At 45.5% G+C, this 122,673-nt stretch overlaps 1 pseudogene; it reads right to left on the bottom strand.

The window, feature by feature from the left end:
- Window positions 1-5,012: 5,012 nt before the first annotated feature.
- On the bottom strand, window positions 5,013-105,196 carry LOC138399424 (serine/arginine-rich splicing factor 10-like; annotated as a pseudogene).
- Between the last annotated feature and the right edge of the window lie 17,477 nt (window positions 105,197-122,673).

Here is a 122,673-nt window from a genome sequence, read left to right as displayed (position 1 = left end):
GTCACCTTTCCTCTGGTGTGTGCAGTCAGACTGAACTGGCTGCCCCAAGCCACAAGGTGTAATGTGTAGGTACAGCTGTATGGATGATAAATCTGTCCCATGACATGACTATAAATGAAACTTAACGTTTACCAGCTTGTTGTGTTTTAAACATTAAAATGAGACAAGTTTGTTGTCCGTGCCTCCTGCCATCAAATTTATGACTGAAAACTTTAGGGACTGTTTTTCTTATTTCTGCCTTCTGACTCCTGTTACAGAGTGAACATTATTATTTTAAATGATAATTTCTGTCCACTGTTCAGATAGTAAAACTGAGCATTTAGGAGCCCAAACTGGAAGAGCGGCCAGCTGTTATAAACCATAATGGTGATTGTCAACATGTTCATGGTACTGCAACACCTTGTAACCTTGGTAGTATGTCACTTCTCTTCTTCCTTTCCACCACTTCCTCTGTCCTCCCAAATGGTTGCAGGAAGAGGTGTGAAGGATAAAAAACACATATGGTGTGGTCCTTGTTTTCTTGGGATGTAAAGTCCCATGGAACAATGGGTATGGACAGCAAAGGAGCTGAGACCATTGTTCTGAGGCCCTGCGAGGTGTGGGGCCCATTTTCTCCACTAGAGGAGAGGCCATCAGAGGAGAGTGAATGGCCGGGTGGCAGGAGGTCACCCAAGTGACTGGTTCAGTGGAAGCTTGTCAGGTGTGTCCAACGCTACCGAGAAGCAGAGAAAGGAGTGATGGAGAACTGGCTATTTTCTTTGAAAAAGCTGCAGGTCAGTGGTGAGCCTGACAGACACTTGGAGGAGATTTGGGGGCAGGAGCCCTATTGGAACGGGCCGTGGGGCAGACGTGAGGTGAGGTAGTGGAGGCAACTTGTAGAGAATTCTGCTGTGAGAGGGGCACAGACATGGTGTGGGGGGACATGGTGTGAGGGAGATTTTATAAAAAAGGTGATATTAGGTATGTTCATTGATATAGTGACCCACTGTAGGGGGAGAAATTGGCCATTGTAGAGAAAAGGGGAAAATGTGAGTGAAAAATCCTTGAGAAGGCAGAAGGCTAAGACCCAGCGGCCACTGGAGGGGCTTGGTGGCGCGTGGCCGGCCTTCCATCCCGATGGGAGCTGGCGGGTGCCGCACCTGGTGGTAGGTACTACATTTTTCCCTAGGAAAAGAGGTGATAGGGTCTTGGTGGACAGCTGTGGAAGAGTTGCCCCAGAATGGGAAAGTGGACTGACAGAGAAAGTGCTGGTGTTGAGGGCCCATTGGAGATTTGTAGTTTACATTTAAAGTGAGTCCACTTAAGTGAGAATGACTGTCATTCTCTCCAGCTGCTCGGGTGTGGGGGATCGGTTTGGCACATTGGGTTTAATTTGGGCTAGAGTTTTGTCAAACCATTACCACAGGGCGAGACTGGCGAGAGGTGTTCGCATGGGAGTGGGGGAGGCTTGTGAATAGACATCAGTCAGACTGGAAGGTGGGAGAACTGTGGAGTTTTAGACTCGGAGGGATGGAAAGACAGGGAGAGGCTGTGGCCAGAGAACGGGACACTGGCAGGGGTTATTCCAGAGGTGCCGAGTCGGTGATGGCGGGTGTGACTAGCTATGGCAGTCGGCGGCTGCTGCCGGGTGCAGGAGAAAGAGGCACTGGGGCTGGTGGGTGAAGAAGTGCATGGCCAGGGTTTTGGGTGGCTCATCTGTGTGGCTGTTACAGTCCCTGAAGAAGATGATAGCAGTGAAGGTGGAGAAGATGACGGTGAGTTGGGTGCTTAGTGACCAGCAGAGAGGAGGGTGGGAGGAGAAGGAAAGCTGCTTGTGCTTCCAAGACTCCTGGGACTTCGAAAAGCCAAGAGGAGGGTCGGGCGCTTGCTTAGCTCACTTAGTAGGTAGCGAGGCTGGGATCTAAGCCCCGGCGGGCTGAGGCAGAGCCCTGCTCCCCAGCCCCGTGCCGACTGCCCAAGGGGAGCTCCTACCAGACACCCGTGGTTATAAAGGACAGCAGAATTTGCAAGCGTGGGCAGTGCCTTTTAATGCGGGTCACCATGGGTTGGCACTCTTAGATCTGGGAGATAAGCTTAAAGACCAGAATGGAGGTGGAGATCCATTCTGACTTGATTTTAAATCTGGAATCAGCGACGATCCCTGAGGGCTCCGGGAAGGCTGTCCTGCCTAATCTTGTCTTTAGTGCATTGCTGATCACAGAAACAATTGTGCGTGGCACAGGGTGGAGACAGCCCGAGATGATGGGAGAGCCCTTGCTCAAGGCCTAGGTCAGGACACTGGCCAGGGCAGGATGAACTGAACAGTTTCCCCTGCTCCGTGAACGTGCATTTCAGGGCCTCCCCAGCTCTGGGTCAGTGTGGTCTAAATCGCTGAGCCTCTTAGGTTGTCTGCAGCATTGGTCAAGGGGAACTGCCCAGTCCTGGTGGCTCTGGCCATTTGGGGAATGAGAGGCAGGACAGGCCTCTGCTTGGCCTTGGTTCCCAGGCCCCTTGGAGACGGCACTGGGTTTCAGCTTGCTCCTTAGTAGGCCCAGGACGGCCTAGACCCAGCTGGACCTGGGAACCTCTGCATCTGCCAAATAGCACTTGAAAATCCTGTGTGTGAGGGGCCAGGTCAGACCATGGCTCTTGGTGACGAAAGGGTCTCTGCCTGCACCTGCCTCTGCCCCCCACCCTCACCTGCCTCTGCTGCACCCCCCAATACTTTCTCCTTCTCTCCTTGTCTACATTTGGCTTTTTAAGGTTGTCCTATGCAGAAGTCTGTCGTGGAAGAGAAGTAGCATGGGAGAGATGGCAAGATTATGTACATTATCTCATATAACTCTCTGAACAACTCTGCAATGAAGGAATTACTAACCTTATTTTGCAGAAAAGAAAAAAAAAAGTTCAGAGAGGTTGGGTTTGTTGGGTCCCACATCACACAGCTAGTAGGTGGTGGGGCCAGGATGCAGAACAGATGGTCAGTAATCGCTGACCCTGGCTATTTAGCAAGCACATTCCATGGATAACTTACTGAAACTTCACCACAGATAAGGTAAGTGCCATTATTATTAACATCATTAGACAGATGAAGCGACTGGGGCACAGAGATGTTTACTAACTTGTCCACGGTAATTACGAGGGCAGTAGGGTGGGATTGGGATGGGAAGCCGGGCGGTCTGGCTGCAGGACCCACGCTGCGGGTCTGTGCTCCTCCGGCTCCATTGCTCTTCCGCCCGCCCCAGCTGCCTCGACCTGGGCCGTCCGCCCTGAGTGCCATCTTCCCGCGGCTGCACAGCCGCCCTAGTGTCTGTGCTGCACAGGCCAACGGTGACGGCAAGGCTTCATTCTTCTTAGTCACCCTCAGCTCCATGGAGGGAACAGGCCGTGAGAGAGAGTGATGCTTTTTTTCCCTGCAGATATGGAAATGGTATTTGGTGGAGCTGGGACCAGACCCAGGCTTCTGAGCCCCTAGTTAAGTGTGGTTTCCTCCAGACAGCACTGCGCAAGGCCAGCGTTGCTCGTGTGCCCTCTGTCTCTTTGGGATGTCTTTTGTGTGTTTTAAGGGATCAGAGACAGAGCTGTGCTCTCCCCGGCAGAGAGGCTACCAGCTCATCAGGCAAAACACAGGGGAGGCTTCCCACTATAGTTTTGCATTTCGGATTATTTTGCATCTTGTTGGTCTACAGACTTCCATTGGGTAAAATAGCTCCCAAGAAAGAATGCTGAGCTTGGAGAGAGCAAAAGAAATAATCTTCAAAATGAATACATGGGCCAAGAAGATGACAAATTTGCAGTTTGCAACAGGGAAACTATTAAAAATCAGAAAATGCTAAGCCCGGAAGACCATAAGGAGACTGGGTGACTCCGACATACAGACCAGAAAAGTACATGTTTGGTCCGTTAATTGGGAGCTAGGAACTCTGATAACACAGTGGGAAAACAAGTCATAGTTTTACATCTTGTGTTTTTACCAAATAGAACATCAGAAGCCAAATACCGTATTTATCCGTCCAACATGTAAAAGGGAGTTGATGGGGTGAGACAGTCTTGGGATGGAGCAGGAAATGTAATAATTTAGTTTCCATTTGAGAAATGGAAATTGAAGGAGCACATTTGCAAGTCAACTCAGCAGTGCAGCTAAATGATGAGCCTCTGATCTTTCAAATTTCTAGTCCAGTCCTTTTCAATCCCTGCGGAGTTTCAAAGTTATTGCAAGGGCCCATTTATGTTTGATTAAATGTAGGGCTAATTTACAACTAGTCTTGCTCCAGGCTGAGCAATAGGCAGATGACACATACTACTTGGTCCAGCCCATTTCCAAGGGGATGGATGATGGTTTGCTGCCATAAGGTGGCTGAGTAGAGGACATTATGCAAATCATTAGAAAAGGAAGAAGGTCATGTTTTGTGGATGGAAGTGAAACAGGAGTGGTGCTGCTCTGGGAGAAGTGTACGACACATGTCCAGAATAAAGATGTTTTTGTCCCTTGCCTTCCGTCCGTCTGCCCTAGAGTCCAATTCAAATGCTTTCTCGAGCCTGCCTTCACTCCTGCAAGCACTCCACCTCCGCCCCTGGCTGGCATCTGTGCCTAAACAGACTCTCACGTAACCACCCTGTTCACGGAGCCCTGACCACGGGCGAGGTCCCAGGCTAAATGAGGACAGGTATTGTTCAGCTGCCCCCACCCCACCTCCCATGAGGAAGGAAGCATTACTGATCGTTTTGTGCAGAGGACAGGGGCACAGAGAGGTTAGGTAACTTGCCCAAGATCACACAGCTAGTGAGAGGTGGGGCCCAAGTTCTCAATCATATACTGTACATTTCTGACATCTATCACCTGCTCCCTTGACTTATGGATAAGGCATATTTATTTTCTGGCATGTGAACTCCTTGAATTGAGGACAGGTAGTCCTGGGTGCCTAGCTGTGGATCCTCACTAATATCTGTACCCTGTGGGCACCCTGCTCCTGAAATTGACGAGGTCTGTGCCCCCTGAGTCCCTTCTGGGAGCTGTAGTGCCCCCTGGTGCCTCAGCGGTCTGCCTTTAGCCCGAGCAGGCCCATGCCACAGCCTCCCCAGCCCCTGGGCCCGGTCAGCGGAGCTGAGCTCCCCAAGGGAGGAGGGAGCTGCTCCCACAGCTGCAGCCACGGGATTTCTGAGGGTGACCTGTGGGAGAGGCTGGTGGCAGTTTTAGAAGCGGGGGCAGTGGAGAATGGCTCAATCCAGGAACCCAGGCATGACACAGGCTTTCTGGCTCATGCTGGGGTACTACTCTGCCAGGCCCAGCAGTCCAGTCTGGACATGGAGGCAGGGAGGAGCACATCCCAAAGAGGGAGGCCAGGCCGTCTGGGAGGCTGGAGGATAGTTGGAACCCCCTGCAGAGGCCAGCAGCTTGCTTGTTTGTGCTGTTCCTGCAGGGTCGGCTTCCTGGGCAGCAGGCCTGTGCAGTCCCACAGGGCCCGGGCTCCCAGGGCCCATGCTGGGTTTCATGCTCTTTGGAAATAAGCGAAGACCAACAAGATGAGGACAGGCAAATGTTCTTTATTCAGAGCTTGTGATAGCAAGGGAGTCAGTCATGATCACTTGTATTTTGGCAGAGACACAAAGGCAAGCAGAGGAGTGGGAAAGCCTCGCAGTGGAAAAGGGGGGAAGGGAAGGCTTCAGGCGTGCCCTGCCCTGGTGGGAGGCTGTTGGGGCGGGGCAAGCTGGAGGCGGCCAGCCAGAAGCAGGGCACGTATGTGATCGGTTAGCGGTGTGTATGTGGCTTTCTCTGGTTGGTCTTAAGTTGGAAACGGCAAAAATTAGGGAAACTATCAGTTATTAATCAAGTCCTGGGCATTTGGGGCCGATTGTTACAGAAGTTATTGTTTAGCTTCCTGGGTTGTTACTGGAGATAACAGCCTGATTTCCTAAAGAATGACTGACAGCAGGCTGGCTTCCCAGCGGACTACAGGAGATAAGGGTGGCTTTCCCGGGCAAGTTACGGGTGGGAGTTCTGTTCTTATGTGAGGTCTCACTACTCTGCATTTGCATCCTCAGTCTCTCACTCTGCTGTCACTGTCTGGAGATTCTTAGCAAGGGGCCATGCATTTTCCTTTTACATCTGGCCTTGCAAATGACGTAGCATTCTTAGGCTCTAGCATTCCTGGGTTTGGCTTGAGGCTGATGAATGAGAAAACTTCCCTGATGCTCGGGAGCTTTGGGCCGCAGCCCGATCTGGCTGCAGTTTTCAGACTTTTACTTAGAAGGTGAGACGGTTTGTACCAAATACCCAGGGCCTCTGAGTGGCACCCAGGGTCAAACATCCTGGAGAACCTACCTAACAGCATCGCCGGGTGCCTGATTCCTTGCCAGCTGCCGCTCCTCCAGGGCAGGCGGGGGCTGCGTTTTTTCCATCTCAGCGTGGCAGGCCCCGAGTCAGCGAATGCAGGCTGAAACGAAACAAACGTCTACCTTGAGTCAAATCTTGAGCATTCAGATCCTGTTAATTTTAAATAGGGAAGTTTTGATCTATTTTTGAAAAAATAAAAAATTTTAAAAGACTTGCAGGCCGGGCACGGTGACTCATGCCTATAATCCTAGCACTCTGGGAGGCCGAGGTGGGTGGATCGTTTGAGCTCAGGAGTTCGAGACCAGCCTGAGCAAGAGCGAGACCCCATCTCTACTAAAAATAGAAAGAAATTATATGGACAGCTAAAAATATATATAGAAAAAATTAGCTGGGCATGGGGGAGCATGCCTGTAGTCCCAGCTACTCGGGAGGCTGAGGCAGGAGGATCCCTTGAGCTCAGGAGTTTGAGGTTGCTGTGAGCTAGGCTGACACCACGGCACTCACTCTAGCCTGGGCAACAGAGTGAGACTCTGTCTCAAAAAAAAAAAAAAAAAGACTTGCTAAGTAAATGTACTGTGCAAAAAGTTTGCAGAGACAGGGGCAATATTTAATCTGTCAAGAGCAATGTTTTCAAGGACCTAAAGGGGACTATGTTATACAAACCAATCACCTTTTAAGTATAAAATCTAATTTCAGCTCATTCTTTGTGTTAGGTCCGGAGACAAGAAAGAGACATGAAGCCTCGTGTGTAGCAAAATGCGGTTTATTTCGTGCAGATGGGTGGAGGCAAAAAAGCATCCAACCCAAGGGAGGGGAAAACCTTGGGTTTTATAGAGTTTTCTCGGGGGGGGGGGGGGGTGGTAAGCAACACCTGCAGAGATAGGGGGAGGGGTAGCTTTGTCCTTATGTCGGGGATAGGAATGCCGGCTGGCTGCAGCTGTCTGTGGTTGGAGTTAGATTTACAACCTTGGACTCTCCAGACTCCTGTAGCTCTTGTTTCACAGGCGTTATGATAATTTTTGGGTTCTCACCTGGAACAAACCTAATGCTTTGCTGCTCATGAAAGTGGCTCTTTCAGCCGTCAACTTGGAGACTTTGCTTTGTCAAGGTACCCTGAGATACTCAAAAGCAAGCAAACCAAATCTTGTTACCACCATTTGCTAATGTGGGCTCACTACAAAAAGCAGCATGGCTTTTTCAGCCCTGGGACTGCAGTGCAAAGACTGTCCTATACGTCTGTTTTCCCTGCCACTCACGGGCTTCGGAGTAAACCTGGCACCGTAGGCACTCAGTCTTCCCCCCAGCACTTGCTCCCTCCCTCCCTCCTCCAGACCCGTCCCTCTGCCAATGCATGTCACCTCCCTGCTCATGGCAGCCCCCTTGGAGCCGTCCCTCATCCCCCCCATCCTCCCAGTCTCAACCAAAAGCTCTGGGGACAGGACTCTGAGGCCACACTGACATTTAGTAGCTGTGAGACCTTAACGGGGCTGCTTAACCTCTCAGAGCCTCATTTTCCTCATCTGTGAAATGGGAACACGAGATAACATCCATGGAAAGGGATTAACACGCGCTGGCCCAGACCGCACTGGGGAAACCCAGCCAGTGTTGCCCTCACGCGCTCACATGGTTGGCCCTGTGTCTGCTTCCCCACACCTCATTGCTCTGGTTACATTTCTCTTTCTGATTAAAGCGAATTTCCCTATTTAATTATCACCAAAGACATCTGCTCTGGCTTTGAATCCCTTCCAAACCCTCAAAGGACGAGAACTTTCTCCACCAAGGGTATGCAAGAGCATATGCCGCAGGGCCCTGGGCAGCTGCCAAGGACCAGGAGTATGGGCTGGGGTGTGTGGGTGGCCTCCCAAGGTGGCTATTTGCAAGGCGCAGGGCTTTACTTGCACAGTTCTGAAGGGTTTTTGGATGAAGTCCTTCTGCTGTCTAGTTGCAGGGCCAAAGCAGAGTGTTTGGGGAATGGCCACAGACACAGTAGATGGCCTTGAGCAACAGCCAGCAGCCGTGGGCTGCGCCTCACTCCCCCGCCATCCTCCCTGCTCCGCCAGGCGTTTAAAGACTCTTGGGCCTGGCAGCAACCCACGTGGGTGACTCACCGGACAATGCAGTTGCGCTACTTTTGCAAACAATTGGTGCTCATCTTGGTTCACAGTGGCCAGAGAAACACAGTAAGCGCCCACTAAAGGCCTTTGCCTGGCCGCGTGCCCCACTGCCCTGTTTTCCTGGTGACCTCATCCCAACCGCGCTGTCTTCAATACTTGGCACCCTTCTCGAAAGCCCCCAGGGCCCGGGAGCAATGCCTGAGTCAGGAGCCAGAAACCCAGAGGGAAATGCACTTTTTTTTTGATAAACCAAACCCCATTTTTGACCCAAGTGTTTTTCAAACATAGCAGTCTTGTTAAAATCCCTGGGGGAGAAAACCATAGAAAATTTATTACCCAACAGGACAAGCCTTCTGGCCTGCTCCGGGTGGCCCGCTGCCTCTGTGTGCCCGGGGCCTGCGGACCTGGCACCCGCACCCGCCCCTCGCCCGGTTCCCTCGCCTGTTCCTGGATGCCGGGCCTTCCTCCTTGTGAGCCAACTTCCCTGTTTGGGAAAGCACATTTCCAGAAGCTTCCTGAGAAAGGGTCCACGGGACGTACACTTTCTGAGATACCTTGTCATCGAAAATATCTTTATTCTGTTCTTACGTTCACAGGTAGTTTGGTTACTTTCTAAGCTCATTTTGAGGTTATAAAGGGTTTTCCCTCAGACTGTTGAAGGCATTGCTCCTTACACCCTAGCTCCTAGTGTGGCCCCGCACTGTCCTTCATCTTCCTCATTTTTGTCTTTGTCTTTGTTTTCTTCTCTGGATGTACTTAGGACCATGGTTTTTTTTACCAGTATTCTGAGATTTCAAAATAATGTGTCTCCCTGCAGGGCCTATTTTCATTTGCTTACTGGGCCTTTAGTGAACCTCAGTCTAAAAAGTCATGCCCACAATTTACGAATAATAACGATATACAATCCTATATATTTGCTGTCAGTTCTCTCTGGCCCATGGAGTCTCACAAACTGCTTTCATTTCTTTTCCTTTTTTTTTTTTCCATTGAAGCCCTGTACTGTAACTAACCTATGTTTGCAATTCAAGCATGATTTGACACAGACTATGCTATTTATTTGCAATACCATTTACTATCCGATTCAGCAAAGAAGTTGTTCGTGTCATTGATGAACGAGTGGATTTCTGACATGAATATTACTTGATATTTTTGTTTACGTTAAGGAGTAGGGTGAGACAACAGTGACCTATCTCAGCCCTCACAGATACACATGGATAATATTAACATGCTATTAAATGTAGTAAAATGTTGTAATATAATTCAGAAATTATGATTTTGCATATTCATTACATTTGTGTTTAATATAATTTATTTAATTATAAGTTGATAAAATTTTTGATAGTGGCCGTGTTTAACAATCAGCTTGAAAAAATTCGGAAAATTGAAAAAGTGGCTTTTGTGAGCCAGAACTAGATAGCTCCAGCTCTCCACTGTAATTAGGTCCTTCAGTTCTGGGTCTTTTTAAAAGTTATTTCTTTTTTTTTTTTTTTTTTTTGAGACAGAGTCTCGCTTTGTTGCCCGGGCTAGAGTGAGTGCCGTGGTGTCAGCCTAGCTCACAGCAACCTCAAACTCCTGGGCTTAAGCGATCCTACTGCCTCAGCCTCCCAAGTAGCTGGGACTACAGGCATGCGCCACCATGCCCGGCTAATTTTTTCTATATATATTTTAGTTGGCCAGATAATTTCTTTCTATTTTTAGTAGAGACGGGGGTCTTGCTCTTGCTCAGGCTGGTCTCGAACTCCTGACCTTGAGCGATCCACCCGCCTCGGCCTCCCAGAGTGCTAGGATTACAGGCATGAGCCACCGCACCCGGCCAAAAGTTATTTCTTGATTTTTTTTTTTTCCTTCTCTTCATTTTCTCTGTTCTTTTTTTCTGAAATTTGTGCAAACTGGTTGTCTTATTTTTTACCTTTTCTCTCTTATTTTTACTCCTTTAGTCTTTTTGTACTATTTCCTGAAAGATTTCCTTGACTTTGTCTTCTAACCTTTTGATTTTTATTTTTTCTAGTATATTAATTTTCAAGTTTTCAGTTTTCTTGAAAACTGAAATAATACTATTATTATTTCTCTCCTCCTTCTCTTTACAGATCTTGTTCTTGTTTCATGGGTACAATATCTTGTCTAATGTTCCTAAAAATACATGGAATTGTGTTTGCGTGTGTGTTTAGTTTTTATTTCCGTGTGTTGTCAGGTTCCACCAAGTTGCTTTTATTGTTGCTTTTCAGGTAAGACATTTCCTTCAGATATCTGCTGATATTTGCTCATTTTTAAGAAGGAAGTACAAGAAATCTGACTGGAACATTCTTTGCATGCATGGAGGCTTGTTGAGTTGTACCTCACTGTGGTATGATCCTCCCCATTTTACTGGGGAAGCCCTCTATCAGTTAGCTATTACTGTGTAACAGACCACTCCAGAATTTAAGGAGTTAAAACAACAACCACTTACTATTTCTCATTAGTCTACGGGTTGGTTGGGTGGCTCTTGTGATCAGGCCCAAGTGTGGCCGATCTCAGCTGGGCTCACTCATGTGTCTGCCAGCAGCTGTGGATTGGTTGAGGCCTGGCTGGTCTAGGATGGCCTTGGCTAGGACCACTTGGCTCCGTCCCATTTGGCCTTGTAGAGTTATGTATTTTTTAAAAAATCCTCGTACTATATTTTAGTGGGATTTTAGACAGGGTAGAGGAAAATATGTATGCCTAATCTGCCACTGTTGTTAACCAGAAGTCTCGCAATTACTCTTTTTGTCTCATCACAATAAGCAGGGGGGAGCTGGCTGGTTTGAGAAACTGAAAGGGGAGCTCTGTGGCTGGGGCAGGAGGAGGGAGAGGGTGTGTGATGAGGTCGGCAGGCCGTGCTGAGGATTTGGCGTTTTCTTCTAAGAGTGTTAATGAGGAATTTTTGAGGAGCAGAGGGACGATCAGATCAGCACTCCCTAGAGAACTCGGGGTTTGCTGTGGGGACGGAAGTGGGGGAGTCAAGAGTGGACGTGGAGACACCAGTTGGAAGGCTGCCACAGGAGGGTAGCCCAGATGGTGGCTTGGATTCCGGTGAAGGAGAGAAGGGGATGGATTCGAGGGGTATCCAGGGGCAGAACTGAGCTGGCGACTGGGGAGAGAGATTTCTATGACTCCCAGGTTGGGAGGGGTGGGGCAGGGTAGTGGACTGAGATCTATTTTGTTTAGCAGTGAGGATGGGGATAGAAAAATATTTAGCTTGAATTTGGACACATGGAATTGGAGGTGTCTTTCCTATACCCAAGTGTGGTGGTTGCTACCTGGGGGCACTGAGAACACTGATCTAAACTGGAGTATGAGTTTGGAAACCTGCTGAGTGTGATGAGGCCACCTTACCAGAGAGCAGAGAGTGGGAAGGGCCTTTGTAGGACCCGGCCACCGGCCTCCCAGACTGGACCTCTGGAAGAGGGATGGATCTGTACAGGAAACCCGGAAGGGAACGCCCTGGGCACGGCTGTCAGAGAAGCACTTAGTCCAGGAGGAAAAGTGGTTGACGGCCAGATCCTGAGACACCCGGAAGGTGGGAGTGAGTGACCCCAAGGGGCAGGTTGTGGCTCATTAGCGGAGCCCACGTTTCTGCCTCTCATCGTCAAGTCCATTTCCTTCCGCGACGGTCAAGCTCACGCTGCCGAGACATGCAGATTTCTATACCCACACGTGCCTTGTTTCCACGCGCCGCCTGCTCCTCCTCTATCTACTTGGTAAGACTTACCGGCATCTACCATGTGCGGGCTGCGACCGTCATTATCTCATCACGGCTGCAGCTGATGACATTTACTGCCTGCCTCTCGGGGGACGGTCTCGGTGCCAGGCACTTTGTGAACACCATCCTTAAGCCTCATAACAATACTGTGATCCCCGCATTACAACTAAGTAAACTGACTTGCCCAAAGTCACTACTGGTGGGAGGCTCCGCAGGACCCTGCAGGACCCCGACATCACCTGAACAGCCTCCAGTGTGGGCGCGCTGTCCTCGCCAACACCGCGTTGTCATTCATAATGCAAATGGAGTCTCACTCCAACGGAATAGCTCAGCATCACTGCTTTGAATCACAAGGCTTAATATTTTCTGTCCAGCTTTAAGAGGAAATGTCAAATGCTTTGCACTGTCAGACCCACTTTAATTCCTCAGGGGTTTGTCACAGAGCCGGGAAGTCACGGGTCTTTGGTTTCGAGATAATTATAGACCGAGTTAAAGAGGAACCTTAGACTGTCCCTTCCCTTCCACTCCCTCCCCCAGCTAGAGTCACAAGATTTTCATTGTCCCTTCCCCTCCCCTCCAAAAACAGTTGGGTGAAAAGAGTAGGCCTTAGGCTTGCTTTGGAAATCCCACCACCTGGACAAGTGTCCCGCAAAAGCACGCACACGGCGGGCGAGGCTGTGGTGTGAGGGCGGTTTCAGACCCTGACTGCCCCGAGGTGAGCCCTGGCCCCTTCCCACTTCCTGTGAGGGCTGGGGTACATCGTGAAGCCTCTGCTGCTTCAACTGTGAAATGGGAAGACCGATAAACAGAATCGCACAGGGTTTTCAGAGAATTCAATGAAATAATGGATATATTAATAACGCTTTTAGCAGGGCTCCTTGCACTCACAGGAGTGTTCAGAGGTGTGAACCGCCGCTGCTCCTACCCCTGGGCAGGCTGAGAACTGCAGCCCTGGACTGCCAGGGTTCACCCTCTCCTCCACCGCACAGTGCCCGGATCTTGAGCGAGTTAGTTTCTCCATGCCTCGGTTGCCTCGTCTGTGCATTGAGGATTATAATGCTACCTATTGCAAAGGCTGCTGTGGATATTAAATGAGTTAAAACATGAAAAGTGCTTATGACAGAGCCTGGCATTTGCCAGACACACCCAGGTTAGCTGCTGGTTCTGTGACCATGATGGTGGTTATTTTGCACACAGGGGTCTTCCTTTAGGTGGCACTCTGCTGGGTGCAGTGTGGGATTAGTGGCCTCATCCTCCCTCTATTCCTGTGACTGAAGATAAGATGGAAGATAAAAAAGCTGTGATAGAAAAAGGCACGTGTCTGAGACTTTTTTATTATTTACACAAGGGCATAAGTATATCTGGCCAGGAGCTATGTGATTTTTATGTACCTTCTAGCTAGAAATGGTCTTCTTCCTTTAATAATTAACATTTAATTTTTTTCTAATTACCAAAGTAATATATATGTGGTATACAGAAAAGCAATAATAAATAATAAAATCACACCCCCGATCCTGTTATCCTGGGAGAACACATTTGGATATGTTTCCATCTAGTTTTTGTCATGCACATATAAATATTTTAGGAACATTGAGATTATGCAATACATATTATTGTGTACCTTGCTCTTTTACTTAACAGTATGTTGTGACACGATTTTCGAGATACTCCATATTAGATGTCTTTGTAACTCTTGTTAATTTTTAGAGCGAAGTTTTGGGCTTCTTGTTCAAGGTTTCTCAAACTGAAGTTTTTCATGGCTGCCTTTACAGGAAAAATTTCATAGGTCCCCCCCCCCAAGAATCTTCCATCAGTGAACTTTTGGGGCATCCTTGGGCCCCAGTTTGAGAAACAGTGCATCAGATGGATTGATAGGTGAATACAAGATGAATAAGTGAATACAATATGGCAGCAGACACCTGCCTTGGCAGGAACTTACATGGGTCCATTAAAAAGTCTTCCTTTATGGCAGATGAGGAGGCTCGTGACCGTGATCCACATCCACAAGTGCAGGCTTGGTCCAGACCAACAGCCAACCACACACTGGTCCTGCCATTTGCCACCCTCACTATTGTTGACTCTTATTTGAACTCCTATTTGTTGCTATTTATAGTACCCTGGCTCATCGATCTGTAGGGGTTTCCAGCGACCAGTAGCTCCTATCATCAATCAGGCTACTCAGCCAACTTGAAAATATGCTGGACTGTCCATACTATGCCAACACACCACCATTTAAAAAATATTTATCCTGTATTCCTATTAAAATAATAGGGTTTTTTGTTTGCTTGTTTGTTTGTTTGAGACAGGATCTTACTCTGTCACCCTGGCTAGAGTGCAGTGGCATCATCATAGCTCACAGCAACCTCAAACTCCTGGGCTCAAGTGATCCTCCTGCCTCAGCCTCCCAGAGTGCTAGGATTACAGGCTAAAATAATAGAGTTTTAAAATTTTTTCATCAAAGTATTATATACATTAAGAAAAGTAAGCAAATTATTACCATATAGTTTGATAAATTACCCATAAAGTGAAAACACCCAGGTAATCAGCCATCAAATCAAGAAACAGCATATTATCGGTATCCTAGAAGCCCCTTCCCAGAGGAAAACTGCTATGCTGACCATACTTTACTTTTGCCTGCCTTTGAACTTCATGTAAGTAGATCTATATACACTATACGTGTATTTTTGTGTCTCTGTGTTCAGTTTCTTTCTTAACGTTGTCTTTGTGAGGTTCATCTGGCTATGTGTGGCAACAATCTGTTTATTCTCATTGCCTTATCAGATTCCACTGTCTGCATATGTCACAATTTATGTATCTATTCTATCGATAGGCATCGGGGTATTTTCAGTTGGGGGCTATTAGGAATAAACTGCTATGACATTCTTGTACCTTTATTTTGGTTAATATATAGAAGTATTTCTGTTAGGTATATACCTAGGTGTGGGTCCTAAGGTGTATGCCAACCGGTTTTCAAAATGGTTGCACCATGTACACTCCTACCAGCAGTGTGTAAGTGTTCCAGTTGCACCATTTATTTGCCAAGACTCAGTACGGCCTGTCTCTCATTTTAGCCATTCTGTTTGGTGTGCAGTGGTGTCACAGTATGGTTTCACTTGCATTTCCATAGCACACATGAAGTTGAGCGTATTTTCATATGTTCATTAACCATTTGTAAATCCTCTTTTCTGAAGAGCCTGTTCCAGGGTTTTGCCTGAGGAAGTAGGAAGGGGATGAAGGCCAGAGATGGACCAAAGTAAAGCAGAGAGAACTTTGGGGGCCACCATTTTCCTGAAGACTCTTGGTACCTGCAAGGACTGACTCTGGGATCACTAGGATGTTATTCTGAGATGTGCATAGCTGAAAAGTTCCTTCGTGTGACATGGTGCCTGCCAGGAGCTCGCTGTCTCTCGGGTATGCTGGAAAACCTAAGGAATGCATTGGGGAGTGTGTCCGAGCCTGGCTCACAGAAGGCTGTTGCTTGTCCTGGGCCATTTGAATTCCTAGCTCCCACCACCAGTTTTAGCAGACCTTGGCTGTATAATACCCTATAGGCCATAGATTATAGCACTATTGAACCTACATGAATCGGCCCCTCAGGGCCTAAGTCACACATTTGGTTAGAGGCAGAGTAATCCTCTCTGCTTATGCTGAGTCTCATTTAAGCCCCTTTAGCCCCCTGTGTGGTGTTTATGAAAGTAATGAAATGTAATACCTCTCTTCTACTTCTCTGTGTTTCAAATCAACTAGATAATTTCCCCTTTTCAGGGTATGCTTATTGTCTTAGAAAAAGCCTGAGGAAGGCGGGGACGTTCTGCTGCAGTATGAATGGAAGAGCTCATGATCTGGGCTCAGACTATCCAAGTTTAACTCCCAGTGCTATATTTAACCAGCTGTGCAATTTTGAGTAAGTCACTTTACCTTTTATGAGCCTCGGTCTTCTTGCCTATAAAATGGGTATATCTGCCACACACGGATAGGGTTCAGATAATCGATGCAAAAGCAAACTGTAAACTTTAGGTTACTAGACAAATGCAAATTATTATTTATATTAAAGTTTGGAACCTATACAAGGGGATCTTGGTAAAGTTTTGGGCTTGTAGCCAGAGGTCGGGGAAAAGAGAGAAGGAGGTGAGAGTGAGGAAAAGTAGACTGGAAAGCCAGTAACCAAGTCTCAATTCCTGGCTGACTTGCAGCAAACCTGTCTGTTAGTGAAGTGGCCAATGCAGAAATTCTTCTGGCCGCTAGAGGGAGGCAGACATTTGGCTGCGTAGCGGACTGGTCCCTATTATATTTAGCTAATCTCATAGTGCCTGCAGCTTTAATTCCCATTCGTAGGCCTGAAAAAAGCAACTAAGCCTGACATTACTTCTTTTGCTTTTAAAAAATCATCTTCTTCAACATCACCTTAATGCTAGTTTTTGTCCATCTGTCTGTCTTGTTATCTCTTTGCCCTCTTTTAGGGGTGAAAAAATTGCCTTTAAAAACCACAATTTACAGTTGGAAATATAATTTTCTAACAATCCAAAGTCAGTGTCTACCAACCAGGGCATCTTTTCTCTGTAGTGAAGTTATGTGAGATGCCAACTTTCAAACCCTAAGTTGGCTGTTTCACCCACATCCGCCCGGGACACACCTGCCCTGGAGCTGAGCTGTGTGGGCTGAGCCGTAAAAGAGCTTCGGTTGCTGCATTTGGTTTCGTCAGGCCACGGTGAGGGTCCAGCTTGAGAAAGAATCTGTTTATTTTCCAGAGTTTCCGATAAGGCCAAAAACAGAAAGAAAAAAACCCCAAGACTGAACATTCAACGAACTCATGTTACCGATATGAATGTTACCAATGTCTCTGGAAAAATCCGACTTCAGCAAACTCTGCAGTGATAAGAAAGCAGTATCCTCACATGTTTTCTCAATTCCTGCAGGAGGGGAAGGCAGAGGGCGTCACAGGTTTCTCGTAGAGGGAAGGGGCCAACCCTGGAGTCAGCTGAGTCAGCCTCTAACCTCCTCTCCATGCGGGCATTTCGCTGCACCCAGGTGGGCCCTGCTGGGAAGCTGCGGGGCCCCGGTGCCCGCTGCACGCCCTGGGCCTCCTGGCTCGCTGCCTGGGCTCCGCCACGCTGCCTGTGAGCAAGTGCTTGAAGGTCAGGACCAGCTCGAGAGAGTCCTAGAAAATCTAGGAGATTTCACTTTTCATTATCTATACTCAGGCATCGGCATTAAAAATAATTCACGAGGATTACTTCTATAATTTTAAGGGTGATATTAAGGGGAAACAAAGCTCAGGAGCTTTGGCTGGTTTTTGCTGATTCTTTCCTCTGACCAACGTTCCCTGGGCACATACTCTGTACCAGGCTCTACGCTGGCTCCCACAGATGCAACATGAAGGGACCCTGGGCTGGAGTGACTTGAGGAGGACACAGAAGGACAGGCCCCTAGAAGACAGCAGAGGTGTAGGGGCCAGACAGAGGAGCCAGAGGGCAGCTCTGCCTGGGGGGCCTGGGAAGGCTCCATCAGGAGGTGGCGCTTGAACTCAGTCTGGAAATATGGGCTAGTCACCCCCAGACAGGCAAGGTCAGGAAGGACATTTAGGACAAACAGTGCTGTGTGCAAAGCCTTGGAGGTGTCAATGATCGGGTCGCCTGCCCCGACCTGCAAGTTGGGCTGAGTACGGTTGGAGTGTTCCTGGGCAGCGGGGCAAGAAATCTGGCTGGAGAAGTGGGCAGAGGTCACGGAGAGACTATGTGCCATACTAAGAGGTTACAGTGTCATTTATCCTTTCAACAGACACTGAGTGGCGGCCTCCTATGTGCTGTCATCATTGTGGGCACTGACCGACACCCAGTCCTTGCCCGTGCGGTTCCGCACTCTGATGGCCAGGGGAGGACAGACAATGATCACGGAAACAAACGCATGGGCAAGCTGATCTCAGTAACGGTGCAGCTTCTACAGAAAAGTGCAGCAGGTTAGGGAGCTAGAGGGGAAGGCAGGAGGGAAGAAGTTGCCATTTTAGGTTAGGCAGGGCATTTGGGAGGAGATCTGAATGAGCTGAGAGGAGGCCAGGAGAATATCTGGGATAGATTTATTCCTGATGAGGGAAAACAACTGCGGAGGCCCTAAGGCGCGTGCAGGGCAGAGGGGAGGAGGGGCCAGGCAGGCGGGGGCAGCAGAGGACCTTGGAGGACCTGGTGAGACCTGCAGCTTTCTCCTGAAGGAGACGGCCCCCCCCCACTAGAGGAATTTAAGCAGAGGAAGGGCATGCTCTGATTTCTGTAGTAAAGGACTCACTCGCCGCTGTGTTAAGGACCGACTGTCAGGGACAAAGGGGGGGAGGAGGGGACCCTCCGAGAGGAGCCTACTGCGCTGATCCCCACAGGCCGACTGGCTGGGGCAGGTGGTACATTCCGCGTCCTCATCCTCCAGGTCTGTGGGGTCACTGGACCAGCAGCAGTGCAGTGGCACCACCTGGGAATGTGCTGGAAACGCAGAGTCTCGGGCTCGCCCCACACATGTTGGATTGGATCCAGGGCGTGGGCCCCAGCAATCTGCATCACCCCAAGCCCAGCTCATCCACCCGGCACCGTCTGCCCCCACAAACTTAGGTTCTGGCCCTTCCAAGGGCTGAGCAGAGGAGAGCGGGGCGTGGGCTGAGGCAGAGCCAGGAAGGGGAGCCCAGGAAGTGAGTTTGCATTTCTCAGGAGGGATACAAGACTCAGCACTGAAGTGATTTTCTTTTTAATTTAAAAGGAAGATGCGGCCGGGCGCGGTGGCTCACGCCTGTAATCCTAGCACTCTGGGAGGCCGAGGCGGGTGGATCACTCAAGGTCAGGAGTTCGAGACCAGCCTGAGCAAGAGCGAGACCCCCGTCTCTACTAAAAATAGAAAAAAATTATACGGACAACTAAAAATATATATATAGAAAAATTAGCCGGGCATAGTGGCGCATGCCTGTAGTCCCAGCTACTCGGGAGGCTGAGACAGGAGGATCCCTTGAGCTCAGGAGTTTGAGGTTGCTGTGAGCTAGGCTGACGCCACGGCACTCACTCTAGCCTGGGCAACAGAGTGAGACTCTGTCTCAAAAAAAAAAAAAAAAAAAAGGAAGATGCTTTTCTGTCTTTCCCACCTATAACCTCTCTGCCTCTGGTCACGTTTTCAAACCCAGCCCCGGTCTAGCAAGGGTACAAGAAGAAGAGCTGAAGCGGAGACTTTTGTTTGAGTGGCTTCTTCTGTGTAGCTGGGCTGCGCCCCGCCTTTCTAACCCAGCCAGGGGACTTGGACTTCGCGTCACCTCTGCACCGCCTGTTGCCAGCAGCTCGGAGCCGCTGTTGCGTCTGTCGCCGAGGAGGAAGTTTGCACCTGAGTGTTCCGGGCCCCTGGCCGCTCTTCCCGCACCCGGGCCCTGCCGGGATGTTAAGTGTGCGTGACCTTGTTTCCAAGGGGCTTTGCTGCCTTTGTTTTCACAGAGCCGTCTTTTCAGAATTTCTAACGCTGATATAAAGTGCTTTTAGTGGAAATCCAGAAGGCTCTGAAAACCAAAAGTTGTTTTTTATTTGTTTTGGTAACTCATTTGGCAGCAAAATGTAGCCTGAATTTAGTGGCAAAACCTCCCATGGACTGAGACTATTATTTGTTTTGCCCACTGAGTGTAAAGCGTGCTATGTTCTGCTGCGTGTGTATTAATGTACTTGACGGTGGTGTGCTCGCCCAGGTCCCCCAGGGGGACCGTGCCGCGCCTGCACTGCGCGAGCTTTCTGAAATGTGCGCCTTCTGGATCCCAGCCCACAGCTGGTCCAGGGGTGGGCATGAGGGACGTGGACCTGTGTGTGTCCTAGGCCAGGGAGACAGAGGGGAGTACTTGAGGTGCAGCCCTCAGGGTCAGATGATGTGGCTCAGCTAGCATATGCTGGTGGCGTGGAGTTCCATAACCTCCCAGACCCTCTGTCTCTTCTTCTGTAAAATGACAGCCATGACATTGCTTTCACAGCTTTGTAACTAGGTTCACCTTTGGCTGTCTCACTACCTGCATCTCCTATCACCTCCTTTTAGGTCCCTCTTCTTGGACTACTTCTCCTCCGGACATCTCCATGCCTGGCTCTCACCCTGTGCTCGGATGCCTCCCTGCTCAGAACCGCCTCCCCAGAGAGGCCCCCTGATCCTACAGATGAGGCATTGGCCTCCCCGCCCCAGTTCTCTCGCCTTGTGTTTCTGCCTAGCACACATCTGCCCTGCAATGATATGGTGTGATTATTGGCTTACTTGTGAATCGTCTGTCTCCCCGACCAGAGTGTGAGCTCGGTGTAGTCAGGGGGTTCGGCACTTAGGGCACCCCTGTGGGTGCTCAGTGTGGGGGCACAGCAGGGGGCCCAGCCTTGCAGCGGTGCCCTCATGGAACAGTGAGTGGAGACCAGTGCTGAGGGGTGGCCAGACCAGGACAGACTCGGCCACCTGCCCACCCTCCCAGCTTCCAGTTGATTCTTCCCAGACTTTACTTGGGGTTACTGAGTTCTCGTTTCATGTTCAGAAGGGACTGAGGATACGGAGGGGAACTGCGTGTGCATGGGTGTGGGGAGTTCTCATATAGAAAAATGGAAGATGATTTCGTTTTTTCTCATCAAGTCTCAAGCTGATTAGCTATTTTCCTTAAATGCCCTTTTAGTGTGGATTTGCGGCAATAACTAAGAGGGGCAACAGCTTTCTGCCCCTACTGTGCAATTCACGACCCCTTGGAGTTGGTTTTTGCTTTTGGCAAAGGCAGGCAGCCACCCCCAGAAATCTCCTGGGGTGTCAGGCAGGCCCCTGAGAGGAGCCCAGGCTGCTGGACAAAGTGTCTCAGGCCTTGTGAGCGTGGCTCGGTGGCAATTACCTGGAAAGCCCCTGATTCTGGGCAGGTGTCCTCAGGCTTCCTGGTACCTGCGCCTGAGAAGAGTCACCTTGTGAGGAAAACACTGTTTTCCCTGGTCCGTTTAGGGTACTTGAGGCCTCTCCAGAGCAGAAGGAGAAGTATGCCAAACGTCCTCGGGACCGGCCGTGTGGCAGCCAGTGCTTAAAACAAACGGAAGCGAAGCAAACACTCATCCGAGCCAGAGTGGGCTCGCCCAGATTCCGGGGACGTGGGGTGAGGACCACGTGGACGCGCCAAGGTTTCAGGGAAGTGAGGTGAGAACCCCAAGAGTGTTCTTACAGACTGGCAGGGCAGGATGGGGGAGTAGGTTGGAAGTGATTAGAAACAAGCTAATCAAGTTAGTTAATTAAAGGGTGATTTAAAATATTGAGCCCAAGGGTCCCAGAATGAAATTCATAAAATATTAGAGACCTTGAAAATTTAGGTATGATTTCAGCAAGCAGAAAAGCATAGCAAGTAATGTATGGAGTACCATGTACCTGCTACCCAGGTGTATGAAATTTTGACATTTTGCCATATTTTCTTGAGATTTTTTTTTTTTTTTTTTGAGACAGAGTGTCACTTTGTTGCCTGGGCTAGAGTGAGTGCCGTGGCGTCAGCCTAGCTCACAGCAACCTCAGACTCCTGGGCTTAAGCGATCCTACTGCCTCAGCCTCCCGAGTAGCTGGGACTACAGGCATGTGCCACCATGCCTGGCTAATTTTTTCTATATATATTTTAGTTGGCCGGATAATTTCTTTCTATTTTTAGTAGAGACGGGGTCTCGCTCTTGCTCAGGCTGGTCTCGAACTCCTGACCTTGAGCGATCCACCCGCCTCGGCCTCCCAGAGTGCTAGGATTACAGGCGTGAGCCACCGTGCCCGGCCCAGATTTTTTTTTTGAAAAAAAAACAAAGTATTATAGACACAATTGAAGTCCCCGATGCCCCTTCCCTGATTCCTTCTTTCTTCCCTCCCTTCAAACTTGGTTGTTATTCCCAGACATGTTTTTATATTATCACTACAAATGTTGTCTCCATAAATAATTATATTATTTTATATGTTTTTAAAGTTTATGTATCATGTATAATATAAAATTTTTAGTGTGTAATAATATATAATAATGTATATATAAATTAGAAGTTATGTCACTATGAATGTCGTCTCTGCGAGCTGCTCTTTTTGTTGTTCAATGTTATGCGGTGGGGATTTACGCGTTTGTGTTTGTTTTTGCTCCAGGATACACAGTGTTTTACATACTTACAAACATGATTTAAGCAGGTGATATTGAAGTGCCTTGCCCACAGTTGGTCCTTGCAAACTGTCAGCAACCTTCCCTCCTAAACACTTCCTAGTTCTCAGCATCCTAGAATACTGAACAATGAGTTTCTATTTCCTACACATCAGATTGGCAAAAAATTAAACATTCTGGCAACACTAAAGCGTTGATGAGGATACAGGGCCACAGGAACTATCACGCGCTGCTAGTGAGGGTTTACATTGGTATTGATCACTGTGGAGAGCAATCTGGAAACATTCAGTAAGGCCGGATACTTGCAGATCCCTGGCCCAGCAATTCCACTCCTGGAGGAACTCGAGCAAGAATGCCAGAAGACTGGTGTGAGGTGCTCACTGAAGCATCCTTTAAGCAAGTGTGGCCAAACATCTGGGATGAGGAGGTCCATTTCTCTAGGCCTTTTTTTTTTTTTTTTTTTTTGAGACAGAGTCTTGCTTTGTTGCCCTGGCTAGAATGAGTGCCATGGCGTCAGCCTAGCTCACAGCAACCTCAAACTCCTGGGCTTAAGCGATCCTACTGCCTCAGCCTCCCGAGTAGCTGGGACTACAGGCATGCGCCACCATGCCCAGCTAATTTTTTTTTTTATATATATATATTTTAGTTGGCCAGATAATTTCTTTCTATTTTTAGTAGAGACGGGGTCTCGCTCTTGCTCAGGCTGGTCTCGAACTCCTGACCTTGAGCGATCCACCCACCTCGGCCTCCCAGAGTGCTAGGATTACAGGCGTGAGCCACCGCGCCCGGCCTCTAGGCCTTGATAAATAGAACAAAAAGCAATGAGTGACCCTAAGGAAAGAAGCCAGAGGTCAGTACAGCCATTCTGAGCCACGAAAACGAGGCCGTCAATGAGCCAGGCGCCTGCTGCCTCGACAGCCCTCGCTCCCCCGGAGTTGGACGCACAAACTCCTTGGGTTCCTTCCTGCTCTACCTCAGCCTGCTGAGGCCTGGAGTGAGAGCTGTCTGCCTGTGTCCACTCCCATCCAAGGTCCTGGGCTGGTGAACCTGCAGATGGAAGCCTTCCTGGGATTCCACCAAGTGTCCACCAAACCTGGATTTGCATTTAACTCCTTCCAGCTCCCGAGTCTCTAACTCGCTGCGGAGAGGGAAGTGGGGTTTACTGAGAGCTTTCTCAGGACCAGGCACTGTGCTTACGCCAGCGCTTTACATCAGTTTTCGGAACCAAACAATCCTGCGAGGGGGAGAAGGATCCAGCAGACCCTTGGCAATGCTGAGGGGGACCTCCCGTGCCGGTCTTTCTGCATCTGCATCCTATCTTCTCCCCACCCTGTCCTGCACCTGCTGCAGACACAGCTGCTCGGGAAAGACTCGCAGGTGGAGACTGGCGTGGGAAAGGTCTCTTAGAGAGTGCGCTTGGGGTCAGCACCGTGGAAGGGAAGAGAGTCACCACCAGGCTGTTGCTGTCTGAACAAAGGTCTCAGCTTCCCCGTGGAGAGCTCTGGAGCCGAGATCCCCATGGAGGTGAGGGTGCACTATGGTCTGGAAGTTCGGGTCCTCCCAAAATTTGTACATTGAATCCAATCCCCCAAAGTGATTGATGGATTGTGGGCGGTGATCAGGTCGTTAGGGCCCTGCTCTCGTGAATGGGACTAGCGCCCCTGTGAAAGAGGCCCCGGGAGCTGCCCGCTCCTTCCACCAGGGGCAGATGCAGCACGAAGGTGCCGTCTGTGAGAACGGACCCTCACCAGACACTGCCTCTGCCCGTGCCTTGATCTTGGACTTTCCAGCCCCCAGAACTGTGAAAAATAAATTTCTGTTATTGATAAGCCGCCCAATCTAGAGTATTGCATTATAGCAGCATGAAATGGACGAAGAAAGGGTGGCCGGCACCTCGATATCCCCACAGGGGCTGATGGCTGGGGACAGTCTCCCAGCAGCACTCCCAGGAGACGGGGGGAAGTCCGTCAGTTCTCAAAGGCAGAGAGAGGCCAGCCTCTGCCCTGCCCCGTACCCTCTCCACCTCTCGCCACCGACCTTCGTGCCCTGGCAGCTGCTGTCCCCGGGTTGCATCACCCGGGGCCCCTTGCTCTTTGCCTCGCCACTGGGCTTGGCCTCAGAGAGGCAGACGGGAGATAAGTGGGAGGGCGGGGAACGAGGTCAAGGTGCTTATTCCTACACACCCCCTCCTGGCAGAGGACTTCTCCTCCAGCCTCAGGTCCTGTCGGGCGGCTCCAGCTCCCCGGGGCTCCAGTAGTGCAGGTCTCTCCCCTCGCCCCTCGGGCCGAGAGTGGTCACGGCTCAGGGCTCTGCCAGCCTCCACTCCGCCCGCTTGTTCTAAATAGTAGCTGCGACCCCTTTGTTAAGCTGGTCGATGGCACCGTTTGAGTGTGCCGCCGCGCTCCTTCCCTGGCTGATGTGCTTTCTCATGATTGTTTATACTTCCAATATTTGTGAATACTCCCCCCCATAAGAAGGGAAATGATGGGGGACAACACGGTGACCCTGAGATCTGAGTCAGGCCTGTGAGCCACCAGCTTCACTCAACGGCCAAGTGACCTTCCCACAAGGATTCAGATTTGAGCCTCAGCAAAGTGGCCAATGTGTCACATCACAGACCTGCTTTGGGGGTTCCTGCAGGGAACCACACCTGCCGAGGGGAAATCTGTGGATTCTAAGAAGCTACTGCACCAAGGGGGCTACTGTAGAATAAGGGGAAATAGTGTAGGTCAGTGGCAGGGACCGGCCGGGCCAGGCCCCGTGGATGAGTTAGGAAAAGATGCCTCTCTCTTCAGGTGCTCACGGCCTGCTCCAGGACCAGCAGGCACAGCCCTTTCTGGAGGGCACCCTTGTGCAGTGCACAACATATAAAACAGTACGCCATGGCGCTGCAGATGCCTCCACTCAATGTCCTTACCCATTAGCGCTGAACCTCCAGTGGATCCTGGATCCAGGTGATCTGGGCTTCAGTACTGATCTTTCCTGCACTCCCTGTGGCAGGTCCAGCGAGTCACTTGAACTTGCCAAGGAGGGTGAAAGCAGCCTCTGCCTCAGAGAGTTGCTGTGAAAATTCAATGGAGAGAATGACGGTAATGTGTCACCAGTGTCGGGCACACGGTAGGGGCTCGATGAAAGTTATTGTTCTGACTTAGTTGCTGTAAATGTCAGTTGTTGTCCTTATTCGCAATGTTAGTCCCCTCTTTTCCTTGCCAGCAGGATCCAGAGTTCTCACTGTGGAGACCCATTCCGGGCGGGGTGCTGTCCTGTGGAGTCTGGGCTCTGAGATGATTTGCCTCCTCTGAAGTCCCCCTGCTGTAGCCACTCCAGGGACAGGTTTTCATTGCAAAGATCAGGACCTCAGCGCCATCACTTTGGCTTTTTTATGTCAGCCTCCTTCCTCTAGATTGCTCTGCAATTTTGCCTCTCCCTTCCGCTCCCCTCCTTCCTGCCTTCCCCTCTCTCCTTCCCTCCGTCCTCGCCCCTACCCCTCTCTTCCCCCTTCCTCCCCACCTTCCTCCTTCCTCCTTCCCATCCTCCCTCCTCTTCCCTCCTAAACAGCCTGGGAGCCACAGGACCCGGCCTAGGTGGGGGCTGAAGGTGAACCTCGCTGCCCCCACAGAGCTCAGTCCCCAGCAGCCCAAGGCCCCGCAGGGTTTGGCTGAGGGTCACAGAAGGAGCTGTCTGTGGGGCCAGGCAGAGGGTCAGGACAAGGAGGCCCATGTCTAGGGGAGAAACACCCTTCAGGGCTGTTACATCTTCCTGGAATCCTTGCCCTCTTGGGAGGAAGCGACCTCTTGGTCCCTGGATCCAGCCTGTCCCTGGAGAAGGTCTGGTGGAGGAGGAGGAGGTGGTGAGGCGAGAGGGTCCCTTCCCTCCCCCATCAATCTTCTCCTCCCAGGGCGGGGGCCAGGCCAAGGTCCCCAGGGAGGTGGAGTGCCCGGGGGATGCGGCACCTGCTGGCCTCACCTGTCAGCCCCGCCTTGGCTGGTGGAGCTTTGGCCCCAGCCTTGCAAGCTTCGGTGTGAACGTGTGTGAGCAAATAGACGATTCGGTGTCTTGGCAAACGCTGGTTCAGAAAGGTCAAAGCCATGTGGGTTTGCTAAGGAGAAAGATGAACGCTTTCCTAAGCAGCCTGGGGCGAGGGAGGGAGGAGGAAGCGGCCCCCTCTAGTGGCAGCCATGGTGCAGCGTTGCACTGGGGCAGTGGTTGAGAGAGGGATTAGGAGGTGGGGACAGTCCCTCCCTCCCGGGCGGAGAAGACAGGTAGGGCAGGAGCTGTGTGCTGGCTTGCTTGTGTCTAGGGGAGCCCCACCGCCTCCCACCATGGCTTCCCTGACAAACAGGCCCCTCTGCTTCACACTGTATTTTAACAACCACTCACCACGCATCAGACTCCAAGTCCTTCATCAACATTAATCCATGTAATTTTCACAACCCTGCAAATAGGAACTACCATTAGCTGCATTTTACAGAAAAAGAAACAAAGGCACAGAGAGGTTAAGAAACTTGCCCAAGAACACACAGCCAGTAAGTAGAGAAGCCCCGATATGAGGTTGTCTGGCTGCAGTCTGCGTTCCTGAGCACATTCTGGGTGGCCCGTTGGGCTCTGGTTTCTCCAGCCCTCCTGTTGTGTGCGGGCACAGACAATAGCACTGCCATCATCTCCCCGATTGTCCCTAGAATTATAGCAGCCAAAGCCCTGTGCGATTTCATACCCTTCCTCTCACTTGGTGCTCTGTGAAGTAGGAAGCACAGGCATTATCAACTCCTTTTTACAGATGGGGAGACGCAGGCTCAGAGAAGGACGGTGATTTACCCAGTGCAGCACAGCTGGTCTGCCCGTTGTTGGGCTGCTCGGAGTGGAAGCAGGTCTCCCCTGCCCCACTCGGCAGCTCTCCCTGGGGCTGCCCTCGTCATAACCCCAGCGGCTGTTCCTCCCCAGTGCCGGTCCTCTGCCCCACCCAGGCTCTCTCTACGCCCTCTCTCTGAGCAGTGTTCTCTGCCCTGTCTTCATAATCGTCACAGCGCTCGTGCCCCGAGAGCCCTTTCCGCCCTCTGAAATAGTTTCCATTCAGACATTGCCCCTGTCCTTTGGCTCCCTCCCCGCCCAAAATGTCTGTTCCTGGGGCGTTTCCTCCTTCACAACATCTACCTTCTCCCTGCCTGGCTGACAGAGTGTTCTTGGGGCCTCAGAATGTTTTGGGGAGGGACACGGGTGCCATCAGAAAACATATCTCAGCCCATCCTTTCTCAAACTTTTCTGCACAGAAGAGGCCCACAAAGTGTCTGTTAAAAATCCAGATTCCTGGCCAGGCATGGTGACTCACACCTATGATCCTAGTGATCTGGGAGGCCGAGGTGGGAGGATCGCTTGAGGTCAGGAGTTCGAGACCAGCCTGAGCAAGAGCAAGACCCCATCTCTACCAAAAATAGAGTGGTGTGGTGGTGCACACCTGTAGTCCCAGCTACAGGGGAGGCTGAGACAGGGGATCGCTTGGGCCTCAGGAGTTTGAGGTTGCTGTGAGCTAGGGTGATGCCACTGTACTCTACCCAGGGTGACGAAGTGAGACTCTGTCTCAAGAAAACAAAAACAAAAACAAAAACCCCCAAAACCAGATTCCTGGACCCCAGCTATTGACTTGATGGGTCTGAGGTCTCGGAATGTGCATTTGACATGACTGCCTGAGGTGACTCTGATTCAGGGGGCCCTGCAGTTTGAGAAACAGTGCTGAGCTGAGCCCTGCATAGTTGCAGCGGAACTTTCAGCTGTGGCAGGAGATGGCCTGAGGTGGGGCTTGGAGTCTCCTGGACGGACTGTGGCCTCCAGCCCTGGCCTAGGTGGCTGTGTGACAGGCAGTGACCAAGGGAAGGTGTATTCATTTGCTAGGACTGCTAGTTATGCCCAGTGGTTAGCCTTGGTCCAAGCTCTCTGTACTTACCCAAAGGGGTTTTAACTCAAGAGTTAGTCGTTCCAACGTTTGCAAGGCAGAGTCAGGAGTTGTTGAGACACTCCCAGCTAGTTATTGAGAAATATTAATGTTATTGATCAAAAGGTGATCTCACATAAAACTTGATTTGTCAGTAAGCTCAGAGGGGCAGGAACATATCCAGGTTGCCTTTTAACCTCTGTCTTTGTTCTTGGCCAAGGCTCCTCGGGTCACTGATTGGGAACCTACCCAGTGGATTGCTTCAGCAAACCATCGTTCTTTCTGGAACCCCTCTGATGTGATACTGCCTTCATTGCTATAAACACCTAGGTAATTCGGGACCTTCCAAATGCAGTGTGGAACGACTGATGGAGGTGTAAGTCTCGGACAAGGCCAAGGCCCCTGGGTAAGACGGAATCACCTCCTCCTACCACCTTTTGCTAGGGGATTTGGTTTCCACGGTGATGGGGAATTGGGGAGCAGATTGAGAGCATACCATGAGGACTTTAAACTCTTTGTGGCCGTGTAACATGTCTCTGAGTCTACCTGGGCCTGGGACATGCCTGATTCTGGCCGCAGGGTGGACGCTATGTGGGCAGAAATGACCCTGAATGTGATTGGCCGAGTGGAATCCGTGTTCCTTTAAGTTGCTCAGTTAATAACTGACGCACAGGCGTGGGTCCTGGTGGCACTAAGTTCCCTTCCTCTTCCGATGTTTTATCTCTCTCCTGACTGCTCCTTACTCCTTCCCTGGTCCTAGTGTTAGATTGCTGTTCCCTCTTTGATGTGTCTGGAAGTTGAGGCTTTCTGCCTTGCCCCCAAAATTACTGTGTCTTCTTTCCATGGGGGGCGTGTCTGTTTGCTCATACCCAGCCCCCATCACCCCCCTCGCCCCTCTTGGTGGCATTGGCCAGCACGGCCAGCCGCTGGTCAGTGACAGCAGCAGCTATTATAGATTGGAGTCCTGAGGGCCACTGGCGCTATTTCTACCCCAGGCCACCTTCCTTGTGGCGCATGGCTGGTGGGGAGTCGTCCTCAAGATGCCTGAAAAACCAGCTCAGCGTAGGGCCAACCACAGTGGCCTGGAGCCGCCTCTGACTTCCATCTTGGTTCAGCTTTTTAATTAATTGAGAGAGGAAATGCAAGTTAGAAAAACTTGGAGGTAGGGTGGGCACTGGGCTGTTATATTCGCCTACTCTGTCCTTTCGTGGGGAAGCTTCAAGCAGGAAGCCTGCCGGCCAGTAATCACTGCCAACATCAGCGAGAGTCCTCCCCTGAGCACCTCCTGTGCACCGGGCCCTGTCCTAGTGTTGCAGACCCGACCCCCGCTTCGAGGAGAAAAATAATCTAGCATGAAAGGTCGTGTGCAATAATAGCTGGTGACTTGGATACACTACAGTCAAGGTACAAATCAAGTATTGTAGGGAGGTTTATTCTGTCTGGGGAGGGAAAGTCATTTATTCATGCGTTAATGCGTTCATCCATGCAATCAACAAGCACTGATGGCCGGGCACGGTGGCTCACCCCCGTAGTCCTAGCACTCTGGGAGGCCGAGGCGCGAGGATGGCTTGAACTCAGGAGTCGACACCAGCCCAAACAAGAGTGAGACCCCATCTCTACTAAAAAAAAAAAAAAAAAAAAAAGAAGCATTGAGTGCCTCCTGTGTGCTGGGCACAGTGCTGGTGTGGGACGATTCACCAGTGAAGAGAGCAGAGAGGTTCCCACCTCCACGGCGTTTCCACGAGGTAGACAGGGGGAAGGAAGTGGAGGAAGCAAACAAGAGGACAGATGAAGAGACAAGGTGAGTTCAGGCTGTGCTCCGTGCAGTGGAGGAAAAGACCCGGGTGAGAGAGAATGACTTGGGGAGGGCCAGTTTGTGATTGGGTGAGACCTGAAGATGGGAGCGAAGCAGCCCGGGGTAGCTGGGGTGCGGTAGGCTTTGGGGGACAGGGAGGATTTGATCTGGTGGAGATGGGGGGCGTGCCTTCCACACTGTGAACACTTGAGCAAGAAGCACAGGGGAGAAGACTCAGCCTCTGGCCAGGCAGTGGCGAGTCATTTGGTAGAGCCTGGTGCCAACTGTGGGAGGGAGAGAGAGTCACAGAAGGTGGGCACAAGCCAGCTATTTCCAGCAAACATTTATCGAGCACTTACTGGAGAGCAAGTTTTAACTCACCAAAACCTCTTAATGCACACCTATTAGGATGGCTACCATGAAAAAAAGGAAGGGAGGAAGGGAGGGAGTGAGGGAGAGACAGAGAAAGAAAGACAGAAAGGAGGAAGAAAGAAAAAGAAAGAAAGAAGAAAGAAAGAAAGAAAAAGAAAGAAAGAAAGAAAGAAAGGAAAAGAAAAGAAAGGAGGGAGGGAGAGAGAAAGAGAGAGAGAAAATAACAATTATCAAGGATGTGCAGAAACAGGAACCCTTGTGCAATGTTGGTGGGAATGTAAACTGGTGCTGCTACTGTGGAAAATAGTCCGGTGGTTCCTCAATAAAGTAAACACAGAACTACCATGTGATTCAACGATTCCACTTCTGGGTGTGTACCCAAAAGAATTAAAAAACAGAGATATTTGTCCACCCATGTTCCTAACAGCATTATTCACAACAGCCAAAAGGTAGAAGCAACCCAATTATCTGTTGATGGATAAATGGATAAACCAAATATGGTATATACATTAATGAAATATTATTCAGCTTTGAAAAAGAAGGAAATTCTGAGACATGCTACAACATGAATGAATTTTGAAGACATTATGCTAAGTGAAATAAGCCATCAGAAAAGAACAAATGTTGTATGATTCCACTCGTATGAGGTGCCTGGAGCAGTGAACTAGAGACAGAAAGGAGAATGGTAGTTGCCAGGGTCTGGGGGAAGAGGGGTTTGGGGAGTTATTGTTTGAAGCAGTTTCGGTTTTTCAAGATAAAAAGAGTTCTGCCGACGGATCGGGTGAAGGTTGCTCAACTTAATGAACTTAATACCATTCATTGAACTGTACAGTTAAAAATGGTTAAGATGGTAAATTTCATGTTATGTGTATTTTCCCACAATTTAAAAAACCAAACCTCTCAACAATTCTATGAAGTAGGTGCGATTAATATTTCCAGGTAACAGATGAGGAAACTGAGGCATAAAGAGGTTAGGAGACATCCTTAAACATCACATGGGTAATACATGACTGAGCTGGAATATGAATTTAGGAGATCTGTTTCCCTCAAATATTCTCATGGCCCATCCTCACCTCCTTCAGGCTGTGTTCAAACCCCACCGACCTTCCCACCTTCCCTTTCCATCCTGCACAAAATAACCACCCCCTCCCCAGTGCATCCCCCTCCCTGTTACCCTGCTTTAGTTTTTAATCCTGGCCCTTATTATAACTCAACTTGTAATATACTTCTTTCATTCAGTCTTTGTCATCTGTCCCCTGAATAGAAGCATCATGGCGGCAGGGAGTTTGGCTTTTGTTGGCTATGATATCTGTGTTCCAGGCTTTACATAGCAGGTGCTCAGTGAACACTTGTTGAATGAGTGAATCAAACATATACTGGGCGCCTTCTATGTGCCGGACACTGAATGCTGATATATAAATGCAGTCTAGTCCCGGCTCCAGGCTCCCGGTGTGCTGGGAGATGGGCCAGCAAGCAGCTGTTTCATGATCTGAGCACTGAACATCAGGACAGTGATAAGCACAGAAGGGGACACCCAGTCCAGCCTTGCTGGGGCCAGGGAGGCTTCCTGGAGGAGGCATAGCCCCCTGAGCTTAGTTCTGGGGAATGAGTTGGGGATGTCTAGGTGAAGAACAGGAGGAAGGGCTTTCTAGGTAGAGGGAATGGCATATGCAAAGGCTGAGAGGCCTGGAAGGACATCAGCCTTCAGAATCCATTTACTGCGTGGGAGGATATCAAGATTTGAGCCCTGAGAGGAAGCTGAGGCCGATCTTGAAGGGCCTTGTTGGCCTGCTAGAGGGAAAGGTCTGGAGAGCTGTTCCCATCAGCTCCTTTCCTGTTTCCTATGTACCAAGGGGGTGCCTGGGTGGTTCGGTTTGTATTAAACCTATTTCCAACTTGATTGCACCCATATTCCACCAGCCGTGTTTAGAGTCATCATAGATACAAACCTCCCTGGGAAAAGGAGGGAGACTGAGAGTTACTGAGCATGTCTGTTTGGCGTCTGAAACTTACTTTGGATGAACGATGGAACCCCTACAACCGCTCGGAGTGGTGAGTGGGCGAGTACTGTTAACATCCCCATTTTAGAGGCCGGGGCACTGATGCCCAGCAGGCTTAGGTCAATGCTCAAAATCACACAGGTGGCAGAGTCAGAATTTCACCTCAGTCCACCTATTCCAGAGCCTGGGTCTTTTTGAAATGAGAAGAATGGACCTCCTTGTTCTTGCTTTTCCTGACTCCGCTGAGCACTCTGAGTGGCTTATGTCACTCAATTCACCTTGCCCTGCAGAGCAGTGACAGCAGAGCCCTGTCTAAGTATTGGGTGTAGACAATCAGATGACTGCAATACCAGTTCTTTCCAAGCCCCTTAGGAGATTGTAAACCATGGCTAAAACACTCTTCTCTGCTTTTGTCAACTGGCGAGGCAGCACAGAGGACACCTGGGTTTTGCTGATCAAATCAGGCCTCTGGCACCCATCCAGCAGCCCTGGGAGGAGTTGTTTTTCTCTTGGGGTGCTTGTGTGCTGCTTCTGTGCCAGAGCTTGGCCCGGGAAAGGCTGCGTCTTGCTTGTAGCACACAGAGCAGAGCTATGAGGGTGTGGTCGGCCCCAGGTCTCAGTGATTTGGAATAAGGAATGGAGAATGCAAATAAGATTTAGACACAGTGAAAATCCCTATCTATGAGGTGGAGGCAGAGGGCAGGGGTTAGGCATTTAAAACCCAGAAGTAGATGGAAAATTAATACCATCTTGATGCCTGATGGAACTATGTAAATAGTTACTCTCAGTTCTTGGTGCCTTCTTGACATTTGTGCATTTCCTTAGCTGGAAATTCCAGCCTGCCCTCCAAGAAGGAAGGGAGGGAGTTGCTCTCGGTTTCTGTGTCTTGGTGAGTTATTTTTTTTTTTTTCAGTGAGTTTTGGTGCCCTGTGTTTTTGTAGGGAGAGAGGAGAGGCAGAGAAGTGTATCCCATCATTGGCAGATACAATTTTGCCTTCCAGGAATGGCAAATGAACTACACCTTGGTGTTCCTGGGGAGGGAGAGATTAGAGCTTTGTGGTTTGTTTGTGGACAAACTCTTAGTTTGAGGAGGGAAAAGGGCACTGGATGACTGCCTTAATCCATTTTGTTCTGCTGGGTAACAGAATAACAATAGACTGGGTAATTTATAATGAACTGAAATTTACAGAATAACAATAGACTGGGTAATTTATAATGAACTGAAATTTATTTGGCTCACAGTTCTGGAGGCTGGAAAGTCCAAGAGCATGGCGCCAGCACCTGGTGAGGGCCTTCTTTTTTTTTTTTTTTTTTTGTTTTTTATTTTCTTTTATATTTAAATGCCCCCCTAGGGCCTTCTTGCTGCATCATTCCTTGGCAGAAGGCAGAAGGGCAAAAGAGGGCAAGAGCCAGAGCAAGAGAAGACCGAACTTGCTTTTTGTAACAAATCCACTCTCATGATAATGAACCCACTCCCACAATAATGGCATTAATTTAATCACATCTTAAAAGTCCCACCATTCAAAACTGTTTCGTTGGGTATTAAGTTTCCAACACATGAACTTTGGGGGACACATTCAAACCATAGCAATGACCCCTGATGACCCAGGGCCCATCCCTTTGATAACTGCATCACTCGTGCATTCATATCATTTGTTCAACCAGTATCTATACATAAGGGTTTTGATGGCAAAGGTGAAAAGGAGAGGACCCTGTTTATCCATCGGAAAGGAACTTTTCAGTGCCTTTATCATAGCTGGTGAATTCTTTCCTAACATTTCCCATGGTGGTCCCTGGAGTCCCCCTCTTTGTTGACACACTCCCTCCAACTCTCCACCTCCTAACCTGAATGGAAACCAGGCTCCAGCTTGAAGACCCCATTTACCTTGTAGCTCTTTTGAGAGGAGGGGGCTTCTTTCTCTGCACCCCACAACCCAGAGTGGGTGGTATTACCCACGCTTTCCACTGAGATTTTTAGTTCCATTGGGGCTCTTCCCCTCTCCTCAGTACCCCATCCTTTTGTGCTTCTTTTCATTTGCTGACCTCCTGGTTACCCCCACATTCATCCATGGGACCAGCAGGCACCTGCCTTGCCATTGTCTTCTCCAGTCTATATACATCAGCTCCCTCTCCTGCTCTCCCAGAGGGCCCTCACATACCTTCTCCTTCCTCCTTAAACTTCTAACACCTCCTTCCCATCCTCACTGTCAGCTCATGATATCTTTCTATTTCACTGAGAAGCTAGATGCCAACAGAAAAGATGCTTCAGCCTGCCTTGTGCCTACACATCCCCACTCCCTGCCTTCCCTCCCATGACCTCTCTGCACTCTTTCCTGGGCCAATCCTGCTCGCCTCCACCCTACAGGTCCTTTTTCCTGCCTCGCCAATTTCCCTCCCTTTCTTGGCTTATTCCCATCGCATACAGATATGCTATAATGTCCCCATCTGTACATTATAGACCCTCCTGTGACCTACAGCAGCCTCCAGCTATTGCCCTATGTGTCTGCTCCTTTTCTAACAAAACTCCTGGAAGCAGCTGTCTCCACTTTCTGTCTGTCCCAAACTATTCTTTGTTCCTATACCACTACCTAGAAACTTCTCTCATCCAGGATGCCAGTGACCTCCGGCCAAATTCAAGGTCATTTCTCTGCCCTCCCTGTTCCTTACTCCCCACATGGAGTGAGATATCAAATCCTGTCAATTCTGCCCCTTAAATCTCTCTCCCACCTGTCCCTCTCTTCTCCATCACCATTGCCTCTCACTGGCTCAGACCCTGTCCCTTTTTGTCTTCCCTGTTATAACAGATGCCCTCTTTACCTGTCTCCCTGCGGTAGCCTTTCACCTCTCCAAAGATTCCCTCCTCCCCGGCAGATGCAAGGATGACCCAAATCACCTCCCAGTCTCCAAATCCAAAGTATGGGCATTTTAAAGCTCTTCCTTTGTTTTTTTTCTTTAACCACTCTACTGAGTATTCCTTCTTTGAAACTCTCTCCCAACTTAGATGTGTCACTCTGCTCAAAATTCTTCAGTGACTCCAGTGCCTATGGGACACAGGCCAATCTCTTTTCCATGACAGACCAGGATTCACCGTGATCTGATTCCTGACTCTTGCTAAGCCTCACCTCCATACCCCGTTTCCCCCTGAATTTCTCTCCCAGTCCCTGTGGTTCTTTTAGCTTGCCATCTCCCTTTGCGTGCAAGATTTCCTCTGTCTAGGATGCCTTCTCCTTCCCCTGCCTCCTCTTTGTCTTCCAAGTTTCAGTCATCCCATTTTCCTTCCACAAATGTTATTGCATTCCCTAGCACACAGAATGTTATTGTGGAATGTTATTGTATTCCTCTGTGTACTAGACTCTGGGATAGCCCCAGGGAGTCCAAGCCTCCCTGCGTCTCTACTGTAATCTCTCTGCTATTAAATATCTGGCCCACTTGCTTCCCAAGGATTTTCATATTGTGTAATTGTTTGTTTGCATTTCTTTCTTCCCACTAACTGCAGGCTTTCATCTGTGTGCCGCCAGAGTCGAGTCTGTGCTTGGCCCATGGTAGGTAATGAGTTAGCATCTGTAGGAAGGATGAATGATTGTTGGAAATATGGCTTACTATAGAGGCCCTCCAGGAATCAGGACTCTGGTATCTGAGCTCTTTTCTCCCAGTTTTTCCACATGACACATGGCAGCAGCAATATGTTGATGATGGGGAGCTTCACTGAGGATTTTGATCAGACTCCCCCAGAATCAACAAGGACGCTATTAGAGATTTTTGTCTTTTCTCCCGGAATGCCAGTTCTCTGCTCTTATCCTGCCAGTCTTCACTGAGGGGCAGAGCCTGGCCTCCTGTGCGGTAAGGGCAGGAGGTGAGATGGGATTTTAGGATCCATCTGATCAGTTCCCTCCACAAAGATTGGGGGAGGAGTGGAGGGGGATTCTTTAGGGCAGAGCCTGTGCCCTGGTCCTTATTCCCCAGAATCTCACCAATTGTTGGCGCTCAGTATGATAAAGCTTGTTGAATGAATGACGAAGCATCGGTTACCTGTTACAGGTAACTTAATAGACAGTATGAGGGATAGAAGAATGACTGGGAAAGAGCTCCTTCTCTCAGAGATTCTGTAATCTATTGGGAAAAGAAATGTTGTTGGTTTGAATTTAAAAATCCCATTCAAGAGCATTTTTCTCCAATATAATTAGATCCCAATGACGAGCAAATGTAGAATCTTCTTTAGAAGTCATTTAATTGTTTTTTTCCCACTCCAGGCAATAAAAAAGAGAGGAGAGAAAGAGGAATTAAAATAATCTCTCAGATGGTTCTTGGCTCTTAGTTCCTGCTGAAGTTTGGAGACCCTGGTGGGATATCCCCAGTGTGCCAGGGTGGGAAGAGGGGAAAAGGGAAGGCATGAGCCGTAATTGCCTTTACTTTCCTTCTTAGGCAAGTGATATCTTTTCATGGTTGAAATTTGAAAAGCAGAGATGAGGGGGGAAAAAAAAACACTCCAAAACTTTTGTTTTGTGTATAGAGATTCTTGTTGTTGTTGTAATTACAAAAGCAAAGCGTGGTCACTGAAGAAAAAGTAGAAAACTTATATGAGAAAAAGGAATGAGAAGAAAAATTTGCCCCGAGGCTCACCGAATAAACTCAAACTGAATCAAATTGGTGCTTCGGTCTGCAAGGAGTTGTGTTGGGGGCTACAGTCTTGACTTGTGTTGCCAGAGGAGTCACCTGTTACACACTCAGAGTGACTCGCAAAGGACAGGTTAATCAGAGATTAACCTGAACTCCACTCCCAATTTACAGATCCCGATACTGCTGGAGTCAACAGGACTTGTCTAAGGCCACAGCACTAGTTCAAAAGTCATGGTTGAAAGTCTAATCCTGACCTCCAGTCCCCTCCTCTAGCCAAATTTAAATATCTTCTTATCATTATCATCATCAAAGTGATAACAGCAATGATACCATAACAGCTACTGTCTATGCAGTTCCTGCCACGTCCTTAGCATTCTGGGGTGTTTTATGTACATGGCCTTTACAAGCCTTTTGGCTGAATATTTTCAGAACAGGTAGCAGGGGCTCTTTTCTATATATTATGGGCCAAGTTTTCAGACTTAGCACTTTTTTTGAATCGGTAATGGAGAAATTATGTTGCTCATAGCCATTCAACACATATTTATCAAGTTTTAACTACATTTTGAGGCACGGGGGCACTGGGTTGGTACTGTGAGTGTGTGTATATATTATATATACTATAGTAGTAATACCTCCCCTCAGTCTAGAGAGAAAGGCAGACCAGGAGGCAGGGGGTTACCACACCAGAGGCCAAGCACATGACAGAGCCGATCGCAGGATGGACACGTGGGAGCAAAGCAGAGGGGTGTCTGGACCAGGAGGGGTGGCCAAGAGGAGAGGTACCTGAATTTAGCCTGGAGGGATGAAATTAGCGAGATGGAAGGGGAGCAGGCAGATGGGGAGGTGGTGATGGTGATGGGAGCCAGAAAAACATTCCTGAAATAGAAACCAGCATGTGCAAAAACACAGTGACATGTGGCCATCTTTGTGCCCCAGCCCAACAGCACTCTGTACGGAGAGGTTGGGATATATATTTTTTGAGTGGATGAATGATCAATTTGATTTGAGTTGAAGACTGACCATGTAGGCAAGATCGTCTCTGCTCCTTGAGTTGTTCTGCAGTTGATGTTGCTAGAATCGGCGGTGTGTCAGCTTGGCTGGCCCCCAGACACTTGAGGTTAGCTGTGCCCAGCTGGATCTGGGGCAGGAAGGGCTTGGCCCTACTCCTTCAGCTGAACATTAATATTAATTGACATCTGAATGGTGGAGGCAAAATTCGTGCAAAACCAGTGCCAGATATTTCATGAAGCCTGGGGTGGGGTGGGGTGAGTTGGGTGGGGTGTCACTGAGCTGTCGCCTTTGACTGGTGTCAGGCTCAGGAGGGGACATGAATGGAGGTCACGAGCAGTCACTGCCAGCTTGACCTCCTGATGAACCTCTAAGCTGGCTTCTCTTCCCCCTTGCCTTGGAACCAGCTTGCATATTTCCTTAGGGGCTTTCCCTCTCTCTCTGCCTCTCTCTCCCCATACTCAGCTCATTGAATTGTCACAGCAACCTCATGCAATGAGTACAACAGGCAGGAAACTCGGTTTTGGAGAGGTGATGGGACTGCACAAGGCCATTCAGCTGGTGAATGGCAGAGCCGGGTTTCAAGCCTGAGTCTTTTTCTTTTCAAAGCCTGTTCTCTTAGCAACTCAGTCCATCTGGGCTGCTATAACAAAATACCACAGGCTGGGTGGCTTATACATAACAGACATTTATTCCTCATGGTTCTGGAGACATACGAAATCCTGCAGTCACTACCTTGTTCATCATCATCACTGAGCAAAGGCACAGGCCAGAGGTTGTGCCAGGCATGCACAACTGTGTCTTTAGACGCTGTGTTTCAAGCATTGGCAACAGCGTATATGGCATCCCTAATGCCAAACGACTTTTGTAAACCTATGCACCCACACCCACATCTCCGTTCACTGCCACTAGCGTGCTATTCAAGAAAGTGTTTTTATATTTGCTCTTCATTGCTCTAAGAATACCCTGGTTATGTGGCTGAATTAATGAAGTCACATTTGGGGAAAGTACATGGCAGAAACATTATTTTTGATGAGAATTTCAGCTGGGGGATGAGCAGAATAGTTGTCAAGGAATAACAAAATCTTGCAGTTGTCATCCGGTCCAGCTGTCGCTGCCGTGAGCACAAAGTATTTGTGAAACCAATCAGAAAAGATCCCTGGGGATCCACGCCTTTTTGTTAGCACAGTAACGGACTGGCAGGAAAGTCACTCCCTGAAAACAGAGAGAACACAAGCCTTGCCTGTCATGGGAGGCTCGCCCTGTAGTGTGCCTTCTGCATTAGCACTTCCCAGCACGGTGATTCTGTCCTTGGCAGTTTTAATTCCTGCAGGGACTGTCTCAGAGAGACACCCAGCTGCAGTCAGTGTCTTTCTGGGGCAATAATGCCAAGACAGTGATGTTTCATCAGCATCATAGACTTGTTCTGGTGTCAGGTTTTCATCAGCGATGACCTTGGCAAACTTTTCAATGAATCTCTGCTGCTTTGTGATCAACAGATGCTTCATCACCACAAATCTTTAAACATTTAATGCTGTGTCTTTTTGTAAATTTCTTCAACCAGCTTGTTGATATTGACAGTTCCCTTCAATTTTTAGCTCATTGTGATAGATCTCTGCTCATTTCATGATCAGCATCCCACTGAGTCGTAAGCGGATCATGTGTGTTCACTTCCATGTGGATGGATCTGCTCTTTTCTTTTCTTTTCTTTCTTTCTTTCTTTTCTTTCTTTTCTTCTTTTCTTTCTTTCTTTCTTTCTTTCTTTCTTTCTTTCTTTCTTTCTTTCTTTTTCTTTTCTTTCTTTCTTTCTTTCTTTCTTTTTTTTAGCTGAGACAGAGTTTTGCTCTGTTGCCCAGGCTAGAGTGCTGTGGCATCAGCCTAGCTCACAGCAACCTCAAACTCCTGGGCTCAAGCGATCCTCCTGCCTCAGCCTCCCAAGTTGCTGGGACTATAGGCATGCGCCACCATGCCCGGCTAATTTTTTCTATATATTTTTAGTTGTCCAGCTAATTTCTTTCTATTTTTAGTAGAGACGGGGTCTCGCTCTTGCTCAGGCTGATCTCAAACTCTGAGCTCAAACAATCTGCTCGCCTCGGCCTCCCAGAGTGCTAGGATTACAGGCATGAACCACCGCACCTGGAGGGAGCCCCTCTTTCAATACAGTAAAAACTGAAATCTTCATTTTCAGCTTTATGCAGTGATTTTCTATTTATCATTAACTTCTGTTCATCCGTTGGAGCAAAGACCTTCAAAGTTCATCCTCTGTTTCTTCAGGTTATACGTGGTGGTCATTCCTACCTCGTACTCTTCTGTAAGATGTTTCACACTTAGACCACTGTCCAGTCTCTCCAACAGCTTGGCTTTCTGTGCTACCGTTAAACGTAAATGCTTCCTCTTTTTCCTATCACTATTCCCCATAGCAGTATCTGCAGTCCTTTTTGATATTTTCAGCAATATCTTTATACTGCAGAACAGAGAAAAAGCAAAAAATAAAACCCACAGTGAGTCGTGCACATAGGTCTTGGCCCCATGTGGGGCACTGTGGGGAACATGCCGTTGTCTCGTCTGGCCTGCTCACGGGCCGTTTTGTTACTCTGTGTGGGTGTGCTTGCATGGGGGAATCTGGGCTTGTGTGGGAAAGATACATCACAGCTGAAGGGGACTGGGAGGGTCTTTGTTTCCACTGAGGACACTGAATAAACTGTGTGTTGTATGCCTGTTTTTGGACTGTGACCTGTCAAGTGAGACCGGGGGTAGAATCTTCCACTTGCAGCATCATATTGGTGCTCTAAAACTTTTGGATTTTGGAGCATTTAAGACATCAGATTTTTGGAATAGGGATGCTCAGCCTGTACAAGAGAAGCACCCAGGGTGGTGGGATGCCCAGCGGTGGCACATCTCAGAAAATACCAGCAAAAATATGCTTCCTGAAGGAAGGGCTCACCCTGAAGTGTGGAAACTATAGTTCTTGTTTGCAACCACCTGTGAGGGAAATGGGAAATGTAGGCTAGGAGCAGAGGCTCTCCTAGATCCAGTTATATTCAGAGAAACAGTGGACGTAGTGTTATAAAAACACACTGTGAAGCCATTTTTGCAGGAAGCAGTCTGTCTTTGTGGTAGCAGAGAAACCTTTTAGGTTTTAAATCCTGAAGAGCTATACTGGCCCATTCCTGTCCCTCCCTAACGGATGGTCTATGAAAATTCAACCTATTAAATGATTAGTATTTATTAAAAAAGAAGAGGAACTAACACAGCATTTATACAAAGATCATATGAGAAAGAATATGAAAAAGAGGGCAAAATTCACTAAAAGGCAAAGAGTACCTACCGGAAAACCATATAACAGGGTAAATTCCAAAGAGATCAAAGATTTTATTGTACAAAATAACATTATAAAAACATAAAAGAAAATATGGAATAATTTCTTTTTTAAAAAAGAAAATGTGGAAGAATTTATTTCTAATTTTAAAAAGTTATCAACATCATTAACAAAGACAAAAAACCAAATAGGTGAAATTTTAGCATAGACAAAGGACAAATCTCTCTAATGGATATAACCCCCTTAGAAATTGTTAAGAAAGAAACCAGGCCGGGCGCGGTGGCTCACGCCTGTAATCCTAGCACTCTGGGAGGCCGAGGCGGGTGGATTGCTCAAGGTCAGGAGTTCGAGACCAGCCTGAGCGAGACCCCGTCTCTACTAAAAATAGAAAGACATTATATGGACAACTAAAAATCTATATAGAAAAAATTAGCCGGGCATAGTGGCGCATGCCTGTAGTCCCAGCTACTCGGGAGGCTGAGGCAGTAGGATCGCTTAAGCCGAGGAGTCTGAGGTTGCTGTGAGCTAAGCTGACGCCACGGCACTCACTCTAGCCTGGGCAACAAAGTGAGACTCTGTCTCAACAAAAAAAAAAAAAAAAAAGAAAGAAACCAAATTCATTAGAAAAAAATGGGCAAAAATAAGTTTAGGTAAATAAATAAATAAATAAATGTAGTTTAAAGCAAAGGAAGTATAGATGGTTCTTAAATCTATAGAAAGATGCTCAACCTTACTCATAAATAAGAAAAATAAATTAAAATGACATCGAGCTATCATTTTTATCTCTCAGATTGGGAAGATGTCACAAGTGTGGTAACACACTCTGTTGGTGAGTTTGAGGGAGACAGACGCTCTCATACGTTGCTGTTGGGAGGTTTCCACAGCTTCAGTCCCTGTGGGGGTGCACGTGCGATATAATGTTCTCACTTGACTCAGCACTTGTACTTCTGAGAATTTATCTGTAGATACTTGTATGTGTAGAATGATGTACATGCAAGATCATTCACTGTGGCACTGTTTTTAAGCTTCAAGAGATTAGAAAGAACAAAATTGTCAATTGGAATCTGGTTAAATAAATGATAGTTTATTCATACAATTAATGCAATCTGGCTGAAAAAAATGAGGACACTTTCTATGTAATATTATGAAAAAAATTCTAAAATATAATCTATGGCTAAGTGAAAAAAAAAGGTACAGAAGAACATTTTGGAAAATGTTACTTTTTGCATAAGGAAATGAGAGAAATAAGAATACATACTCACTTTTCATTGTGTATGTATATGTATAAAATATATATAAAATTCTGGAAGGACACATAAGAAACTAGTGACACTGGTTTCCTAGAGGTACAGAGAGCAGAGGGCTGAGTGCCAGGTGGATGAGGATAATCTGACTTTTCACTGTATATCTTTACATATAATTTAACCATGCGCAAGCATCAGCTACATTAGGGCTGCTGGGACAAATTTTCACAAACTTGAGCTTTAAGTCAGTGAGGAGTTAAAAGGAAAAAAAAACTACTATAAACTCTGTGCCTTAAAACAACTGAAATTTATTCTCTTACAGTTTTGGAGGCCAGGTGCTGGCAGGGACACGTTGCCCCTGAAGGCTCTAACGTAGAATCCTTCCCTGCCTCTTCCAGCTTCTGGTGGCTCTTGGCATTCCTTGGCTTATAGATGCATCACTCCAATCTCTGTCTTCTCTTCTGTGATCCTGTGTCCTCTTGTCTTAGAAGGACATTAGCCATTGGATTTAGGGCTCACCTTAAATCCAAGATGATTTCATCTCAAGATCCTTAACTAATTACATTTGCAAAGACCCTATTTCCAAATAAGGTCACATTCTGAGGTTCTGGGTGGACATGAATTTTGGGGGGACACTCTTCAACCCACAACACTCTTCAAAAATAAACACTTTTTTAAAAAAGAAAAAATATATAGCTGTTGTGAAATAAAACATAGTTTACATTTTCAAGCAAACAACAACAATAATTCTTTTAAAGTTAGTATTTCTAGCTTGAGCAAGCATTACAGCTATAATACAATAGTAATCTTTTCTATAAATTAGAGGGACAGAGTAACTGAACCATCGTGCTCTAAATACCACTTACTGGTCTCAGAGGAAGAAAACAGCAGGAAGTGAATAAAAATATATTCCACACTCACTGAGTATAGAGAGTTGAATGGACTCACATTCTGTTAACAAAAGGACTAGTTAGCCAGATTTCTGCTTAGTTTATGTCATGTGCATTAGTGATGTATCTGTGCAATGTTTCTAAGATTGTCTCAGAAGCTGTTTGCTATAAATGTGGGAAGCTCATACATCAGGTCTGGGGACATGGCATTTTAAGAAGAATGACTGAGAGAAAGTGTCTGAGTGTTGTCTTACTTTGCTTGACCTGCTATAACAAAATACTACAGACAGGGTAGCTAAACAATAGAAATTTATTTCTCACAATTCTGGAGGCTGTGAAGTCCAAGATCAAGGTGGCTGCTGATTCAGTTCTTGGTGAGGGCTCTCTTTTTGGCTTGTAGATGGCCCCCTTCTTGCTGTGTCCTCACATGGCAGAGAGAGAACGAGATTTCTGGTCTCTCTTCTTAGAAGGACACTAATCCTATAGGATCAGGGCTTCACCCTTATGACTTCATTTAGCCTTAATTATGTCTTACTTCAAATACAGCCACACTGGAGGTTAGGGCTTCAACATATGAACTTTGTAGGGGAAACAATTCAGTCCACAGCAGGTATTTTTTAAACCAAACTGAGCATTTTTAACATTTGTAAAGTTAAGAGGCATGATCTATTTCAAAAGTCAAGTGTGGAATCAGGCAAAATTTAAGATATTTTAGACTCAATCATGGGAAACCTTAGTTTATCATTTAAAAAAACTATGTCCTGGCTTGGGTGCTGGGGATGCATGAAAAGTTATTCATTTATATGAATCGGAAGCACTTCCTCTCAAAGTCTTTGGAGCTGAAAAGAAAAAGCATCCCTTCAAGATAGGCACTTACAACATAAGGGGGTGAAATCAGATAGGCCTGGCTTCCCGTCCCAGCTCCAGCACTTACGCTGTGGCACTTTGTGCAAGTTGTCTCACTTCTTGGAGTCTCTATTCCTCAACTGTAAGATGGGAATGTAACAGCCCTTCCTGGGTTGTTAGGGAATTAAATGAGATCTGTAAAGCCCTTAGCATAGGGAACATAGCAAGTGTGCATTAAAGCAGGCTGCTATTATTATTATCAATAATGAGAAAAGCATGCATGGAGAAGATTTTGCCAAATGCCCAGCAGAACTCCAGAAAGGATTATTAAGCACGTGGTTTATGGCACTTTAGAAAGGAAAGTGGTGATTACCTGAAGGCAGAGCTGCTCAATTTAGGAACAATAACAAGCTCGCTTTGGCTGAGCATGGAGTGCAATAATTCCCCACTTAACACCTGAAATTTATGTTCTAGAAATAGCACAATATAGAGGAATGTATACCCATTTAAAAAATTAATGCCTGTGGACTTTGGGTGGCCATGTGTCAATGTAGGTTCATTCATTATAATAAAGGTACCACTCTGGTGAGGGATGTCAACAACGGGTGAGGCTATACCTGTGTGGGGTGCGGGGCATCTAGGAAATCTCTGTACTTTCCACTGAATTTTACTGTGAAACTAAAGTGGCTCTAAAAAAAATAGTCTATTAAAAAATCAGAAAAATAAGTAATGAATATTTTTTTTCACTGTAATGAAGAAGAGCCACAACCTTGACTGGGAATCTACACCCTGGTGCTTACAGCTTATTAGCCTGACACTCGCCCCAAACACCCGCAACACCGACACCACCTTGGAGGGAAGGTACATTAGCTCTGGGGCTCAGAAGTATCTGGTTTAACTTTGTACATATGCAGGAAGTCTGTCTACCGTGGGGGCCCTTTAGCACAATTTCTTGTAATAAAAATGTGACGGATGTCTCATTCAATGGACTAATTAGGGAATCCTTTGGGAAAAAACAAGGGGAATGAGAAGTAGCCAGAACATCTATTTTCTTAGCTTCCTTGTGCAGTCAGAGGGACTAACCCTTAAAATGTATTTCTTCACCAGTAGGACAAATAATACCAAATTTTGGTTCAGAACATCCTTGTGTTGGGATAAAATAATAGCCTTGCCACTTAATGTCTTTCTTTCTTTCTTTTTTTTTTTTTTTTACCTCTCTTTCTTCTCTTCTCATTTTCTGTTAGAACATGTTCAGGGCATTAACTAGGGGCTACGTGGGAGATGACATTGGAAAGGTTGGTTGGGAACCAGGCTGTGGAAGGACCTTGAGTGCCAGAGTGAGGACTTTCTCCTAAATCCTGTACTCAATGGGAAAAGGGGAAAACATAGAACATTTCTGAGAGGGAGGCAGCATATATTGCGGTGGATGGAGTCTGAGATCTCATTAGATGTGTGGCTTTTGGTACGACACCAGACTCCTTTGTAGAATGGCGGTAGCACACCTTTCTGAAGGCTGTCCTGTGCGCTGGAGTACTTTGTCAGCTGCAAGACTGTGGTGCTCTTACCCATCAGAGCTGCCTTTTGGAAAGATTAACCAGGCGAAGGGATAGCGGCTGAGTTCAAGCGGAGACACGGAGAGCTGGGGCCACCCGCTGATAGGTCCTTGCTGTGACCAAGGAAGAGGCCTAATGAGAGGACAGGAGGGTGGACAGGATGATGTCATGATGGAAGGAGAGTCCACGTGACTGAACACCACATGGAATAGAGAGAAGGAAACACCACCACCAGGTTGGGGTGGGTGATGGGGAATTATAAACTATAGCAACACGCATGCATAAAGAGGACCGCGAGGTCTGGAGGCAGAAGTGATGTGTCCATTCGGGGCTGCACTGAGTTGAAGGCGTCTTGAGATCTCAGTCAGGAAGACGAACAAAGGGGAAGAGTTTGGGGAGCAGTTAGTGCGGAGGGTGGAGGTGGTGGTGATGGCTAGAGTTGAGAGATGACTAGAACCCCTGCAAAAGAGAAGGGCAGGATGCCTTCCCCCCTCTGGGACCCACAGCCTTCCAGTGCAGCGTTGGAGCACGTGGACCCCGCAGTTGCCGGGCTGCCAGGCCTCGAATTCATTTATTGGTCCAACTGCATGATCTTGGGCATATTGCCTGATTTCTCTGTGTCTTAGTTTTCTTCTCTGTAAAAATCAGGATAAGAAACAGCATCTACTTGTTGGGCTGTTATGGAGAGTACAATGAAGCAATAAATATGAAACTCTTAGAATCCTGCCTGGCACCACACACAGTGAGCACTCAGTGAATAGCTGTTCTTAGCACTGGAAGGTGAATCACAAGGATTTGTCTGTTTAGGGGCTCCTCGTAGCAGCTTTCCATCATGTGCTTTATTAATTTATTTGGCTTGCTATCACTCTACATATCACTTACAGCTAAACACCAAACAGGGGCTTATGTACAGTAGTATCAAGGAAGGTACTAAGAAATTAGTATTCGAAAGCTCCTTTATGCTCACATAATAAAAGACGGCCATTCATTGACTTAGATCCCTGGTATTAATTGCGGGTTTCAGTACATGAAAGTGTTGCCCAAGTCTGAGCTCCTGCTTTGAAAGGCAAGCTCTGTGAAACTGAGACATGCCAGTGGAAATGCAAATGGCTCCCACATTTTCATTTACCTGTGACTGGTGGCTTTAATCAAGATTGATTACCTCACTTGTGAAAACACTCACAATTGGTGTTGTCTGTGGGCAGATAAACCAGTCATGATTAATGGATTTGGCCACAGCTCTTCCTTTCTATGGATGCCTTAGATGAGAGCTCTGATCTTTCTTCATTGTAAAAGAAAAGAAAAAAAATTGTAAAAGAAATTGAGATGTATGTGCATATTAAAATATCACCATTCACTGGAAATCAGGGACGTGGCTGAGTCTCTGACAGCCTGCAATTTCTGCTTATTGCTTTAATGACAATGTTAACTCGCAGGTCTCTTCATACCTACTAAATATTTATAAGTTAATAATGCTAATTTTTTATTTTCATAAACAAATATTCCAGAGACAGGCATTCAAATGCATGATCCATTTAGAAAAGCTCGTTTGACATCCTTAGGGGAGACGATCCTAATACTTTAAAACATCTTTTTAGGAATTGCCTTCCTAGTTCTTGGCACATTCTTTCATATATTCTTATTGGTGAAAAGAAATATTTTCCTTTGAAGGGAATATGAGTGTTTGAAAAGGTACGAAAGTTATTCAGATTTCATCGAGGTACTGCCATTTTTTGTTCAAAACCAAGGCGCCACTAAATAACAAGGCTATTTTTCTTGCCTGGATCATAAACTGGCTTGGAAGACAAGCTTATGGGAGGAATTCTAAAACAATCCTCCCAAGGTGAACATCAATCTTTCCCAGAAACAACAGAATCTTCTATGCAGATCACAAAATTGTTCTGGTTTGCCTAGGACTGTGTCTGTCCTGGAACCTCTTCAGTGAGGCAGGCATATTCTCCAGTTGACAAGACTTTGTCCTAATCCTGTGACACAATAATCCGAGGGTTTCTTACCAAGCTGACTTTCCATGGGTACAGGTTCCTACCGTTACTACTGAAGGCCAACTCTGATTTCAGTGTACACGTTAGAAGTAGGCTTCTTTGCTTGTTTGTTGGTTTCTTTTTAAGGCCAGTCTAGTCAACCTGTTGGTATTGAACTACTGGTACCTTTGAAATTCTCTTGTCATTGTTATTTGGAGAGATGTTTGGAATTCGTTTGTGATTTGTGGGTTCCTGCCTCTTTACAATGTCTTTGCTTAAACTGAGCCAGCATGCGTGATACAGATACACTAGGGTTTCTAGTCTGAGCTCTGCTGTTTATTTAGCCATGAATCCCTTAGCCTGGCTTGGTTCTCAGGTTCCTTAACTGACAAATAGGAAAAGTAAGTACCTTTGTTATTTCATACGGTTCATATGAAGATGAAAAGAGATAATGTATGTGAGCTGCAAAGTTATTAATTTTAACAATTAATTGATATAGTCACAATTTATTGACTACCTGCTACATCACCAAGACCTTCCAGAAAGTCATAATCCTAGTGGGAAAACAGACACACATGCAGTTATATAACTGACCGCTGGGTGATGCTTTTAGTGCTGTATTAGTTATCTGAACAAGGTTCCAGGACCTCTAAGGAAAGGCTGATTAATTCCTCTTGGGGCACTTTGGAGGATTTCTGAGGGGAGGTGTTGTTGAACTTGGATCCTGAGGGATGACAGAGGAAATGCAGGAACAGAGACACGGAGCTGGGAAGTCCAGGGGCCTGTGTGCGGGAGAGGAAATATGCCGATATCACGGTATTGCTGTGCTTTGGAGTGAGCAGGATGGGGCCAGCTCTTGAAGGACCTTAAGTGCCAGGTTAAAAAATGTAAACTTTTTCAGCAGTTTGACCTAGTCAGATCCCTCTGGCTGCAGTGCAGAGGACGGAATAGACTTTAAGAAGCAGGATGTAGGAGACAGCTATTGATGTGTACTGGGCACATCCAGGGAATACAGGGTGGTTTAAATAAGGATGGTGGCAAGTGAAAGGGAGAGGAGAACAGAGATTAAAACCCCATCCTCAACACTATATGGGATCATTATAGCTTGTTACTAGAGAAGGTTTCCTGAATGTGTAGAGCACTGAAAAAAACAAAAACAAAAACAAAAAAAAACCAAATCCTCATCATCAGTAATGCCACCTTATTGTAGAGGACTGACTTGACCACTCTATACAAAATATTCACATCCTCCACATCACTTTCTTCCTCACTACTTTCCTCACTTACTTGCTATATTTTTCTCCTTAGCATTATCACCATCTACCATACCATATATTTACTTTTCTTTTTTTAAGAGACAGGATGTTGCTCTGTCACCCAGGCTGGAGTATAGTGGTCCGATCATAGCTCACTGTAACCTTGAACTCCTGGGCTCAAGCAATCCTCCTGCCTCAGCCTCCCAAAGGGCTGAGATTACCGGGGCGAGTCACGGTGCCCAGCCTGCTTTTTATTTGTTTGTTATCTATTCCGTCACTAGAATGGACATGCCAAAAGGACAAAGCTTTTTTTGTGTGTGTGTCTTATTCTTTGCTATATCCTTGGTGTCAGAATAGTGCCTTGTGTATAGTTAAGTGCTCAATAAATATTACTGATTTAAAAATAAAGTTTGATGTAAATCAAACTTGATAAGTTGATGTAATTCAATATGTCAATATGGTCAATCAGATCCTGTTTTCATTTATGGGTAAAACTTACTTCATTCTAAAAAGCATTTGAGATGGCTCAAAAAAATACTTTCGCTACAGAATGATTTTAAAAGAACAAAAATAAATCAAGTCTAAAGGAAAAAAAGAGAATTGAATAGGAATATAAAGCACAGAGAATCAGTGCACAGATGCAGATACCACAAGGGGTGTACTAAGATTTTCAAGGTGGGACACAAATTCATCTTTGAGTTTCCTGTCAGCCAAGGCAAAGAGGAGAACATGGCCAGTTATGAGACACAGTATTCATTAGACAAAGGCATGACATTTTCTCAAAAGAACCCGTTTCTTTTTCATGGGTAAAGATGGTACTGAAACCATCTACTTTAGTTTTCAAGTTGTTTGGTGGGGTGACAACTTGGTCATTCCTGAGCTATTTTGGAGGGAGTTCAGCTTTGTGTTCAGCCTCACTTATCCATTGTGACCAGAAATGTATCCAAATTAGAAGCAGCTATATAGTGTGAAAAGCAACAGACAGATTAAATGATACTCACCCAAGGGCAGGATGGGGTTGGGAGAGAATGTAAACACTTAGTTCCTGTCCTTCTGTTCCCTCCAGAACCTTAACAATTTCTAAGTGAACTATCTCAACTGATAAAGAGGAAAGTTACGTAGAAACCTGGCAAAGGTTGTTGAAATCTGGATCCACTATTAGTCTCTCTTCGTTTGGTTTACCAAAGTTCCCGTAAAGTACCACTTAAGCAAGAGGTTGGGTTTGGCTGATGGTTTATTTTTAAGAGAGTGAAATAAGGTGAAAAAGGGAGAGGAAGCTGATTTGTCAAATAATTAAAAGGTGGGTTTGACTCTAGTAAAGTATTTTCTTCTTTAAAAGATGTTTAAAAAGATTTTTGAAAAAGTAATGCATCCACATGATAAAACAAAATTCAAATAGGGTACAAAGAGTCATCCAATATTATCATATTTTTGTAGACATATATATAAATTTTTTTGTTAAATAAATGAGAATTTATGATATAAAATATTCTCCTGCTTTTTTTCACTTACTAAATCTTAAAGACTATTTCCACTATCTTTCCTCCCCGCCCTTGGTTTTGGTTATTTGAACTTGTCTCATAGCATGTTGGTAATTTTTGAACTAATTGCATGTATAAAAAACAACGTTGAGGCTGTAAATTATGTTGTCTTTCCCCTTTCCTTATCTAGCCAGGCAGAGCGGGGTCTAGTCATCTTAAGACAGAGACGGAGCCAACTCTAGGCTGGGGTACAGTTTGGGGAAAGCTATGACTAGCTCTATTCCTTGTCCCCTTCACAGGTAGATCCCTTTAGAGGCTCGACTGAGAACCTGGGGTATTAAGCATGGCTCTTATCTTTTAGCAGGTCTTCAACATTTGAGACTTGCATCCTCTCCACTGTGAAACTGTTCAAATGCTGCTTTTACTTGCTGAGGCTTCCTACTTAGCTTTTATTCCTTTCCTGTGGAACTCCAATTTAATATGTTTTAGACCTTATCAACTCATCCTACAGGCCTTTTCATCTTTCCTAGTTCCCATCTTTCTCTCTCTGTTCTGTCCTCAGATTTATCTTCTAACTCACTCATTTTCTCTTTACCTGTGTTGATGGCACCTTAGTGGGTTTTTTGGGGGGAGGTGTCTTTTGTGACTTTTGATATTTGATGGAACATTGTCTGTTGGAATTTTTTGAAGCCTGCGTCCCTCCTGAGAGAATTTACCTTTAATTTACAGGGTGTCTTTTTCCTTTTAAACTACAAAAGTAGTATAAATTGTTCTGTACAACATGGATAAAGGCTGGCTTGTGGCTATAGAGTCTCAGAGGAGACTTTTCCCCCTATAAGTCAAGCTGTGACAGACAAGCATATTCCCTCTCTTGCTTTGCAGATGGTTTTAATTATATATATCTAGGATGATGTATACATATATGTATATGTATATGTATGTATATATGTGTATATATATATATGTATATATATATATCATCCTTTTACTGAGAATGTAGTTGTTATGGATCGCAGGTTTGTGCAGTGGTCTCCAGTCTTACCCTTTCGCCTTGCCATGCCCTTACATTTTGCCTCCTCTCATGACAACAATTAAAACTCATGCTCTAGGTCACAGGGGAGCAGGAGATGACTCCTGTTCCAGCCGTTGCTGAATTATTTGGATTCTGGCTCCTATTTCATCTTTGGCTTTTGTGTGTCTAACTCTCATTTTCTTTCCTTCTTAGTCATGCATTCAAAAATTCTTTAAACATTTTTATCTAGCATTTTTAGTTTTTTCTAAGAAACATATATATAGCAAGAAAATATTCAGTCTGCAGCAACATAGTCTATTCATTCATTCTCTAAACATTTATTCATGTCTGTTAAGTGCCAAGTAACCTGTTAGGTACTGGTGGCAAGCATGTGGTCAGAATGTAGGTTAATCTTTGCCTCTTTTCAACTCATGAGTTTGGTATTACTTGATACCAAAACCTGACAAAGATATCACAAGAAAAGAAAATTACAGATCAATATCTCTTGTGAATATAGACACAAAAATTCTCAATAAAATACCAGCAAACTGAATTCAGCAACATAGAAAAGAATTATGCATCATGACTAAATAGGATTTATCTCAGGAATGCAAGGTTCGTTCAACATATAAAAGTCAATAAATATACTATATTAGTAGAATAAAGGAAAAATTACAAGATCGTCTCAGAGGATGCAAAGTATTTGACAAAATCCAACACCTTTTCATGATAAAAACACTAAACAAACTAGTAATAACAGGGGACTTTCTCAACCTGATAAAGAGCATCTATGAAAGAGCTACCACCATACTTAATGGCGAAAAACTGGATGCTTTTTTCCTAGTATTTTTTCCTAATATAGGAACAAAATAAAGATGTTCACATTTGCCACTTCTATTCAACATTGTATTTACTGGAGGGGTCTAGCCAGGGCAATTAGGCTAGAAAAAGAAATATAAGGAAGAAGTAAAACTATCTCTATTTGCAGATGACATATTTTGGTACAAATAGTGGTAGATTAGTAGTTGCCTAGGGTTAGAGGTGGGGAGGCATGTAGGGGAAATGGACAGTGACTGCTAACAGGTCTGGATTTCCTTTGGGGATGATGGAACTGTCTAAAATTGATTTTTTAATAATTCTGTGAATATTCTAAAAACCATTGAATTGTACACTTCAAATGGGTAAACTGTATGGTATGTGAGTTATATTTCAATAAAGCTGTTTTGAAAAAAGATTAAAATTTATTTTATTTTATTTTTTTTCAGACAGAGTCTTGTTCTGTTGCCTGGGCTAGTGTGCTGTGGCATCAGCCTTGCTCACAGCAACCTCAGACTCCTGTGCTCAAGCAATCCTCCTGCCTCAGCCTCCCGAGTAGCTGAGACTACGGGCAAGTGCCACCATCTCTGGCTAATTTTTCCTATATATTTTTAGTTGTCCAGCTAATTTCTATTATTTTAGTAGAGACAAGGTCTCACTCTTGCTCAGGCTGGTCTTGAACTCCTGACCTCGAGCCATCCTCCCACCTCGGCCTCCCATAGTGCTAGGATTACAGGCGTGAGCCACCGCACCCGGCCCAGGAAAATTTAAAAATTAGGAACAAATTAAAAACCTGAATAGTTGACTAATCCTAGAAGAAATTTAAAACATATTTGAAAATCTCCTCCCACCCTGTTCCTTCCAGCCTAGAAAAAGATAGCAGGTCAGAATATTTTGCAGTCAAGTTATGGAAAACCTCTAAGTTTTTCCATACGTTTTATAAATTGTATTCAGAGTATAGGGAAAGATGGAAAACATTCCAGCTCATCTGACTTGCCTATCATTACTTGACAATGTAATAAAACAGGGTGATGATAGTACAAAAAAAAAAAGAGGAGAAAACTATAAGCTAATACAGTTATGAGTAGAGATGCAAATGTCCTAAATAAGACATTAATGACAACATATGGAGACCCTGTTGATACAAAAAAAAATTTATAAAATAAAAAAAAGACATTAACAAATTGAATCTTCAGTGTAGTAAAAAAACCCAGAGTTTCAAGGATGGTTCAACATTAGGAAATCTATTAATGAAATACTTCCCAGCAAGAAATTTATGGAGAAAAAATTTATGATAATCTGAATAAATGTTGAAAAAGTATTTAATTAAATTTCATATCAAGACCTGATTAAAATCTTAGCAAGTCCTGAGAAGTAAGAATCTACCTTAACTTGAGAAAGGATATCGTCCAGAAGCCTATAGCAAATATAACATCGATGGGGGAACACTATAAGCATCCCATTAAAGTCAGGAGTAAAACAAGCATGCCCCCTACTACTACAACTGTGCAACATTCAAAAATCTAGCCTCAGGAAGACAGATTCTTGCCACTGTAATAAAACCAGAAAAAAAAAAATAGAACTATTACAAAGGAAGAGATAAAACTGTTATTATTTGCAGAAGATGTGATTATTTGCTGAGAACCCAAGGTAATTAATATTTTAAAGTGTATTAAAACTAATGAAAGTTTAGTAAGATTGCTGGAGATAGCATCAGTGTTAAAATAGTAATAGATTTTTCTATATACCAGCAATAATCAGTTATAAAGTGCCATGAAAAAAATTCCCATTTACAAGAGTATTAACAACCACACCAAACCAAACTAAGAAATGTTCAATCTAAATACTTACTGGCATTACAAGAAAAAAGGAAAAAAAAAAAAAAGAGTAAGAAATGTTCAAGTACACAAAAGAATACTTGAATAAATAGACAACTTATGCTCCAGGGTGGGATGAGTTGATTCAATATTGTAAATAAATTAGTTTTCCTTAAATAATATTTAAACGCTCTGTCATTGCAATGAAACAGAAAATGCATTTTTTTCATGGTAGTCTAAAGATTCTAAAAATTCATCTGGAAGTGAACATGCAGACAAATTCTAGTAAATTGGTGATATAAAGAATAATGAGGCCGGGTGCGGTGGCTCACGCCTGTAATCCTAGCACTCTGGGAGGCCGAGGCGGGCGGATCGTTTGAGCTCAGGGGTTCGAGACCAGCCTGAGCAAGAGTGAGACCCCCGTCTCTACTAAAAGTAGAAAGAAATTATATGGACAACTAAAAATATATATACAAAAAATTAGCCGGGCATGGTGGCACATGCCTATAGTCCCAGCTGCTAGGGAGGCTGAGGCAGAAGCATTGCTTGAGCCCAGGAGTTTGAGGTTGCTGTGAGCTAGGCTGACGCCACGGCACTCTAGCCTGGGCAACAGAGTGAGACTCTGTCTCAAAAAAAAAAAAAAAAAAAGAAGAATGAGGGGAAAAAAGAGTAAAGAGGGGTGGAGAATTTGTCCTAGATATGTCAAAACCTCCAAAGTTGTAATTCTAACACTGTGGTATTGCTATAGAAATGATGAGATAGATCAATTGGACCTAGAAAGACCAGAAATAGACCTAGGCATGTATGGAGAGTTACATACATAAAAGTATAAATTAAGTCAGTGGGAAATGGCTGGACCATTCAACTAATGATGTCGGGACAACTTCTATTTGGAAAAAATAAAGTCAGATCACTATTGTATAACATTATCTCAAAATACAGAATATATATACACATGCTATAAAAAAGCATTTCAAGAAAACATAAGAGAATATTTTCATAATGTGGGTTTGGGAAGCGTATTTTAAAGCAAGACACAAAATTCCAAAACTCCAAAACCATAAAGGAAAGAACCATTATTTGTGTACATAAACACTTTAAAATTTCTGGGTGACAATTAAACAGACAAACAAAATGTAAAGACAAGTGACAGATGAGGAGGAAATATCTGTAGTGCATGGTGGACACCGGAGAATAATATTTAAGACCTTGAGAACCTCTTGCGTGCTGGACCCTTTCGCCAAAGTCATCTCATTTCACCTTCGAGCGGAGCCTCTGGTCACAGTGGTTGTCCCTGTTGTGCAGACGAAGAGGCTAAGAACCGGCGATGGAAGCGTTTTGCCCAAGCTCACGGCTCAGACGCGAGCTGGGGTTCTGACGAGGACCTAGCCTGACTCCCACGCCCTTCCCCATTTCCCTCTGCAGGGGCAGCGTGGTCCTCATCTCCTAGCGTCACGTGGCTTATTCTCCACGATTTTGGTGCGTTTGCTTCTGGACAGATTGTCTGGAAGCGTCTTTTCAGTGGAGGATCCTAAAGTGAGGATGGAAAGTGGGTCCTGATCCTGTCACACGCCTTCTCATGAGCTCGTGGGGAGTGAATTTCTTCTTCCTTGGCTTCTCTCTTGGTTTTCAGGTTCCCTGAGGTGCCCCCAATTTCCAGCCAGTGGAGAGCTGGGCTTGGTCGTCTCACCCCTCAACCCTGCCACGCCCACCCCCTCCCCTCTCTCATTCACTTGTGACAGGGAGGAAGAGCAGAGTGTGGGTGAGCCCTGTGGAACTTATCTGGTTGCGCTGAGGGTGGCCTGGCTGGGCTTGGCTTGGTCACCTTGACTTCTCCGCTACTTTTTTCTCTTCCCGTCCCTCCTTGGGTTCACTCTTTCTGAGTGATGGATGTAGGCTGTCCCACGTTGCTGGACAGTCACTGTCATTTCGGATGTTCTGGAAAGGGTGGCTGCTTGTTGGCAAACCTCCCTCTTGGCCCCCTGAGGGAGTCAGCAAACTGTCCTTCTCCTCTGCCGTGATCCTTCGTTCCCTGCTCCAACCCTCCTGTGCCCGCCTGCTCCTAGTCTCCATCACTCCAAGGTCATGTTCAACTTCCTGAAACACAGATTTTGTCACCTTTCTGTTTTGCTTAAGAACCTGTAACAGTCTACCAGTGAATTTTCAAAATAGGATTCACAGATGTTATATTGGGGGCCATGAAAGAAATATTAGACATTCTATTTGTATTTATTCTTAACCCCAAAATTAAGAAAGAAACTCAACTTTGGTAATATACATAGCTACTATATTGATTGTCACGACTGCCCCTGCTTGGTCCATCTGTCAGCTTCCCAAATCATGCTGTTTTATGTCAGAAATATCCTTATACAGAAGGCCCGAGAGAGGAGGCCACACTCATCTGCTCACTTTTAGTTCATTGCCAAGTATTGCAATTTCTGAGTCTGGTTACGTGGGTTTCTAAGCTCCTTCCTACACCACCCCTCAAAGGACGTGGCTGAGAAAAGATTCTTGGAAATGAAACAAGCATGATTCTTTGAGTATAATCATAAAAGTTCCTTTGAAAGTATCTTATAGGGATCTTCCCTTCCCAATATGAAAATGAAGGCATGAATTTTCTGGCAATTCTTGGTAATAAAAAGTGTTATGGTCTCTTTCAGTCATCTCTCTATCTTCAGACCCCTGGCCTGGGAAGGGGCTAGTGGTAGGAAGCTTCTCTCCCTGTAAGCCTCTCCTCCCTCGGGGCTGGAAGCAGGAGGCAGGAGGAGAGGGAAGGAGTGGGGAGTTCCCACTTGGCTGAGACTTGAATCATCTGACCCCATGTTCTCCAGACCTGGGAGAGTTGTGAAGCTGGCTCTCTCTTGTGGGCATTTCTGTGGGTTCTCCGGAGACTCCCTTGTGAGGCCTGCCCCTGGCTGTTCACACCACAGCCTCTTACCACCGGGGTCCTCTCTGCCTGTAGGCCGCCATCTTGGGAGGATCCTTTCTAAAATGACCCAGGCCCACATTGTTATTGCAAGTTGTCTGGTTCTGGTTTTAGAGGGAATTCTGGTCACATTTGACTCATCATTGGAGGAAGAGGGTGCAGGGACTTCCCAGATGCTCGGCCGTAGAGAGTTGGGCTGGTCCATAGAGGCCCAGCTGCAGGGGTCCTGTGCTCTGTGCAAGGTCCCATAGAAGTTCTGTCACTTCTATGAGGCTGAGGTTAGGAGGGCACTCCTCTTCCAGCTCTCTCCCTTGCTGCACCAAATGCTGTAGGCCACACTGTCACTGTATATGTTTTAAGTACCACATTGATCCTGCTGCCTGGGTTCAAATCCTACTTGTGCCTCACTAGTAAGTGCGAACTCATGCAAATTATTGAAGGTCCTTGTCCCTCACCTGTAAAATGGGGGAATGTTAATGCCCACCTAGTCAGGCTATTATAAGCTCAATATACTCCTAATACTTGGAAAAGTACCTGGCACTATAAATAGTGTGTAAATATTAACCATTATTCTTATAAAAACAAGACCTTTAGAGGAGAATTTTTATCATACTTTGTACTGAGACGGTGGTCTCTCTGCAAGGGATACTGGTTTCCCATTGATAGCAGTGATGCAGTGTTTATTTCAAAAATTCATTAAGTTTTAAGAAGTGAGTTGATTTAAACAAAAATATGAATTAGACTGAAGTGATGGAAAGCATGGCGAGAATTGTGATGGTGGCATACACATGACTGGTCTTTGGAAGACACAGGGCCAGTGGCTCTTGAGCTCCTAATGGCACTGGAAGGCTTTGAAGAGTCCGACCACTATCCCGCCACCCCCAGCAGCTTCCATGGCGTGGAAGTAGTTTAATTTTTATCTGAACTCACCAGCATTCTCCAAACTCTTTTTTTTAATTGAATACCTTCTTCCATGAAACAAACAAACCAAAAACAAAACCACACCAAACAATAAAAATAAAACTTGAGCACACAACCCCAATATATGTTTGTTTAAAATTTGTAAATTAAAATAAATAAATAAATAAATAAATGAAATTTGTAAATTATAGACAGAATAGTGCAGTAGTTATGAATGTGAATTCTATAGCCAGACTGGGGTTCAAATCCCAGCTCTGCCACTCGCCAACTGTGTGATCTTGGAGGGATCTTTTAACCTTTCTGTGCCTGTCAAGCAGAAATAATAACACCTACCTCCTAGTGGTGCCGTAGGGGTCAAATGAAATGATATGTGTACACTCTTAGACTATTCCCTGGCATGGAGTGAGAACTCATTAGCATTACCTGTTATTACGACTACCGTGCAATAAAACAGGTACCTTATAAAATATAAAGAAAATAGAAACTTCAAGATAAAAGTAAATAGAAAAATAAATAGATAAATAGCAATAGAGGTTCTAATATGTCCCTTCACCCTCTTGGGCTGCCGTGTGAACTCCGGAGCGCGTTCTCCCCTGCTTTGGAAACCCCTGGCTTAAGCAAGGATAGGAACATCCCAAGTCCCTGGGTATTCTCGAAACACCTGTAAAGCTTGGAGGGCTGTGGGTGGATTTCTCCACACCTGGATCGTGTGCACTCTCATTTCTACACAACTCTCTTGCCTTCTCTGCTTGTAAACAGTAATCAGGTCAGGCTCAATGTGGGGCCGGTAAGTCCTGGGCTTCGCGGCCAGACCTGCCCAGTCATTACTCAGGACCGATGGGCTCTGCTCCTCGCTTTGCGTGCGCCTTCCTGGGTTTAAGTAACTCCCACCGAGCTTAAAGCCAGGGAGACAGTGGCCCGCGGGGACAGCTGCACGTCAGCCTGTGCTGTGAAACCAGCCATCATTTTAACCAAATGTGATAACAGCAGATTAAAGCAGAGCTACCTAAAGACAGGTTTGTGGGACGCTCAGCCGAGTCCCCGGCTGCCAGCAGCTGCTCTTGTTGACAGGGGGCCACCCCAGAGCCTTGGTGGGGTCCCTGCAGACGCTCCAGCAGCCAGAGAGATGATGGCCCTGGACATGCTGAGAGCAGCCGTTTCCATCAGGACTGGCTGAATGTCTGCGCATCGGGAATGACGGTTCAACCTTCGGCTCTGTGCCAGGGAGTGCTCTGGTGGGCGCCGCGTTAACAGCTGAGACTGGTAAACCCAGGGAACCGGGTCTAATTGCTGAGAAGAGACACCAGCAGAGCTGCGGAAATTGCTCCTGAATTCCAGCTGCTTTAGGTCAGATAATGTCAGGGTTGAGGAAGACCCTAGCGACCGCCTAATGGATCCCAAACCTAGTTGCTTCCAGCATCAATGGGGAGCCTAAAATTTTATTGTGAGTTAGTTCAGACATGTAAAACAGTGTAAGGGCTGACATGACCGCATCATCATACATTTCACCCAGCTTAAGAAACTGAGCTTTCCTGCTATAGCTGAAGTCCCCAGTGCCTCGCCCCAACCGAATCTTTTTCTCCCCCAACCCAAAAGTAACTCTTTCCTGAATTTGGTGATTATCATTCCAATTAGGGAAAATTTAAAAATTTAGGTTCTCGTTCCATCTCTGAAGGTCTTGGCGCAGTAGATCTGAGGTGGAACGCAGGAATCTGTTTTCTAAGAGAATCCGCCATGTGCTCCCAGGATTGGTGGATGCTCCAAGTCACTGAGGCTTGCTGAGTGGACTGAGCACTAGGGTTGGAGTTAAAGCACCAGAGGTCCCATCCTGGTGTTGTCACCTCCCACCTCTGTGACACCAGGCAAGGGACATATTCCCTCTGAGCCTCAGTTTCTTCATCTGTAAAAAGGGGATAAAGACAATAAACTCCCTTTCGAGTTAACATGTGTATATGGACCTGTAAAACACTACACAGACATAGCTGCTTTTGGCATGCCAAGGGTTAATATAGCCTAAGTTGGTCACTTCTAGTGACGGGGAGCTCACTACTTTCAGAGAGAGTTCCCCCTCCCTTTTAAAGCTCTGACGGACAAAAGATTCTTCCTTACTCCAAATAAAAATCTGTTCCCTGCAATTTCCTCCTATTGAATTTAATTGCACCCCTTGATGGACCACAGAATAAATTTAATCCCTAATCTGCAGACCAGCCTTTGAATAATTTAAGATAATCATAGCCTTTTTTTTTTTTTTTCTCCCTACCGCAATTCTAGGCTTCTACCGAGAAGGTTCCTTTATGAATAAGCAGTATTCCCAGGCGTCGCTATATTCCATCAAGACCAGAGAGGCTCTGTTCCTGGGTTAGCAATTCGGGAAAAGCCATTTGGCCTCTAGTTAACTAAATCGCCCAGTTAAGTCAAATCATCTAGTTAAATTAACACCTGTGCTGTGGCATCTATTTACTAAAGTATTTGCATAGTAATTGCATGATACTTATGGAGCCCTTTTTATGTGCCAGGCCCTTTGCTAAGTGATTTGCATGCACTTAGTTCTTATGATAAACCCTGAAAGGTAAGTGATTACATTATTCCCATTTTACATATGAAGAAACCAAGGCTCAGAGAGGTTAAGAAAGTATCTAAGATTATTCAGCCAGGCCAGGCATAGTGGCTCACACCTGTAATCCTAGCACTCTGGGAGGCCGAGGTGGGAGGATCACTTGAGGTCAGGAGTTTGACCAGCCTGAGCAAGAGCGAGACGCCGTCTCTACTAAAACTACACAAAATTAGCCAGGTATGGTGGTGCAAGCCTGTAGTCCCAGCTACTCGGGAGGCTGAGGCAGGTGGGTGGCTTGAGCTTGAGCCCAGGAGGTTGATGTTGCAGTTTGCTAGGCTGACGCCACAGCACTTCAGCCTGGGCAACAGAGTGAGACTCAGTCTTTTAAAAAAAATGTTATGCAGCCAATAAGCGGCACAGTGGGACGTGGGCTCAGGTCTGGCTGACTCTGCAGCCCTCATGCTGAGGACTGCGGCACCAGCCTCCTGAGGTGGATATTCTCAAATGACTCAACGCTGAATTCCAAAATGCCCTCTGAACTGGAGTTAAATCAAACTGACATTTCACTCCGAATTGATTGATGCTAAGAAGTGGGCATTCTACTTACAAGGATAGGTTTTTTGGTTTTCTTTAGAGGCAAAATTTACATACATGGAAATGCACAGATCTGAAGTGCAGTGGTGAATTTTGGCAATTATGTAAATCTGTGTGTCCTAAATCCCAGTCAAGACAGAATCGCTTCATCACTGTGAACATTTTTCTCATGCCGGGCCCCTTTCGGTTAGTCCCCAAGCCCACAGATGACTAACCACTGTTCTGATTTCTAGTAGATTAATTTTATCGGTCCTTGGCATTTCATACGAGTAGAGCCACGTAGCATGTGCTCTTTTGTGCCCGATTTATTTTGATTAACATGTGTCTGAGATCCAGTGTCCCTGCGTGTGCGTCAGCTGTTGCTTCTCTGTCGCTGCCGGGTCGCGTTCAGTAACGGGACCGCACTGCACTTGGTGTATCCATCCCCTCGTGAGCAGGTCTTTACACTTCTGCACATCGTGCAGAGGGGATCCTAAGTAAGTCACTCATTTATTCACTGGACAAGTGTTTTTCCAGAGCTTTCTCTGTGCCAGGTATTGTTGGAGGTGCTGGGAGACTCTGGAGAGGAAATGGAGCTCCTGCCTTCGTGGGGCTCTTACTCCAGTGAGAGAGAGAACAATATGCCTGTGATCAAAGGGATGAGCAGACAGGATTGGGAAGTGCTACGAACATATTCCATCTGAGTGGCGGGACCACAGTGGCTTGAAAGGACGCTGGGTCTCCTTTAGGTCGGGTGGCTGGGGAGGCCGCTCCCAGGAGGTGACTTGGCTGACCTGGGCTGCCACAAAGGTGCCGACCAGAAGAGGAGTGTCCGGGTGGAGGGAACGACTGGCGTGAAAGTGTAAGGCAGGGCTGAGAGGGACACCTCGCGGGTGCTGAAGGGACAGGGATGAGCCAGTATGACAGAAATATAGTGAGCAAGGGCGAAGGTGGAAGGAGGCGGGGCCAGAGAGGAAGAGCTGGCAACAGGTGCCTGGGGAAGGAGGTGGGCTTTATTTTAGGAGAGATGGAGCCCATCAGAGGGTGGAAATGGAGTCTCGTGGTCTTATTCACATTTTTAAAAGGTCATTCCAGCCCTGGGGCGAATCTGTGAGAGCTGGTGGAGATTAGGGTGGCATCATTCAGAGGGAGAGGAAGGCAGTGATGAGCTCAATGGGGGGATCCGGGGAGGGGTGCAGGGAGAGAGAGAGAAGCCAAGGGTGAGTCCTGGGTCTCTGGCCCGAGCAGCACCGTCCTCTAAGATGGGTAAGACTCGTGGTCTCGGGGTGGGGGGATTGGGAGAGGAGACTTCCAGAGCTGTGTTTGGGCCTATGGATGCCCATTAGACAGCCTGAGGTCGGAGATGACAAGTGGACAGCTGGGTATACCTAACCTGGGGCTCAGGGGAGAGGCCAAGTCTAGGGACGAAGATACGTAAGTCCTCAACATAAGACAGAGATTCAGGGCCGTGGGCCTGGGAGAGATCACCTAGAGAGAGAAAAACCTTGAAGACAGGTCCTAGAGAAGAACCAGCAAAGGAAACCGAGCATGGATACCAATAGTCCTGTTCCTGTCATTCTCCCTAGAGGTCTTTAACATTTACAAGTGGCTTTCACGTGCATTTTGTTATTTGGGCTTCATTACAATCCTGTGAGATACTCGTAGGACTTCTGCTGCAAATTGGCCTAAGCCAGTTTGGGCACGCACAGGTACTAGGTTGTTTTTGGTGAATCTTAGAGCCCTTGGGAGTTAGAGGTAAGTGAGTGTTTTTTACCCACCACTCTTCACCCCTGAACCTCCCTATAAGGGAATAAAGGACATATCAAACCACATGTTACTACACAGACAGATTCATTAACTTGTAAGCTCAGAATAGCCCCATAGAACAGGCTTACAGTGGCCTGCAAGATCTGTGAATTCCCAGCCCTCTGTTCCTTTTGGTGGCTCCAAAACACCATAAAAAGTTTGGTATTAAAAAGTCAAAAAACAATAGATGCTTGTGTCAAAGCAGAGAGATAGGAATGCTTATACACTGTTGGTGGGACTTCAGGTTAGTGCAGCCTCTATGGAAAACAATATGGAGATTCCTCAAAGAAATAAATGTAGACTTACCATTCAACCCAGCAATCCCACTGTTGGGTATGCACCCAAAGGAAAAGAAGTCATTTTATCAGAAAGACACCTGTACTCGAATGTTTATTGCAGTACAATTCACAATTGCATAGATGTGGAATCCACCTAAGTGTCCATCAATTCATGAATGGATAAAGAAAATGTGGTGTGTATATATACACCATGGAGTACTACACAGCTATAAAAAGGAATGAAATGTCATTTGCAGCAACTTGGATGGAGCTGGAGACCATTATCTTATTTTTATTTTATTTTTTATTTTTTTTTTATTTTTTATTTATTTATTTATTTATTTTTTTTGAGACAGAGTCTCACTTTGTTGCCCAGGCTAGAGTGAGTGCCGTGGCGTCTGCCTAGCTCACAGCAACCTCAAACTCCTGAGCTCAAGCGATCCTCCTGTCTCAGCCTCCCGAGTAGCTGGGACTACAGGCATGCGCCACTATGCCCGGCTAATTTTTTCTATATATATTTTTAGCTGTCCATATAATTTCTTTCTATTTTTAGTAGAGATGGGGTCTCGCTCTTGCTCAGGCTGGTCTCGAACTCCTGAGCTCAAACGATCCGCCCACCTCGGCCTCCCAGAGTGCTAGGATTACAGGCGTGAGCCACCGCGCCCGGCGGAGACCATTATCTTGAGTGAAGTATCTCAGGAATGGAAGAACAAACACCATGTGTACTCTGTAATAATCAGGAGCTAATTGATGGGCACACTTGGGCATAAAGAGATGCAAAGTTCAGAGGAAATTAAGAAGGGGAAGGGGACAGAAGGGGAAGGGAAACCTATTGGATACAATGGACGCTATTTTGGTGATGGGCACACTAAAAACCCTGACTTAAGCATTATAAAAGGCATCCGTGTTAACAACATCATGTGTAACCCCTCAGTATTTTGAAATAAAAAATATGGAATAAATAAATAAAAAGAAGATGAGATAATAAAAAAAAGTAAAAAGTTCACTTGAGACCACAATGTCTGGGCCCATTGGTGGTAACAGGAACTTTTAGAGATTGAGCTTCTGGTGCCATCTGTGAGGGTTAAAAGTGAAGGATTAAGCAAGGGCAGAGAGTGTCCTTTAACTATTTTATCTTGACTTTCACTTATATACCACTAATTTTATCACTGGGAGCCCATTTCTTACATCCATTATGCTGATTAATGCGTCTGCAAATATATCCCCAATAGAAACCCATTTCTAACATTCATTATGTGGATTAGCAAAGTTTCTGGGTGTTGACTGGACATAAAAATAGAGGACATGCCTATAGTCCTGTTGTCTGGGTAGGGGCGTTTTGGGTTTCGTGGTAGCTCACCGGCCCCGGAGTGTGCATGCCTCATTAAGGCGATGAGTACCTCTTGCTGATGCCCACTGGCGTCTCTCCCTCATTTATATCACACTGGCTTCCTGAAGTATTTTATAGTAAATTGTAAGTATCATAATAGCATTTGTACAATTAGAAGGCAATCTGGGATAACAGAAAAAGTCCTAAACTTGAAATAGTAGTAATGATAATTAATAGATACCATTTACTGAGTCCTTACTTTGCATAAAGTGCTGAGCTAAGTTCTTTAAGTTCATTAATTAATTTTTACAGCAACCCTGTGAGTTAGATAGTATCTCCTTCATTTTATGCATGAGAAAATGGAGACTCAGAGTGTGACATGTCCAAGGCCACCTGGTGGTTGTGTGGCAAAAGATGACTTTGAACGTGGCTGATTCTACAACATATGTTGCTTCATCTAAGACATTCAAGACCCGGACTTGACACTTGCCCTTGGACAAGTTGCTAATCTTTCTCTGCCTCAGTTTCCTCATCTGTACAATGGGGAGGGGTGATAATAACGAATGAGTGAAAGTGAAGGAATTTTATAAGCTGTGAAAATGCTCCCATGGCAACGGCTATTGTTTTCACCACCCGCCCCCATCCCCTTCCGGGTCCCTCACTTGGGTGCCTGCGTGTCTCCCTTGAGCACAGAAGCCGTGGCTGGGCGTGTTCTGTGCAGTGTTGAGTACCAACCCCTGACCCTGTCTTCTCTTGGCTGGACCACAGTGTGGGCGCAGGCCTAGCACTACCCAAGGCGTTTTCTTGAAAGTCCCACCCTGTTTCATAGAAATGGCTCCAGGCCATCCCCCTGAGAGCAAGTTCCCATCCTGGTGGTGGGTGTGCCAACCATGGTCATCCCCCTGGCAGGTGCTGGACATCTGTTGGGGACACGTGGATGTGTTATGAGAGGGCAGGTGGCACGGGGAAAGATGAGCTCAAAGCTTTGTGTTCATTCATTCATTCAACATGTGAATTTAGCATCTACCACTAGGTGGGGAGGATACAGTGGTGACTAAACTGACACAGGCCCATCTCATGGAGCTAATGGCCTTTCAGGGGAGGAAGACAATTAAACAGAATAAATAAATTTGACGATGTGAGGCAAGAATGTAGATAAAATACATGAAAAGCCAATTTAATAGAGTCTTGGAGATTCAAGGAAGGCTTCCTGGAGGAAGGGATGTTTAATCTGAAAGAGTTTACTCAGTGAGGGGAATCAGAAGGTGGGAGAGACTTTTTTGTGGTTCCTTTTGGGTCTGATTTTGGTTTTATAAATTAGATGCATTTCCATGAGAATTGGAAGGCATTTGCATGGTGCCATGTGTAGTATTTTATTGCTGGTTTTTCTGCAATGTGTTCCATTGTCCAGGTACCAGAATCTTGGGAGTCAAGAGGCAAGGCAAGGCTGGGCGTGGTGGCTCACGCCTGTAATCCTAGCACTCTGGGAGGCTGAGGCAGGAGGATCACTTGAGCTCAGGTGTTCGAGGCCAGCCTGAACAAGACCAAGACCCTATCTCTACCAAAGATAGAAAAATTAGCCTGGCGTGGTATCTCATGGCTGTAGTCCCAGCTGCTTGAGGAGCTGAGGCAGGAGGCTAGCTTGAGCCCAGAAGTTTGAGGTTGCTGAGAGCTAAGCTGATGCCACTGCACTCTACCCGGGGCGAGAGAGTGAGACTCTGTCTCAAAAAAAAAAAAAAAAGTCAAGGCGAGGGGCATCTATATTTTGATGGATTTGATCTCCCAGGTATAGTATGGCTCTAAATCTAACACTGGAAGCTCTAGCAACAGAAGAACTGTGTTCCTGGAGCCAGCAGCTTCAAAAATGGCTTCTTAAGTCCTGCCTTTTTTTTTTGTAAATTCTTAATTTCCTAGATTAAATCCATTTCTTCTTTAGATAGTTGGAGTGGTTTCCATTTCCTGCTACTGAAAGCTTACTAACAGTACTGAGGTTCAAGTAGATTCATTTATTTAGTCGGTATTTTCTGAGCACTTAGTAGGTGCCAGACACTGGTTTTAGACTCAGGAAATACCAAAATGAACAAAAGGCTCATTATTTCTGTCATATTATCCTGGAAGTTACATTCTAGATCAGAGCTATCCAATAGAAATACAATGTGAGTCACATGTGTAGTTTAAAACTTTTTAGTATCACATTAAAAAAATAAGTGAAATTAATTTTAATAATATACTTTATTTAATCTAATATAACCAAAATATTACCATTTCAACGTGTGATTAATGAAAATAATTATTACTGAGATATTTTATATTTTATATGCTTTTTTTCATACGTCTTGGAAATTCAGTTTTAGTTTTCACTTACAGCCCATCTTAATTCAAATGCAAAATTTTTATAGCAAATACTTCATCTGTATCACACTTCATTAAATTTATGGTTGAAAAAGTAGATTCACATATCTAAGATGTTCCAAATATACTTAAATGTTTTCCACTAACCAGAAAAATACCAAAAAATAATTTTGCTTTAATATTTGCATCCATAGTGACAAAACTTGTTCACCTTTTCTAAAACGATTGATTTGACTTTGGAGTGAAAGCATATCAGTTTCAAAACTATATCTGTCCAAGTTAAGTAAATTCACCAACTCCTTGAGTCTATTCAAAAGTCTATGGCATAGCCGGGCATGGTGGCGTGTGCCTGAAGTCCCAGCTACTCAGGAGGATGAGGCAGGACTTTGAGATCCCAGTGAGCTCTGAAGACACCACTGCACTCTAGCCCTGGCAACAGAGCAAGACCCTGCCTCAGAAAAATAAATAAGTAAATAAATAAATAAACAAATAAAAGAAAAGCATACTGCATAAATTGAGAAGCAACTCAAAATTTATCAATGACAATAAGTGTCCTTCACGTTTTTGTCTTTGCAGCTTATTTACATAACATCTGTTAACTGTAATTCAAATAATTTGCATATTGATTCCTGTTAGAAAAAAAGTGTAAAGTCATTATTATTGATTTGTGTTTTAAGTTTCAGTTTCAACATAAATTTAATGTCTAGCTATGTCACAAATAAGCTTTTCCTTACCTTGGAGTTTCAAATTTAGTTCATTCATATGCAGTGTGATTTCGATGAGAAAACATACTGATTATTGAATATTTGGCAAGCATTCCCTTTGTCTGAAGAAAAGCTTGAATTGGAGTTAAAAATACAGTAAATCTTTGTAAAACTCCTCCTTGACTCAAACAAAGAGCATTGGCAAAGGACACAGGTCATTAAATCCATTGTCTTCTATTGCTTTCAACTCCTCTATAGACTGGAGATGATTCATAGCATTTGAATGTATATAATGAACAATATTAATCTGTGATACCTTTCACAGAGTCTGCTACAGAAAACTAAGCACAAATATTTTCAAAATGTCACATAGGCTGGGTGTGGTGGCTCACGCCTGTAATCCAAACACTTTTAGAGGCTGAGGCTGATGGGCATTTAAGTAGTGTTCACTTTGGGGCTATTGTGATTACAATTGCTATGACTACTGTGTGTGTCTTCTGGTGAACATAAACACTCATTTCTATTGGTTACATACTTAGAAGTAAAATTGCTAGCTCATAGGATAGGCATAGATTTAACTTTAGGAGACACTAGCAAATATTAACAGTTTTCCAAAGTGCTTGGATCAATTGACACCCAACCAATAACGCGTATGGGAGTTCCCATTGCTCTATATCCTCCAGGATAAATGCTTTGAATCCTCTCATTTTTCCCATTTTGCAAATCAGGAAACTGAGAGTCGGGATGCTAAATAATCCACCCAAGAGAACACAGCTGGTGAGAAGTGTATTTCCAATGGAATCCAGATATTATTGCAAATTCAGTGCTGCCGGCCACACCCTGTTGCCCATGAGGATACTACGTAAATCATATCGGTCATGTGTATTGATGGAATCCTGCAAAATATGATATCAATGTTAGGCTTCTCAGCAGAGATGGAACTTGTACTTGGTTTTGAAGGTTGTATAGTACATAGAGAAGGGCAAAGGAAGGCTCAGGGTGCTTTGGGAAGAAGGGAGGATGGCTAAGACAGGGAGAGGAGAATGTATCTTTGGGGGTGTGTGATGTGAGCGTGCCTCTCTCATTTGAGAACTACTGATCTGGTTGGTGTCCCTATCTCAGTGACATATTTGGGTCCCTTGATTGCTGCCATTGTCCTAACATCCTGAAGTTTCCATTCCTTGTTCAATATATAAACTTCCTGTTGTTGGAGAGAAAACTGAAGCTTATCTGAGCCCACTTAATCTGCCCTTCCTTTTTACTTTGAGCTATAGTTTTGGATGCTACAACAAAGAAACCATAGACTGAGTGGTTTGAACAATAGACATTTATTCCTCACAGTCCTAAGTGCCAGCTGATTTGGTTGCTGGTGAGGGCTCCCTTCCTGGTTTGCAGAAGGATGCTTTCTTGCTGTATCCTCACATGGGGTGTGGGGGGGGGCAGGGGGAGAGAGAGAGAGAAAGTCCAGTCCCTTCATCTCCTTACCAGGGCACTAATCCCTTAAGGGGGCTCTACCCTCTTGGCCTCATCGAACGCTAATTACCTCCCAAAGGCCCCACCTCCAAATATCGTCACACTGGGGATTAGGGCTTTAACATATGAATTTTGGGGGGACACAACATTCACTCATTGTCTCTTCTGTTCAGTGGAACACTATTTTATTCACCTTTATTCTCTTTTTATTTCAAGTGAGCAAGTCTCGTTTTTCCAATAAGACTATAATCCCTCTAAGGGCAGGGGCAGGGGTTGTGTCCCCCTTTTGTGTGTCTGACTGTCCCTACTGCTCTCCAGGACACACAGGCAACGGAGACACAATGCCCACTTGTGTGGTTCACGGGATGATGGAGTCACCCCTGCTATCAGCTGTCCCGTGAGGTCTGGTTGCTTCCTCATGTCTCATGTTATTGCAAACTTGTGGCTTTTAAAGTCCCTGTGATGAGAAACTTGTCAACTGTTTAGACTCCTGTGATGAATTAATCTAGGTATAATAAATGTTCCTTTTCTTCATTATTATTTATCATAGTTCAGTATAGCTGGGAAAACTCATAAAGCTAATTCTAATTAGTTGTAAGCTGGAAATCGTGTCTGGGAGAAGGGTATTAAAAACTGCATGCAATTTCCTCTCAACTCCTAATTCCTAAATTCTGCTATGCGCATTGATCACCATCTCCCTTGCTTCTAGCCCTGAACTTCCCTTTAAAATTGATCACGACTTGGCTTCCTTCCTTTCCCCTCCTTGTGTAGTTGTGGCTTTTATATTTTATGATTAACGCTCTTTTCAAAACTGCTGTGAGCTGCTTCTTTGAGTTCTTCCGCTCTCATTGTCCCATATCATCTGCTGGAATCGATTTCCTCTGGGTTCTTCCTCGTTGCACTATTTCACCTGACTCCGACTGGCACGTGGATTCATTTCCCCCGGCCCAAGTCAATTCCGCTCATACCCACATCCCTCTCAACTCTCTTCTTGCCAGACTTTCCGATTCCAAACATACTGGTGGTGCCCTCTTTCTTTTCTCTGTATTTTTGCATGGGTTCAGACTGCAGCTCTAAAAAAAAAAAATAATAGAATTTGTTTATTGAGTGCAGTTTTAGATTTACAGAATAATTGAGCAGAGCATACACAGAGTTCAACATACCTCCCCACCTCCACTCTGCCCCCACCACCATTTCCTCTATTATTAATGTCTTGCATTAATGTGGTACATTAGTTACAATTAATGAACCAATACTGATAACATTATTAACTATCGTCCATACTTTCCATTTGGGTTCACTCTTTGTGTTGTACAGCTGTGTGTTTTATCAAATGCATAATGACATGTATCCATCGTGACAGTGTCCTATAGAATGGTTTCACCTCCCTGAAAACCCTCTTGGACCACAGCTTTTATGGGGCTTTTTTCTTTCATGGCACTTCATGCCTATCTGACAATACAGTTTAATTTTCGTTTGTTTGTTTAATGACTGTCTTCCCCTCATCACAACCCTTTCTACACTGTAAGCTCCATGAAGGTAGAGATTGTTCTTTTAATCTATTTTGTTCTTTGTTTTTCCCCAGCTCCTAGACCACTGCCCACCATATTGTAGTCACTCAATAAATATTTTTGGGTGAATGAATGAATTGATGAATGCTTTAATGACCATTTACAGTTTGAGCGAGTTGTTAATCTATGTGCCCCTTTGTTAGTTGCTGAAAGCATTGTTGCACAGTGTCTTAGAATCCATGAAAACATCTCTGGATCGCTGCCTATCTGGAAATGATCAGGTGGCCTTGATCCAGGTGGAAGCCTCTGTCACAGTCAAAACCATGCCATACTGAGGGGGTCGGCAGCTCTGGGGAGGTTTCCAGTGGACTCGTGATGTTCAGAGCTTTATCCTTTAGTATTTCTCACGCTTTTTAAAAAAAATTATCATTCCCCTAAAAACCCTTATTGTTTTTCCTGAACACCCACTCCAATTATGAAATTTTATTACCACTGACAATATACTGTATATCTGTTTATGTACTATATGCAAATCTGTGCTTAATACATAAAAAGAATACAAAGCTTTTTGCCCTGTTGGGGTGGTGTCACCCTCTTTGAGGGAGTGTATGCTCTCAATATTCTTCTTGATGACTTGGGAAGAAAGGCAGGGAAGAAATGCGGATAAAACTCCCAGGTGAAACGGTACTGAGAGGGCTGGGAGACATAACAGATGTCAGAATCCAGATTCAAATTGTTTGGGATCATTAGATTTCAAGCAATTAGTTTTCAACGTAAACTTTTGCACCTGGGTTCAAAAATTCAACAGCCTGGATAGGCTGGGGCAGGCCAGCTGGATGGGCTGCGTCCATCGAATGACAGTTTCTCCTTCTTGGGAAGTGGTGGACTCATTGTGTTCCCCACCAGACATGCTGCCCATGGAGACTGGCATTTAAAAAGGGATCCTGTGCAGCTTGAGGCTGCCCAGAGGGAAAGCGCCTGAGACTCTGAGCCACCTGGAAATTGTGGCCATAAGAGGGGTCTCTCCAGACAGGGGGAGGGGAGACTAACAGGAGACATTATGGCTGTGTCCAAGTGCTCCAACTACTGAGGTTTGGTGCAGGAAGGTGTCTTCTTTGGCATAATTCCACAGGGCACGTTATAGGTCAAATTGTGTCCCTCAGTAAGATGTTAAGTCTGGCTGGGTGAGGTGGCTCATGTCTTTGCAATCTCAGCGCTTTGGGAGGACAAGGCAGGATTGCTTGAGGCCAGGAGTTTGAGACCAGCCTGAACAACATAGTGAGACCCCATCTCTACAAAAAAAAATTAAAAATTAGCCAGGCATGGTGGCTCTCTACAATCTTAGATACTCAGAAGGCTGAGGCAGAAAGATTGCTTGAGCTCAGAGTTTGAGGCTGCAGTGAGCTATGATCACACCACTGGGTGGCAGAGACCCTGTCTATTTAAAAAAAGCTGTCGATGTCCTAACCCCTGATACTCGTATATGGGATCCTGTTTGGAAATAGGGTCTTTGCAGATGATTAAATTGAGGTCATTAGAGTATTTCCTGATCCAATATGACTAGTGTGTTTATAAAAAGGGGAAATTTAGACACCAATTCTGATGAGACAGACAAGATAGAGGGAAGATGTTATGAAGCCACAGGGAGAATGTCATCTCCAAGGAGTGCCTGAGGCCACCAGAAGCTAGGAGAGAGGCCTGGAACAGATTCTCCTTCACAGCCCTCGGAAGGAATCAACTCTGCCGACACCTTAATCTTGAACTTCCTGCCTCCAGAGCGATGGGACAATACATTTCTGTTGTTTAAGGCACCCAGTTTTTGGCGCTGTGTTATAGCAGCCTTATCAAACCAATATGAGGCACAGCAGCATCAAACAGTAGGAATTTCAGGAAAGCAGCTTTTAGTTTAAAAAGCCTGGGAGTGGGGCGGGCGCAGGGGAATGGAGAAGGCATTCCCAGTAGCTGACTGCTCACGCACGGTGTGCTCATTCCTTCACCCTCAGCAAGGGCTCCCAGAAGCAGCTATGACTGGCATCTTCATCTCACTCATTAGGAAAGAAGGTCTCAAAGAGGGAAAGCCACTGGCTCAAGGTCCTACTACTAGTAAAAGTCAGAGTCAGGCTTCAAACTTGCATTGGTCCCTGCCCAAAGGGCCTTTCTGAATCAAGTCAGCAAAGTTCCTGATGCCTGATCCTCTCACTATTCTGTGTGTTCTGCGCTCAGAGGCAGAGGTACCCCGATCTGCAGTTGTGCTAAGCGCTGGAGCCGCAGCATGGTAGTGAAGCCTGTGGCTTTGGACCCAGACTGCCTGGGTTTGAAGCCTGCCCTGCCTTCACCAACTGTGTGCCCTTGGACAAGTGGCTTAACCTCTCTGTCCCCTGCACTGTAAAATGAGGATCGTATCCACCCCATTGGATTCTCGTGTGGATTAAATACATTCTCCCACGTAAAGTATTTGGAGTAGCACTAGCTGTTACTATTATTTCTTTCGAGCGTTCCTCACACGCTCCAGCTGGCTGCAAATTTGGGTTCGGTTCCCAGGGCCCCATTTCTCACAGTAACAGTAATGTGGACAAACCAGAGGCATGACTAAAAAATGCACAGTCTTATTGGACGAGAAGGGCACTTTAAGAGTAGGGATCCACATAAAATGAAATAGCTCTTGTTTATTTTCTCTCTGGGGAGAGTTTTGTCTTGGGCTTTCAGCAGGCACCTATGATAATTTGCAGCCCCAGGTGGTGGTAAATCTTGAAAGGACTATTGTCTTATGTCAGCTGGCTTCCAGAAGACACAAACAACGAAAACATCTCCCAGGACCATAGAATCCTTTGTGCCTTTTACTCGTGTTGCTCCTTTGGCTGAGTCAGTAGGTAATATTTAATTTGATATAAGGGCCTGGAAGGACCTTAGCACCTAGGGAGAGAATTATTCCAAATGGCCTTAGCGGGAGGAATGAATGATCACAAAAAGGTTTCTCAGAAGCTCAGGAAGCAGCTGCTGTAATTCTGAAGCTCACTCTGGCTGTGATGTTTTCTCTCACTTTAGTTTTTGTTTCTGTTTTTTTGTTTGTTTGTTTTTGACCTCCACCTCCCCTTTCCCCTTTCTCTCACTTTGGATGGGCCTGGGCTTCTGTTCCCCCCCCCTCATCTAGCCATCCCGCCCTCCCAGCCTGTTTCTCCCTATGACTCCAGCCCGAAGTCAGGGTCTTCTGAGCTCCTTCGACGTGTAATGTCCACAGCACACTGTGAGCACGCGGCTGTGTGTGACATTAGAGTCGGGAAGGCCTGGGTCCTACTAAAGATGAGTGGCAGAATCTGTGCCCCATTTTTATCATCTAAAAAACGGAATAGCAAGATCCAGTGACTTCACCATGTCAACCTTGGCCTCTTCTTTAAGGAAGGGGGCTGGGAGGGTTTTGGTCAGAGGACTCGGCCCAGAGGTGCAGAGTCTGCAGGGAGACCTTCCTGCCCCCGGGGGCAGCCAGCTGTGCGCACAGTGTGCTTTGGGTAACGAGGCAGGCAGTGGAATAAGCACTGGTGGGAGAATAGACAGTTCTGACCGCCTACTATGTTATTTTGGGCAACTGGTATTAACTTTCTGAGCTTCGTTATCTTCATCTACAAAATGGGTGAGTTGGACTAAATCTTGTTTTTTTTGCAATAGAACTCTTTCTTCAAACAAAATCTTGCACATAAGAACAGAATGGAAAGCAGCAGCAGAGCTTCCCTTCTTGACTGGGGGAGGGGAATCTGGAGCCAGCCGCAGCCTCCAACTCCATCTTTTCTTCCCAGCTGCTCTCTATGCTCTCCCAGGAATCTCAAGGAATCCGCAGAGCACAGTTGAAAAACAAGTACAATCTGACCACCTCTCAGGTTCCTTCCAGTTGGAAAAACTGTGTCTCTTACTTACCTCAGGACCCTTAGAAGAGACCCCATCTGGTGCTTATCTATCTTCCATTAGTACCTGAAATTTCACCACCAGCAGTTCATCTTTCTGTGTTGCCTTTTCCTTCATTCTCCTTTAAGCAAAGTCACAGGAAAAGCAATTTTAAGTCACTAACACTTTAGTATGAATCAGTACATTTTATAGTCCCGTTTTTGGTTTTTTTAAAATTTTTTTGTTATAGTCCTGTTTTGGACTTGAGAAAATTCACACACAAGCACCTACACTCTGTGCCAGGTAGACTTGTGGAGGCAGTGGTTAATGGAACTCTCCCCTTCGCAAGACACTGCTGGGAAAAGGACCGCAAAGCAGAAACTCCCAATGACATGTCTGTATCCTCGGCCTTAAGGGCGTGATTAGAAAGAGGTCAGCTCTGGGACTTTGGAAGGGGTAGAGTTTCTTGATAAGCGATGGTTTGTAGGAAGAAGGGACACTTGAGCTGAGTCTTCATGTATTAGTAGGAATTAGCCAGATAAAGAAAGGGATGGAGAAAGTAGTTCCAAGCCAGGGACCATATCATGTAAAGACTGGGAGATCAAGGGCCCTGAAAGCCCAGAACATTGTTTTGTTGGGACCAGTGGTAAAATTCCCATATTACAATCCTGATCTCTTTTTCTGGGGGTAGTGGAAGAGTCAGGATGGAGATGATGTAGGAGATGGTTTATTATTTTTTTCTTGGTAAGCCTATCATATTTTTTTAAAGTAGTGTATGTGCGCATATATCCATTTACATATACGTAGCCTCTTCTAAACCCTTTCATCATCCCATGAGACTCCCCATTAGGTAGATGATGAAGGTGGTCAGGGTCTCAGGTAGAGCCCACTGCTTTTGCACTGTACCTTTCCAATTTATTTCTGTTCTTTCATGAGGACAGAAGGAAAGAGGAGCGGGATGGAGAAGAGAAGAGACAGGATCCAGGAAGACGGAAGGTTGCACGAGGGTTTGGAGAAAGGCTAAGAGGAGCTGGGACTTGCACCCTGCCGGGATCCTACGGGCTCTGCCCCACCCTCCCTCGAGCTCTGGCCCCGGCTCCAGTCACTGAATCTGTGCAATCCTCCCACGCCACCCTGCACAGCTCTGCCCCCACCTGCAACCCCAGACAGGCTTTCTCAGATTTTGTTGGCACTCAATAAATATCGCAGAGACTGAGCAGTCATGGTGGCATAGGACTTTCGTGGAGGCTGTGGTCATAAGACAAAGGGCATGATCTTAGACACTAGAGAAGCGTTTTTTGGCATCCAACTGATTGGGCAGGACAGCAGACTAAATGGGTAGGTCTCGAGACAAGAGTTTTCTTACCTATTTCATGGGGATCCCTTTTAGACAGCCTCTCTCTGCATGTCAGTCTTCTCACCCATAAAAGCAAGGTCTTCATTATTTGTAAAGCACCTCCCAGGTCTGGCTAACTGACCCCATAAATCACCCCAGACTAATTCAGAGAGGTGAGTGGATTTCATCTGCTGCACAGATCCCGCTGCAGATTTTTTTTGTGTGTTGGAGGAGAGTCACATGCTCAGACAGGGTGAGGTCAAGGTAATTAATGCACAGGGGCCGTGGACTACACATTAGGACTTCGGTATTTCTCTCACCAGGGCTGAAACAACTTGGCGAGTTCAGTGATAATGTGTTATAACACGTTATCTTTAAATTTCCATCTCCCTGATGGAACGGGGAGCCTCCCTTGGCACAGTCAACCACACTGCACCTCTGAAACTGCCAGTTGAGTTTCCCCTTTTGGATCATTTACAATTAGTTATGTTTATTGCACATTAGTTTAACTTCACATCAGATAAGTCCTAGAACGTGCCTGCCACGTTGCAAAAAACGGTAGGCATGCAAGTCCCTGAGACCACATGTTTGAACCTTCACCTATGTATCTCATAGGTACAGGTAGTATAGACCCAAAAGTGGGGCCGTGCCAGGTTATCCGGTGCAAATTAATTAAAAACTTAATAGCTTATTTTTATTATTTATTGTCAGAAGTGTGTAAAGATTAACATAGTCATGGGAGGCAGGTTCATTGGGTTGAAATCCTGATTCTGCCACCTCCCAGCTGTGTGACCCAGAGTAACACCTGTAACCTCGGTTACCTTATCTGCAAAATGAGAATCATAAAATCCTTCAGGTTTTGAGGGTATTAAATGAGTTAACACATGAAAAGCACTTAGAACAGTGCTCAATAAAAGGCCTTAGCCATCATTATTATTATCTGCGCTGAGGGAACTGTCTGCCTTTTACAAAGTTTAACTCAGTGCAGGACTTGTTCTCCAAGCTCATGGTCTAGTCATGGGAAATAGTTACTGGGGACTCTCTCTCCTCCAGGGTCCTCATAACTTACGTTGCATCACAAAGATGGAACAGATTTTGTAAGGATGCCAAACCTCCCAACTTCCTACAGAGGAGCTCCCTTCAGAGTAACTGTTTTGAAAGACTTTTAAATTTATTTTTAAAGTTGAGATATCACTTGCATAATGTGCATACATGTTTACACCCAGAGAATCACCACCATGAAAAAAATGTAGAGTATTATTACCATCACCCTGTAAGGCTCCCAGGCAGGAGCCCCCCAACGCCCACCCCAGGTCATCTCCTTTCTGACTTCTAACACTCACATGAGCTTTTCCTATCATGAGCTTCACACAGATGGAATCATAGCAGTGGTGTACCGATAAATGTTTGGCAGCCAGTACCCCAGAATTTTTTTAAAAAGAAGAAGGAAGCCCCGATTTATACCTTTGTCAATTTCCCTGCCAGTCACCACCACTGATTTGAAGCTCTCAGGGTGAGGTTTAGAACATGGAATTGGAAACAGGTGTATGGTAGGACACACTTACGTAGTATTTCCACCAAACAGATACAATAGATGTAAATAACCTCAATTGCATAGACAAGAGTAAAAATGTAGTAAAATAATTAGGAAGTAAAGAGTTTTGAGTATTTACTACCTTTGTTTTCCATATAATTTATTTAGCTGTAAGTTTACATAATTTAATTTCTAATAAAGCCTGTATTTAACAGTTGGCTTGCAAAATTTCTAAAAATGTATGTAGCAATTCATTCTCATGAGCTAGCATGAGCTGTGTGAGCACACTGCTGAATCGTGTGCACTCTGTACCACTCTCTTGTGTGGGCTTCCTTCATTCAACACACTGTTTGTGCAATTCATCACTATCATTCTCTGCAGCAGTTGTTTGTTCCTTCTTTTACTGCTGTGTAGTATTCCATTGTATGATATACCACAATTTATTCATTCTCCTGTTAACAGCTGTTGGGTTATTTTCTGTTTTCAGCTGCTAATTAGCTTTAATTATGAAGTTACTATGCTCATTCATGTATACATATTTGAGCGGATGTGGGTATTCATTTCTCTTGAGTTGATACCTAGGAGTGGATTTGCCAAGTCTTAGAGAAGCATATGTTTGTAGCAGATAGTGCCAAATGGTTTAACTAAGTGGTTGGACCAGATTATCCTTTCATATGCAATGTCTGAACATTCTATTGCTCTACTTCCTTGCGAACACTTGGTACTGTCAGTCTTTAAAATTTTAGCCATTCTGGTGAATGCATAGTGATTATCTCAGAATGATTTCAATTTGCATTTCCCTGACAAGTAAAGATGTTGAGTTGCTATTGGGTAACAAATGTGAACCCGAAAGAGCCAACCCCTCAAGATGTATCCTGAGTGGCTAACTGGGCCTACGTTTAAAATAGAGTCAAGTAGCTACTTGCTGACAAGAGCTCACACATGTACTTTGGGTTTCCCCCCAATACACACCTTTTTATCTTTGGGACTTTCAGAGGTCACTTGAACCAACCAATCAGAGCTAACTTGCCTTGACCAATCAGGGCTCAGTGTATTGACCAATCAGAACTAAGTAAGTTTGGCTCCTTCATTTGCATAAACAAACCTGATTGGGAAGCTGAGGGAACTTTTGCTATAAAACCAGAACCCTCTCTGTTCTTTGGAAAGCACCTTTGTTTTACACCAAAGGCTGTGTCTGTTCACTGGAATAGTCTTTTTCCTCCAAATTCCTTTTCAGAGAACTTCTGTTCACATGACTGTTTTTTCCTCCATGTAAGAGGCATAAATGCATTTTTAGAAATTACCACTGGGCGCCGGGCGCGGTGGCTCACGCCTGTAATCCTAGCACTCTGGGAGGCCCAGGTGGGCGGATCGTTTGAGCTCAGGAGTTCGAGACCAGCCTGAGCAAGAGCGAGACCCCATCTCTACTAAAAATAGAAAGAAATTATATAGACAGCTAAAAATATATATAGAAAAAATTAGCCGGGCATGGTGGCACATGCCTGTAGTCCCAGCTACTCAGGAGGCTGAGACAGGAGGATCCTTTGAGCTCAGGAGTTTGAGGTTGCTGTGAGCTAGGCTGACGCCATGGCACTCACTCTAGCCTGGGCAACAGAGTGAGACTCTGTCTCAAAAAAAAAAAAAAGAAAAGAAATTATCACTGGGGTTACTGGTGGGTCTGATTCAGCTTTGCCATAGGCATTGGCTGCTATTCTGGGATTTAGGTTCCTTCCAAGGAAAGTCAGCATTGGACACTGGTTAACACCTTGTCTGCCACCAGAGGGGCTGTTTGTGACGAGAGTGATGATCCTTAAGGCTAGGATGGCTCCTGGTGGCCCATGAAGCCTTTTAGGATAGGTCTCTCAACAGAGCCCCCAGGCAGCAGAATCCTACCCTGGAGGGCAGTGAGGAGTTAGGACCAGAAGGCTTGAGGTTCAGATTCTACTTCTCCCCTTTTTTGAGCCATGGGTCCTTGGGAAGTCACAGAACCTTTGGATCCTCAGTTTGCTCATGTTAAATAGGGTAAGAGTGGTTGAGGGGCTCCAAAGAGACATGGAGCAGAGCTCTGTAAAATAATCCCAAAGTCCCTTTTTTGGGCCAGTGGAAGGGAGGCAGTGCTTTGGGAGTGCCGGGCAGGCTCTGGGGGCTTCCTCAGGAAACCAGCAAACCCCGGGAGCTCCTTCACTGTGCTCTGTGTGTGACAGTCTCCCCTTGTTCTAAGCTTTGACTGTGGAAAACTCCAAGGCAGGAAGGAAGGTAACTTCAGTGGTGCCTTCTGGATGCTGCAAGCCTCTAGCCAAGTGCATTCAAGGGTCAAGCAAGATGGTGTGATGCTGTGCGAGGGGAAACCATGCCCCAAAGAATCAGGGTGTCCATGGAGAATGGGAGGAGAAGATGTACTGAGGTTTCTGAACACACTGTGGCCTACAGAAAGATGAGCTTCTATGGACTGCCTTTTTGTTAGCCCTCAATAACAATGAAAGGTTGGAGATATAGATATATATATATATATATATATACACTTTTTTTTTTTTTTTTTTTTTTTGAGACAGAGTCTCGCTCTGTTGCCTGGGCTAGAGTGCCGTGGCGTTAGCCTAGCTCACAGCAACCTCAAACTCCTGGGCTTAAGCGATCCTTCTGCCTCAGCCTCCCGAGTAGCTGGGGCTACAGGCATGCACCACCATGCCTGGCTAATTTTTCTATATATATATATTTTAGCTGTCCATATAATTTCTTTCTATTTTTAGTAGAGACGGGGTCTCACTCTTGCTCAGGCTGATCTCAAACTCCTGACCTTGAGCAATCTTCCCTCCTCAGCCTCCCAGTTGATATATTTTTTAATTCTAAAAATCATGGATGCTAATTGAAGGAAAGTTTGGAAACAGAAGAAAGAAAAGAAGAAAAAGAAGAAAAAGTTATCCATAATCCCATCTCCCAAAGGCAATAATTATTAATAATGTCTATACATACACACATTTTTCCCACCTAACATTATAATATGCCATTTATACCTCTTTAATATCATATTTTTTAATGGTGGCATTGCATTCCATTTTGTGGATATATCAAAATGTATTTAACCATGAAATCATGTTCTTCTTTTGCTCTCTACTTAATATTTTCTATGGCTTATGGGTGTTTTAAAGTTTACAATCTTGCACAGCTTATTGCACCACAGGAAGAAGGTGCCAGAACTTGCCTAGTTATTGCTTTTTGAGCGCTAAATCTATGACCACTAACAAGACTGTCTGGCTAACAGTTGTTTATGGACAAAGAAACAACTCTGAAAGTAGACAGGGAAAGAAAAAAAAGGCAAAAGTCCCTCATGGGACTTAACATTTCTAAAATATGAGGGCTGTCCAGAAAGTATCCAGCCATTGTTAACATAACAAGAACAGTTACATGGCTGGACACTTTCCAGACAGCCATTGTGTATAACAATGTTAATTAATAATTCCTTTATCATTCACTTAATTATTACTCATCCGCTCATCACTTATTTCATATGTTTTCCAGCCAGATGTACCTGGGTGCTTGACTCAGCCCTGTCACTTATCAGCTGAAGGACGTTATGCCAGTGACCTATCTTCTCTCGCCTCAATTTTTCCGTCTATAAAATGAGTGATAATTCCTGTCAAGGTCGGTACGAGTATCAGACCTAGTAAGTCCAGGGAGCACCTTTCCCACCTGACCTTTGAATCCCCTTTGGAGCACCTAGCAGGCTCTAAGGAGTTACCCACACACTGGCGGGAAAACCGGTTTTGCTGGGAGTGGAGGAAGACCCAGAGAATGCGAATGGAGGAGCAGGTTGCTTATGAGATCAGAGGCAGAGCCAGAAGAACATGCGTCTTTGTTTCTTCCAGTGATCAGTGATCTAAAGTGCCTCTCGTAGGTCTTTGGTCCAGTGGAGTCCAGAAGATCATGGGAGCATTTCTGACTGCTCACCGTGTTCCTCGTGTGGGGGTGGTCAAACGTAATTTGGATTTCAGAGCTGCATTTGGGAAAATGACAGTTATGATGCATAATTTTTCCCCCTGTAACTTCTCCAGTGTTTCCTAACTTAAGGAGATTTCATTTTGTCTAGCTGTTGCTTCCTGGTTCCTCTCAGGACTTTTCTCTGGGTCTAAGAATGACGGAAGGAGCCCTTTGGAGGTCTCCAACACTAACGATGTCACCTCAGTGACTTCCATGGGCCATTAGGCAGCCAGTCAGCAGCTTTTATGTCCTTGCTACCAGCGGGATATGGAATATGGGGGAGGAGAAGTCATTTCCCTCCTGCTGATCCGACATTCATTAATGTGTTAGAAACAGAGGAGGCATTGTTAACTGCAGCTCCCATCTGACACACGGACTTCCCAGAAAGATTAATGTTCTCTTCAATATGAAAAAACAAAACAGAACAAAACCCAACTCCAGGCTTTCCAGGGAAGAAGGCAAGGCGAGGGTTAGCTGTTGTACTCTTCCCAGCCCCTGTGCCTCCTGTTTTGGCCCCTCTATTTGAAGAAGGATTTCTCCACTTCTACCACGAATAGTATCTATTGTCCAGCACCTTGCCGTGATTGAATTTCCTTTGTGCGTGGATCCTTTCCACAGCGCGTGGGCACTGGGGAAACTGATACCATCGAACCTCTATTATCTCCACCCTGGAGACGGCTTCAACTTCCGCACTTCTTAACTTGCCTCTTATCCACTGGCATTTGGGCCCTTGGCACTGCCCGGAGCCTGTGCCTGCCAAGATCACATTGTTAATAGATGAAGTGGTCACTCTCTGTCCTCGTCTTACATGACCTTCCTCTGGCCACTCCCTCTCACTTGAAAAGTCCCATTCCTCAGGCTTCCTGATCCGCAAATGTTCCTCCTTCCTCTTGCATTTTTGGCACATCCTTATCACTCCCCGCTCCCCTTTGTGAGCTGCTCTTTTCTCTGCCCATCTTAGATCAGATGTTTTCAAACTTTTTTTCCCTTTCAAGGGAACGTGTTTTTTTTTTTTTTTCAAATAAAATTATGTGTACCTCCAAGCCCAATAGAAAACACAGAAAACCACTGTTGCTATGGTTAACATAGTGCCCAGCACTTTCCCTTCCCTCATCTGCTCTGCTGGAACCCTGAAAGGCCTCTCCAGAACCGGCTCTGAGGAGCACAGTTTGCAAAGCACAGCTGTCCCTGGCGAGGCCTGCAGGCTCTTCACGCCTCCTCCCACTCATTCTGGAAGGCCCCATCCTTCCTAGTAGTAACAATCACTATCCCGTTCTCCAAATGTGGAGTGCGTGGAGACACAGTAAACAACACCCTTTTCTTACTCCAGTCCTTCTTTCAAGCAACTGAGAAACAAGACGCAGGAGACAGATAGACAGCAAGAAAGTCAGCTGTGTTACTGACCATGCTGATTAGAGAAAGCACCTTTCAACCTTTAGCCAGACAAGCTTGCTGTTTTTTTTTTGTTTTTTTTTTTTTGACAGAGTCTCACTCTGTTGCCCATGCTAGAGTGCCGTGGCGTCAACCTAGCTCATAGCGCAACCTCAAACTCCTGGGCTCAAGCAATCCTCCTGCCTCAGCCTCCCGAGTAGCTGGGACTACAGGCATGTGCCACTATGCCTGTCTAATTTTTCTATATATATTTTTAGCTGTCTGTGTAATTTCTTTCTATTTTTAGTAGAGACGGGGTCTCGCTCTTGCTCAGGCTGGTCTCGAACTCCTGACCTCGAGCGATCCTCCCACCTCGGCCTCCCAGAGTGCTAGGATTACAGGCGTGAGTCACCGCACCCGGCCCGAGCGTGCTGTTTTTCCCAGCGTTAACTCATCCAGCAGTTCTGGGAAAAACTGGACGTTTTCCAGCTCTCCTGTCCGCCTGGAGAATGATTCCGATTGCATGTATCCTGTAGCATGCTGACTCCAGAAGAGGAGGGGTGAAGTCCTCTCAGACCCGCCAGTCAATGTCACTTCTCCTCCCACGGGGAAGGGGCAGGACAGGATGGACATAGAGACCAGGAACACTAACCTCTGCCTACAAAAGTGGTTCCACTGCCTGGGGAGTGCTTTGTAATTTGTGGCGTGCTAAGGCATTTAGTGTACGGGGGACAGTGATACTGGGTGTTCGAGACCAGCCTGAGCAAGAGTGAGACCCCGTCTCTACTAAAAAAAAAAAATTAGCCAGGCACAGTGGTGCATGCCTGTAGTCCTAGCTACTCGGTAGGCTGAGGCAGGAGGATCGCTTTAGCCCAAGAGTTGCAGGTTGCAGTGAACTATGATGACACCACTGCACTCCAGCCCACATGACAGAGTGAGACCCTGTCTCCAAAAAAAGAATTCCCCGTAATCCTGTGTGACCTTTCAATGTCCCCCCTAGACATTCTATCCAGGTGAATGAACGGTCATACTTATCTGCATCTAGAACATAACGCTCTTTTTACATAGTGAATGGGTTTCGCACAGTTTTAATATATACTGAATTTTCTAGAAAAGCAAATAGTACATAAATTGAGTGCTGATTACACTCTGGTGTGTTGAGAACTTACCTGAGGGGTGTTCAATATTTCAGAAAATTATGACGTTTTCTTACCACAATGGCTCCTACGGTGTTTTCATCACCAATACAATAATACATACTTCCATAGGTTGGTTGGCTGTTGCATTCACTGTGTTTCTATATAGAAATGAGAGCTACGGCCGGGCGCGGTGGCTCACGCCTGTAATCCTAGCACTCTGGGAGGCCGAGGCGGGTGGATCGCTCAAGGTCAAGAGTTCGAGACCAGCCTGAGCAAGAGCGAGACCCCGTCTCTACTAAAAATAGAAAGAAATTATATGGACAACTAAAACATATATAGAAAAAATTAGCCGGGCATGGTGGCGCGTGCCTGTAGTCCCAGCTACTTGGGAGGCTGAGGCAGTAGGATCGCTTGAGCCCAGGAGTTTGAGGTTGCTGTGAGCTAGGCTGATGCCACAGCACTCACTCTAGCCCAGGCAACAAAGTGAGACTCTGTCTCAAAAAAAAAAAAAAGAAATGAGAGCTACTCCTTTTGGCATCTGGTAAGTTAGTGCCCAAATATTGCTCAGATGCATGCAATTCCCTGAAGGAGCCATGCTGTCTCTCCCCTCCTGGACTTTGCACTTCCTGTGCTTACTTTACTTCTCTGAAGAGTGTCCCTGACAGCCCCGTATGAGGAGAGAGTCCTTCCTCTGGATTTCCAGAGCATTTCTCACACTGCAGCTGATTCTCCGTCTGATGCCTCTGCCACCAGACCTTAAGTTCCATCAGGGTAAGGCCATGCACTGTTGGCCTCTGTATCCCTAGTGTGTGGCCCAGCTTTGGGCCATAAGCATCCTTCCTTGGGCAGGGATCGGTATACATATCTTCACATCAAAATAAATAGCATTTATTTCAAAATCCAATCCATCAAGAACTAATGGGGACAAATGGTGGAATGTCCCTGTCATAGCCAGGCACAGACAACCTAAGGTGAAATAAAGGTCTCGGGGAGAAGGAAATTTTTCCTCCCAAGACTATCTTGGGAGGACTTGTCGTTCATTCTTTAGTGTCTCTGCCAGAAAAATCAATTGTTAAATTATTCATTGAGTCGGGTCAGGTCATTTTGAAAGCAATTTTCATAGTGAGCAAAGCTTTATCAAAGTTGACATTATTCTTGATATCTGAACAGATTAGTTTTATAATTTAATACTTAATCTTTCTGCAAAACACAAGATAAAAAAGATGTTATTGCAACCTGGATATTGAGGAACTTGAAAGCCTTCTTGATTGTTTTATTCTCTCTTTATCTTATCAAGTGAATGAAACTTGAAAGTAATGAAAAGAGACTCATGAAACAATGCTCACTTTGGTTTATAGTTCAAATCTTTTAATTATCAGCAGCTTAAATGTTCCTCGTGACTTGTCTTTGACTTCACACTGAATGACAGGGTGCACTCATTGATTCAAAGACAGTGGAAAGAACCTTTGAGGTTATCCTTACCCATAAGTCAGACAAGGTGGATTAAGGGTCGCCAAGGTGCAGCTGGCACACCTGGCTTGTAGCCTCACCTCCTTAGTTTGTGGCCTTGGAGAAGCCCCCTCTCTGAGCTTCGTTTTCTTCCATGGTAAGATAGGGGTGAGAGTGTCCACTTCGCAGGGTTGTTGGGGGAACGGAATGGATGATGGATAAATGGCTCCCAAAACAAAGGAGCTGCTCAGGGTCCTTGGCTCCCTCTCCACGGGACGCACTACCCACTGTGCTTTCCTCTCTCCTACTCCGTGCGCGCCATCGTCGGCCTTACACCACAGTGGAACATCTCATTTCTCCTTTTAATTAGATCCTTTTATTAGAATTTGGGTCTTCATAAAGTCTCTAAGGTGGCAACTGTATACTTATCCCAGCAAGATTAGGGAGATTTGGGTGTTTAATAAAAACCGTGGGCATGGCTCAAGGCTGAGATTTTCTTCACTGAGACTTTCAAGTGACTTTGGAATTTTGGAAGAAATTTAGCTTTACCTTTTCCAAAGACCCCAGTTCTGTTTATTAATACAAAGAGAACCTGACTCCACATTCACCAAGCCTCAAAGCTCTCTGTTAGCATTTGGGGCTGGCTAGGATTCTCTCACAAATTGTCTTATACCTTAGGCCAGAATGACAGCTCTGCCCTGTGTATTAGCAGCAACACGAGCACAGGGACCACGTCTGTCTCTGTATTGCTGTATCTCTTAGGACACTTAGGTGCCTGACACCTAGTAGGTGCTCAGAAATACTACTGTTGAATGAATGAATGAATATATCTCACCCATTCATGGAGTCACAGTATTGAAAGTGACTTGCTACCTGGGAGGATATGATCAGGGGTTTTGTATCCCCCACAGCCTCTACAACCCAAAGAATTTCCCATGTGTTAACCTAACAATGGCTGGCAAAACATCTGTATTTTGGGAGCCATCTACGTACAGAACCCAGATCACTTTTGCTTTGGTGTATTTCACGGCTCATCCTTGATCAGACAGTTAGAGGAGATTCAGGAAAATTTGTTCAGGGAGAAAGCCAATTAAAGCCCAAATGGAAAGAAATTAATGGCCTGCAGTAATTCTTTGTTTGGTCTGAGGGCAAAATCTCAAGTCCCTCCCTTCCTAAAGCCAATGCTCTTTTTTTCCAACCTTCCCAATGCTTTTGTAATGGGTTTTTGTGGTCGTTAATGTTGAAATTCCTAGTGAAATATTGGTCATTCAGATAACTGTTTACAGCATTTACTTTAGTAAATGAGAAAATCTGAGAAATGTCCCTCTTTGTGTTCATTTTACCAGATTTATACCATGGCAAGTCACGGGGTGGAATTGGAATAGTTGCGGAATCAAATATATAGTGGCTGGAACAACCCTATCATTATTACCAGTTTTAAATTACTCTGGCTGTTATCAGCTGGCATACTAGAGGGAAATCTCAATTAACTGGACATCAGCCTTTCAGGAACTTCAAGTAATTTGATAAAACACAACACAGCACAACAACACTTAACCAAATTCCCGTAGGGATCTATAGTTACGCCCTATATTCAGTGCATATTGGATCTATATTTTGCATATCACTATCATTAATATCTACTTACACTACTAAAAATGAGAAGTGCTGAGAGGTGGGGTACCCCGAAGCTCTATGACTGCCCAGTGGAACTTTCTGTGATGATGGAAATGTTCTAAAACTGCACTGTCCAATATGGTAGTGACCAGCCAGTGTGGTTCTTGAGTGCTTGAAATGTGGCCTCTGAGAAACTGAAATTTTAATTTAATTGTAATTTTCATGTAAGTTTAATTTAATTATTGGACATCTCACCTCTCTAAATAATATTTTGAGTCAATAATACATTCTTATTTTGAAATATATTAAACATTCAGAAAAGTACACAGCGTATGATAAACCACCAACTGGAATGAACACGTTGTTAACTTTTTGTTATCTTTGCTTTAGAGATTTTTAAAGAAATAAAACATTAATGACACAATTGAACCACCCCTTTCCCCTTTTTCCCCATTCCAGAAGTTTGAATACCTTTCCCATCCATGTTTTTATAGTTTATTTATAAACAATATGTAACATTGTTTGAGTGTTTAAACAATTTGAACAAATGACATTATACTATATATGTCATTCTGCAACTTGCTTTTTTCAATTATTATAATTTTGGGCCCTAATCATGTTGATATAAAGATGAATTTCATATATAAATCAATTTCATTCATCTTTAGTCCCTCTAGAGGGTTCTAAATTATAAACATGCCACAATGTTTTAATGAAATCCCCTAAGGATGGTGAATTTGAGTTGTTTCAATTTTTTTCTCTGTTAAAAACGATGCTGTGATGTACATGCTGGTACATTTTTTCTTGAGAATATGTGCAGGAGTTTCTCTCATTTTTCTTATGATTAAGATATATCTGGGCTTGTTTTTACTTATTTAGCTTATTTTATATATATTTTTTCTATTTACCACGCCTTTTTTTCACTTCTTCACCCACCTCTTTCCCCTTCCCCTGTTTAGAAGTTAAACATTCCATTACTATTTATTTGGTGGTTAATTATTAGCATTTGTGATGAAAGGTTTAGATCTAAAGAAATCTTATTTTCTCAAACAATACAAGGAACTTAGAATGTTTTTACTCCTAAAACTCTCTCCCATCTTTTATATTTGTTGGGTAATATTTCAGTCCTACCTTTTAAAAAAAGATCCCAGTTTATCATTATTGTTATTATTGTAATTTTACAGTCATATTGTTTCGATTTACCAACTTTTTCATCAATTCTTGGCTTACCATTTGTTTTTTTGCATTAAACATCTTTCTTCTGGGTTTGGTTTCTTTCTTGCTGAGATATCACCTTTGATATTTCTTTTAATAAGGGAATGTTGGCTAGGTGTGGTGGCTCATGCTTGTAATCCTGGCACTCTGGGAGGCCATGGCATGAGGATCAGCTTGAGTTCAAGAGTTCAAGACCGGCCTGAGCAGAGGCGAGACTCCGTCTCTACAAAAATAGAAAAATTAGCCGGGCGTGGTGGCAAACACCTGTAGTCCCAGCTACTCGGGAGGCTGAGGCAGGAGGATCGCTTGAGCCCAGGAGTCTGAGGTTGCAGTGAGCTATGATGATGCCCCGGCACTTTAGCCCGGGCAACAGAACCAGACTCTGTCTCAAAAAAAAAAAAAAAAAAAGAAAGAAAGAAAAAAAAAGAAATGTTAGCAGTAAAATTTCTCTGACTTTTGTGTCTAAAATATTTTTTTCTGTTCATTCCCGCATAATGGTTTGGCCTGGACTCCTAATAGTATCTCTCTCCTATGGTCTCTGTCCCTCCCCTGGGACTCCTATTAAATATATGCCAAATCTGTTTATTCTATATTAGTTGTCTCTAAGTTTTTTTCTTACTTTTCACCTCTTTATCTCTCTGAGCTGTATTTTGGATGATTTCTTCATATCTACCATTTAATTCTTTAGTTCTCTCTTCAGATTAGTGTATTGCATAATATGTCCATTGAAGTTTTCATTTTTATGACTATGATATTATTTCTAAAAGTTCAGTTGCATTTTCTTTTTAAATTTCACAATCTTCCCCTTCATGCTATATTCTTTTCTCTCTTTTTAAAATATATTTTACTTCTTTATACTAGCATGTGTTTGAATTATAGGATTTGAAGGTCTCTTTGAGATTGCTTCACATCTATAGTTCTTGGTTCTGAATTTTGTTGGATTTGTTGTGTTTACTAATTTTCTCTTACAGCAGTTATCTACTTCTTGAGCTTTGTAATTTTTTTACTGTGAGCTTATCTTTGGTGGGAGTGATTTTCTGTGAAATGCATGTATTTGGTTGAGACCTTATAGATTCTAGGCCAATTTTACATTAGTTGCTCAGCGTGGGTTCTTGTGCCTGATTGAACAAGATGATGTTCTGCTTTCTTTGGAGTGGTTCCTCTACTTTCCACGGCCCTGGAAGATGAGTCAACTTTCTTGTTATATCGCTGGCTAACGAAAGAACTTCCTCTATGGCCTGTTTCTTGGTGCCTAGCTTTCTGAGGGGTCGGGGGGTGCTCCACTCCAGCCCCCCACTTCTCATGGGCTGAGATTCTGGGGATTTTAACCACCAGCCTCTGCAGTATTTGCCTAGTTCCAGTTCCCACACGGACTGTTTCTTTTTAGCTCCTGAGCCCCGCTTTGGGACCTGCGGATACTCCCTTCTTGTTTTCAAGCTTGGCCGTGTATTTAAAACCTAGGAGGAAGGGGTTACATTTTTTTTTTTATTTCAGCTTATTATGGGGGATACAAAAGTTCAGGTTACATACGTTGCCCATGTACCTCCTGTCCCCCCCAAGTCAAAGTTCCAGGAAAATGTACCCAGCATTTCTATGTGATGGGAGTGGAAGCATCTTTCAGTCTGCAAAATTAATTAGAAAGTCAGTAATAAACTAGTCCATTTTTTGTTCATAGGATGTTACTTGCCCTTTTTAAGCCTTGATATCCTTAACGGTGTTTGCGAATAACATTAATATTTACCTAACAGGATTGTTGTGAAGATTAAAGAAAGGAGAGAATGGAAGTGTGACCCAGAGACCAGCTAGAACGTTGCCACCCTCCTAAGTTTAGATGAAACCGCAGACCCACCCCCCGCACAGTGGGGGGGGGGGGGCGGGGGCGGTGCTTACGTCTTTTGTCTCTCTGCTTCTGAGTGTTGGCACGTGGAGAATTAATTCTGAGAGTCTCCACTGTGTCTTGAACATGCTGCTCTTCTTCCACACTGTGTTACCCCACGTGAGAAAATTTTACAAACAAAACCCAGAAAACATAAGCCGCCCTCATAAGGCACTGTGTGTTGTGTAACAGGCACAATAAAGACATTACTGAACTAAAAATTGAAGGATCCCTTGGTCACTTCAGCAACGTGAGATCCATCCGCCACCATAGTGACTGGCACCCCTCGCCCCACCTCCGGTGTCTCCCCCTCATTCCTGCTCTGCGTGACCACCCCAGAGCTTCACATTCTTCTCACTCCACCAGGCAGAGCAGCTGGGCTCTCTCTAGCTTTGAGGACCTCATTTCCTTCCACACTCACTTTGCAGAGTTGAGCCAAGATACGCAGCAGAATAGGGCTTTCCAGATAAGAGACTCCTCCCTTTCCGAAGGAAGTTGCTCTTTTTAAATAGCAAGTTTTTCATTCATTCATATGCAAGGCCCATAGCATGATGACTAGCACATAGGAAACTAAACGCTCAGCAAATGTTAGCTATCACTATTTCCACTTGTGAAGTATGTGATTCTAAATCAGATTTAATGACTGACTAAGCGGAATTGATGTAAAAAGGAAAATGTGGAGACAAGACGCTGACCATCCCAGAGTTCAGTTAAAATTATTTTCGAATTACTTATGTGCCTGTTCCTTTGCTAATGCACATGAGCGAAGAAAATAGAGATGGCTGGGAGCAAACAGGGTATGATAATATTAAAGAAAGAAAATAAGCACAAAACCCACAAATGTGTCTAATAAACAGGCTGTCAACTTCATTTATAATCAGAGAAATTCAAAATAAAACCACAAGGGAAGAGCATTTTACTGTCACCAGAGTGGCAAAAATTAGAGTCTGATGTTAGCAAGTGTTGGCAAGGATGTGGAGTTAACAGGGACTCCTGTACATTACTGGTGAGACTGTTAATTAGTGCAACCACTTTAGGTAATAGTTTGGTATTATCTGAAAAAATAGAAGTGTCTGCCCTTCTATAAAAATTTTACACATGTACATCTGAAACGTGGCAAAATGGTCACACCCGCATGGATCAAAACAGCCCTAAAGAGGAATCAACCCACATGTCCAAAAGAATAGAATGGATAAATTTTACATTATTCCTGCAACGGCATTCCATAAAGCTATAGTAATAGACATAATTTACAGCTGCACACAACAGCACGATAAATCCTGCAACCAGAATGTGAATAACAGAAACAAGGCACAAAAGGACATGGAAAGAATGAATCCTTTATGGAAAGTGGAAAAACAGGTACAGTAGAACAAAACTATTAGTATATTCAGTCAGTTCTTCTGTGTTCCTCTCTCCTGCCACCTTGAGATGACCTTGGAGTCAAGCTCTTCATTTGCTAGTGCAGATCCTCTTCTGAGTGGTGTTTACACTGTGTTCTTCTGGCTTGCTTGTTCCTGCGTTTATTCAACACGTGCTAAGTACCAATTTTGTTCAAGGCCCTGTTTGCAGTGCTGATGGCAAAGCAGACAAAAAGGCAGTAATCCTGCTTTCATCCTGGAGGTAACATTTTTGGGAAGTGGGGATGGGGAGGGAGGGGGAAATGATAAACAAGAGAAATGTGTAATTTATACAGCATAGTAGAGAGTGATAAGCACTATGGGGAAGTATAAAGCCAGGAGAGGTTGGAATTTTAAATTGTGGTCAGAAAAGAACTCTTCATGATGGCAATATCTAACCAAAGGCTTGAAGGAGTAAGGAAGCTAGTCATGCCAGTATCTGGAGAAAGTGCTTTCCAGACAGAGACAATAGCAAGTGCAAAGGCCCTGAGGCACATCCTTATCAGTCATCATTTCACAATCTTATGAACATCTACTTCAAAAATCTCTAAATTTCCTTTCACTGTTAGATGATTCTTGCAACAAATATAGGATTCATGCTGTTTTTACAACCAAGGAGAAACTGCCTATAATTTGTGAGCCAGGATGCACGTGAAATAGTAATCTTCAGGTAAAAAAATACTTAAAAGTCACATTTTGTTATTTCATTAATTTGTATCAGTTCATTTGGGCCAGCATGAGTTTCTATACAGAGCACAAACATGAGCATCTGCTTTGAATTTCAGCTCTTCCGCTCTGCGGACTTGAGCAACATACTTAATCTTAGTGGATGTAAAAAGATAAAATACCCACTTTGAAGCATTGTGGTGACGACTGGGAGAAAATACAGGTTCAAGTCTTTTGTGACCTTCAGTAAGGTTTTAAAATGTTCTCTGCATACATCTTGCACATTTCTTAAGTTATTCATATCCTAGGTATGCTGTTTTTTTTTGTTGTTGTTGTTGTTGAAAAAGAAAATTCTAAAAGCTCCCAGAGAGAAATAGCAAATTTCTCTAAGGAGTCTGGAGTTGAAGTCCAGGAGTGGTATGATGGCTCCCCAAGTCGTCAGAATTTCCTGGCCCTCCGCCTGTCCTCCTCGCCATCCTTACCACATGGCGTTCGTCAGCGTGCTTATCACCTCATGGGTGCAAAGAACTCCTTCACCTCCAGCCTCAGGTCCGTGCCCAGCAGGAAAGAAGGCAGGCACTCATGAACACTTTCATGTCTTTTTTTTTTTTTTATTGGTCTATTGTCCTTTTAATTAGGTCATACTCAACACACAGCTCTGTTCCTCGCTTAACTGTAGGTCATCGAGGGCAGCCTATCTCCTCAGTAACCTCATTAACCTCCGTCTTTAATGGCGGCAGCAGGTTTCCCAGAATGCACATCCCACATTTTTTTGAGATAGTGTCTCGCTCTGTTGCCTGGGCTAGAGTGCAGGGGTGCAATCGTAGCTCACTGTAACCTCAAACTCCTGGGGTCAAGAGATCCTCCTGGCTCAGCCTCCTGAGTAGCTGGCACTACAGGCACCTGCTACTGGGCCTGGCTAATTTTTTACTTTTTTGTAGAGACAGGGTATTGCTATTGCCCAGGCTGGTCTCGAACTTCTGGCCTCAGGCAATCCTCCTGCCTCAGCCTTCCAAAGTGCTAGGATTATAGGTGTGAGCCACTGCTCCTGGCCTCATGTCTTGAAATATTCTTCTACAATATCATTTAAAACCTATCTGTGAATAGGTGTCCCAAAATTTATTTATATTTTGCCCCCTTGATGTGTGTGTGTTTATATGTATATATTGTGCATATATGATGTGTACAAATATACCATATATGTACATATATTACTAACATATAATTAATATATAATTACATATAATGATATATCTTATTATATGTAGTTATCCCTCAGTATCCATGGGGTATTGGTTCCAGCGCCTCCCTTAGATACCAAAATCCATGTATGCTTTAGTCCCTGATACAAAATGACGCAGTATTTGCATATAACCTACGTACATCCTCCTGTATACTTTAAATCATCTCTAGATTACATATACCTAATACAATGCAGATGCTATGTAAATAGTTGTTATACCACATTATTCAGGGAATAGTGGCAAGGAAAATGTCTGTACATTTTCAGGACAGACACGACCATCCGTTTTTTTCCTGAACACTTTCAATCCACAGTTGGTTAAATCTACAGATGCTAAAACCACGACGCAGAGGGCCACCAACATACCTTAGCAGTGCTGCAGTGAACATCTTTGCAGTACAATCTTTGCACATATGCCAACTTATTGTCTTAGGATAAACTCCTAGGAGCAGTTTCTCTGAGTCAGAACACACGCACATCTCTAAGACTTTTGATGAATATTGCCAAATTGCTCTAGAGAAAGGTAGAGATTTTTACTCCACCCCACCACACGCCACCCACCCTTACCACAACACTAGCCATTGTCCACATTATTTATTGAATTTATATAATCTATGTATTTACATAAGTGAAAAGTAATAGTTTATTGTTTTAATTTCTTTGTTTATTAGGTTGAACACTTTTTACATATTTCTGTTCACCTTTTGATATTTATGAAAGGTTTATAAGATAGTTTCAAAGACATATTTTTATTCCCTCAGCTCCAGTAAATCATATGAGAAAAAGAATTAATATATTCTACAAGGGCCAGGCACGGTGGCTCACACCTGTAATCCCAGCACTTTGAGGGGGGCCAAGGTAGGAGGATCGCTTGAGGCTAGGAGTTCAAGACCAGCCTGGAATATATATATGCATCTTTCTGCTAACTGCTGACATCCATTCTTAGCGCTGAGCTGCAATGTAACTTATCTGTGCTACAGTCTTTAACATCTCACACTCTACGTTTATTCCTGTTGTTGGTTAACACTTACATCATTTTGGTCTATTAAGATTAGACTAATCTTAATAATTGTACTACAGTTATAATGTTTTGTGCTTACATGGTTTGTTTCCTAAGAAATCAAAGTACTGTGATAGTATTATTTTAATGAATCATCTCTGCTAACCTGCCTGTTATTCCGTTGAGTGGATGTACATATTTATACTAAAAAAAAAAAATCATTCCTTGTGTATGTGAAATTGGAATTCAGCTGGGAGCCCTCCCCGGGCTCCTAGTCACTGGTTCCTGCATTTGAACTCTACGTGTCTGGCTCAGGAGGTGGCGTGTCTGGGGGGTCCTGCTGGTGTCCTTGAGGCTGAGTGGGCGTAGCCCTGTCATTCCTGTCCCCTTATTCCACCCACAGAGACGTTTGAAGCAGAATTTGGGGGCACAGTCTTGAGTTCAAATCCCATCCCTTCTTTTCACTAGTGTCACGATTTATGGCAAGTTGCTTAAGCCCTCTGAGCTTCTGTTTCCTCATTTGTAACGGGAAAAAAAACTATACCCAAACTCACAAGGAGGTTGTGAGGTTTGCATAAGATCATGTGTGCAAAGCTCCTCGCAGATTCTTTTTTGACTTCGCAGAAGCCAAAAAATGAGCGTGAGCCTTGAGGCAAGCAGAGATCAACGCAGGTAATTACCGTCCGGATTCATGTTAGTGTCACCGGAAGAAGTGAAAACAACAACAAAACCCAAGAGACCGGGAAGTCTAGTTTTTGTTGGCACAAGATTTGAAGCCCTTTAAGAAAGTTATTTCTGGTTTTTTTCTGTCTCTGTTTTTCTCTGGGGATGAAACTAAATCTGTGAAGGTGATGTCACCCGCTCGAAGGCTCCGCGTGGGCAGCCACACGCAGCGGCAGTGCTCTGAGCACACTCGCCAGCCCACCCTGGCTTCCCGGGCAGCCCAGGCAGGAGTCTGAGCTGACTGAGACCTCGCCGTGCTTTTCCTCAGGGGGAAACAAAAGCCTAGAGCAAGGATTTTTATAGCTCTACCAGAGCCTCAGCCATGCCCGTGATTCAAGATCTTGAATTAATGCTGAAGTTAACTATTGGTAAATATTTTCAAGGCAGGTGTAGCCAGCCCTGCCAACACCTTCCCTCCGTCTCCAAGAGCTCTAGCCAGCAGCTCAAGGGTCTTTGCCAATTTCCTGGAGAAGGGGCTTGTTACCAGTTAAGTGGGGATTGATCTTAAAGGGTCAGAGCAGCAATTAGGGCTGCAGGCTGCCACGGCCCCTGTCATTAGTGGGACAGGTAGTGTCTCCTCCCCTCGTTCCTCACCCAGGCAGTTATCATCTGCCTACCTGACTGGCGCAGTCTAGGAGGAGCACCCTCCGCCCACCTCCAGATCAGGGTGTGGAAAACACACCCTTGGCCTCATCCTGAGGCCATGGCCTTGACCGGGACACAGCCAGAGCTGGAAAGAACAGGCTGGTTTCAGGGAGGGAATGGGTCGTGTCCCAGCCGACCTCTTTCTTGCCTGCTGGACCCGACGGAAGTGGACAAATGTCAGGGAGCAGAGTGGAGAAGACAGCCACTTAAAAGCAGGCCTTATTTTGGCTGTTTGGGGTCTATAGCAGTGTTTCCCAATGTTTGGGCATTTACATTCCATGTTTGTGATTTTTGCTGAATCTCTTTAATACCTATGTTATTGTGAACTTAATCTTTTTTTTAATTGACTATATTTTTACTTAAATATCATCCTTATCCTCAAGCCAGGCAATAATATCAATGAAATCATGGACAAAGTATATGATTTCTTTCCCATATGCATTTATTTTTATAAATGCACATCTCTGCACCTAAAAGCGCTGTGTGACCTTGAAAATCATCTTATGTAATAATAGCTAAGATTTATTGAGTGTTGTGGGCCAGGAACTGTTCCAGGTCCTTCATAGGCATGGATTTTGTTAATCCTCGTGGAGAGGAAGGGAGGAAGGAGGAGAATGGTAGTGCTAACTTCGACTATTGCTGCATGAGGATTAGCTGTTCGATATATGCAAAGTGCTAGAATTGTGCATGACGGGGAGAGAATAGACACAGTGTTTGCTGTTATTATCGTCATTATGGACATTTTACAGATGGCAAAATGGAGGCAGCACAGGGATGTTGACTCGCTTAAGGACCCAGACGGTGCAATCAAACCCAGACACTGAATTGGGAGCCCAGACTCCGATCCGTGATGCTGTTCACCTTCTGCCTCCTGGAAACACTACCTAGAGACCAGGTCCCAACCCACCTAAAAGATGTGCCTACTGTTTGCACCTGGATGCAAAGGGAAAGGGGTGGGGCCGTGGTGCCAGCTTCCCTGGCCAGAGAGAGAGGGGTGCGGAGTTCGTGAAGAACTGGAGGATGGAGGGGCAGGATGTCTACTGGGAGATTCCAGGAACCCACCTGCTAAGCTGCCCCATTGAGCCTGGTGAGGGACGTCCAGGGAGGACGCTGCATCTTTGTCCTTTCTGGACACAGTCTCTTGAGGAGGGAGATCCGGTTTCACTTCCCTTCTCCCCCAGGACAAACCAACTGTTCCAGCTTTGACCAAAGGCACGGGGCGTGAGCTATTTGCTTGAATATTCTACACACCTAGCTCTGAAGGAGGTGGGATGGGCCTCTTGATTCCAGCCTCTTCCATAAACGTACAGTGCCTAAATGGCCCAAAAGAGATTGCAAGGGAAGTTTTGGATCATTCTGAGAATCATCTGGTTTTGACCACCCCAGATGCTTTCCTTTACGTGACAACATGTTGATCTGGTAAATAAAACAGCCCCACTCTTCCTCACAGCAGATCCCTGAAGGATCTCAACCTGACAGTGGAGCCCAGCTCAGAGTTAAGGCGGGGACCTGGAAGTGCCTCCCTGCCTGCTTCAGAGTCAGAATTTGAGCTTTTCGTTAATTTCGATTTCCAGACCACCTCAGACAACGCACAGCCCATGCTGCATGTATTTTTTAACCATTCAGAAAATGCTTTTGCTGTTAGAAACCTCTGTCTTCTCTCCCCGGCCTTTCAGAGAGAGTATCGGCTGTAAATCTTCATTTAGAACACGTGTCTAGTACAGATTCATCTCAACCTATTAACTGAATCATATTGCCGGCTGCTCCAAGTGGGGTTGTGATGTTGTGAGGTTTGCCACACACACCACCTGCTTCCCAGAACGTCCTGAGGACGGTTGCTCCTCAGCTGGTCTGCACGCCCTGTGTCTTCCACAGTGGCCAATAAGAGTAGCCTACTCTACGCCAGGGACTTCAGAGGAACTACTCTAGTTCTTACCAGAGGCCCTGTGACGAGGGTACTGTCTTCTTCTTTCCCAGGTAGGAAACTGAGGCCCTTTGTCACTCAGCAGAACGAGAGGCTGAGCTCAGATGGGAACACATCCAGCCCAGAAGATCTAGCTCCTGCCTTCAGGTCGCTCGGCCCATCACGGTGAGAGTCTGTGAAGGGGACTTTGTGAATTCATGAGGAGCCCACTGCTGAGCCCAGGCTCAGCATCTGCTCTGATCTCACTAGCTAATCTGCACGGCTTTGGACAAGTCCCTGCATCCAAACCTAGTATAAGCACGAACACTCCCCGGTGTCTTCCTGACAACAGATCCTCGTTTTTGTGTCTAATTTTTTTATTTCTTTCAATTTCTATTATTATTATTTTTTTTTTCATAGAAATGGGGTTTCACTGGTCTTGAACACTCAAGTGACGCTCTTGCCTCAGCCTCCCGAGTAGCTGAGATTTTTATGTCTAATTTAAAAATGTGACCCATGGTGGGACCTGGAGCTCAGGTAAGAGGACAGGGTGGCCCAAAGGGAGGTGGAGGGACGGAAGTTTGTGGCACGTGGGCCTCCTGAGAGGTCTTCCAGTCTCCCTGCATTTCCTGATGCCCAGAAACCAACATCCCTGCCCATGTCTCCGCGTAGGGGATGCAGCCCGGATCTGGAAAGTCTTCCTACAGGTGCCACCCTGTGGACAACTCGCTCTCCTCCTGGCTTTGGTGCCTCTGAGTTTGCTCCCTAAGTGCTTTTTCTTCACACTGTCTACCTTTCTCGACTTGCGCTTGTCTCAACTTTCTTCCCTGCTTGGGGTGAGCAGACAATTCTCTGGGCAGAAGGACCCCCTTCCAGCCAGGTGGAAGAAATAGGTGCATGATGCTTAAAACCAGAGTTGTTGTCATCTGGTTTTTTTTAAAGCCAGGTTTACCGAGGTATAATTTTCTGGGATATACAGTTCTAGAGCTTTGACAAATCCAGACAGCCAGGCCACCGCCACCGCAATTAAGGCATAGACTATTTTGATCATCCCCCAAAGTGCCCCTTTGTAGTCGTCTCCTCCCCATCTTCAATCTCTGGCAGCCACTGTCCTGGTTTTTGTGTCTTTCATAGAGTAGGTATTTTTTACTTTTAAATGGCAAGGTAGCTATGACTCTTGTTTTTGTTTTTGTTTTTGTTAATCACGCTTTCACTGTCTCTACTAAAGATGTCTGGAAAGGAGCTGCTATTTTAAAATTATTGACACTCCACACTCCTTATTCCAAAAAGAACATAAGGCACTAATAAAATCACACGGGGAGAAAAAGCACTGCAAGGAATTCTAGGCAGAGGAGACTGGTTCAAGGATCACCCTGCCCCAACTTTAAAAAGTTCAAATCTTCAAATAATTTGCAAGAATAGGACAATGAACACCCTTATACCCTTCACCCAGGTGTACCAGTTGTTACCACTTTTGCCACATTTGCACTTTCTGTATATATATGCGTACATGCTTTGTTTATGTTTGTTTGGCTTTGCTAAACCATTTGAGAGTTACCTGCAGACATCGTGGTAATGTCTCCCTAAATACTTCAGCACTGCGTCTCCCCGAAAACGGAGGCATTGTACTTCAAAACCATAATGCAACTGTCACTCTTAGTAAATTTAACATTGATAGGGTGCTATTATCTGACATAGAGTCCATAATCACTTTTCTCTAAATGTCCCAGTGAGGTCTTTTATAGCTGTTTTGTGTTTTGGTTTTTTTTATTCGTTTTTTAAATTCATCCAGGATCCAGTGAAGGTTCAGGCATTGCATTTTGTTGTTCTGTCTTTTTAGGCTCATTTATTCTTGAACAGTCCCCCCAGCCTGTATATTCTTTTATGACATTAACATTTTTGAAGTGTCCAGGCCAGTACAGCGTCCTTCACTTTGGATGTGTCTGGGTATAGGCCCATGGTTAGACTCCGAGTAAACATTCCTGGCAGGGGAACTACAGAAGAGAGGTTGTGTCCTTCTTGGTGCGTGGCATCAGGAGGCCCCTGCAAGGCATTTCTGAAAGGCTCTTTTTGCAAAAGGAAAACAAGCCCCAAGTTTTTCCTGCAAGAAGATTTTGGCTTTGCATGTCTCCGTAGTGGCCACCACATGTAAATCTCTTTAGCAAGGTGTTCTCAGGAGGGACTGATTAAGAATTATTGTCCAGATTTTAGTTAAATGCTGTCACTTAGCTTTAAATGTATGTTTCCATCTTCCCTGCATACACTATGATTTCTTTTTTATTACTCTTTGAATCACTTTTCTCCCTCTTTGGGAATATATATCTTGTTATCACGTAACTTGGTGGGAAAGTAGAATTGGACCTATAAAATGTGAGTCATGCGCCCACTTTTGATAAGCCGACACCAGTCCTTCCCCCAGGTGTACACACGGCTGACCCCTAACAGCCCCCAAGTCTAAATGTTCTCTTCTCAACTGGCGAACCCCAAGTTCTCTCCTAAAAACATCAATCCTTCCCTACCTGTATTCTCAATCCCTCTCACCCCACACATTTACCCCTTGTCTCCTTTTTAATTCTTAGCTCTTGTCATTTCCAATGTCCTATATAACTTTTTATTATTGGTCTCTTCCTGATGGCATATGGGCCCCGTGGTGGCAGTGATTTCTGTGTGTTGTGGCCACTGCTATAGCCCGGGCACTGAGAACAGTGCCAGACACATGTGTCATAGGATTGTTATGCACATTTATGGAATGAAGGAGCAGATGAATGGCTCTTTGTCCAGTGAGTGATTGTTTCATGTTTAGAATGAGAGAATCACGAAAATTATTGATCTTGTAGGTGTTAAGAATATCCAAGAACTTGGGTTGTCATTTGAACTTGGCTCATCTTTTGGTGGAGACTACTGCAGAATCTCATGATCAAGTGGCAATGAAGCGTGGTGCTAAAAGGCCCGAGAACCCTGACCTGGTGTCCTGGCTCTGCCATATCACAGCGTTGCCAGGCTCTGTCAAACTGGAGATCTCTTCCCTTGAGTTAGGCTCTTCTTTGATTCCTTTCGTTTCAAGGAGATGGGCCCAAGAGATAGGGAAGGGATTTCTCTTGTCTTTTCTTCCCTTTCATACCCAAAGAGCACCTTCACTGCTTTCATCCTTCCTACTGAAGTACCTTCCACCTGGCACTAGTCCTCAGTGTCTGGGGTGACAACGGGGGGCCTTGCCCTCCTGCCAAGCAAGACCCAGTGGGCTCCCACGGGGCAGAGGTTTGACCTCTTTTATTGTTGCTCATGGGACAGAAATTGTGTTGGGCCATGCAGTCACAACCCTCTCTCATCTCACTTGGATGTCAAGGACAAAGGTCTTCTTGTTCTTTACTAGAAATAAACACATCCATCCAGAGTGGTTTCTAAACAAAAGCGAGTCCTAACGTGCAGGGTGCAGACAGATCGTGTCCTTTGCTTTGCTGCACTGTGTGGCCTCTCCCACCTAGGGACACCCGAGACCTCCACGCACCTTGCCTGGGGACAAAGGGCAATGGGAGTCACAGGCTGTTACCCACACGTGCTCCCCTGGAGAAGGGAAATAACTGTGGGTGCTGTCCTGGGGACCTGTGGCCAGCGTGAGATTCTCCTGAGAGCTGCCATTCCTCTTGGGCAAGTTCCTCAACTTCTCCAGTTGAGGGATTTTTTTCCCCATCTGTATTTGGGGATAATAACATTTATCTTACATGGTTCTTGTAATGGATAGAGGTAACATGCGCAAAATGTTGGGCAGAGAGTAGGTATTTAATATTAATAATAGTGATGATAATATCGTAGCAGCTACCATTTATTTGTTCTGTGCAGGGATGATGCTAAGCACACTACCTTCATTTCCGCATTTAATGCTCACAGAAAACCCATTCCATAGGAGCTGTTGTTATTTCTATTTTGCAGATGTGAAAAGTAAGTCTGTTTTTTTTTTTTTTTTTTTTGAAACAGGGTCTCACTCTGTTGCCCAGGCTAGAGTGCAGTGGTGTCATCATAGCTCACAGCAACCTCCAACTCCTGGGCTCAAGCGATCCTCCTGCCTCAGCCTCCCAAGTAGCAGGGACCACAGGTGCACCACAGGTCCACCACACCCAGCTAATTTTTCCTATTTTTAGTAGAGATGGAGGTCTCGCTCCTGCTCAGGCTAGTCTTGAACTTCTGATCTCAAGCTATCCTCCCGCCTCAGCCCCCCAGAGTGCTAGGATTACAGGCATGAGCCACCATACCCAGCCTTGAAAACTAAGTCTTAAAGGAACATGTTTCTACCTAAGCCACACAGAGACAGTAAGGAGGATTCAGGCCAACAGCTGGCTGCCTAACTCAAGAACCGAGTTCTTAAATTCTTTTTTTTCCCTTCGTTTTGTTTTTATTCTGGCATGCTTGCTTAATTTACAGGAAGTAGAAAATAAGCTAGGTCTTGTTTTGATCCAAACATTGATGTTTTAAAGGTTGTACACAACATTTGTTAAAAAGTGCATATAAAAATACCTTTTTAGAAGCTTGTGTAAGAAAGAAAATACAAAGCTTAACCCCACAACTTTTTTCTTTGCTAGAACTGCTAACTACTGCTACGGTTTTAAAGAGACTTTTTGTTACATCCAGGAAAATCCAAAAAAAAAAGTAAAGAAACATGCAAATAAATTATTGCATAGCAGAATATGAACATTAACTGCAAACAGTAAAGAAATGAAAGTTAGAAATACTATCAAATATACAAAGGTTCTGGAATCAATCCTTTGAACACATTCCACAAGCAGTATTTAAAAACCGTACTTTTGTTTTTTACAAGCAAAGCCTGGATTACTAAAACTAAAATTGAACAAAGTAATCCTCTGAAAGGAATCATTTCCTCATAATATTTCTTACTTATATCTACAAGCAAGCAATCTGAGATTCTTAAAGATGCTAGCTTTTTATTCTCAAATGAGATTGAATATGCCAAATCACTTTTGCCCCCAAAATGATCTTTCAGGGAAATACTAGAAATTATAAATGGATAAGGTATTACTTCTTCATTTTTAGTCTGTACTATATACTGATAATCAAAAAATCAGAGATGTGGCTCTTACTTAAAATTGATAATCCTTTTTCCAGAATTATTTTAAATTTCATGGCACCACAGAATCACCTAGAAGGAGAATGTAGTCTTTCAACTTGCCTCATATTAAATAAACTGAGGTGTAGAGAGCAAACCTCCTTCATAAAGAGGTAGGTAAATTCTGATACAAATGCACAGGCCAAGTGCTGTAAGCATCAAAAAATAGTTCTTTGACACTCTGCACAAACACACAAAACCTACTTTGAAACAATTTACTTATTTCTAACAGCAGTAAGAAAACTAGGCAATATGTGTTCAACAATGTTCCTAACCCCCACAATATGCTGAAATAAGAAAAAAAAAAACTATATAAAAAAAATGTTCCTAATTTTCATATAAGTACATCAGAACATTCTTTTCCCCTTAAAATTATTTCTTCCATGGTTGACCTGCTCAAATTTTTAGGTGAGTTTTTCTGATGTTTTCTAACATCAGAAAATCAGGTGATGTTCCAAAACTTCATATACAAAACAGAAAAAAAAAAAAAAAGCAGTGAAGGCCCCATGTTTCCGTCAAAAACTCAATCTCCCTGAAAATACTACATAACCCAGTTGGCATTGTTTCCCAAGACAGTGGGGTTAACAAAAGAACTACTCCACGCTGGATCAGAAATAAACTATTATAAGGGGCCTAGACATCTTGACAACACCAAAAGGTCTGCCCTGAACCTAAATGTCTCTGAGCAGTCAGTGCTGTACTGTGACTCCAACTTCATTTTTGTATCATTCTATCTTATTAGCAAGCTACAGTTCTAGGTTAACAGTTCTACCAAATATGAATATGAAAGTTGATTTTTAATAAGACAATGTTGCAAATTATGGTCAACCGACATCTTTTCACCAAATATTTTAAGCATAAAAAATGAGAATCTTGGCCATGTGCAATGGCTTATGTTAATCCTAGCACTTTGGGAGGCTGAGGCAGGAGGACCACTTGATGCCAGGAGTTCGAGACCAGCCTGAGCAAGAGTGAGACCCCATCTCTACACAACATAGAAAAATTAGCTGGCCGTGGTGGTGCACAACTGTAGTTCCAGCTACTCGGGCGGCTAAGCCAGGAAGATTGCTTGAGCCCAGGAGTTTGAGGTTGCAGTGAACTATGATGGTGCCACTGCACTCTAGCCCAGGTGACAGAGCAAGGCCTTGTCTCAAAAAAGAAAAGAAGAAAAGAGAATCTTTAGAAAAATATACAGAGACACCACAAATTGGTAGTTGCCCATAACATTAAACAAACTGGACTCTTAAGAGTAGCTTCTCAATAGCATGTGATTTTAATTATAACCATTGCCTGGTACAGGGGAAACTATTAATATATATATATATATATATTTTTTTTTTTTTTTTGAGGAGAAAAAAAGGGAAGTTTATTAATTTGCCAGCAAATGAGGAGGATGTCAGGCTCTCATCTTTTTTTTAAATTTTTTTAAATTTCAGTGTATTTATACCAGGGTATAAATGTTTAGGTTCCTTATATTGCCTTTGCCCCACCCAAGTCAGAGCTTCAAGTGTGTCCATCCCTCAGACTGAAACTATTAATATTAATAGCAAGTGTTTTTTAAGCATCATTGCAACATTGTATTCCTGATCATTTAAGTAAACCAAACTATGAATAAATGAATGATATAATACATGCCTAAAAATTATCATGGTTTATACTATCCGTGGCCACTGGACTTACAACTAGTCCAAGACCTTTTCTAGTTGTTGACCTAGACCTACGCCTAAACTGTGATCTTGACTAGATTTGGATGTAGGTGATTCTTTTTTCCTTACTTCCTTTTCATATTTTGAGCCAGACTTATAATGTGTTTTGGAATCTGTTTTAGAGATGCCTCTAGTTTTGGTGTGGGATGCAGACCTAGAACGTGAGTTCGCCTTCATTTCTTTCTTGGGCTGGGACTTGGACCATGATCTTGAACTGTATTTAGATCTTGAAAAAGAACGATTTCAGTGTTTGGATCTGTCATTGTCGGAAAGCCTTCTGCTACTCCATGGTCTTCCAGTCAGTCTATTTCTGGGACCATAACACATTCTGTAATTGATCTCCTTCTTTCATAACTTCAGCTTCTAGAACATTCTATATCTATCATAATCATCACAGCGTGAAGAGCTGTACACATTCCTCCCTTCCTTGGCTTTCATCTGATTTGGTGTCTTCGGATCCCCCTGTGTAAACTGTACTTCCATTTGATGTCCACAAATCCATTTGCTGTTGAAATTATGTAAAGCATCTTCTGATTCACAGATGTCCTCAAATTGAACATAAGCAAATCCTCTTGGATGGTGAGCGTAGAAATCAAGACGAACATACCATCAACTGTAGGACCACAGCAGCCACACTGACCCGTGAATCTTCAGACCTGGGGTCGTTGGCCACGTTCCTGATGAACAGAGATGTGTTGGGGGGACACAGGTAGCAGGACCCGGCTGCAGCATGGGTCAGCGGGGAGCACCAATGGGCTGAGCAAACCGTCCATGGCTTCAGTGGCGGATCCTCAGACACACGCTCCAAGTTCTTAAATTCTTAATTACTTTGCTGCATGCCTTTTTAAGTAAGTGAAAAAATTATATATATGTAATTTGAATTATATATATAATTTGAAATATATGTATATTTCAAGTAAGTAAAAAACATGTATTTTAAGTAAAGTGAAAAATATATATGATTTTTTTCAGTAAGTAAAATATATATATAGTCATGCACCACATAATGTTTCAGTCAATGATAGTGTATACAACAGTGGTCCTTTAAAATTATAATACCATATTTTTACTGTACTTTTTCTCTGTTAGATATGTTTAAATACACAAATGCTTGCCACTGTGTTGCAACTGCCTACAACATTCGGTACAGTTACATGCTGTAGGGGCTTGTAGCCTAGGATGATCGGCTACAGCATACAGCGTAGGTGTGTAGTCGGCTGTACCGCCTAGGTTTGTGTAAGGACCCTCTGTGATGTTTGCACAATGACAGAATCGCCTAATGATGCATTTCTCAGAATGTAGCCCTATCATTAAGCAATGCATGACTCCGTGTGTGTGTGTGTGTGTGTGTGTGTGTGTGTGTGTACCTACATAAATATTCTTTTCCAGGCAAGATGAACAGAGGAACTGGTCATAAACTATTGAGATCTCTGCTCATTCTGAGAACTTTGGCAGGTCAGTTTCTTTTTTGGGTCTTGGAATTTCCATCCACAGGAGGACTCAACATCCTGCTTAGTCTGGAATATATTCTGTTTGTGTTTTTTTTTTTTTTTTATCTAAGACAGAGTTTTGCTATGTTGCCCAGGCTAGAGTGCTGTGGCGTCAGCCTAGCTCACAGCAACCTCAAACTCCTGGGCTCAAGTGATCCTCCTGCCTCAGCCTCCCGAGTAGCTGGGACTACAGGCATGAGCCACCACACCTGGCTAATTTTTTCTATTTTCAGTAGAGACGGGGGCCTCATTCTTGCTCAGGCTGGTCTCCAACTCCTGACCTCAAGCAATCCTCTCGCCTCGGCCTCCCAGAGTGCTAGGATTACAGGCGTGAGCCACCTCATCTGGCCAGTCTGGGACATATTCTGATCGCCCTTGCCACTTCATTTCTTCTGGGAAGTCCCCTTGGCTCCCTTTGAGACAGTCTTTGGCAACAGCATCAAGAGGCATCTGTGGAAGGTCCAGGGGATCCCGGCAGGCTCTAGGCCCAGAGGATGGTGACAGTGAGTAGAAAGAAGATGAACTAGGCTTTGAAGAGGGAAGATAAGACAGGCATGATTACTGGATTTGGACCTACAAGCAATCTATTCTTGGCTTATGTGACCTTAGGCAGTATACTTGCGTGACCATGCACCTGTATGACCTTGGGCAAATCCCTTAACTTTTATTCACATCCGTTGTTTTTAATGTGTTAAGGGGACACAGTGTTACCTCACCAGATTGTGAGGACCCATGAGATTGTGTATGTAGAAGCACTTCAGGACTACAAAGTACTATATAAATACAAGCTGTTCTCCATCATGTGGATGTTATTTTCCATAAGACAGAAAAACTGGCTGGGTCTGCCCTAAGTTTGGAGAGCCACAAAGGGACTTTCAAATCCCTCATGACTCTGATTTGATCTCAGCAGAATAAACTGTGCTCATGCTACAGACTCACAGACCTCTTTGTTCTTGTCTTGTTTGAACTAACCTCAGGGCCTTTGCACGGCTGCCTGAACACTCTTCCCCCAGAAATTAGTATGGCTTGTCCTCTCATTTCATTCAGGTTCTGCTCAAAGATCTTACCAGAGAGACCATCTCTAAGTACTCTATTTAAAATACACCTCCCCACCCCGGGCCCCTCACCCTAGCACTCTAGCTCTGGTTTTGTTTTTCTTCATGGCAGTTAGCCCCACCTAACGTATAATAAAGTACTCATTACTCCTCTGATGCTCCTCACTGGAATGTAAGCTGCATGAGGGCAGGGGCTGCATTTGGGCATTTGCTTGTTCCCAGTGCCCAGCATGGAATTATCTCTCAGTAAATATCTGTTGAATGAATGCTCGAGCAGATAAAGCAGCTGATTCAGCCCTTCAAAGGCATCCGAGCAAACAGGAAGGGCCAGTTTCTCAGATCTGGTAAGACTGCTTGGGTGCTCTTCCCTCATTCCTGCCCTTGGCCTCGCTTTCTGAAACCAGATGGCAACACTGCCCTTGGATGACCGCAGCTTTTGCTCCAAAGCTCTTGACCCTGAACTTGGTTTTGAATGTCCCTGAGACATCTCTGATCTCTGACAGTTCACCAGGCCCTCCTGGCTAACTGCTCACGTAGTAACTGCCCACTCCGTAATGAGTCATTTCCTTGCCCTGACAGCCACCTCCTCCCCCTCTGTAGTTACCAATGAATGCAGTATGTATTAATGTCCTGCTGTGTACGTGGCACTATACTAACAGCTATGGATGTTCATAGGAAGGTAAAGTGACTCTTCACCCTCAGGTCGGGCAGGGGCAGAGTGTGTGCTCAGCGGGTGAGGTGGGACGGGTACTGACGACAACAAGTCTGGGTTCAAGCCCCGGTTTTACCGCTTGCTAGCTGCGTGACTCATACAAGTCACTCAAACTCTCTATGCCTCAGTTTCTTTATCTAAAAAATGGGGATAATAACAGTACCTACTGCGTAGGGTACCATGAGTTTATTATGGTAAGCTCCCAGGACCATGCTTGGCACATGGCTACCGCTGGGTGACCTTCATTTGTTATTGTTGAATTGTGTTATGAAGAGCAGTGATGCGTCAGTGAAAAGTAAAATAACAATACATGGATTGGGTGGCTCAGTGCAGTGTTTATATGCACTTGTACACAGGGTACACCCCGGTATAACAGAAAGCACATGTGCTCTGGGGCCGTGCTGGCCTAGACAGGAACGCCCACCTCGCTTTTGCTCTCTGTGCAACCTTGAACAAGTAACCTCACCTCCCAGAACCCCAGTTTCCTCATTCGCAAAACATGGACCTGAATTTTTGCTTGTCGGAGTCTCTGAAGATTTGCTGAGATGCCACTTCCCTTCCCTAGCAATGCCCTTTGCTCTCCAGGAGTCTTGACGGGAAGGCAAAAACGGTTCTGACCGAGTCGGGAAATGGGTATGAAGTCAGTACCTCCCTTGGCTAATCAGAAAGACTCCTTGCAATGAGAGGGATTAAGGAAAATCTGTTCTATCAAAACATAAAAAAGGAGGATAATGATTTAGTCAAGGAATGTGGGGACCTCTGCAATGTGGAGACACTCATCTTGCAGTCCCTGGCACGGAATCCCGGAACCCGAGCTCTGCTGGGTGCAGGGTGCTCCGTAGCTTATTGCAGAAGCCCCTCTGTAGACAACATCTCCCAAAAGGGGGCATCCTACCTCCACTCAAATACTTCCAGGATGGCCAATTCATTGTCACATGAGGCTGGCAGTTTTGTTTTGGATCAGTTTAGCTCCTTCTAAGGTTTGCCCCAAATTCTTCCTGCAGCTGACTTCCACAAGCCTCTAGCAAAACACATTTCCCCCTCTCTTCCCTCTGTGATTGGGCAGGGATTGGATTTTCATGGTTATCTACCGAGCAGAGTACTTTACAGTCCTTGATAACAGCCCCTTGTTCAGGCAAATCAATACTAGTAACAGTTTAAGTTAAAAAAATTCACAAGTCACCTATCTATGGCGGTTTAGTGGCCTGGCATTTGTAATTCCCACCACAGTCTGCAATACAGAACGGTGAACCCGGTGGTGAATGCTAGCACTGATAACGGTGATAATACATTTCATAGTTAAGATAAATTTCTAAGTATTGCATGTCAAGTCCAGTTCATTTCATCAGCATTATTGATCATCTTACCAGGCTGTGCAAGGCACTAAATCTAACAGAAACCTGCAAGTTGGTTTTCTCTTCCAGCTTCTGTTATCATTATTGAGAACCACATTCATGGCCTTGCACAGTGGCTCACGCCTGTAATCCCAGCACTTTGGGAGGCTGAGGTGGGAGCATTGCTGGAGGTCAGGAGTTTGAAACCAGCCTGAGCAAGAGCAAGACCCCATCTCTACAAAAAACAGAAAAGTTAGCTGGGCATGATTGTGCACACTTGTAATCCCAGCTACTCGGGAGGCTGAGGCAGGAGGATTGCTTGAGCCCAGGAGTTTGGTGTTGCAGTGAGATATAATGACACCACTGTACTCTAGCCTGGGTGACATAGCAAGACCCTGTCTCAAAAAAAGAAAAAAAATAAAAGAATTGATACTTTTACCAATCCATTGATGGGGTGAGGTGGGGGGAGGCAGCTTAAATGCATACTAGAAAATGTGGCCAGGATAAGGATGAGGAGAGTGAGTCTAAGGAGGTTGTCACTCTCAGGACCCTGTCCCCCTAGTGTGCACCCTGTCTTCATGGCCTCTGCTACGTCTGGCATTTTGTGACTTAGTGCACACAATTGAGGCATGTGGTCGTCAGAATCACCATCCTGGAAAGCTTCACTATCAAACGATGGTCCATTGTTCACACCTGAGCAACGGTTCTTGAGCGTGACCCTCGCAGCCTGCAGTGCATTTGTTATTTCAGTACATCTTTGGGGTTGGCAAATCTTAATCTTTTTAACGTAGATTTGAAATTTAGAAATAGACACAAACCATTCCTGGTCAAATCTGGGGACTGATATAGAGTAGACAAGTCATGGAATGCTATTTGGAGTCAAAAGTAGATTTTAACTTAAGTCTTGTACATTGACCTTGAAGGCAACCTTGAAAGAGGAGGTACAGAATGTATTTTGGGCTAGAGCAACACTTTCCAGATTAGAACATACTCTCTGATGGTAACCACTCTGAAGCCACTACTTGTTCTATTATGAAAGTGTTGGAGTGTTTACTCTAAAATTCACCTTGATTACTTTCTAGTTAAACTTTGTGTTATTGAGTTAATAGTAAATAGAAACCATTAAACTTATCTCCTACCCTTTTGCTTAAAGGTTGGAAGTCTGGAGAAATTACGTAAAAATAATATATTACAAAATACAGATATATTTGCTTAGTAACTCCAAGAGTTGACTCTCAAGAGAAATTGAATGGAACCAAGACATCTTAAGTCCTCTCTTAACCTCCCAAAGGTCTCAACTTCTCTTCAGGTTCAATTCAAATATTTAGTGTTGCGGAAATCCAAAGCACAGAGTCTTTGATGAATCATCTTAATCAAAGCATTGGCTCAGATACTCTGAAGGATCTCAGAAACAGCAGGGAAAAGGGTCCTTCCAGTATTTCCACTGCTGATTCAAAAAAATCTTATCTGGCAAAGAAATGAGGGAAGAAGGCCTTGCCATACAACCAGTCAGTAAAACCTCTTAAGACAGTTCTAGGAACTTGTTGACTTCTAGTGTGGTCATGTGCCTTGGGCCAAAGGTTGAAAAACAGAAGTCCTGACTTCCATTCCTCAAGAGCATCCTGATATGGTACAGGGATCTTTTTTTTTTTTTTCCCCCAATTTCAGAATATTATGGGGGTACAAACATTTTGGTTACATATAATGCCTTTGCATCACCCACGCCAGAGCTACAAGCGTGCCCATCCCCCATACAGTATGCTCCGCACCCATTAGTTGTGCGTTTACCCACCCCACCACTCCCCCTCCACCCGCCTGGCACCCGATAAATACTACTTCCATTTGTGCAGCGAACTGTTGATCAGTTAGTATCAATTTGATGGTGAGTACATGTGATGCTTGTTTTTCCATTCTTGGGATACTTTACTTCAAAGGATGGGCTCTAGCTCCACCCAGGACAATACAAGAGGTGGGCTCTTAATCTCTGCAGATTTCCATTTACCCACTTACGAGTGCTTGCCCCTCCAACTGCCCAGAGGGCTTTTATCCTGATGAGAAACCAGCAGCTTCAGATGTCAGTCAGTGAAATTCAGTCTCGACTTGTTCAGGCCCAAGTCCTGTTGGTCACGTCCTCATGACTTTGCCTCCAGGTAAAAGCGGCCTCCAGCTGTGCTTCCCGGCCACTGGGGTTTCCAGGAAACCTTCAAGGAACTGCAGGCTTCTAAACTCGCTTATTGGTCTGTAAGTTGGAACCTTGAGCACACATTTACATTCCCTGGTCATGAATTGTTTGATGGCAGAGTTATTACTAATTGTTTTATGGTTTTGCAATTCTGTGTAGTGGCTTAGAACTGGTTCTCAGCCAAGATCAAAGAATCATGTGCCTTCAGGCTATCCTTAGGCATGGAATTATCCTTGAATGGAGGGAGGATAGACGGGAGGTCCAAAGGTTTGTGCTTGAAAGGGAGAGAGGAAGGGAGCAAACACCCTTTGAGCACCTACTATGAGCCGGGCACTGTCACGCTATTAAGTGAAGTTCTACATTTTTCTATCTGATCCACTGCTCTAAGAGGTTAGGGATATCAGCTCCTTTTTAGCAGATCAGTAAGTAGAGACTGAGAGAGGTCAAGAAAGTCACAAAGTCACAGAACTAGTGAGTGGCAGAGCCGCAACTTTAACCCAGAGTGCAACGAGGCTGGGAATTGGGGGAGAAAATGGGAAGGAAAAGAAACGGGTGATAAAGGTGGACAGAAAGTGGAAATGAAGAACTGCTGAGGCAAGAAGTGTCTTGGGAGATACGATGCTTGGAGGGAGGAACCGAAGGAAGAAGGTGGACAGTGAAGGAAGAGAAGGCTCCAGAAGACTCTCGTTCAGTCACTACTTCATTCAACAAACACTTGCAATTCAAGCTGTTGAGTCTTGTTCCAGAGCCTCAGCTGCACAAAGCTAGAACTGTGGAGGCAGCAGTCAAGCTCTGTTTGATATGCAGGCCATCCCGAGAGCCCACGTACCTGGGGTGCTGTCAGGAGACCCAGCTATGCTGAGATACGGGCTACCCAGAGGGACTTGGAGAGATGCAGTTCCTGACCTCTAACCCTTGACCTCTAGGGGCAGAGTAGAAAATCCACATCTCAACTTCCTCACTTCCCAGCTGGGTGACTTTGGACCAGTTACTTGACCTCTCTGGGTCCCCCTTTCCTCATCTCCCAAAGGGGCATAATAATGACAACACCTTCCTGGCACACTGCGAGCGCTTGTCAATTGGGCACAGGTTGAATTCTGTGTGCTGTGGCCCGGGATGGTTCCTGCGCCAGCTTCCCCTCACTAACCTACAGTGTGAACGTCAGACGTTCACGGTACAGACCCAGCCCGTTTCACTCTCACCACCCAGCCAGGAAGAAGGCGGAGCGTGTGCTGGCTGTGCCCGAGGCAGTGCAGAGTGGAGGCCGAACCCCCTGCCACACGCATCTGCCAGCACATGAAGTCCAGATCTTTTGTCTCCCCCTTGGGCTGGCAAGGCGTGTGTTCCCCAGAGATACATCGGGGAACTTGGTGGAGGAAAGACTTTAGGGAAATGTGTCATTGTCCCTCTTTTGGGGAACTCTCGGGGTCCCTGGCCTTGCTTTGATTCCTGACCAAAGATTCCCCGGGCTCAGGATGGAAACTTACATCCACTCTGCGGAGGACCCAGACTGGATTCCGGGCCCCACTTAGAATCAAGGAGTCTGTGAGTTAGAGGGACCTGGGAGTGTGTCTCGTGCCATCCCCCACTGGGGCATCTTGGGGCCCTGCACGGTGTCTCCACTTAATCTGATTGCTCAGGGACTCCGCCTGGCCTGGCCTTTGCTTGCTCGTGTGGCTTGCTCCACCTCCAGTGCCCTGCTGCCTGCTCCTTCAGCCTTCCTCCCCTTCAGCCTCAGCTTAGGTGCCGCTCTCTTCAGGAGGCCGCCATGACTTCCTCAAGACAGGAATTTGCTTTGCCTGCTCCGTGGTTCCCTCCACCCACAATTTCCTCTCTTAGGGCACAGAACATCATGATGTACTTGCTTGTTTAATTGTCCATTTCTCCTTCCAGACTGGGACCCTGGAGGGCAGGCATCAGCCTAAACCTCAGACTCCTGGGCTCAAGCCGTCCTCCTGCCTCAGCCTCCCCAGTAGCTGGGACTACAGGTGTGTATGACCACACCTGGCTATTTTTTTCTATGTTTAGTTGCCCTTCTATTTTGTTTTTTCTATTTTTAGTAGAGATGGGTTCTCACTCTTGCTTAGGCTGGTCTCGAACTCCTGACTTCAAGCGATCCTCCCACCTCAGCCTCCCAGGGTGCTAGGATTACAGATGTGAGCCACCACGCCTAGCTGGGTCTGTCCTATTTATTCCTGCAGTCTAGGGCATTGGGTTCCTGGTAGGCACCCAGTGAATACTGAATAAATGAAAAAATGATGAGCCAGGGCAGGGTGGGTCTCTGGGTCTACAAGATAGAGAGGGCTTAGAATAGTGCAGAACTTTGGGGAGAATAAAAACAAACGAGAGAGGGCTCCCGGCTGCTGCTCACCATGACACCCACCGTGCTGTGGCACTCCCTTCTGTCCCCTCCAAATGCTAATTTTTTCTAAGCAGATAGAACTTCAAGAGCAATGGGCTGCTTGGGTTGTTTGTTACTTGGGGTTCCCAAGCCTTGGCCACTGTGAGCTAGCTTTGTCAGGGTTGGAGTTGGGCATGGTGGTTACAAGGAACAAGGACCCCCTGGAGCCTGGAGCTCCCTCACAATGAAAGAGAGTTGGTCTCAGGACTATGTGGGTAGTCATAATAGGGTCAGAATCTCATGAAAGGCTAAGAGTAGGAGCGCAATAGGGTGCAGACCCCCAGAAAGCAGAGCCGTAGGGCATCTGCATCCTAGAGAGTGCTGGACCTCTTGCACCCAGAGATTCACGGATCTTCACTTGTAGGTTGCACCATCAATGTGATGAGGCTCTCTGCATGTCTGTCATCTTGCGTCTGATGCAGCGGCGAGGGGAGGAGCCCTTTCCCAAGACAGGCACGGGGTTGGTCCAGCTCATCGTATTATGCCAGACGTAGGCACAGGCCTCAGGTCAGCCAACAGAGTGACTGTTCTGAGGATGGGGTCCCTTCTCGGTCTAGTTGGCGAGGGCGCATGCGGCAGTAAGCAGGGCCGTAAGACAGAAAACATCATCCCGCAAGCAAACAGGAGCTGAGGTTGGGTGGGCCCAGGACTCCTGCCCAGGGCAGCCGGTTAGGCCAAACCTCTCCTACTCCCCTCCCCGCTCAGGGCTCCTCTCAGAGGCGAGAGCTGCAATTTGAAGTTCACTGACGTGGCCCTTGGTCCTGCGTCATAAACAGCAGAATATAGTATTTATTGCCCTCCTGCAGACTGGGTGTCAAGATGAAAAAGAAATAATAATTCTAAATCTCACACAAGGGCTTTGGAGATCAATGAGGTAATTTATATGAAATAGTTTTGGCTCCCTGGGAAACAAAGTATGGCATAAATTTAGGCTTTTTCACTGGATGGACCCTCATGCCAATAACTCACCCCAGTTAATGAAAAGTTCACTTGGCCGTGTAGACAGCAGGACTGTGTAGGCTGCTGAGTTCAGAATGGGACATTCTGACCAAGTGTGGACTTAGCCTCTCTGATGCAGACATCTGCCTCAAGTCTCTTTCATCATGGGACAGAGTCTAAATAAATGGGAGGCACCCCTTGTCTGGGGTCTGCAATACAGTGGCCCGTCTGAATGATGCCTGGGATGGACCACCACCGGTGATGGACCACACCATCACGTTCAAACCGTATTTTCATGGCTTCTAACTTAATCTAGATCCCAAGGTTCTGTTTTTCTTGAAAATCCAAATAACATAAGTTATTTGAAACAATATGGAAATGGTCAGGTACCATCACTGAATGAGTCCCAGCACCACACACATGCCTTATAAACTCTGCTGTTCTATAAAATAGTAACAGCTGGGCCGGTGCAGTGGCTCACACCTGTAATCCTAGCACTTTGGGAGGCCAAGGTGGGAGGAGCCCTTGAGGCCAGGAATTCGAGAACTGCCTGAGCAAGAGTGAAACCCCATCTCTACAAAACACAGAAAAATTAGCTGGGCATGGTGGCATGTGACTGTAGTCCCAGCTTCTTGGGAGACTGAGGCAGGAGGATCACTTGAGCCCAGAGGTTTGAGGTTGCAATGGGCTATGATGATACCACTGCACTCTAGCCTGGGCAACAGAGCAAGATCCTGTCTCAAAAAAAAAAAAAAAAAAATAGTAACCGCTGTATCATTGATCCATTGCAGAAAAGGAATTACCATTTACTGAACACTTTCTTTTTGCCAAGAACCAAAACTCTTCAAACAGCTGTTTATGCCCATGCTCTTTTGAGCCTAGTCTGATCGGGCTTTTGCCCTTAACCACTCCAGTGAAAATGCCCTTGTTGAGGACATTGATGATCTCTGTGTTCCCATAGTCAAATGGCTGATTCTTTTTCTTCATCTGACTCAAACTGTCAGCAGCATTTGATACCATGTGTCACTCCTCCTTGCAACACTTCATCCACTTGGTTTCCAGAGCACCGTGTCTACTGTTCTCTCTCCACATTGCAGGGCTCGTGAGGAGCCCTTTGCATCCACTGGAGTTTGGCAAACTACAGCCTGCAGGCCAAATCCAATAAAGCTGTATTGACACACAGCCATATCCATTTGCTTCCATATTGTCTCTGGTGGTTGTTGTTCTATATGGCAGAGTTGAGGGTTGGTAACAGAGACTACATAGTCCATAAAGCAAACATATTTACTATATAACCCTTTATGGACAAAACTCGCCAGCCCTTAGCACATCCCCCTTGGAGACCTGGTGTTCGCTTCTACCCCACTGGGCGCTCCTGGTCTCCTTTGCTTCTCCTCATCTGCCTGACCTCCAAACCTGGAGTCCTTGAACTCTTCTCTTCCCCTCTATCCTAGTCCCAGGGAGCACATCCAAACCCATGGGTTTAAAAGCTTCTCCCTAAACTCCAGGTACATATGTCTAACTGTTAACTCAACATCTCCACTTGGCTATGCGTTAGACTTCTCAAACTTAGCATTCCCAACACTGAACTCCTAATTTCTTCTCTGCACACCTCACCCTTCTTAGTTTTTTCTCATTTCAGTGAGTGACAACTTCATCCTTCCAGGTGCTCAGACCAGATACACAGGCATCATCCTTGACTCTTCTCTCTTGTACTCACAGCTAACCCTCCAACAAATCCTGCTCCTACCTTCAAGATATATCCGCATCCATTCACATCTCAGTATTCCCACCCCTGTCTCATTCAAGCAAGCTTCATCTCTCCCCTGGATTATCTCAGTAGCCTCTAGCTGGTCTCTCTTTGGGGGCCCTTGCCCTTCTCCTTGCCCCAGACAAAGCAATCTTTTCAAAACAGAAGCCAGGCATATTCTTCCCTGCGCTTTCCACTTCACTCAGGGTGAAAACCAGGTCTTCTTCCCTGCCTCCTCTACACCTCTGTGCTCTTCCTTGCTCCCTGAATCCAGGTACAATGGTCACCTTGTTACTTGAGCTTGACAGACGGGCTCCTGCCTGAGGACCTCTGTTCCTGCTGTTCCTTCTTCTAGGAACCCTCTGCCCCAGATACTTGCAGGACTCACTGCCTCATGTCTCCTTATCAGGAGCTTTCCGTGATCACCCCAAATAAAACAGCAGCCTCCCCGGACTCCCTCACCCGTTTCCCATCACCGTCTGACGTTCTCTGCGTTCGTTTGTGTGTGTGCTCATTGTTCATCTTGCCCTTTTGGTCATGAGCTCCATGAAGGCAGACCCGTGTTTTGTTCACTGTACATCCCTGTTGCTTAATCAGGGCTCGGCACATAACAGGTGCTCAGTAAACATTTAAATCTCTTTTTTTCCCTTACAATTCTATGAACTCTGTTTTACAGTTGAGAACACTTGGAGCCTTAGAGAGGTAAAAGCACTTGCACAAGGTCAAATTGAGGTGGGAGTGAGGCCGACTTAGGATTTGTGCCTGGGGCTACCTGACTCCAAATCCAGTGCTTGGGCCATCCTAGCACTTTGGGAGGCTGAGGCGGGAGGATTGCCCGAGGTCAGGAGTTCGAGACCAGCCTGAGCAAGAGTGAGACCCTGTCTCTACTAAAAAATAGAAAGAAATTATATGGACAACTAAAAATATACATATAGAAAAAAACTAGCCGGGCATGGTGGCGCATGCTTATAGTCCCAGCTACTCGGGAGGCTGAGGCAGGAGGATCACTTGAGCCCAGGAGTTTGAGGCTGCTGTGAGCTAGGCTGATGCCACGGCACTCTAGCCCGGGCAACAGAGTGAGACTCTGTCTCAAAAAAACAACAAACAAAACAACAACAAAAAAAAAACCAGAAAACAAATCCAGTGCTCATTCAGCAACTGTGTGTTGTTTTCAGTCTCTGATGATGGCTCTGAGGATTGTTTTGTGGAAAGGCAGTTGTTCCCAGGGTGGAAGGTATTCTCTGGATCCACTCATAAGACATTACTTATTTATTTATTTTGAGACAGAGTTTCACTCAGTTGCCCGGGCTAGAGTGAGTGCCGTGGCGTCAGCCGAGCTCACAGCAACCTCAAACTCCTGGGCTCAAGTGATCCTCCTGCCTCAGCCTCCCGAGTAGCTGGGACTACAGGCGTGTGCCACTGTGCCCAGCTAATTTTTTTTTATGTATATATATTTTAGTTGTCCAGCTAATTTCTTTCTATTTTTTTAGTAGAGACAGGGTCTCGCTCTTGCTCAGGCTGGTCATAAGTCATTATGGGTCTATGTTTTGCTGTCATATTCTTACACCACCCCTCCCCCTGGGGGGTTTTGGATATGTGTGTGTGACTTCTCTAAGTTTATCTTCCAGTGTATTAAGGAGAACTTTCTTTGCTTTGTCCTAAAACACAATTTCCATTGATTCACACCATCATTAACTCTTTCCCCTCCACAGCAACCTATCTTTATGCTGGTTTGGGATTCAGCAGTCTTTTGTCGGTGATCAAATGCCTTCAGTTTTAAGTTTCTCTGTCCTCTCGCCCCTCTGTACCATAGTTCAGGAGCTCTACACAAATGCTTAGTGAAGCAGAATTGGTTCCAGGATTCCTGAGGACACCAAAATCCTGCTCCAGTTCCTGATATAAAATAGTATAACCTATGCACATTCTCCCGTATATTTTAAAGGGTCTCTAGGTCACTTATAATACCTAATGCAGTGTAAAGGTGATGTAAGTAGCCGTTATACTCTCTTGTTTTTTATTTGCATTTAAAAAAATTTTTTTTGAATATTTTCGATCTGCTGTGGGTTGAATCTGAGGATGCGGAGCCTGTGGCCACGGAGGCCGCCTGTGCGTTCTAGTTAAAGCTGTAGAAAACATGAGTCATTGCTTTGTAGACACTGACTGCTACTTGATTTTATTTCTAAACTTAAGGCCTTCCTTTTTCCTTCCTTCGTCCCTCCCTTCCTTCCTTCCTTCCTTCTCTGGTTTCCAGAACTGCGGGAGATTTTATGTTGCTGTTTTGTTCTCCTGGTTCCTACATAATAGTGGGAAAACCTCTCGTTCAGCGAGGCCTGGAGGAACAGGCCCCGGGTGCCCGAGAGGCGAGAGGGGGCTGCCCGAGTGTGTCCCCAGCACCCGGGCCGCGCCAACCAGGAGAGGCTCTGTCCTTGCTCCCGTCTCCACTTCCGATTCCTGCGGTCTCTGTGGAGTTTGGCCGGGCTCCTTGCAACCCCTGCACGTCCATCCCGGTAACTGTGTCCCCTTCTGTCCAGACCATGAGTCTTGGGCTCACTGCAGGGTCAGTGCTGTCACCCCGTGCGGTCATGCCCTGTCCCTCACATCTTCCCACTCAGGAGGCCCCTTGAAGTGTGTCTGACACCCGGGGACACCTCCCGAGAAGGCACTTTACCCTCCCAGCCCTCACACGCCGGGGCCACATGCAAACTGCCCTGCACAAACAGGCTGTCACCGTCAGGAGTTTGGGTTTAATCCTCCGGCCTTGCCAGCTCCACCTCCTCCCAGCCTGCAAACTTTGCTTTTGCTTTTAATCCGATTGCAAAGAGTTTGACTTCTTTGGGGAGCCCCAGAGATCACAAGGATCACATGAGAAAGCAGGATGTCAGCGAGAGATTAAGCCACCATGAAGCACCTGACTCGAAGTCTCCTGGGCCGCTTGCTGGTTGCCGGTTCTTATTTCAGAGCCTGCGTGGATGATTCAGAAGTGGCTGTTTATTATGCAGTTCTTAGAGCATCCAGACTCTTTCCGCCTCTCCTTCCTGCTCTCCCTGGCCGTGTTTATCCTTCTGACCCTTTTGCTGGTGTTGGGCCTGTTGTGTGATCAAGTGCTCTGGACGCCCACCCCGATTCAGGCCTGGGTTTCAGTCCTGCCCGCGCCGCATACCTGCTCTGTGACTCTGGGCAAGGTGGCTCCCAGCACCAGGATTTGAAGATGGAGACAGGGAGTCACAGCTCCTACTTCAGAGGGTGGTGACGATTCAGTGAGGCCACGATCACCCAGCGCACAGCCCAGGTCTGGGCGGCGGCGTCATTGCTGTTGTGGTTGATACCATTATTGAGGAAATTATTGAACTTTCCTCCAGATTAGCAGGTAGAGAGCAGGACAGCCTCCTGCAGGGCCTCCCATGAGGCTGGGTTTGCATGTTTGAACAGAATCGAAGCTGCTTCTGGTTGGGAAAATGTCTCGGCCCAGGTGGGAGCCGTTTATTTACTATGTATTTTTATAACATATTTAATGTGTCATCATTGTTCATAATCACACGTCTTCTTTTCCTTCTTCCTACCTGGAGATGGGAAGCTGCAATTGTCTTTTGATTAATGACTTCATCTGAAAGTCTTTATTTTTTATTTTATTTTATTTTTTTGAGACAGGGTCTTGCTTTGTCTCCTGGGCTAGTGTGCAGTGGTGATATCGTAGCTCACCGCAGATCTAGAAGTCTTAGACTCCCTTGTACCTTGAGTTTTGAGCTACTCAGAAAGACAGGGAGTCACGGTCCATGGACGTGTTATGGGCCACTCACCCGTGCTAAGCATACTATATTCACGATTTCATTTGGTCTTCACCGTAAACCCATGTGGTTTTACGAATGGGGACATGGAGGCTCAGAGAGGTCAAATAACTTGCCCAAGGCCACACAGCTTGCGATAGGCCTGCATTGAGCCCCAGGTGGATCCAAGGGGCTCGAGATCCAAGGGGCTTGAGATCCAAGGGGCTTGTGCCCTTACTTCATTCCACTGCTTCTTGCTCATTCCTCAAGAAGCCCCCAGGCTTGTGCCCGTATTAAATTGGATCACATCCTACCGTCATCTTAAAGCCAGGACATATACAACACATTACTAGAGGAAGATCACTTCCGCATCTTTTTCTTTTTATAAAACACCTCACAACAAATTTCTCTCCGATCTTTTTTTTTATATCCTGAGATGTCTCACTGTGTTGCCCAGGCTGGCCTTAAACTCCTGGGCTCAAGCAAGCCTCCCTCCTCAGGCTCTAGGGTTAGCTGGGAGTATAGGCATGCACCACCGCGCCCTCCTCTCAGATCTTGTATTCTCACACTTTCTTTGGGATTACCTTCTCATGCCCACCTCAGTGTTCCTCTGTTTGGCTGGGTCACACTACCCTCCTGGGGGGAAGGGAGCCACAGTCTAGTCCCTGGCGATCCCTGGCTGTTCTTGCCCAGACATTGGAACCCCCTGGGTGCACACATCTCCCTCTGGTACCTGCCTGGGGCCATCCATCGTCACTTCTTGAGAAGGAGTGTTGGCAGGGAGGGGTTGCCACATCTAGAAAAGGACCAGCAGTTTATTGGCCCCTTAAATATTTTGCAAGAGAAGTACAAGAGCAGCCCCTACATTTTCCAGATGAGAAAAGAGCAGTTATGGAGACAGGATAGGAGGGATTGGAGAAGAGGGCCTGGCAAAAGGGAGGAGAAGACAGAGAAAAAATGACACATAGAAGAAGATTTGGAGGCAAGGACTCCTGAATTCAGGACAGGCTGACGCAGTGGGCAGCTTGGCTCAGGGGACTCTCCTGGGGGCCAAATGTCTGCTCATATCAAGCAGAGTTTTGCAATGTGAGGTGAGTTTCGGCCCCAACCAGGAAAGGTCTCACTAATCTGGGCAGGGTTCTGGGAGAGGGGCCAGCCCTGCGTCTAGAGATGTGGGGAGACGGTCAGATGAACAAGCCAATCCTTCCCCGGTGCTGCGCAGGGCCTGCACACAGGGGTCTCTACCTCTGGAACATCAGAACCCGGGTGCTTGTTATATTCAGATGGCTGAGCCTCTTCCCTAGAGATTGGAATTTAATACCTTGGGGGCCTAGAAATCTGCATTTTACTGACAGCCCCTGGCGCTTCTGAAACAGAAGATCTACAGATCACCTTGGAGCAACATTAACCTGGAGGGAACGGGCATGGCTTAAAGAAACTTTGAACTTGTTCCTGGCTACCAGGGCCCCTTGTCACTGGGCCAGTCCACAGTCCCCAGAGGCCACTGCAGGGGCTTCTGCTCCTGCTATTTGGGAGGCAGATGAGCTCATCCCTGGCGCTGGCCGCGTGCCATGGTGGACAGAGTGGTGGAGAAGGCCAGAGTGTGGAGAAGGGACAACCTGGGGGACAGCACCCGCCTGAGAAATGGCCCCTCCTTTCTGGTCTTGGGAGCTGCAGCAGGAAGCCCCGGGCTTGGAGACCTCTGATTCTTCCACTCACCTCCCCAGGCCTTCATGTCCTTATCTGTACAATGCGTCAACATATATTTTCAGTTTAGAGGGTCGTTGAGAAGATTCCATAAAGAAGTGTCCAGATGTGGCAGGCACTGCACCCAAGCATGGCAAGGGAAACCGGGGCTCCCGGTGACGATGGCAGGCACATCAGAACCCTCACACGTGCCAGGCACGGCTCCCACATTTTATAAGTATGATCTCATGCAATCCCCGCAGCAGCCCTAGGAAGCGGCTACTACTATTATCCATGGTTTGTGGTCCAGGAAACAGCACAGAGATGTGAAGCAACTTACCCAAGATCACACAGCTCAGAGCCAGGTCGTCTGTCCCTAAATTTGTGTTTCCTACCAGTATGCTGTTCTGACCTTGGGAGAGCCCTTTTCATTTCCTTTTTCATTCCTGTCCCCAAACTGTGTTTTGCAAATACTTGTAAGCTATCAAAACCTTCTTTTCAAATGAGATCTTGTAAGGAAATCTAATGTAAAAACAGGTCCCTAGGAGGGTTTGGTTTGAAGTGGGAGGTGCTGTGTGCCCCTGCCCAGCCCCTTCCTGCCTCTTGTCCAAGCTGGGCTTCTGGAACCCTGAGGGCTAAACAAACAGGGCACGGATTGAAAAACAACAGCAACATCACCTGAGTGATAACTAATTTGAGATTTGGTTTAACAAATTCTTGGGATGTAGGATAGAGACACGTGGTTTCTTCCTGACCTCAGGCTGGGATCTTATCTGTCCACCCTGGAAATGAAAACAACCTCTTTTTTAATCTAACCCTTCCTTCCCTCTCTACATCCTCACCCCAGCTCTGACCCTCCCCTTCCCCCCCCCCCCCCCCCCCCCCCCCCCCCGTGCTCCTGTCTGGTCAGCCAGGGCCCACGTGGCTGACAGCAGGG

The sequence above is a fragment of the Eulemur rufifrons genome, chromosome 19 (assembly GCF_041146395.1).
Source record: "Eulemur rufifrons isolate Redbay chromosome 19, OSU_ERuf_1, whole genome shotgun sequence".
NCBI classification, from domain to species: domain Eukaryota; kingdom Metazoa; phylum Chordata; class Mammalia; order Primates; family Lemuridae; genus Eulemur; species Eulemur rufifrons.
The sequence above is the reverse complement of the archived record's forward strand: the minus strand, read 5'-3'. Positions and strand labels throughout refer to the sequence as shown.